The 105,205-nt window shown below is 46.1% G+C and overlaps 1 protein-coding gene across 2 annotated transcripts; it reads right to left on the reverse strand.

The window, feature by feature from the left end:
• Nucleotides 1–18,521: 18,521 nt before the first annotated feature.
• Vstm4 (V-set and transmembrane domain containing 4) lies at nt 18,522–102,700 on the reverse strand. 2 transcript variants are annotated; one of them, XM_075988755.1, is made up of 8 exons: nt 102,562–102,698; nt 95,400–95,798; nt 74,375–74,443; nt 67,084–67,191; nt 54,813–54,846; nt 41,093–41,199; nt 39,772–39,833; nt 18,522–19,812 (listed from the first exon to the last, which is right to left on the reverse strand). In XM_075988755.1, the coding sequence occupies exons 1-8, from the start codon at nt 102,614–102,616 to the stop codon at nt 19,687–19,689; spliced, it is 960 nt and encodes a 319-aa protein (XP_075844870.1). In that variant the 5' UTR covers nt 102,617–102,698; the 3' UTR covers nt 18,522–19,686. The 2 variants fall into 2 exon arrangements, with proteins under 2 accessions (XP_075844870.1, XP_075844871.1); XM_075988756.1 differs by lacking the exon at nt 67,084–67,191 and having other exon boundaries at nt 19,544–19,812; nt 102,562–102,700.
• Between the last annotated feature and the right edge of the window lie 2,505 nt (nt 102,701–105,205).

Genomic DNA, 105,205 nt, shown 5'->3' on the forward strand with positions numbered 1-105,205 from the left:
GCTCTTGTCTGACCCTGGGGTCAAGGATCATGCCACCTCCCACATCATCTGCATGCGCTATTAGCAGACAGTCCATTTGCAATGCCGTGTCCGGCTGGGACTGCGCCAAAGGGCCATAATTATAACATCAGAGAGCCCCGCTCCCCAGGAAAGCCAAGAAGCATGCCATAAATACCAGGGCTGGATCTGCAGTCAGTTTTCAAAACACAATCTATAACATTATCAGGGCTGAAAGGCTTGTTGGTCCAAATCTGCCTTCCATTCATTCACGCCAGAAGAATTTTTACTTTTCATTTGCTCCATTCCAAATGGTTCTGGGATTCCCCACCCCAGCTACAGCCTCCTCCTGCTGTGCCTATTCTCCCAAGGGGAAATTGGGGAGATGGGTTTGAGTCTTCTGGCTAGCATCTTAGGGCTGAGATGTTAATGCAAACAAGTGGGACTTGAGGTGAGAGAGATAGCGTAAGATATCCCATGCCATAGGTAGGTACAGGTGACATTCCAGCTGCCTGCTTGCTCAGGCTGCTTGCTATAAGAGTACCCCATCCTGGGTGGCTTAAGGAGCAGAGATTCATTTCACAATTCTGGGGGTTGGAAGTTCAAGATCAAGGTGCGAACAGGCTTGGTTCCTTCTGTGGCTTTCTTCGGATGGCACTTTCTCCTGCACCTCTGTGAGCCTGTGCCCTGCTATCTTCTGAGAATGACACCAGTCATAGTGAATTAATCCCTTGCAAAGGCTCTGGGCATGTTGGGTGGAGGAAAGGAAGAACGGATGGACCAAGAGAGAAGGGATGGACCAAGGGAGAAGGGATGGACCAAGGGAGAATGGATGGACCAAGAGAGAACCGATGGACCAAGGGAGAACTGATGGACAAGGGAGAACCGATGGACCAAAGTGAAAGCTGTTGCTCTGATCGAAGGGCTTGGAGGTTGTTGAAGGGCAGTGTGAGTGAGAGTAAGAAGCCGAGATGGATGTCCTCTCCCCGGGAGCAGGTCCCCAAGAGTCAGATAGGCAATGATTGTGTCACAAGTAGGTGCACCATGGTAGCAAATGGCCTAGAGTCGATGGTTCCAGGAGCAACACAGCCTGAGTGCCACCAGCAGGTCCAAGCAACCACCCCTCTCTGTGTGGAGTGAAGTAAAAGGGAAAGAAGGAGGGAGAAAGTTAGACTCATGTGCGGATGTTAGCACAGGGCTAGGAGGGCGGATGCTGGGGCATCCAGGAGCTGATGAAGGCGCTGTGAGGACACAGCGGGGCTGCAAGTGGAGAGATCACTATGGAGAGGAATGGGACAGGCTGGAAGAACTGGCCACCACTGCGTGCCTGGGAATATTTGGTGACACCTGGTAACAGGGTTTTGGGGGCCTATTACTTGCAGGAGAAAACTGCTTTGGGTTGACTTGGAAGAAGACATGGATGTCCCTGAACACTTAAACATGAGATTCTACTGCAGGCTCATGAGGGGTCCATCTGCTGGGACAGGGAGAGAGGGTTACAAACAGCAGAGCCATGCTAGTCTGAGACAGAGAAGCCCCACCTAGTAGAGCTAACACCAGGCATTCACAGAAGCTGTGGCATTCATGGTGGCTCCAACCGTTCAACCAGCTCACAGTAGACGTCTTTGTTGGATAGAGAAAAGTCAGGGCAGAGGCCTGGAAATGGATGAGAGGGAGTGGATTTGGCAGCATGCCCACAGGCGAAGGACATCCTGGCAGGACAGGAGTATCAGCTGCTGGTGATAAGAACCACACAGATCCCGGCCACCATGCAGAGGTCTGAGCAGGGTACATCACAAGCCTTCAGGCACAGACGACACCTGAGACTGAGGTAGAAAGGTAGGTCCGTTAAAGGTAGGTAGTAGTGTAACCAAACCTGACGCCATTCATTCTAAGGGTCTCTGCTTCCTGTCAATTTCTGATTGACACTGGCCCCTGTCCTTCATTTTTTCACGCTCCAGAAGAGAAACTCAGTCCCTGCAAGAGACAGCAACTGGCTGCTCCAAGCCAGCAGCAGGAGCCAGTTTGGAGAACTCAGTCACAGGACCTGGAGAGAACTCGGGGATTGGATTTGCCCACATTAGAATGCAGCCAGGCAGGGCACGTTGGGGAGGAATAGACCCTTCGGATGTAAATCTAGATGAAACTTGCTTAGTGTGAAAACCAGAACTCTCTGAGCCCAAATCAGCTTTCCATAGAATCTCAGGTACATATCACATGTCAGTCCAAAGTAGGCGTGTGTTTGAGCATGGGTGTCTGTGTCCACCTGTGTGCCCTGGAGGTTTAGAGAACACATGTGTTTACCTTGATCTGAGATCTCTGACTGACCCCAAAGTGCTGTGTCATGTGATATCCTTATCCATGACATTTCCCTGCATTTGCCAGGACTGCTTCACAGTACGGTTACGATGAGAAAGGGCAATGAGCCACCCCACCGGTGCCATGAAATGATGCTTTGCGGCCTGAGGTCTGCACAGGCATTGGGCACCAAGAAGTTCTCACTGGCAGAGGGATAATGTTACCTTCCTCTGAAGCACCTGGTAAGCCACTCAGACACTCACCTGCCTTGCACAGGGTCCATTGAGTATATGGTCTATGCCAAGCTTAGAGGCTGATGGAAAAGGACCGGGTCCAGGCTCAGATGCCCAACACACAGATCTTCAAAGTGTGTGGCCATTGTGGCTCACACATGACCCCAAGCTCTGTCACTTCTTACATGGAGAAAGACACAGAGGAGAGAGGCCTTGCTCAAGGCTAGAGCACAGGACTGGACAGTGGTCAAGGTTAAAGCCCAGGATGCCCTCTGCAGTGCACAGGAACACTGCCCCTTGGTGAACCATGGGCAGATGGAACTCCAAAACTCTGCATGTAGGATCTGGAGCCTCAGCATTGCACCTAAGAATGACTGAACTTACACCTCATTACAGAAAATCTCTGCTTGGTACATAGGCACACAGAAAACTTCTCAATGTCATTGTCATTAGGAAAATGCAAAGGAGAGCTAGGCATATTGGCACAGGCTGTCATTTCAGCAAGTAGAGGCAAGAGAATAAGGTCATCCTTAGCTACTTAGTCAGTTCAAAGCCATCCCAGTATACTTGAGACTCAAAATATTTTTTAAAATAAATGTTTGGTTAGGAACTTTTCATGACTGTTTCTATTTCCTTAGGGATTATAGGTCTATTTAAGTTGTTTATCTGGTCTTAGCTCAATTTTGGTATATGGCTTATCAAGAAATTTGTTCTTTTTTTTTTAAGATGTTCCAATTTTGTGCAATATATATTTTTGAAGTATGACCTAATGATTTTCTGGATTTCCTCAGTGTCTGTTGTTATGTCCCCTTATCATTTCTGACTTTATTAATTTATATATTCTCTCTCTGCCTTCTAGTTAGCTTGGAAAGGGTTTGTCTACCTCATTGATTTTCTCAAGGAACTAGCTCTTTGTTTTATTGATTCTTTGTATTGTTCTCTTTGTTTTTATTTTATTTTATTTGTTTCAGCCCTTTGTTTGAGTATTTCCTGCTGTCTGCTCCTCTTGGATATTTTTGCTTCTTTTTGTTCTACAACTTTCAGGTGTGCTGTTAAGTCGCTAGTATGTGATTTTTCCAAATTCTTTTTGAAGGCATTTAGTGCTATGCACTGTCCTCTTTGCGCTGCTTTCATTGTGTCCCATATGTTTGGGTATGCTATGCTTTCATTTTCATTGAATTCTGGGAAGTCTTTAATGTCTTTCTTATTTCTTCTTTGACCCATTGGTAATTCAGTTGAGAGTTGTTCCGTTTCCGTGAGTTTGTAAACTTTCTGCTATTTGCATTGTTTGTAGAACTCCAACTTTAATCCATAGTGATCTGGATTTTATAAATCTGTTGAGACATGCTTCAGTTTTAGAGAAGGTTCCATAGGGTGCTGAGAAGAAGGTATATTCTTTTATATTTGGGTGAAATGGTCTGTAGATGTCTGCTTAGAAAGAAATCAGAGAAACATTACCCTTTACAATAGCCACAAAGAATATAAAATATCTTGGGGGAACTCTAACCAAACAAGTGAAAGACCTGTATGACTAGAATGTCAAGTCTTTGAATAAAGAAATTGGAGAAGATATTGGAAGATGGAAAGATCTCCCATGCTCATGGATCAGTAGGATTAACATAAGGGAAATGGCAATCTGACCAAAAGCAATCTACAGAACCAATGCAATCCCCATCAAAATTCCAACACAATTCTTTACAGACTATGAAAGAACAATATTCAACTTTATATGGAAAAACAAAAACCCAGAATAACTAAAACAATCCTGTACAATAAAAGAACTTCAAGAGGTATCACCATTCCTGATTTTAAGTTCTACTATGGAGCTATAGTAGTAAAACCAACATGGTATTGGCATAAAAACAGACAGACCAAATAAATAGAATAGAATTGAAGACCCAGATGTTAATCCACACACCTATGAACACATAATTTTTGACAAAGAAGCTAAAATTATACAATGGGAAAAAGAAAACATTTCAACAAATGGTGCTGGCATAACTGGATGTCAGCAAGTAGAAGACTGAAAATAGAGCCATATTTATCCCCAAGAACAAAGCTGACATCCAAGTGGATCAAAGACCTCAACATGATCTAGTTACACTGACCCTGATAGAAGAGAAAGTGGGAAATAGCCTTGAATGCATTGGCACAGGAGACCACTTCTTGAATAGAAAACCAGTAAGTAATACAGACATTAAGATTGACAATAAATGGGACCTCCTGAAACTGAACAGTTTCTGTAAGGCAAAGGACATTGTCAATAAGATAAAATGGCAGCCTACAGAATGGGAAAAGGTCTTCACAAGCCTCACATCCAACAGAGTGCTCATCTACAAAACATATAAAGAATTTAAGAAACTAGACATCAAAAGCCAAATCCAGTTTTAAAATGGGGTAGAGATTTAAATAGTGATTTCTCAACAGAAGAATCTCAAATGGCAGATACACTTAAAGAAATGTTCGAAATCCTTATCCATCAGGGCAATACAAATCAAAATGACTCTGAGATTTCATCTTACACCTGTCAGAATGGCTAAGATCAAAAATACAAGTGACAGCTCCTGATGCTGGAGAGGATGTGGGGTGAAGGGAACACTCCTCCATGGCTGGTGGGAGTGCAAGCTTGTACAGTCACTTTGGATATCAATATGGAGGTTTCTCAGAAAATTGGCAATCAACCTATCTTAAGACCCAGCTATACCACTTTTGAGCATATACCATAAGGATGGTCAATCGTACCACAAGGACATGTGCTCAGCTATGTTCATAGAAGCATTATTAGTAATAGCCAGAACCTGGAAACAACCTAGATGTCACTCACCGGAAGAACGGATAAGGAAAACGTGATACATTTACACTATGGAGTACTACTCAGCTGTTAAAAACAATGAGATCAAGAAATTTGAAGGCAAATGGTTGGAGCTAGAAAAAAAATCATCCTGACTGAGGTAATCCAGACCCAGAAAGACAAACATGGTATGCACTCACTTAGAAGTGGATGTTAGTGGTAAAGTAAAGGGCAGCTATGCTATCCACATCCCAGAGAAGCTGGGAAAAAAGGAGGGCCCAAGCGGGGTGCTCAGATTTCCCATGGAAGAGGAAATAAAAAAGATTGTGTGGGAATGTTGGGAGCAGTGAGACCCCAGATCCTGAATTTCTTGTAAACAACTTGTTTTCCCCTGATCTGAGTGCCTACAGCTGCTCTGAGCACGAGACCTTCAGGAGTTCCTGATGGCAGGAGAGTGGTTTCTGGTGGGTTTGGCTGGGGCATGGCTATCTCTATATAATCTGCCCCTGAACACAATAAAGGGGGCATTCTTGGGGGATTCAAGGATGACCCGTGTTGCTGTCTCTCTGTCTGTGTGTGTCTGTGTATTTTTACCTCCAGCCCTCTTGCCCAAAGCTCGCAAACTGGGTGCCAGAGCACAGAGCACAGACATGGGGGTGCAGTGCACAACATGGGAAGACTAGGGGCAGGTAGAGATGGGAACCCAAGGGATAGGGTTGAGGTAGATGAGGGGATACTGAAAGAGAGGACTGGAAAGGGAGCATTTCGGGATCAGGTAGAAACCCGAGGCAAGGGAAACTCCCAGGAATCTACAAAGATGACCCCAACTATGTGTAGTCTGAATTGGTCTTCTCCTATAACTGGGCGGGACTTCCAGTGGAGGGAATGGGAGACTGGCCCAGCCACACAAACTTTGACCTACAATCTGTCTGGCCTATGGTATGTGCAGGGGTAAGGATGGTGCAGACATTGTGGGAATGGCCAGCCAAAAATTGGTCCAACCTCAGACCCATACCAAGAGAGTGAGGCCACCCCTGACCTCAGTCTGCAGAGCTGCGCAACAGGGATGCTCCTGGCCGAGGGGAGTCTACCACCCTGTGCTAGGTACCAGAGGTCAAATGGCAAAGAGACCTAGGACAGAACCAAACATGATTAGAAAAAAATATCAGCATAGTGATGCCTAACGATAGTCTGCTATACTTAGAAAATGTTGACTACCCCAGTTGTCATCAGAGAGCGTTCATTCAGTAACTGATGGAAACAGATGCAGAGACCCACAGGCAAGCTTTAGGCAGAGCTTAGGGGATCCTGTTGAAGATAGGGAAGAGGGATTGTACCAGCCAGGGGGACCAAAAACATCACAAGGGAACCCACAGAAACAATTAACCTGGGCTCATAGGCACTCCCAGAATCTGAACCCCAAGCGAGGAAGCCTGAATGGGATCAACCTAGGCCCTCTACACATGTGTGACAGTTGTATGGTTTGGTCTACTTGTGGGACTCTAGCCGTGGGGGCAGGAGCTGCCCCTAAGGCTTTGGCTGGCTTTTAGGAACCTATTCCTCAAACTGGGTTGCCTTGCCCAGCCTTAGTATAAGGGGAGGAGCCTAATCCTACCTCAATTTGATATGCTGTGCTTTGTCGATATCCACGGGAGAAGTGGATTGGTGGGGGAGGGGGCAAAAGGGGGTTGGGGGAGGGGATGGGAGGAGATGGGGAAGGGAAACTGAAGTCAGAATGTAAAATAAATGAATAAATTGGATTAATAAAAATGATTAGAAGAAAGTAAGGGAAAGAGAAGGAAGAAAGAAAGGAAGGAAGAAGGGAGGGAGGGAAAGGAAGGAAGGAAGGGAGAAAGGAAGGAAGTGAGGAATGGAGGGAAGGAGGAAGGAGAAAGGAAGCCCATGGAACCAAGTGACACCGTGCAGCACTTGTTCAAACAGTTGGCCTCAGAAACAGAGCACACTGAGAGCTGGCCAGGGCCGAAGGGACCCTGGGCTCTGCACAGCCCCAGGATGTAAAATGGTGCAAACGCTTGCTTGAACGAAGTGTGGTCTTTAGAGTGTGAAGCAGCGATAGAAAAGCCGCAAGTGCCGCTGCGTGGGTGATCCAGTTGTGCCTCCCAAAGCCACAGTGAGCAGAAAGCAGAAGTCTAGAATGCATAGACTCCCTTCGGGCAGGAGCATCCCTGTTGTGCAGCTCTGCAGACTGAGCATCAGGGCTTCAAACTGGAGCTGAAGCTACACCGTGCTCTCCAGTATCGCATGAGCCCAGGACCAGCGTGAAATCCGAGTCTGAGGTTCATTTTCTATGTTCTGGATTTCATGCCCGCACAGTCAGAAAGTTGAAAACTCCTCCCCTGAGCATCACATGGTGGATGAGGGTGGCTGTGTTCTGTATTATGGATAGAACATAGAATTTTCTATCATTTTATGTGACAAAATAATATTAGCTGTCTGTCTTCAAACATTTAAAAATGTAAAAAAAAAAAAACCCTTCACCAGCTGGAGCTTCTTTCCTCCTAGGCACCTCACAAATTCGTCCCACATCTGCAAGTGGAGCACCATTTGTTCTAGGTGTCTTTATAGAGGGTGGACAAGACAACAGAGCCCTGCCCTCAGGGTCCTCACAGCTAGATTCAAGGAGTTCAGGGGATGGCTCAAGGCTATGGAGAAGCATGGTGACTGGGGACGCCATGAGGGAGGCAGTGGAACACACCCTTCAAAGCTCTGGGAGCCAATGCATAAAATGATCCAGATGCTTTGATGCCATCGATGCCCTCACCTTACAGTAAAGGAGGTATATATGAGTCACATTCAAGCCGAAAGTACTGGATTCAGCGATTCTGGCCACACAGGGCACTGTAGCCAAGAGCCGTGGGGCCTCGTCAGGATATCAAACTCCACAAACAGAAGTTTTCAGGGAACCACTTGGTCTAGGAGCTTTCCTTTGACTCTGAGATGCAGCCCACCATGCTTCTCCGCACCTAACCTGACCCAGTCATCGGTGTCCCCTCTGCCTTTGACATGTGTCAGCTGGACAGCACAAGGCAGGGGACACTTCGTGTATTTGAGCAGCCCCTATGCTCACAAGGGTACTGCTTTCTCTCCGCAGTCCTTGTGCCAAGCTCAGCCAGCTGCGACGGAAGGATGCTGACTGGCTGCTGCAAAGAGCAGGAAACTCGGGCACCCCTCACTTGGGCTAGACGATCAGAGAGAGTGCTGCCCCCGGTATGGGAACAGCCAGGTATACATCTTAGTGCAGATACAGGTTGCTGCAAGAAACAGAAATGCCCAGTGGGATCCCGGTGGGACATGGCGGTGGCAGAGACCAGGCCAGAGAGAAGAAAGAAGACATTGGTGGCCAAGTCAGGTGACCCTATCCACACGTGTTGAACAGGTAACTCTTAATACTGCTGAATGACGTAGGCAGAGCGCCCCACTGCCCTACCCCCATTGACACTGGCTTACTTCTTAGGTTTTCCTTCTGTATCTGGGTCCTTCCCCCTGACACATGTGGGCCCTTTGAGGCAGACCACGGTGCAGCTGCTATCAACAAACCGGGAGGTCCTCTCTAGCCTCCTCCCTGTGATATCTGGAGTCAGCCCCCTACCCTCCAAGGCCCTGCCATCTTCTCTCTCAGGCAATAGCTGCTTTCCCTGGCGAGACATCCCTGTGGACTGAGACCAGGCCAGGATAAAAGCTGCGCTAGAGGACGGCTGTGAAAAATAACACAGACAGCCAGCTGCGCCATTTCCTGTACAACCCATAATTAGGTTAGATAAGAAACTAGCTGTGTCTAAGTGCTATAAATGTCTATATTAAGCTCTTTTGAAAGTGCCGAGCACTTTGACATTTGAGAGTTCAGAGTAATTGAGGTATTGAAATAAAATTGCTTCTGTTATTTAAAAGGTCATTACGGTCTCCGGCTAGATATACGACGACTATTTTCCACTCTAGTGAGCCGTTCTCTCTGGTACAATTAGTGTCGCTTGAGTAGAGGCCTGCCAGGGAGACTCCCACACAGCAGCCCCCACCAGAGGCCCAAGGTAGCCAAGCAAATGTGTGGAGCAGGAGGGAAGAAGGAAAAGCCTCTGACACCCCAAATCCACGAACTCAGCACCTGCTGACGGATGCCCCTGCACTGGTTTGCTCTGTGCAGCGTGTGCTCTCCGTCATCCCAAGGATGCCACCACAGGCAGAACAGTGCAGAACTGGCCACCCCCAGGGAAACAGTAGGGATGGGATTTGTGGGGGCGGGGAGAGGCCTGCGCAGGCCACGATGAGCATGAGCAGGCCGTGGGAGTCTGTGTTCCTGGCTTATGTCAATCCTGTGAAGTTTATCACTAGCCCGTGAAGAAGCCCCTCTCATGACAGGATGGGAAACTAGACACAGCACAAGAGTGGCCGGAAATGCTAGAAGATTCCATGACCGGCTCTTATTCTCTACCCTTTAAAGCTTAAGCAACTCCATCTGCCTCCTTCCTCTTTGTCCCAAGCCTTCCACAGTCTAAGTCCTTGTGATGTTAGTATTCATTCCACTAAAAGCTTGGAAGCCAGGGTCACAGCTGCTGGAATGCGCGAGATGGAGGAGCAGTGGTTCCTGGGAGGGAGATCAGATGGGCAAGTGTGCTGACTCCAAGGGCAGCTAGAGGCCAGCATATCTGGCCGACTGTTGGTCACCAGCCTGAGGCACGCTGTCCCTTCCATGGTCATCAGTGTCACTGTAATCCTGAGGGTCTAAGCAAATCCAGATCTCCAGCCATGCTCTACAAAGGATTTTTTATCTGAGGTGACTTTTATGCAGGAGCTGGTATCTAATGTCTCATTGCCCCACAGTGGAAGGCAGAAAGGCAAGAAAACACATCTACCACATAGCTGACTTCACAGTATCTAAGTCTTACATGAAGCATCGATTCATTCACGAGGGGAGAGCCCTTTTTGAGCTCAGCACCTCTCATTAGGCCCCACCTTTCGACACTGCCAGAGTGGGAACTCATTCAAAGCACAGCAAACGCCGGGAACAAGTCCTCCATGGTATATTCATGTAGACAATTGTGCTTTAAGAGACTCTGTGCTGAGGGAGACATGAACAACTTGAAAACAAAGGCTCAAACAGGTACCGTACGCCATGTTCCCAGCAGCACTGTTCATGACACAAGTGTCTACGAACAAGCGAGTGGACACACACAGTGGATCAGCCTTATAAATTATGCTCTAATCTGTGCTCTGGCACTGATAGACTTGACTACATTGTCCCAACGGAAGTAAGCGGGACATGGAAGACAACATAATCCCACTTAGATGAGGCCTCAAGCAGTCACATTTCTGGGCACAGACAGAACAACAGTGGCTTCCATGGTCTGTGGGTCCAGCAAATGGGGAATTGTTTACCTTTGGGAAAATGAAACTCTACTAGTGATGGTGGTGGTGATATCTCCACATCAATATGAATAGCCTTAATGGAATTGTGCCCATGAAAATATTCTCCATGATAAACAAAAAAATTAAGAATAAGGAAAATAATGAATCCTGCACTCTAGTGCGACTAATACTGCATGGGACTCACAGCAGCAGGCTGGAAAGCAAAGGAGGGGTACAGAGTCCCCCGGACATTTGTCTTACTGAGACTCATCTGTGCTATGGACTGAGACCTGTGTCAGGAAGCTGGTCCAATAGCAGTGGGACGTCATAATAAGGGCCACTGAGAAGACCACCTGGCCTGTGGGAGGCAGTGAGATAACTTCTCAGACTCCTGAAGGCAACTTGAGAGGATGAGCAGGAGAGGTCTGAGCCCTGCTGGCATAGGGAGGGAAGCATCATAACGCATAGGGAGATTGATCCTTCCTTGGAAAAAATGCTTCAAAAATATGTGCTTTCAGGCTTGAGCTATACCTCAGGGATAAAGCATGTGTTTGGCATGGCCTTTGGTCTGATCTCTGGCCCATTAAACATATATATTGTATTTAGGGATATATGCACCACTCGGCATAGGCCTCTGTGAACTAGAAGCTACCTGTAGACAGAAACTATCCCTGCCTTCTCCCACAGTGTCTACTTCACCCAAGAAAATACAGTAGCGTATTTATAAATCTTAAACAGTTTCAACGAGCAGTAACTGAGGATGGGCTCAGGGCCTCCCACTTGCCCAACAAGGGTTCTCCCATTAAGCAGCAGCACCTGACACCCTGGCCAACTTACAAAACAAACCCAAGAGTTACATACTGGCTTATAAGCAGATGCCAAGACTAGCTATCTTTTGAAGTGTGGGCATCCCCCCAGGCCTAAGAGTCTAAGCAGTTTCCTGACAGATGTTTCCAGGCACTGTTAGGAAGTTCTGAGTCTGAGTGAGCGCAGGCCCTCTGAGGGAGCTCTGGGTTGGCCCTGACTGGCCCCTTGGTTCACAGGTCCTGTACTTCTCTGGAAAGAATCTAATGTTTCCTTCTTGACCCCCCAAAGGAGGTGCTCCTGCAGGCCCTCTGAGGGAGTGCAGGCCCTCTGAGTGAGTGCAGGCCCTCTGAGTGAGTGCAGGCCCTCTGAGGGAGTGCAGGCCCTCTGAGTGAGCACTCCCAGGAGTCCCATCACAGACACAAGCCCGAGGGTGCCAGAGGGCAAACCCATACAGCCTGTTGCCACCCCCAGACAAATGTGCTATTCCAGGCCACTCTCCCACGGAAACTGGCAGAGAGTCTGCCAGCAGGCTAAATATAGCAGTGTCTTTCTGCTGAGTTTGGACCCCGGGTGGTGTGGTTTGGGCAGAAGGCTCAGATGGTGGTTTTAGAGAGAAATAAAATCTACAGGAAAATAAAAAAGAACACCACCCCATCCACCCCTGTGCATGGGTTGTCTCTTTCCTCAAGTTTTTATTTCAAAGCATGTTCATATTCCTTTTGCATGGGTTGTTGAGAAGCTAAGCAAGAGATTAAGCCAATAGGGTCGTATGGTGACAAAGCAGACAGGGACTGCCCTCAGAAGGCTTGCTGTTCTAGCCGAGAAGAAAGCTGCATTTCATAACCCTGTCCCCAGGGGAGAGAAAAGGACAGCTTGCTAGGGAAGAAAAGCAAGGAAGGGGTCAAGAAAGGTCAGCAGGGCCTGACCTTGGTTGAGCAGCCCCCAGACAGGCACAGCGTTTTGTGTGTTCTCAGGATATAGGATTGGATCAGGGAGTTTTATCTCCAGTATCCAATGAGGAAAAGCTGACAGGGGATATAGGCTCGCTAGTAGCCCTGTCAGCATGACCGCTCCCTGCCCCGGCCTTGAAGGCAGCTTGTCCCTGGGTTACAGCTGCAACAAGTCTCTCACAGGCCTGTTCCTCCCTGAAATATCTTCATACATCCCTGTTCCTCTGAGGCTTGTATCACCCTGGAGGTGGGCCTGCTCATCCACAGGGAATAAAAGAGGTCAAATGGCCTCCCAGTACAGAGACAGATCCAGGTTCGGGCCAGGTCTCATCACGTACAAAGCAATGTTCGCGCTATTGAGTGAGAACAGTCAGGATAACAGCAAATGAAAACAGGCATGGAGAGATGCTACCAGACACTGAGCTCCACTGGGGTTCTAATGCCAAGTCTCGTGACCAAGTTGGTAAGAACCGTTTGCACACAATTGGCCAGCCCCTAGTAGGTGAGGACTGCGAATAAAAAGTGGGGAGAGAAGGAAAGGGAGAAGACAGAATCAATGAAATTAAGAAGGCACATTTGGACAGGTTAGATTAAGAAGAGAACTGTGGGAACATAAAGGGAAGCAGACGAGACTGAGCTTAGAAGAGACGGAGAGGAGGCCATATAAATAGCCAGGGAGGTCTGCAATCTCCAAATATGGGCCGGAGGATACTCCCAACAACAAGAAGCATGGAGATGGGAGGAGACACGGGCAAGAAGCTTCCTGGGCTAGGCTCCACAGAAGGCCAAGGACATAGTCTATGTCTACACACCCGTGTCCACTAAGTCAGAAGCCCCCAGTCTACACATGAATAAGATCCCCGCCACCTGCTCCACACCCGGAATGCCAGCTGCATCCTGGCAATGGACAGAAGGAGTTTATGCATTAGTAATGTCTCCATTTTTATGCGGATATTTGGAATAGCATGTGGATGACAAAAAACAAAAACAAAAAACTGAATGGTGTCCTAATCTTCCAAAACCCATAGAGTAAGAGTTAAAACTAGCCACCCACCAAACTCCCGTTACTGGGCATGATTATGTGAAGAATTCCAGAATTGAGAATTTACTTGTGAGTATGATGCACCCTCTCCCCTCTCCCTGCTGTCGTCTTGTGGGTGTACCATAGCGTCCTTTGCACCCAGACATTTATCTCACCTTGCAAAGGGCCTCTTTCCCCATCAAAGAACAGATAGTTTCATGATCCCCAGTAGGGAGAAATATGGAGTATTCAATGCAGTCTTATCTTGCTCACTGTTTGAGGTCCCAGTTAAAAATCTCATGGCCCAGGTCATTTTCTAGGCAGTCTCTAGTCTTGGGTCTCACTCTATACTCCAACCCCTTAGAGGGGCTACCAGGGGCCTGGCATTTCTGCTCCCAATTTCTCCCAGTGGTTATGTGAGTCCCTGCCTTCTACCTCTGGGTTGCTTCTCACCCCTTCATGAAGTCTTCCTCACTGGAAGGCAAGGAAGCGAAGAGAAGAGATGCTAATGGGGAAAGGTTAGTGGGCAGCTGCGGAGCTCAGGAGGGTGGTTCTGCAGGAGCAGGGTCCTCAGAGTTCCCAGGCTGCATCTGGGCCATGGTCAGAAGCGTGGGTATGAATAAGATAGGAAGAACTAATGGCGGAGGGTGATCCCTCAGCGAATGGCTGAGTAGAAGAACATAAATAACTGTTGTCCCAAGCAAAGGAGAGGAATGTGTGACCAAACAATCAGGAGAGTTGACTTCAAAGAGTCTCTGTCTCTCTCTCTCTGTCTCTCTCTCTCTGTCTCTCTCTCTCTGTCTCTCTCTCTCTCTGTCTCTCTGTCTCTGTCTCTGTCTCTCTCTCGCTCGCTCGCTCGCTCTTGCTCTGTGTGTGTGTGTGGCCTTTAGAACACGTGTCAGCAATGATCCTAGAAGCTGGTAAGCACAGCTGAGCTGTAGAAGGGTAGTCAACAGCAAAAACAGAGACTGGGCCTGCAAGGAGCAGAGCTGGGTGGTAGAGGGAGGGAGCAGAGGAGGACGCTGGCAGCATGGGAGGAGGTTTGTCCTGGGGAAAGATCCTTGTCTATTGGGAGACTCCGGGAGAAGCTGAAGATGAAAAACGTCTCAGCAGAGATGTTCCCTGGGAAGATGACCTCCACGAGAGTTGGAGGTGGAGCCCGATGAAGGAGACAAACAGACATGGCAGCCTGAAGTGAAGTCCAGGACTCTGGGGTGACTGTGGCAATCTGAGGGAACTTGTAACTTGCCCGGGCTGAGGGAGGAAGAGAGGAATGAAATGGAGATCTTGCAAAGAGGATGATGGGCCGCCGGCTTTAGCTGAGCCAAGTGCAGTTGCGGGACAGGAATGAAAGAGTGTACCAGGCAGGCACAAGGAGTAAAGGGCTTCCTGGAGCCAGAGTTTAGTTGTGGAGTGTGGGTCTCATGGTTAATGTACGTGAGTTCTACAGTGGTATACGTGTATGAACATGGAAAATGTTGCTATGAATCGCACTGCTTTATGCACTAGCTAAAATGAATGAATAATAAAATGAACACATGTGGGAAGGTCATAAGTCTGAGAGTCAAAAACCCAGGTCCAGTTGGCTGTCCATTCTCTTCTTAAGCCTTCACAGTTCATCATAGCAACAATGACAGTGGGGGCACTGGAGTGAGGATCCTGTCTCTAAAAGTCCAGCATCTTCTAGACCACAGATCCCTTTAGAAAACTAAAGAGAAGAAACTTCAGACTCTTAGCCACAACCCAGAAATCTGCTCCAAAACACCAAGCTGTAGGTGGACTCTGAAAACCAACCCAGGAGTCTGAGGCTCTCATCCAACAAGGTGAGGAATCCTATCCAGCTGTCTGCAGCAGCTGCAAGCTGCAATAAACACCTGCAAGGAAGCACCTGCATTTCCTTTAGTAGAAACGCAGCCCCCGCACAAACCAGGGGCTAATGAGCTTTGCCCCTGTTTGCTGATGGAGAACACTTGTAATAAAGTTTAATGTGGAAGAACAAGGTGCATATAACCAAAGAGGTAAACACCTCTAATTCTATTTAAAATTATAGGGTGCGGTGCATTAACGCTTAACAACCTGACACGGAATTGGTATGGAACTAATCAAGCTGTGTTTATTAAAAAGCAGGTACCAAGTCATCTTTACCAACGACAGCAGAAGGGGCAGAACTCGGTCAGACCATCCCTCATGCCCCCACCTTGTGCGTCCATTAAGAGTCTTGTCCAAATCACAGCTTGAAAAGATGCAGATTGCCTTTTTGAAAGAAATGCTAAGTAAATTTATAATTTGACATAACTCCATGTCAAAGCCTCGTGCATCTGGGGACATTTTCCCCTGAATAGCACATGTTTAAAATGAGAATCTTTCAGAATGCACCAAGGCACAACCTCTCCTTCACTTTGTCTCTGAGTTCCCACCACGGAGTCCTTTTGAGAAGAGGAATTCAGAGCATCTCTGGCTCTCCCATGCCCCTCTGCTCTTCTCTGGTTTCCTCACCTTCTCTAGACCTGTCATTCCAGACTCTTCTCACCATTCAGAGCTTGGCCCCTTGCTTCCTCACTGGATAGCATCTCCCTGAGGATTTTGTCCAGTGTCCAGGCTCCAGCTTTGGTCTATCACTCAGAGGACTCCTCACTCCTATGGAGCTCAGGATCCATAATTCTCTTTCCAGTACTCAATATCCTTGCTATTATATCAGTGTGGCCTTGGCGTCAGAAGTGGGACATTCTCTCTGGGAACTATTGAGAAACTCAGAATCCTAGGTCCCATTCCAGACCTCCCCACCCAGGATCGCCAGTTGTCTTAGTTAGGATTTCTGTTGCTGTGAAGGGACACAGTGTCCATAGTAACTCTTAGAAAGGAAATATTTAATTGGGTAGCTTACAGTTGCAGAGGTTTAGTTCATTATCATCATGGTGGGACATGGCAGCATGCAGTCAGACATGGTGCTGGAAAAGGAGCTGAGAGTTCTACATCTTGATCCATAAGCAACAGGAAGTGAACTGAGACACTGGGCCTATCTTGAGCAAATATGAAACCTCAAAGCTCATTCATACAGGGCCATACCTACTCCAACAATTCCACGCCTCCTAATAGTGCCACTCTCTATGAGATTACGGTCGTCAAGTACATTCAAGCCACCAAGAAGTTTACTTGGCCCGTTGAGGCTATGGTCATTTAGATCAGAATGACCAGGAACCATCTCTGAAGTCAGCCTTGGGCCAACCCACAAAATTATGCACTAAAACCTATAACGTACCCTTGTCACTTTCATGCCTATCAGGAGGTGACAGGCCCAGTGCGGCTTTTGTTCCCTGAGCACCGAGGAGATTTAGCGCTGTAGTGATGAAGGGATCCATCAGAATCGCAGCCCTCCCCATGCCAAGGCTGTTTCAGCTCAGGGTTTTGTATGCACCACAGCTTCACTAGAGCTTCTCTCTGTTTCCCTCTCATGCTGTTTATAAAGATTCCTTGCCATCTGTGGCCTAGGCCAAAATTCTTCCCCAAATCTGAGCCTATCAGCACTCCATCCCTGAGAAGCCATGACTACAAACAATGGGTCCATGCTTGTTTTAATTGATTTGAATGAAATCACTCAACGATTACATCATTGCTCCTATTGATGCCTGATAGCAAGATGTCTTTGTACTTTTGAGTTGCTGGATGTTTCCCCTCACTTAGCTTCACAAATGTCAATTCATGGTGACTGGTCTATCTGGTAAAGAATGAGTGACTAGACACATTTCCTAAGCAAGAATGCCAAAATCGGTCACTTCAAATCAGCCGCAGGTACAAACCACTCATTACCCTTGCTCCGAAAGTGCTGGTGCGGCTTCCCTTGGAGACCTCAGAGACAAGCTCTGCAGGGGTGCTGTGAGGTTTCTTCTCCCCTTTGAGGGGAATGTGCACTAGGTTCCCCCATTCCCACAACTTGGTAAAGACTTGTACAGCTGTGACCGGAACATGAGAGAAAAAAGGCTGAAGTAAATCTGTAACAGTTACAGCTTCTGGATGTGTTTTAAATACATGGCTGTTCTTGGTAGAATGTGTTCATCTTCATGTATGATGGCCCTAAGATTTCACTGTATTCAAAGCAGGGTGGACTTGAGGGTTTAGAGGTCTCAGAAAATATTGCCTCTTATCCCATTCCCATCACCTTTTCATCTGCTCCACTCTTGACTCCCAGTTGGCTCCTCAGTGTCCTTCTTTGCCTATATGGCTATGTGTGCAAATTAGTAAATCACTTTGTATCCTCAAAAACTATCATCCACCTGTTAGAACCCTGTCATAACAAAATGCAATATTTTCTATGATAATCAAGGTATCTATTGTGCATTAATTGTGGTTTTTCCCCTTCCAAAAAAGATGCCCTAGAAAGTAGTACATTATTCTAAACAGCCTTTCTTCTTCTTCTTGTTCTTCTTGTTCTTCTTCTTCTTCTTCTTCTTCTTCTTCTTCTTCTTCTTCTTCTTCTTCTTCTTCTTCTTCTTCTTCTTCTTCTTCTTCTTCCTCCTCCTCTCCTTCTTCTTCTTCTCCCTCTCCTTCTTCTTCTTACCATGTATCAGGCACAGAGAAAGGGAACAAGAAGCAAGTGTCATCAGAGAGGATTGACTTCCACATCCATCTCTGCAGGAAACCAAGAGCTGCTCCATTTGGTCCCTTTCCAATAAACACAAGAAATACAAAGAACCTTGGATCTGTGTGAATGCTACAGCTTTAGGACTAAGTTTACAGGTAAAAATTTGTGTTTGAAAGCTACCAACATGCCTAGGAATTCAGCTTGGGGATAGAGGGCCTGTTAGATCATGGGCAAAGCCCTGGGTTCAAACCCAAACTCTGCAAACAAAAGTTTGGTCATTTTGTTTGTTTTAAAATGCAAAGTGGCTTAGCAAAGTGGCTTTTACAGTTTCCAGAATGTCACAACGCTTATTGCCCCATTTAACTTTCAAGATTCCTAAAAAAGGGTTCAATTCTTTTTACACACACAGAAAGTCTGAGGTGATTAGAGGCGAGAAACTCCAGTAAGTGCCACAGTGATACAAAGGGCAAAACTCACACCCAGCTGTGTTTAAAATAGATAATTTATCATATATACATGGTAAATTACATAACCAAACAATGCTTATAGAGTGTAGTAAATGGTCAGCAGAATACACATATATCAAGAAGCATCCTGAACAGCACTCGGATTATCAAGGTGACTCTCGCAGAAGAGATCTACTTTCATCAAGTCTGACCGCTCTCTACTCTACATTGTTTAGGTCCACAGAGGAACACCCCCACAGTCTTGGATGTCCCAAGGTCCCCTGACATCCACACACGACCATCACAGCTCACATCCAAGGCTAAGGTGGAGAAAGCACTTGCCAAGAGTTGAGTCTTCCTGGATATAGTTTTCCAGCATGGCGTGTACTTCTGCTTCCACCTGGAAGAGACAGTGAGAGACCTGCTCTCTCCTGAGTGGGAGGTGACCAAGTTTGGCACACTTTACCCACTTCCATGATGTACCCACTGGTCCCACAGTTGCGTCTTTGGGAAAGAGTGGACAATATGTTTTTCTATCACTCTAGGTCCATGCCAAAGGGGGACAAGCACTTTACAGTGGTAATTTTGTGGCCCTCGGGAAGGATGGGTCTAAAGAGGAGTACCAGAATTTCCCAAGGCAGACCTCAGACGTGTAATCATCAGCACCAGTGCCCTTCTGTGGCCAGCTTCAGAGCACCTACTAACAACAACGGATGCCTTCATAAGCGGCTGCTTGCCGTCACCATCAGGGGCTTGCTGTGCTTTGGGTGTCCCAGCAGCGCCACCTGAACCTCAGAGAATCGGTGAGTCCATCTATCCCACAGGCATTTCCTGTGGCTATAAACTGGGCACTTGATGTCTTAGACGTAGTAAGGCTGGCAGATTAAAATTAAAATTTAATTTGTTTTCCAACAAATTAAGATTCAAGAAAAGAAGGGAAGGTGATAAGGGTTGGCTCAGCAAATGCTCTTGGAAGCAGAGTCCTTGCACCTCAGGATCGGGCCAGGGACCTCTTGTCTGAGGAAACATGGCCAAAGAATGTTCCCCACTCTTTCCTGGGGAGTGCGTACCTCTCAGAAGCCACGAGAATGTCATGGGAAGGGATTCCCCATCACACTGAAGGCACAAGTGAAGATACAAAAATAGGGCCCTTGTTTCTGTGTGTCGTAAGCGGGAGCAAGGTGACAGCCAGAAGAGGTATCACTACAGCTGGTTCTCCTCGAAGAGGATCTGGGCGTACACAGTGCTGCTGGGGACACCCTTGGCAGCGCGGTGTGGTTTGATCAGCTCCAGCTCGGCATACGTCAAGTTTTCCTCAGCAATCTTTGGCTGTATGGGGAAAAAAAAAAAAGCAAAAGACAATGAAGCTGACCACAGTCAAGTTTTCTACCAGGTACTCATGGATCAAGTGCATGTCTTCACAGTGTTGATAAGAAAAATGTGTAGGCAAAAATAAATAAAACACAGGCAAAACCAAGTAACATAAAAAGATATGGCTCACGGCCTCATGTAGAATGTCATACTCTGCCAAGAGACACTGCCATCGATGTTTAACTTGGTATCAAGTATTCACACAAGCCATTGGACTCTATCCAGCCCACAGACAATACCTAATTCTGAAAAACGAAACAGAGTATTAACAGTAGCCCAAAGGAAGTGCACAGTAGACAGAAATACGCCTACTGGCAATCAATATAACAAAGTTAGAAAATTTTGCGATTGATGAAATTACATAACTAAAAATTCAGAGTATCTGGAAAATAATAATGAACAATATATTTCTTGTTACATGCTAGAGAGTATAGAGAGAACAGTGGTCATGGAACATTAAGTGATTTATTCTTTAATAACATGGGACTCAAACATCAGACTTAGGAGGTTAGGAAATGAACAAAATAAGCAAAAATAAACAAAGTGATAAGGACAAAAATATCTAAAACCAAGTGCTTGGGAAATATATTTTTTGTAAAAAATCATCACCATAAACAGGAAAAATATAAGAAAGCAAGAATGAATAAAACAGGAAACAAGAAAGAAAATAAAATATAAACGAAGGCCATTTTACACACAAGACTGCTTGGCTCAACACACTGAAGAGGAAAACTGAAACACAGGTAAAACGATAATGTCTCAGAAAATATAAATGGTAAATGCTAAGTGTAAACAATCTGAGTTTGCTAACTGCCCTTGGGGGGGGGCAGCAAGGAAGGGTTGCCTCTTGGCAGCACAGGGAGAGCTATGGGCAGGACTCTCGGAAGGAAGCTCCCGTGCAGAAGGACCACCCCATATCATCACACTGATCAGAGAGCATGAAGGAAAACTTGACATGTTTTAGAACAAACTCTGTGTTCATATAGATTTTAACTCAGATTTATTCGGGAGAGGGAGGAGGCACATCAGGGAGAGGTAAACACTTTCAGGTTGATTGCTATCCTGGAGCACAAACACCATGCAGTATTTTAAGATGATTTATCCTAGTAAACGATCAAAGGAGAAAAACCTCAGCATTATCTCGAGAGATGCTGGAAAAGCCATTCAATAACATTTAAAAAGCACTGTTGACAAAATCAATCTTTGAATGACACAGGCACAGCTGCATGCTTTCTTAATATGATTAAGAGATTGTTATGATTAAGATGTTAAGAAAATGAATAACTGGCGTCCCAAGTCTGGTGATATTAAAACTACACAACTGAACCAATTTGAATATGGTAATGTTGGCAGATGAATAGACACACTTATCAGTGGAACTGGCTAGAGACCCCAGAAGTTATCTTTCAGTAAATATTGTTGGGATATTTGAGAGAAAAAAATAAATCACACTCTACATCACTCCAAATTAAGTTTAAAATATGTAAACTCCTAAAACCATTAGAAGAACATATGGAGAACTCTTAGGAAAACCATCTTAGGAGTATGACCAAGGAAGAGGTTTGCAGCATGTATCTAAGGGGTTAACAGTTCAGCAAAGATCCTGACCAATAAATCACTGGGAAACAAAGCAGAGGAGGGCAAAGGCCTCTCATGATGCCTAGGGAAGGACACACAACAGCTCTTGCACAGATGAAGGGAGACAACCTTGTCACCCGCAGAGATCCACAGTTTTGTTTGTTTTCAGTTCTTTGAGAACTTCCTACAATGTGTTTTAATCACAACCACCCCTTTCCGATGTTACAGTAGGAAATCTATTTACCTGATGCCCTGATTAATTTAAATTTGTAACTAGATAAGGAAAAGCGGTCACTAATTTAGAGTCATATTGACTGTTTTGCTTCAGTAACTCTGTGTTTCTAACCTAGATGTTAGATTTGAGGCTTAGGTTTTCAGTCTTTGTTTTATTGTTATTTTGAAGCACATTCTTTAAAAAACAAAACAAGAAACCTATATACCTCTATCTTTTTTTATCTTATGGAAGTCCAGGACAAAGAAACCATTGATCGGATGTAAGTTTCTCAAATGGAATGTCAAAGCAGAGAACTTTTGTTCTTTTGAGACAAAATACTGAGAGGACAGGAAATAAGGGGCAAAGGGATGGACAAAAGGGTAGCCAGCATATGCGGCCCAGGAGACTTCCAAGCAATGTGCACAAGGGTCTAGCCAGTTTTCAAGTTCAAAGTTACACACATATGTAGGGATGTGGAGCCTCTGTTTACCTTTCAACACCGAAAGCCTTTGCATTGCTTCTTAGTCATCCACATTTTAGCGGCCAACAAAACCCCACGTAGGCTCTCCCCTTTTGCTTTAATTACATTTCGCATTGTAATGGTTCCACTTAGGAACACCACGTGTCTTCCAATAAGTACTCAAAACCCAACTCATGTAAATTTTAGAACCCAGGTTTATGAAATCATATTGTCCAGTTGTTTTTATTGCATTACTTCGAAACTGTATTGTTTTCTAGCGTAGATTATCTGTTTATTCTTAAGTTATTTCATTATGTTTGGATATGAAAAATAACAGCAGCTTTCTCAATACAGGTCACCAGGCTGGCTTGGCTGATCTGTTGTTTTCATACATTTTTATGATGTTCCTATAGTAAACATAATTTAATAAAACCGAAGCACACTAAATAAATAATTGCATCTAGAAAAGCAATAAAAACAAATAAAATTAGTACTTTCATAAGTGGAAAAGGTACTTCAATTACTGCTACAAGCAACAACCCACCATAAAATGTGTACAATCATTTCCCTTATGCATATTTCTGGAGTGTAATAATTTGATTGAAGATATGAGGCCGCACACAGGAGGCTGAGGGGTGTGAAGTGTGTACAGTTTACAGCAGAAGATGCATAATACCAGTGCTTGGCACCTTTAAAGAACCTATTGCTTTTCTGGCAGGCACAGTTGGCTGGCACCGTCAAACATGTGCTTAACTATGCTCCCCAGCTTGATCAACTGCAAATAAAGTCCTAACAGCCAAGAAAAATGGAGCAATGTGTCCTCACTGGTTTTCACCAACCTGCCTTTGTTTACACTGATGCTTCAGGAAAGCTCAGGTCTACCTAAGGAGTACTTTAGCGATGGTTTCTGCCTTCTTAGGATGACTAGGTAAGACTAGAGGATATAGTAAAGCCAGGAGCCAGGAACAGAGTGTCATGTAACCATCACAGGTAGCAAAGGCTTGTCATGGGACTGAACCAGGTAAGGGACCTGTGGCAAGGCCTCAATAGCTATAGTCCAGGTACTTCCACTGCAACCTTGGTTAGACAAACTCAACATAGCTCAACTAAGACACCATTCCCGGTATCTACATCAATTCCAGTCCTAGACTCTATGAGTTCTCTACAGACCACCAGCTCTCAAAGCGACTCTTTCAGGCCTGTGTGGTACTCTGGATAATACAGTTAGTCATCTATATCTGGGAGTCCCTGAAAAAAAACAAAACAAACAAACCTGTGGGTTGAAAATGTTTGGAGAAAAGTTGCATCTGTTCTAAACATGTGGACATTCCCCCTATTGTTCCCTAAATAATACAGTACTGACTTTTTATATGGTATTTGCTTTATATTTAATATGATAAGTAGTTTAGAGATGATCATGAATACATGGGGGGGGGGATACAGGGAAGCTATATTGTGATGCAGATACGCAGTCAGAGGGAGACAATACACAGGCCACCTCAGAGCAGAGCTTCAGTCAGGCTAAGCCTCTGGCAGCCTTAGGCTGTGCTGAAAGCATTAACAGAAGCTTTCCCAGTGGGAGCCAGGTGCCTCTCACCTAGCCATGCATCATACACAGATGCTGCTGGATTGTATAAAGCAGATAGTAGAACTTCGGGACTGATCAGCAGCAGCAGCAGCAGCACCTTGTCAGGTCACTCTGGCTTTATGGATTTTTGTCTTTTACCCAGACCTCAGAAATGCCTGGTCAGATTCCCCGGCTGTTCCTCAAAGATTCTGACTGCGTTTGCAGCCCTTGAAATCCACAAGGGGTTCGTTCCAAAAGCTGCACAGGCATCAGTGTCCTCGGGTGCCCGAGGCCCTTGTGTAGAAGCGTCATGCTCTATGTACACATGCTTGTATATACACGCTTTAAATGATCTCTAGATGAATTATAGCATGAGGGACAATGTGAAATCTCTAAAAATCATTGCCACACTGTATCATTTGAGGAATAACGAGAAGCAAAAAAGGGAAAAGTTTGTCCAAGTTCAGTATAGATGCAATTTCCCCCAAATATCATCAGCATGAAACTGGTTGAGTCTGCAAGATGCAGGCTCGATCTGCCACCTGTGTGTAGTCACCTGGACCTCACACACCCTCAGTCCTTTGTTGTTTGTCCCCTTTGATCTCCTTTTTATACATTTCTTACTAGTAAGAGCGGCTCCTTCCTACCGTTGGGGGGAGCGTTCTCTAATCAGAGGCGACAGAGAAGACGCAGTGAAGTGAAGTACCAGTCCACTTAAGGCAGCAAATCTTGCTTGGGTTATTGCGGTCATGTTCATGGAAAGGGGGAGGAGAGCTTTAGCATGGCTCCCACCTACCCGCAGAGCTGAGGGGTAAGAGAAATTTGGACGAGATTCATGTGCCAGCAGCTACTTGACTTTGGGCACTCCTCCCATCGGTGCTCAGGAGCAATAGTAACTAGTTAGTTAATTGCTATTATTAGTAACCAGTTAGTTAATGACTATTACTAGCAACTAACTAGTGAGTGTGTAAATGAGATTCATGTGAGTGCTTTGACACAACTTTTGCCCCACAGAAGGTGCTGAAGACATGTGTGCTGAGCGAGTCCACATTCTGCCGTCATCACTTTCCATCCAGCCAGCTAAATGTCTTCTACCTATGCACACTTTGAATCCTTCACACATTAGCAAGAACAGGATGGAGCATGTAAGCCAGGATCTTTTTTTGACAGTAAGAGATTCTGGGAAATTAGTTATAGGCTGAATTGCAACACCCTCCTCACACTTCCAAACTCCTGTGTTGTTTATCCTCCCCAGAACGTGGCTGCATTTGGAGAAGGGGTAAGACGAGGTTGGTAGAGTTAACGCTAACCCGGTGGGACTACTTCTTTACAGCAAGCACTGGGATGGCACCGTGAAGGAGAGAGGAATCAGGAGAAGTCAGACCCGCTGCCATGTTGATCCTGTTGGCCTTGAACTTGTAGCCTTTTTGGGACAATATATCTCTGGCGTTGAAGTTACTTTGTTTATGGAATTCAATTACGGCATCTTCAGCATACTAGCCTACTGATCACAGAATAGAGGAAGAGGAAACACTTTATTTGGGGAAAGAAGAGATGAACTGCCTTCCCATGAACAGGTACACACTAGGTCATGCCATGCCGGCACTGGAGAAGGAAGAGACTGATATCTGGTGCTATTCAGTGAGGAGGCAAGCTGGAAGTGGGAGGTTTAAGCACCCCCTCAGGCAATCCTCCCAGACACGTGCCTTCTTCCTGCTGTCTTGTCCTCTACAGCTTGGCTTTAACTCTTGAACTGCAGTAAATCCAGCCATGTGCTGGACAGCCAACGTTCACTGCCAGCCATTAGGAAGAGGCAATAGGGACTCAGGCATCTCTGTGCCGCCGGGGTGGTGAACTCCAATGCGAGTGAAGAGTCAGACAGCAGCGACAGAGGTGCACCTGCTTCCACCCGAGCTAAGGGGCCTGGCCTCCAGGCGACATGGACCCCAGCCTTGAGGTGAACCCTAGGTCATTCTCACCTTTCTGACTGAACACATAGGCTCCGAGGGAGGAGGCAGATGTTTTCTGCCGGGTCCCTGTGTGCCCACCTGCCATCCACAGCTCAACAAGGCTACTTTGCATTGTTACCTCTCTTCTCCTCATGCTGAGTGCCTATTAGGAGCTCGAAGGATGTGTTGTAACTTCCTGTGATCCATGGGCCACAGCCTGGATGCAGTGAGAAGTCTGCATTCTATGTGTAAGCATGAATGAGAATTTCAGAGCCCCGATGGCCTGCCTAGTCTCATCCTTCTGCTCCACCCGTGGTGAGGTGCTGCTGAGGCCACAGATACCAGCTCAGGCTGCCTCTCTGAGCTCTAAATTAAGCCTTTCTCTGCCCCAGTTTAGGGTGATGGTTATGGAAAGTACACCCATGGGGAAGGAATGACTTGAGCCTGCTGGCTCCAGGAAAGCCGACCTCAAGAGATCCGGGAGTCATGCATTTCTTCACAACACTTACCTCAAGTGCCTAATGGGCACTTTCTGAGGATTTCAGCTTGTGCACAGATCTCCGTGGAGTCAACTGAAAGTTACCCTTCCTAGGTGAAAAGGGGTTTAATGATCTCTTATGCAGACTCCTGCAAAACAATACTTTCTTGTAGAGCTTGCAGCTGGGTGTGCATGTTGAATTAAGTTTGCAGGAATAAGTCAGAAATGCAATTGCAGAGGCTGCCCATTGCCAATGTGAAGAGTTCAGTGAGGTAATACCATTACCACAGCAACAGATCAATACCCAGGACACGGGAGCTTTGCGCTCACATCACCTTAGAGCTCCAACCTAGCCAGCAGTTCTACAGAGTTGCAGGATCAGGAATCCATTTCCCCAAGAGACTAAGAGAAATGTCAGGGGCAGACTTCCTCTTCTCTCTTCAAGATAAGTGCTCATTTTTTATTCAACAGAGAAGGAACTGGTAAAAAAAAAAAGTCTCCTTGAAGTCCCTGCCCATCCATACTACCATGGCCAGTAAGGATACTGAAGCTGAGTGTTTAGCAAAATCTGCTTTCCCCCACCCAGAGCCTCGGTGGTCTCTGAACACCCATACTCAGAGGGAAAAGTATGTCTTAGGCCCATCAATCATGCTGCCGCCAACATGCCTGGAGATGAACTTACATTATTGAGCTCTGTTGGTCACTTCTAACCAATATGTTGATATTTCTGAAGAGAGGATCTGGAGTTTTTTGGCGTAGTGTTAAATAAAAATCAAGGAGGAAACCCAGCAAAAGAAATATTTTTCCAAGACAGAAATGGTAAATGACCCAGAGTGGCTTTGGGAGGTAGCTCAGTGTGGTAGCTGAGACTTGGTCCTCTTGAGAACAAAACTCAGCTCACTGACAGCTAACTTTCTCCATCCCATTCGGTTCTCACCTCTGTCCTGTGAGGTGTGGCCATTGACCACACATTGCCGATGAATAGATAGCTTTGAAAAGAAAAGAAGCTTCCAGGAGTGGTAACACACCTATGATCCCAGCACTTGGGACGGGGAAGCAGGAGGGGGATGAACTGGAAGCCGGCATGGACTACCCTGTAGCAAACTAATCAAACAAAATTGCAAAACTCTGTTTCACGGTACCAGGAACATATGTGGGAGTCAGAGCCATCCACCCTGCCTGAGATCTGGTCCCTTGGAAAATCAAATAAACAGTACAGTAGTTCAAGTCAAGGTAGTTCACACAGTTGGAAGTACAGGCTCGTATCTAGGGAACCCAGACAGGTAGGCAGCAGTCCCTTTCCCTAAAAGCAGGTTGTGGTGGTTTGAAAGAAAATGGCATCCAGTGAGAGTGTCCCTTTAGAAGGTGTTGTTTAGTTGGAGTAGGTGCAGCCTTGTCAGAGGAAGAATGTCACTGGGGGGGGGGGGAGCTTTGAGGCCTCCTGTGCTCAAGCTACATTCAGTGTGGCACACAGTTACGTCCTGTTGCCTGTGGGTCAGGATGTAGAAGTCTCAGTTTCTCCTCCAGCACCATGTCTAGATGCACACCACCATGCTTCCCGCAATGATGATAATGGGTTAAACCTCTGAACTGTAAGAAACCCCCAATTAAAGGCTTTTTTAAAAAATAAGAGTTTCCATGGTCATTGTGTTTCTTCTCAGGAATAGAAACTCTAACTAAGAAGCAGGCATTAGAAACCAATGGAGAAAGGAGAGAAGGACCATAAACCGCATAAGGCTTGGCTAGAGACTCACATCACACACCAGGCAGTGTGAGCTCCAACTGAAGGGTCTGAGGATAAGGGTGAGACCCACCTCATCCTCATCAGATGGTAGGCTTGGCGTAAAGAGATGGAAGACCTAAGGCCACACAACACGAGGCCATACCGAACTGTCATCATTGAGAGGAGGCGATAAAGGGACAGGGAAGAATTCTGCTGGGAAGCCCCCAGGCTCTTACCTCCCTGTTCTCACACAAGACACGAGGCTTCTGGAATAGTAGCAGGTACTGACCAGTATGGGGTAGATGGAGGTCACAAGAGAGAGGCTCTGCCTTGGTCAGCAGGTGTGGGAAATCGCTGCTGGATAGTGGCGAGATGAAGCTGAGAGTCGAATGGGAAGAACTGGAGAAGTTCAAGTAACTGACTGTAAGTCAGTCACCAGATCATACTACAGTTCCTTGTAGTAGAGGTCATTCATTTACCAGTCATTCATTACCACTCCAGGAAAGGTGTCTACTAGAAGCCTCTGAGATGACTTATGTTGCTGGGGCCAGAATGGGCCAGTAGCCTCAAGACCTTGAATGATTTACATTCCCAAAGCTAGTACAGAGCTGCGACTCTTCACCAAAGAATGCGTTGATGATCTGAGCTAAAGTCCAGAGACACAAGGGACCTCCAAGTCTGTGGCACAAAGCACCCTCTTGTTCTGTTGTCTCGATCTGCAGGGTCATATGTGTGGATCTAATCTCCATTTTAAACCTCTGCAGACTTACAGTGTTTGATGACTATGGTAGAGAGAAAGTCTAAACCCAGAAGGTTCTCGCCTCCGTTTCAAACCTCTGCTGACTTACATAGAGTCTGACGGCCAACAGTTCAATGTGCTCTAGGACTACAGAAGAGAGAAAGTCTGAACTCAGAAGAGAAATGGAGACAAAGATTTCATCTAGTGTAGTTTGCTGATACCATGGACTAAAAGAACTTTCCAGAAAGTCTCCAGCCAAGCAAATTCGCACAATGCTCTTGAGTTCAAAGAGTTCAAAGGCCATTTGTTAAAGGACATCCTCAGTTCAGTACTATAGAAGGCCACATGCCCAGGCTAACAGCTCTTGGAATAGTCACAAGTCACCATCTGTGTATGTGACATGTTGAAGCCAGCATAGAAAGACCAAGGATAAAGCTTATAGGTTCAAGATTTTGCAAGTTGACAGACGAATGCCTCCAGATTTTACAAGCCACATTTTGCAAACAGAAATGTGGTTGGAGATAATGGTCTCATGAGGCTCCCGTACTTGAAACTCCTCCTGGCTACACAGTGACTGCTCCATAAGCTGACGCAATTACTGATCTTCTTTCCCACATGAACCAGAGAAGCATGAACCCCCAGATCCCTTCCCAAAGTGCCTCTACAGGCAGCACTATCGATGATGACTTTGCCTAGGGAAAGAGAGAGTTTGCTTATCTGCCACCAACCATGAGGGTAACCTGAGAATCTGCCAGTTTTAACCGTATCCTCATAAGACTTCATGCACTGGATCGCTCAAGGGTCTCTCCGGTGATGCTCAAGAGCCTGGCTCTCAGAAACAAGAAGGCTGCCATTCATAAGCCGCACGGCTCAAGGCAATGCATCCAACCTCTCTAGGCCTGTGTTCCTCATCTACAGTGTAGGATTTATATAATGTCTCTCATACGGGATGACATTCAAGGATGGAACTCAATGACACACGTGACGCCCACAGAGTAGTAGTTCATGCCAGGACTAATGCTGTGTGAGTGGCCTACTGCCACCATCAGGGCCGTCACTTTTATAGGGGTTCTCCCCAGTGTTGGCTTCACAATTGGTTCCTTGGATATGCTCAGAAGAGGAGAGGGAAACAAACATTCATAGACCTTGAAGCACTGTGTGCTAGGAGCTACGGACATTCAAAGCCAGTCAGTACCAAATAAACTCAGTATACAATAGACCCTCACCAAGGAAGAAGCTAAAGCACTGCTTAGAACAAGGTTTCCAGAGGTGACCTGTAAAGCTCACAGTAAGACTCAGCATTCTCATCAGGCTCTGAGGACCTCACCCCGTGCCTCTCCTATGCTTACTCCATGGGTCCTCCTCCTTCCGATCAGAATCCAGCCATCTGAGTCTTTGCACATTTCCTGGACACACCTGAGCAGTGCTCCTTGCTCAGGGATGACCTCAGGGCCTTTGCTCATGCCATCCTCTCTGTCTAGAAGTCTCCTCTGTACCTTGGTGGACCCCTCATATGATCAAGCCTTCGCTTGGATGTGGTATCATCCTTATCAAGCAAAGTCCCTCCTTGCCCCCTGCCTGATTCTACTGTTGTCACAGCATGTAATGCTCCTTGCTTGGCATTATAAGGTTCTCCCCGTTATCTTCTGGATTTTTCCATTAGAATGTGATGATAGACCTTATCACTTCTTGGTGTGATGACAACCCCGTGCAGAAGGTACTCTTAAGTCATCTTCATCCCACAAGTGCAGAAGTGTAGACAAACAGCCTGTTTGTGACCAATGGCTAGTAAGTAGCAAGCGTGGTCCTCCATCCCAGCATCTAGTGACTTCAAATCTATTCATGGCTGTGTCCAGCAAGTGTTCAGCAAAAGGACAAAACAAAAGCAGCCCTGAAGGATAGCTTTTCTGGTTGACTTGTGTAGATGCGCAAAAGCCCATTGTGGCTGACTAAGCTGCCAGAGACATCTGGTCTCTCTAGTAAGGTAAGAGTGAACTGGAGCACACACTGGCTTTGCACTGAGCTCCAGAAAGACACATGTCTAGGGAAGCATGGGTGTGTGTACACGTGAAAGAGAGGAAGAGAGAGAGATGCACATGTTTCTGTATGTGCCTATGTACTTGTGCGTGAAGGCCAGAGGTTAATATTCTTTGTCTTCCTAGGTCCATCATTGCTTTCTCTTTTGAGACAGGGTCTCTCACTGAACCCAGAGTTCACTGATTTGTCTAAACTGGCTGGTCAAAAGCTTTGGAGATCTGTTTGTTTCTTTCTCTCACACCCAAGCTATTTATGAACGTGCTGCATCAGACCTGACTGTATGTGTGTGTGTGTGGTGAATCCATGTGCATGTGTAGCGCATGTGTACTGCACATGTCTTGTGTGTGGTGCATGTGTATGCACACACGTGTGCAGGTATACATGAAGGCCTGAGATTGACAGCAGGAACCTTCCACTATTATTCCATACGTGATCTTTTTGAGACAGGACCTTTCACTGGGTTCCAGGTGTGTGCAGACATGCTTGGCTTCTATGAAAGTTCCTGGAATTTGAACTCAAGTTTTCAAGGCTTTCAAGGTGAGTAATTTATTGACAAATCCATTTCTCTGGTCCAGAATATGCATCTAATCGTGTGGATTGATTAAGACAATGAAAGAAAGCCAGTCTGTTATCATTGAAAATACTTCCAGAGGTCTGCCACCTTAGGAAGAGGGCCCAGACCTGTCCCTCATGAACTCCTTTCTCCCTTCAACATCTTCAGGGACTTTACTGTAACATGCTACTAAGAAGTAGATCAACTGAGTTCTATGTTTGGAGTAAAACATAGACACATGACTTTCAGGCTAAAAAATGTACATATACGTACATACATAAAATATATAAATATACATTTTTACAGATACAAACAAAGATATGGATAGGCTTTTGTGCATATGCAGGCAATACTTAGAAGAATATACCAGAGGCCATGACAGAGAAACGAAAGCCTAGGAAAGGGACTGCATTTTGTATTGTAACATGTGGAAATTCTAACTTGTCAAAATAGTCCTACCTGTCTGGTGAGGTCAGGGCAGAAAATAATGCCCTAGAACCAACTGGCTGAACTAAGTGCTCTTGACAGAAGGAACAGGCTCATAGTAGGGAAAATAGGGACTTGTCACCAAGCACTTGGTTGGATCAGGTCTGACATGCCAGTGAGGGAATATGGACCTGTGTGCAAAGGCCAGAGGTTAACGTTCTGTATCTTTCTCGATCCACCACGACCTCATCCCATCTGTGAAATGGAGACAATAAGGGAGTTGTCCCAGAATTAAATGTGTCTCCTTATTGATAAGTATTAGAACAGGGTCTGAACATGGAAAAGGTCACTGAAATATCATCATCATCGACAGCATCACCACCATTATCATCACCAGTACCACCACCACCATTCTCACCCTTACAACCAACACCATCACCTTCGTCACCATTTTACCATCCCTACCACCATTACTATCTCTATTATCATCATTGCTGCCATTGTCATAACCGACACCATCAAGGCAGCATTAGGCCATTGTCACGGGACACAGGGCACAGACTAAGTATTAGGGTCAAATCTCAAATGACAATGAGGATGCCTGGTCATTTGTAAAATTTACATTAGAACATGAAATGTGGACAATGAGTGTACATAGACTATATTAATAAGTTGCATTCTTCATCTTTATGCCCACTCCAAGCTTTATACAGCTGACTTTGGCCATCATATGTGTTCACTGATGATTTATCAGTTTAGGGGTTGAGAATTTAACCCATCGCTAGAGCCCAAACTTGCCTTGTATACAAAAGTCCCTGGGTTCAGTCCTTATCAGTGGCAGGGGAGGGGAATAAATTTATCTCTAGACACGTATAATAATAAATTATAATTTAATCCAGTCAGAGGAAAAGGAGCCCTCTGATGCTCCACTGTTTGTCTGTGAGCTCAGAATTTCACACAGAGATTTCGTGGTACTGTGGATGCAGTCTTAGATGTGTTGATGGCTTTATTCTCTTTTTTCCAAAAATGGCACTTCATTTCTCGAGTTCTCCATCTGAGATTGAAAAAGTCTTTTAATAACAACTCCGACGTACTCTGTTCAAAACCGAGCTTTTAAATGAAATAGGCTTAAAAGCATCAAATGTGAGCGCAGAAATGATATTGTTTCACGAGATTACACAAACAACATAGAGCAAAAAAAGTTTCTTAAAAAAATTTCCCAGCAGTGCAATCATCTCAGAAATGAAGTGCCCAATAAAGGCAGCCAATCAGCTAGGCTGAAATGGAAGGCAAGCCAGGGCTCTTCAGGGAAGGGACAGCCCCTGCCGACACAGAGGACAGGCTGCCCAGAGTGGGGCCCAGCTTGTCCCTGAAGCACTGGGTAGACTAGACACCAGGAGAAGTCATCGATGGGGTGGGACCTGCTGGGCATTCAGGCCCACTTCCCACTTGGGCTGTTCTACAGGCTGGCTCATCACCTTTCCCAGGTCGCTCCAAGGCTCAGGTTCCACCCTGCCCAGCTCCTTACACACTGCCTTTCAGTTTTCAGTGGACACAGAGGAGAATGAGGGTGGAGGCTGGAAGGGTGGTCTGAATGGACCAGACATGCAGTGAGTAAAGGAGTTTGCCTTCCTTTAGAACCAGAATCATACTGGCCTTCACAACTGAGAGGGGGCCTCCCTCTGTGTCACTTCTACAGTCAGGACTCACACAGTCTCCCCCCACCCACATACACAGTGAGGTTCCCAATGAGTCCCTAGTACACTACCTTGTCTTATAAGCTTCTTCCCTTCATCCCTACATCCCTACACACCACACACACACACACACACACACACACACACACACACACAAACACCATCAGTCATCAGTGCCTCAACCTACTGCTACAGGCTTCTCAAACAGCAGAAAGGCACCTGACTTGGCAGGTGTACATGGATACCGACACGTGACTCGACGCTCACTCTGTGGCCTGCTGCGTGGAAATAACCGCACCGCGTCCCGGTGAACACACTCCCTAAGCACAAGACTCACTCATTTCCACTTGCTCCTGATCACTTCCGGTTTCTGGAAGCCCCACCGCCTACTCTCTCTGGAGGAGAGGCCCATGAAACCAAACGACTTCTGTGTTCCCCACTCTCATCCCGCTCAAAGCTTCAGCATGGATTCCCCCTCCAGTCAACATACATAACTCCCCGTGACAATAATGGGATGTGCATGTGCACCAAGGGGGGCATAGAAATTTTATCTCTGTAAAAATGGTACTAGCTTGGTACAAGCAAAGTTTTTGTTTTTTTCCCAAGGCTTTTACTTGGGGCAATATATTGTACATGTGGTTGTGGGTTTTTTTCCTTCTTTTTAATTTTAAATTGAGATTATGAACATATTTTATGCAGGTTAATATATCCTTTTCATGTAAAATTTAGCTGAAACCAGTTCTAGCACATTAACGACAACAAGAGAAATTCTCCGGCTTATTATAAACATCCTTCAAGAAACCTGAAAAGCATGTCCTCTGGAAATAATTTTGTTGGGATCTGGAATATTATTAAAATCCTCTCAGAATTCTATCACTGACGCCTAATGGGCCTCAGAGCCCTTTTCTATGACTGAGGGAAGGAAACGTCTTTTTTGGCCTTGGCAATATGTTCTGGTGATGAAAACAGGGCTGGAGGAAGGCGCCGTGTAAACAAAGAAGCAAGGGGCCCTGGCTGATCAGTGCATGGTTTTCACCAGGCACAGAGAATCAGACTCTGTGGACAGGGTCCTTCTGAGTGTGGTGGGAGGAGTGATCTTGCTGACCACTGAGCATTCCGATCTTTGGGTTACCATGAGACGACGGAGTTTACTGAAGACTTTGTAATGGGTAAAACTACTGCCAAATCAGTTATATGATGAATAGTTAGTGCTCCAAGCATATAAAGGAGCCTTTCACTGTGCATGAACACACACACACACACACACACACACACACACACACACACACACACCTAGTTCAACTTAAAAATGAACAAAGACCTTGATTAGTATTTCTTCAGAGAAGGCAAAAGTAGCCAACAAGACCCTGAAAAAATGTTCAGCATTACTTATCATCAAGGAAACATATATTTTAAAACCACAGTGGAATGCTATTTTATATATATTAGGATGGCACTATGAAAAATGGAGAAGAGGAGGGTAAACAAAGAAAAAAACTAGAGGAAAAGAAAGGAAGGAGAGTTGAAGAGGGGAAGGAAGGTTATTGGGGAGCAGGAAAAAGGGGAAGGAAGGGAAGAAAAGACAGGAATGTGGAGACATCAGAGTCCTTGTGTATTATTAGTGGAGGTGTAAAATGGTGCAGCTGATTTGGCACAAAAATGTGATGGATCCCCCGACCAAAAATATGTCAGTCAATCTGGCAACCTACATCTGTATTTATACTTTACAGAAATAAGAGGAGAGACCTAAGTAGACGTGTTTATACTTATAGTATTCACACTAGTTAAACATGGGTGTCAACTCACTGAGTACTGACTACACAATGGGGGCACAAAATGTTTCATGACACATCCATGCAATGGCGTGTAGTTCTGTCTTAGGAAGAAAGGAACTTCTAACAGGTTACAACATGGAATAAAAACCCAGATCCAGAAGGCATGGTGTTCAACCTCGCAAGCAGGTCAAATATATTCAATAAGAGCCCAAATTAAAATAACGGGTGGAACCAGATTTGTGGAGGAGTCCTCAAGGACGAACCTTGTGGAGATCAAATAGTAGCTCGGGGGGGTGGGGCATGAGGAGGGCGGCAGATGCAGGTAGGAAAGCCTGGACCACACGGGGTCTCATGTTCTCAGCGGTGGAGGGGGGACGAGACCTAGGAAGCAGTGACAGATGATGACAGGCCTCCACCCTCCCACACACAGGAAGCCATGTTTCATGCCAGAGGCAAAGGGGAGCCATTGGAATATTCTAGCCAGGGAAATGACGGGGTTGGAGCGGTTTTAGGAAGGCCCCAGGCAGCAATGCTGTGGATGGATCAGAGGGAATAAGACAGTGGGAATGAGACCCACTGGGAAACTCGTGGTAATTAGGCCCACGATGTTCCTGTTTTCTGTCTTCATTCTCTTGCTCACAAGAACTCATTTTCTTTTGGGACAAATAGGGGTGGCCTGACCCCTCAGCCACCCTGGCACAGGGGGGTTAATAACAGGGAGGAGGACCTCGTGGGCATGCTGTAGAGGACAGGACACTGACTGGGGCACAGTGGGCGCCAAACTCATTCAACAAAATTTCCACTTTGTTTCTCAATACTGGGTGCTACTAACGTCACCTCTTACCAATGTTTTTCCCCCTTTAAACTCAGGTTGGCTTCCACACCAGACACCATATTTTCTTCCCTTGTTCACCCTCTCCATCAATAGACTGGCCTAACACAATAACCAAGCAAATCAGTTGCATAAGGGGAACACTCTGACTCTTCTGAAACAAGAAAGTGGTCATGGCTTTCCCTGGAAGTGTGGGAATGAGTTCACAGGCTCCCAGGCAAGGCCATGGCAGTGCAAGACTAGGCTGAGAACACCAGGGGGCCCCAGAGGTTTCAGTGAGTTTGGGGTCCATAACCCAATTTACAAAAGCAAACAAGCAGGTACCTCTGTTTCCAGAGTGTGTTGAGGGCCCAGAGGGCTTCTTTTTGTTGTTGTTGTTGTTTGCTTGTTTTATTTATTTGTCTGTGACGGTAGTGGTGAGACTCAGGACCTTAGGCCTGCTAGATAAGTGTGCTGCCTCTGAGTTTGTCTCCAGGAGACACTTCTATTTTCTGAGTGTGGTCTCTCTCTCTCCAGAAGATGAAGGACGCTGATATTAGAATAGAGTCCTTGTAAGCCTGCAGACTTACCAGGCAGACTGCAATATCAGAGGCCAGGAAGAACCAGTGCGAACCGGGCCTCATTCCCAGCTAGCAGAATTTGGAAATAGAGTGTCACATTTGATATTGTTTAAATAAGCCAAAGAGAGCGTAGTTTTGATCCCTTGGTTTTAAAAGGCCTCTCCCTAGCTTGCTTTCTTGTTCCTTCACCATTTACAAAATCAACAACAAAACTTTCCAGTCACCATTCATCTCTAACATATGCATTTCTTGTAAATGGTCATGTTGTCTTAGAAACATTAAAAACATAACCCAACCTCCTAGTCACTTGAGTGCTACAAACACTGAGATTAATACATGTCACCTGGCTGACACTATAGTGAAGTCAAGTGACAGGAATCATGAAACACCTAGCAAAGAAGCTGGTATACAGTGGGTGATCAGTCTAGAAGAGAAGCTGGCATACAGTAGGTGGTCAATAAGTGGGTGGAGGTTCTTGGGCCTTCTTCTCAAAGGAGAGGGTAGGTGATTTTCTAGAAAGGACTGTGGGGTACTGAGCGTAGGACCCAGCCAGGATGTACCCTTTTACAGTGTGTGTGTGTGTGTGTATGTGTGTATTTTTAAGTTATTATCTAAATTATCCATTAGGGCCTATATAAGTCAACAAGTAGCTATTGACTTAAGTTTCAGCTACCATCAAGACTTATTGATCTGAGAAATAATATCGACCAAATTGAGACTGAGGTCAATGCTAGCGTCCTGGGGCAATAAATCTTAATATGCATTCAAGTCTGCAGATACTAGACCTGGTAATTTGACTCTAAAATATTGGCCAGACAGTCCTGGTTGAGGTCAATTCTGTTGTTTTTTTTTTTTCCTGTGATTTGTTATTTGTGGAAACTGGTATCAAAATTAACTCGACTATAAACATTTGATATAAATTTTTAAATTATTTTTTACATTTTAAATGATCGAAAGATAATTTTGTATTTAAAAACTTGTTAGTAAGCCGGGCGATGGTGGCGCACACCTTTAATCCCAGCACTCGGGAGGCAGAAGCAGGCGGATCTCTGTGAGTTCGAGACCAGCCTGGTCTACAGAGCTAGTTCCAGGACAGGCTTCAAAGCCACAGAGAAACCCTGTCTCGAAAAACAAAACAAAACAAAACAAAAAAAACCCATACACTAAAACAAAATAAACTAAATAAAACAAACACACACACACGGAAACCTTTAGTTGAAATACTTCGTGAAAAACTTTGAAATAAGTTTTATTTTGAATTTCCTATGCCCAGTCCCCATCCACAGAAGCCTATCAGTTCATACAGACACACAGACAAAGGGGTCAGCAATGACCCCTTGTGCCGGGACTGCAGTCAGTATTTTAAGTGCTGTTAAAACCAATCCTCTGATAAGTCACAAAAATAACAACCACTTAAGACAGCATTTTGTAGCCATGTACTGCACAACCAGGTTTTTGTTTAATGGATAAAGGAGAAGGGCCCAGCAGGCCATAGACTAAGGGAAGGTTTTGATTCAAGACTGGTGACTGTCTCCCAGCTGATTGGGGGACCCCCCCCCCATCACTTCCCTTAAATGGAGTGTCCTCACAGACAAAACTGGCAGATGAGGGACAAGTCTTGCTGTGAAAACTAAATCTGGTGACATGTAGAAAGCAAAAGTACATGCACACCATTGGATGTCCAGCCAAGAACACAGAGAGAGCTCCAATGAACTGCTGTCTGCTGTCATGGACATTGGAATAGCTTGACAATCTTTTTTCTTTCACACACACATAGCATAAGTACAGCTGCTTAACAATGTCAGCAAAAAAAAAAACACACACACACACAGATAATCCAACACTAATAACACCACAGAAATGTCCACGTGTACCTTGGCATCAAAGGAACCAGCGGATGAAAAGTGAGGAAAGGGGCCTCTCTTTCTTACAGACCTCTAAGTGACCAAGATAGACAGGCTGAGGGAAGTAGAAAACTGTCATTGAAAATGGCACTGCAGAAAATCCCTCGGACAAAGGCCAGACTGAATGTGACCCAAGTGAGCCAGGCCTGACGCGGCTCTCTAAAACAATTTGTAACCAGGTCCACAAATTCTGATTTCTTCTCCTCTGAAAGACTGCGCCTAAGTTCTTCTGCCTGCTCTGAGTGTTAGCTGGACAGCGGGACTGGCTTCTCACAGAGAGGTGGCCAGACAGGAGAAAACAGTGAGGAACCTGGCAGGCATGGCCTTCGCCATGGTTTGAAATGGATGTCGCATCTTAAGGACACGCTGCTGCCCCTCCCCCATCATCAGTTTCAGTTACAGGCAGTTAACCTCCCTTTGAAAATCTTAAAAGGAAAATTCCAGGATTGAATAATTCATAAGTTCTTAAATAACCATTTTAAATAAATCTTATTATAACATGTTATAATCACTGCATGTTAGAATTGGCCACTATTACTCCACTGTGTCTAACTTAGAAACTAAACATTATCAGGGTTTATGTGTGAAGAAAATGGAGCATGCGTTTGCAGGGTTTGGCACAGTCTATGGTTTTCAGGCATCTACTGTGGGGTGCTGGAATGTATCCAAAATGGACAACCAGTGGAAGTGGTGAATAGACATCATACTGAGGTTAATACCTTAGAGCAGTGGTTCTCAGCCTTCCTAATGCTGAGACCCTTTAACACAGTTCCTCGTGCTGTGGTGACCCCCAACCACAAAATTATTTTTGTTGCTACTTCATAACTGTAGTTTTGCTACCATTATGAGTTGGAATGTAAATATATAGCCTGTAGGATATCCGATATGTAACCCCTGTGAAAAGGGGTCATTTGACCTCCCCAAAGGGGTCATGACCCACAGTTGAGAACCAGTGCCTTATAACAATTCACCCCAGGTATGTAAGACGTTAACAGTAGCGGGGGAAGGACACACAAAAGTCTGATACCTCAAAGATGACTCCTCAGTCTAAAGTTATTGCACTATAAAAAGGGTTTAGCCTGTTTTTCTGGAAAGACCCTAGCAGATTCTTCAGATCAGGTAGATTGATGCAAACAGGTCTGTTTTCTGTTTTATACCCTTCTGTATGTGCCATGTTCGCTCTTGTTTTTGAAAGGTAACATTTATAGAGGAAGACAATTCCATTTGGATTTTCTTGGAAGATCACTCAGAGAAGCAATTAAGCTGGAGAAAAACTGACTCAAAATCTGATCTGAGGAGAGAGTGTGCCTTTGGGAACAGAGGTAACAGAGTTTTTAACACATTTAGAGCCCAGAGAGGTACTGTTGGACTCTTGGACTGTTTCTTGTGTTAGAGGGAGCAGAGCGACAGAGAACAGTTACTCACCAGGGCGACTTTCCTCTGTGGTTTCAGCAGCTTTGGTTTGTGGAAAGTGGTGACTATTGGAGCTGTGGAAGGATACCAAGTGTTAGCTTGAAACTCCTCCGAGGTCCCTAATGCCCACCTTCCACGGCCATCACAGGCACCCTGTGTACAGACTGACAGAGCCTTCCTACCCCCAAGAAGAGCTCAAGCTTCTGGAGCAGGTATCCTTGGGTACCCCTAACTGGAAGAGAATTATCCCCTCATCTTTAGACACGGCACTGCCTCCCTTGGACTAGGTCATGACAGTCCTGTACAGGCCTCTGCCACCTGGACAGAAGTCAAAGGTGTGGGAGACAACCAGGAACCCTTGGTTAATGCTGAGGTAGGACTTTCCCCTTGGTTACGCTGATCTCCCCCTGACCCCAAGGACGACAGCTGACTCTCAACAGTCCTGTGAGCTCATCAAGGAGGAGTCCCTCCCACTTTAGTAGAAGCACACAGAGGCTGTTCCTCAACTAGTCCTGACTGCCATGCCTTGAACTTGGAGTTGAAAGCCCAGTTCTATGACTTCGTTTCCCAAGTGCAATTTGTATCTTTTGTCACTAGCGCAGTATCTACCCTGCAGTGACTGACACTGAAGTGACCTGTGCCCCTTCCCACTCAAGGCCTTACACCTCCCAACGTTCCTTCCAGCTACGTCTCTTCTGGCTTCTTCCACAGGGTTCAGTGGGATACCAGCAGAACCCAGGGAAGAGATAAAATGCACTTAAAGTTTTCTCTTATAGCCATATTCAAATTTGCTGATGCCTAAGCATCTAGATAGGGCAGTCTAAGTATCTAAACAGGGTCTGTCCACAGACAGTCTTGGTCCTTGTAAGAGCCACACCTTTCTTTCCTTTAAGAAACCCCTTTCTTGTTCATTCCTTTTGCTCTAAATAAAAAGAGCAACTATAGAATAACCTATCACAGAAAGAGCATTTCGTCAGCAGAATACGTCAGAAATGGAGTGCATACATCTTCAAAACGTCAGAGGTGTTCTTTCCCTTCAAGAGCCAAGAAGATGTTGCCAGGCCCTACCTCACCTCACAGTAAATTCAGTATGGGCTTTCCTGTGCATATTGAGTTACCATGATGCTACCATGGTCAAACCTACATTTCCCTGCTTCCCACCTCATTGCTATGTCTAGAATCTAGGTGGGGCTGTTTGTACTATCGTGGCATTGAATGACAAGTCCTCCATCCATCTACTATTCCTCTGCCCTGATGCCACATTTGACTCCAGGCCTACCCCTGCATCAATCAAGGTGGATTTCACGTGAGAAACTGCAGGTCCTGTTCTTACCTTTGGCAGGAACTGCAGGTGGGACGTCTGCCTTCTCCTTCTGCCTCTTGCCCTTCTGTGGCTGCAGTGGGACCAAGCTGGTCACACTGGTGACAGTCTCCCCTGAGCTGCAGGAAAAAAAGGGCTCAGATGAAGCCAACGTCTATTCATTACTGAAAACCAGAATGGAAAAGGAACTTGCGTTGCTCAGAAGTTCTTGAAGGCTCCCTGTGGAAGTGTTCAAGGAAGGGCCACCTCACAGTTAGACAGGAAATGCTTGACATTGTCTCCACTCTCTCTTGGCCATGATAAAGATGATGAGGTGAGATGGTTTGAGACTTCTGATGGGCTGCTCAGAATTCAAATTCTCTAGACAAGCCAGCTTGCTCTCATTATTTAGGGATGTATAAACTGATGGCTTATATATACTTTAATCGGGCACAGTGTAGCCAGCGACTTACTCCGTGATTGGCTACTAACGACATCACCAAAAATATACATGTACTCGAACTAGCTCCCCTAGAGGCAACATTCTTTGGCCATGTCTTTGGGTTCCATAATCCCCAAACCAAATGTCTCTCAGCCCAATAAGAAGGGACTCACGGAGCTGCACCTTCAGGGTCCTCCATCAGTACAAAGGATTTGCTTCTATGGCTACTTAAGTATCTCTTTCTTTCTAGGTACTGTCCATGATAAAATGGTGTGATGGGAATGACAAACCTCATATTAAAGAAAATAAAAGCCTATGGGAGCTGTTAATAAATAGTGAACGTGGGAGCTAAAGCTGTTTTCGACTCTTACCTAATTCTCTCATCTTGCTGCTACTGAACGCAGTATAAGGAAGAAAGAGTTTATTCTGGCTCACGGTTTGAGGCCCAGTTCACTGTGGCAGGGAAGTCATGGCAGCATCCGTATGAGGCAGCTGGGCACATACGCGGGAAGCAGAGAGAGATAAATGCTGATGTTCAGCTTATATTCTCTATTTATTTAGTCAAAGGCGTTAATTAGCCCAAGGGATGGTGGTACCACATTTAAGGTGAACTTTCCACCTCAGTTAAATCTCTCTGAAAAGACCCCCATTGATGTGTCAGAGGTGTGTCCCTGTTGATTCTGAATCTCCTCTAGTTGACAATGAAGGCTAGTCATCTCAGCCTTCCTAATGTACTGAGGTCCACAGGCTTCTCTGAATGACCATCAGTCTTGTTTCAAAACTTCTATTGGCTCCAGCAACTTACAAGGAAGTTCCCCATAGAATCCTTCATGCCCAGGCACAGGGCCAGCTTAGTAGATATGGTTCCCAAGAAAGTCTATCATTCTAGGCCATGAAAAATCTCTGAAGTCGGCAAGACCATGATCAATCATCAAAATGAACAGTCAGGAGAGGGGGTCATTTGTGTCCCAAAGGAGAACCCCACATGTGTAAAGATGACAAATTTGTCATAAGAAAGTAAAGAGAAGGAACTTTCTTTATCTGCATGCCAGAATGGCAAGAATCAAGTCTGAGTAAGCGCTCTTGACAAGCGTGCAGAGTTCACTGAGTACAGACCTTCCCTGGTGGAAAGAAACTTGGCAACATCTATCAAAACAACAGAACCTTGGACTCTTTGACATTGTAGTCTCACTTCTGAAAATTCCTTGTGTGAATGTCACTGTGTACACATGAAATGATGTGCGGATAAGACTCCAGCATTATAGCGCTGCAAAATTCCAGCCGTCATCAGGACAGCCCAATGGTCACCAACTGATTGCTTAAGTAGACCATGGTTTTTGTTGGTTAGTTGGTTGGTTGGTTGGTTGGTTTTTTGAAACAGGGTTTCTTTGTGTAGCCCTGGTCTTGGAACTCACTCTGTAGACCAGGCTGGCCTCAAACTCATAGAGATCTGCCTGCCTCTGCCTCCCAAATGGATCAAAGGCGTATACTAACACTTCCCAACAAGTATGTTATTCTTATGCTGGTTGTCTATGGCTGGAAGCAGGGATAAAACAGTGATGAAGTAAGATGCATTGTTGAGAGAAAAATTCCAAGTGTTAGACACATCTCTAAAAGAAAATCTACTACGAAACACTCCACACTCCAAAAAAAAAAAAAAACACAACAAAAAAAACCCACACACACATAGGGGAAATGAGATATAAGCTAGGATAAACTCACCTGTGTATAAGGAAACCTTACAAATAAATAGTCAAGGGTCTTGAGAATAGGGATGCTGGGGAAACCACACAGAGAGGAGACAGGATAGAGGACTACTGCTGGATACACTTACAATTATACATAAGTAAGTGTAGACATATAGTTACAGGCTATTGTAATGATGGTCCTAAATATTTAGAAACAAGTCAAGACTTGCTCGTGAAGTGTGGGAAAAAGTCTAAGGATGTGTTTCCGCTGAGATTCCCCAAGGATGACTTATTTTTTTTTTGGGGAACAGGCTAAGTGGTCATAACTGTAGTGGCCCACTGTGTAAATTCACAAACAGCTAAAAGGAACGGGAGTTTACAAAACTCTGGCCGCCAAGAGCAAACAAGGGATTGTTTAAACAGACAAACACACAGAGCTTGGTTCTGCAGCCTTTTAAATGCTTGACATGTTTATTAATTTTCTTTTCAAACAGAAATAGGCAGGTTCGTGGATTAAATGGTAACTGTAGGCATTGACAGGAAAGGAAATAAGCCTGTCATGACCAAAACGCGACCTTTGTAAATAGCTCGACAGCTCTTTCTCCTTAAAAAAAAAAAAAAAATGAGTATTTTTAGAGCAGTGTTAGGTTCACAGAAGACTTGAGAAGGGACAGAGATTTTTCCCAGCATTCCCAGGCTCTGCAACAGGGAAGCCTGTAGAGCATCCTCAGGAGCACCCACAGTCTACAGGTCGTGTCAAGGGTCACTATCCTGTGTCCTGTGGGTTTGGATGAATATACGGTAACATGTACGCAACATTATATAGAGGGCTTCGCAGTCCTAAGAGTTCTCTGTGCTTTGCCTGTCCACACCCGTCAGGACCCAGAAACCGTCCATCTTTGCTTTGACTGGCTCCATAGTTTTGCTGGTTCCCGGACATTGTAGGGCTGTGAACACACCGTATTAGCCTATTCAGACCAGCTCTTTCCACGTTGGTAATAGGCACTGAAGGCTTTTTTTCTCCATGCTTTTTCCTCGTTTGGTGGCTCATTTCTTTATAATGTATATAATTATATATGTAATAAAAATATAATTTCTTTATAATATTCCATTTTATGGTTGTCACTCAATTTTCTCATCTATTCACCTAAAAAACAATTGTTTTTCAGTTTGAGGAATTAGTAATAAAGCTTCTATAAACAAGTCTTTATATGCGTAAAACATTTAACACTATACTTTATAAATTTTTAATAATTACATTAAATTTGTAATATGATACTTTCTTTTTATTTAATCTATATTTTTCGAATTTTCAGATTTTCCTATTATTCTAATGAGAAGATAAGCTATAGTTTACAAACTCACTCTCAAACGTATGAACCCACTGATTCATTTTCTAATATATTTGTGCAGAATGTTTTCCCACTTTGAGGTTTAAACCTGAAAACTGGAATTACTCTGTCAGAGAGGACCATCTTCCAGGCTATTTCATACCTGTTTTCAAAGCAATTTCCAGATTTGCTAGTTAGTTTATGGCTTCCCGGCAGTGGAGAACTGCACCGTGTCACTGTCCTTACCACCGAGTGTTTCAGTTAACTTCGTGCAGAACATGTGGCCTCCTTTGCTACATTTCTTGGACTGTCACAGGATGGCATGGCCTGTGTCTGTCTCCACAGTGCCTCATACTTATTACTTTAGGCCTTAGACTTTTCATATTGATTTACATAGATCTCTTCCACCAAGCTAATACATTGATTGCAGTTTTTCCCAATGTCCCTTTAAACCTAGACTTTTATTAAATGCAGTTTTCCCCCCTTTCTGCTAAAATCTTTTGATATTCTTTCTTTTGTACCTATGAATTCAGATAGTCTCCCCAGGGCACCTCACACACTAGAGAATTCAATGTTTCCACTTTCTCTCCTTTCAACTTAATTCTTCAGCTCTTTCATGCACAGCGGAAGTTTCTGGAACATCATTTCTATGAGTATATGCCACTATGCCCAGGGGTTTTAGAAAGCTGGAAAATATCTGTCTTGTCATCACCATTTTCCTCCAAACCAGCAGGGCTGCGTCCAACTAAATTTAGTTCTAATTCATAGTTCAACAAGACTTCAAGTATACAGTGAGTCATCGTGGTGACATGTGGTCTACGGTTGTCCCTCCGAGTCCCATTTCTCCCACTGAGCCAAGACCCCACCTTGTGATTAACTTACAAGAAAAGTTATGCTGCATTTTGAATTGGAACAGGGCTACAGTCGGGCTCGGACACAGGAGAGTTCTGCTGGTGGCAGTCAAATCGAGAGAGAGGGGAAAACAGGGCCTGGAAAGTACTTGTGCCGTCAGAGAGAAGCGCTGTTTGTGGGAGCTTGTTAAAGGGGACTGCTTTTCTGGCTCCAGCATGGGTGAGGCAGGCGGCGGCACACGTGGTATGGGTCTCTTGAAAGAGGGGCCACTTCCTGAAGTCTCCGTCCCACAAGAGCACAGAAGCTCTGCTCCAGAACTAGCAGAAGCTGGTTTTAGTGAACAGACGATGGAAATGGGGTAGAAGATGACAATGACCCTGCAGAGGTGACTCTGGCTAAGTCACTCATTTCCATGGGCCTCTACTCCTCAATCTGTTGGATGGGTGACTAGCCCTTGCTAGCTATCTCTTGGGGCCAATATGATGTCAGAAGGAATAGCATGCATAAATAAGATGGGGCATTGTATCGCTTGCTTCTCTGGCTGTGTCAGAAGCAATGCGAGAGAGGGAAGAATTGTTCTGGCTCAAGGAGCAGAACAGTACACCCCAAAGTGCGGCAGGAAGCAGAGAGGGGAGATGGCTGCCTCAGTTTCTCCTCAGCTCCCTTTTATTCAGTCCAGTCCCCCAGCCCATGGGATGGTGCCGTACACACCCACAGCTACTCTTCCTTCCTCAGATAATCCTTTCTAGAAGCTCCATTATGAACACATCCAGAGATATCAATAACTCCCAGCTGATTCTAAATTTGATGAAGTTGACACGTAAGAAGCTACCACAGGCACTCAAGGGCTGCATAACTCAAACACGTGTCCAGCGCATGCAAACGATGTGGACATTTCACAGCGTCTCATTGGAAATATGGTGTTGACACTAGGGGACGTCCCGGTGCCCATGGTTCAGCCCTGAGGGAAGGACCACAAGTTTCAACTTGAACACTGACCAGGAACTTTTCTGCCCAGCATGGTGTACCAGGCTCTGCTCTGACACAGCTCTCCCACACAGTGCTATTCAGTCAGGTACAATGTAGGGCAGACCAGGCAGGTAATAAGGGAGGAAGACAGACTCCCTGAGTCTGCCTTGTCTCCTCAAGATGCCAACAAAGCATGTGACCCGGGTTATGCAGGGCTTTGAACAAATTCTTAGGAAACTTTTTGTTTCCTTTTCAGAAAGCAAAGTTAGTAGTAATTGCTGTGTTTGTGCCTATTCGGTGCAGGCCACTGTGGAAAGGGTACCTGTTATCTCTAGCCTTCTCGGTAAGAAACTAGACCTTATGAAGGCCCAGGCCCTTCCGGAGGAAGGGATGTGGGATTCAGTCCAGGTTGGTCTGACTCACTAACCCTGAAGCAAGAATCTTGCGACTAGCCTGAACAAAAAGGAACTAGAAAATTAAGACTTTAGAAAGATTGCCAATTGAGCTCGATTAGAACAGTTGCTCTGGGATTAAGCCAGTTTCTTAAAGAGATGGTACCAGAAGGTGGCATTAACATCCTAGTACATTCTATGTTTGTACTCAATTGAGTATAGTTGCTTAACCTCCTTCTCTCATCGAAAGAGGGTGGGTCAACAAAGCCCTGGAGTCTTGAGGGCTGGGAACTGTGCCTGGTGCCCAAGACCAAAGTCTTTTTGGCATAGGAGTGGGCAGAGGACAGCATGTTCCTAAAAATTGTCTGTAATGAATGATGTCAGCTACCCAGTAGTGTACATGGTGGGCCAGATGTGGAGACTCTGTGTCTGCTTCATAGCTGGGAGCATTTGGGACAACAGAGAGGAAGGGGGAAAAAGCTCTACCGTACACCAAGTCAGTTCCCTCAGAGAACATAATTACAGCGAAGCCTTCTACACTCAACCACAGACTTCTTTGTTAACTAAATCTTGATCCACCGCATAGGTCCGTCCAGAGTGTCCTGGCAACCAAGTGATCATCCTGATACCAGGCTCTGTGAGGCAGGCTGGCAGTGAGAGTTGAGGAGCTGCACCATGGAGCCACACTGCAGACGTCTGGTGTTCTCTTTGGCTCAAGGCCATCTTCTTGTAGTACCCTACCACTGGGGGCTCATGCTCCTTGAGGTCTGTCATTTCTGTCCTTCATTGGATGAGCAGTGTTTGTCATCACTGGGTAGAGATGTATGTCACATGCTACATGGAGATATATTATGGTCTGAAATAAGACAGCCAGAGACCAAAGATCTGGACACAGAGAGCCCTTTGCAATTGGGGCTCAAGGAGCCATGCTGCCTAGGTCCTCCCAGCATCCTTCTCAGCATCCTGAGTGCTTCTTACTCCACATCATTGTGGAAGGTCTTTTAACTGATCTGTCCTACCACCAGAAACGTTCATGTCCTCCGTTTCTCAGTTCTGGCAAGGCAAGTGCCCAACTTGCAGTATGAGAAGGACCTTTCTGTTCCTTTCTAACGGGCTCTCTGGCCACCTCCCCAAGATACTACAGATACTACATGCACCATGCCCATGAAATCTGTATTGTAGGATCTTAAAGACTTGCTGGTTTCTATAGTGACAGTGACAGCTCTCTGTCACCATTAGAATAAATAAATGTTAGTAACCACAGGCACTTCCCTCCCCAATGTCAGTTACCATAGAAAAAAATTCAAGAGCTCATACAAATGGGGTGAATTTCTAGATGTCTCCCACTAGGCTCCAGAGCCCTCAACTGCCATCAAAATACTCAAGGCCAATTGATATTGCCTGCCAGGGGCTACCTAGTAATTATATAACTTCCCTTTTAAGGTAGGTAAATAGTGCCACCTTCCATGTTCCTATACCATGACAATTACTAAACAAGTAATACACACCTAGCATCTTAGCTGTGTCCATTACATGGCAATCACTCAGCAATTGTCACCCACGACTGTCTTACAGAATCCGTGTCCTAACTGTACGTAGTATGGAATCTGTTCTCAGTGCCTGAGTTGAGAACAGGAAAAGCTGCGTTCTGTAAGTGTTAAGTGGCAGCCAGTACCACTCATTTTTGTGGCTGCTGCCCTTCTATGATCTTTTTGTGTGCATATTCTGAGCAATAGAAGAAAAGCTGCTCCTTTATGGAGTGGCTCCCAAAGCATTTCCTCACACACAGCTTCCCCATGGCCATTCGCAAGTGGGTTGCATCACCCCAGTTCATGGTTAGCCCTACGACAAAGTGGTCCTGGGCCTCTGGCTCATCTTCTCTCTCAGCCCTTCCACCACCAGCTCACAGATGCTGCAGCAGAGGCTTCGTCAGACCAATATTTAGTTTGATCTTAAAACTCCTGAGTGCTGACTTATAAGATTTCAGAGTCTAAAACTGCATCTTGTCCTTCACTGAGATCCTGGCGTGTCACTATTGATGAAGTCCCTTGCTTCCATTGTCATGAGATGCTTTAAAAAAAAAATCTCTAAAGGGGGCTGGAGAGATGGCTCAGAGTTTAAGAGTACTAGCTGCTCTTCCAGAGGTTGTGGGCTCAATTCCCAGCAACCATACGATGGCTCACAACTATCTATAATGAGATCTGATGCCCTCTTCTGGCATGCAGGCATAATAAAGGCAGAATTTTATATACATAATAAACAAATAAATCTATCTTTAAAAAAAATCTCTGATGGTTCAGAGAAATTTGGAAAAGGCACTAAAAGAAGCTCAGAAATCACCTTGGATTGTGCCTCTAACACATCCTACAAATTAGATGCAACCCCAACTCCAGTTTGTCCAAGAGGCAGTGTGCGCCACACTCTTGAAGAAAGGCTGAGTCAGAAAACATGTTGCTATGTTTTCTCCCAGGCTTTTTCAGACCCAGGCCAGCTGGCCTTGGTGAGTTCCCGATAGAACAACCCCATTGTCTCAGTGTGGGGATGTACCCCTCGTGGTCCTGAGTTCCTTGCTTGTGCTCTCTCTCCTTCTGCTCCTGATTTGGACCTTGGGATTTCTGTCTGGTGCTCCAATGTGGGTCTCTGTAGCGGACAATGAGGACTACTGAGAACTCAAGAACAATGGCAATGGGTTTTTGATCCTACTGCACATACTGGCTTTGTGGGAGCCTAGGCAGTTTGGATGTTCACCTTACTAGACCTGGATGGAGGTGGGTGGTCCTTGGACTTCCCACAGGGCAGGGAACCCTGATTGCTCTTTGGGCTGATGAGGGAGGGGGACTTGATTGGGGGAGGGAGGGGGAAATGGGAGGCGGTGGCAGGGAAGAGACAGAAATATTTAATAAATAAATAAATAAAGTTAAAAAAAAAAGAAAACATGTTACTGACTTCCTGGGTCTGTGAGCCCATATAGTCTTATACCCAGGAGATTGCCACGCTGGGAACTCCCTTTTCTGCACTCCCCTCTCTCTCTCTCTCTCTCTCTCTCTCTCTCTCTCTCTCTCTCTCTCTCCCTCCCTCCCTCCCTCCCTCCCTCCCTCCCTCCCTCTCTCTCTCTCTCTCTCTCTCTCTCTCTCTTTCTCTCTCTCTCTCGACAGCCTTTTAAAATTTTGCCTGTACAAGAGGCACCCCCAGCTCTGAGCAATCACTGGCATTTCGCTTTAAAGCTGGGCTTCAGGGACACTTCTGAGCCATTTCATATGAACTGAACTGCTCTCATTGCTGACCCTTCCAGAAAAGGCATGTTGAACACCCCAGGGAGCCCTGAAATGCTTGCTTTGTTCTGGGCCATCTGCTTCCTAAGGACACTGACTGGGGGAGGAAGAGTCCATCATTCCTAAAGGCCAAGGCCACTCCTCCTAGACCATGGCAGCTTCTTTTTTTTTTTTTTTTGCAAACCATGGAACTCCCTAGAATCTCCATCTTGCCCCGGTCACTTGGCAAGACGATTCTCTGTGACCACAGTGTTCTCAACACCAGCATGTGGCCTCTTCCTGAGGGTCCCTCCCTTGCCTAAGGGTTTCCTTTCCTGGCTTCTGGCCTTGGTCCTGTGATTTCTGCCCTTTTCCCTTTCGAAGGAAGTGCTCAAAGGACAGAAAAAGGACACTGATCATGAATAGAACTTGAGACCCGGGGTCCAGTTCCCACAGCAGCAACCAAAAAGAGTACCAGGACCTGGTCTCTGTCATGAAAAGGATGGGCTGAAATTCCCGGGCTTGTAGCCCAGGACACAGGTCAAAGTCATGGTGAAGGAAAGAATTGACTTCTTCCCTAGTCAGGCACTGCAGGAGGAAATCAGAACTACATGAGGTCACATGAGGCTCTAGTGAGGAGGGTGAGTGTCCCTGGCAGATCTATGGTCAGACTTGACCCCACCATGGTTTCAGGCTGAAGGAGGAAAATGATATTCCAGAGACTTAAATGTGTGTCTTAAACATGAAAGGTGTAATTGGTTTGGCAAGAAGCATTTCATTGTGAATGTTTTGGGCTGGGCACCCCGCTACATCACTGGCAGTCCCCAGTGTGGGTACAGAGACAGAAACATTTGTGCAGAACTCTATGACCCTGATATCTGGGTTATAGTGTGGATCTTAAATGTTCTCTAAAGACCATAAGCCTTTCCCCATTGTGAGCTGGTTTTCTCAAGTATTTTGTCACAGCAATAGAAAGATGACTGATACACTTGTATATTCCAGGGCTAGGGATAATGAACTCTAACGTCTACTAAACAAGGATGACATTCTTGCTGTACTCCTCCTCCCAGTAGTCCCCAGTTTAGGTGACTGCTGTATGGGGAGAGGTAATGAGGAGCAGGGAGGAGGACCAAACACAGGAGAAACGGAAAGCTCTCCCTGAAGCAGAGCCAGGTATCCCAGGAATAAAGAGAGGCCGGTAGGCTGGCCTCTCAGCAACCATGACTGACCCAGCTATAACCCTCTCTCCAAATGACGGGCCTGATTCACCCTAGTCTTAGAGAGTCTTAAAAAAGAAGCAGCTTTGTTGAGACTTCGTTGATTTCCAATACAATCTGTAGCTCAAAATCATCAATTTTTGTAGACCTACAAGTTGCACAATCATCAGCACAACCCATTTTTAGGACATCACAATCACAGCCCAGCAAAGTTCTACATTTAGTCCCTACCGCATTAATCACACCCGCAATTAGTCCCCACGCTCAGCCTCAGCGATAAGCAAGCATCGCTCTATTTGCTGGCTCCATAAATCTCCCTTTTCCAGGCATTTCATTAGCACTGCGCACAACCATACATTTTGCACCTGGTTTCTTTCACTCTGGCGTTTTGAGAACGGGCTTTTTCCACCGCCTGGTTTGTTGCCAAGCAGAACTTTATGGGACCGATCTGCTGCAGGTTGCTCACTCTCTTGCCCACAGATGAACATGTTTGGCTTGTCTCCAGTCTCTGCTTATTCTGAAGAGAGCGGATGAGAGCAACCCCACACAGGTCCTTGAGTGGGCATGTGTTCTCATGCTACTGGGTAGATCCCTACAGGCACAGTTGCTGGGCCGTATTATTAAGAGTCACACCTTAAGAAACCACAAAACTGCATTCTCCATTGGGTGCTCCATTCTGCAGTGTGCAATGATCCCGTTTCTCCTTATGCATGCCAACACTTGGCATCATCTGTCTCTTGGATTGTAGGCATTATGGTTGTGGTATGCTGGAATCGCATTATTGTTTAATTTGCATTTCCCTAATTAATGACTAAAGATATTGGGCATCTTTCCCCATTTTTATGAACCACGGGTACAACTTCTTTAGGGAAATACCTATTCTAATCACTCTTGCCTATTTTAATTATGCTATTTGTCATCTTATTATCTAGTTGGAAGAACTATCTGGAAACACATTCCTTGCCACCCATCTGATTGGAGATATTTGCTATTTGGTGATTTGTCTTTTCATCTTTATAATTGTGTCTGTGGAACTAATTTCTTTACCACTCTCTCATTTATGAATCTTGCACAGTGTCACGTTACCTAATCCAAGGACACAAGAATTTCTTTGAGAAAATTTTATCGTTTTAGCTTTTCTACTTAGGACTACGACTCTTTAATTACGCTTGCTGATGCTGTGAGAAAAGGGGTCTCAGCTCAGGTGTCCGTCCGTGGATGTCTGTGGAATTCACACCACTTGATGGAAAGGACATGCCTTCTGTTTAGAGTTACCCTGCACCCATCAGCTCAGCGTGGAAGCTTCCTTCTGGATCCCGTGTATCCTCTGATCTCTGTACCGGCTCTGCTTCCCTGATTGCTGTGCCTGTGTTTTCACTGGTCCCTTGCTGTCGAGACTCTGCGTGTAACTTTAAGCAAATTTCACGATGAGATTTCCCTGTTGTTAGTACACTGCTGCTTTCAACTGCGGTTTGCTGTCATCAAAGATATGGTAAGATTCCTAGCCTTTCAAGTGGTTGAGCTTTGTTTCTCTCGGCCTAGGATATATCTTGGAGAGCGCTTCATGGGGACATGAAAAGGTGTTCTTCCATAAGCTGATTGCTGTAGATGGATCAACTGAGTCTTGTTGATTGACAGCATTTATGAATTCAGTGACCTTGAAGATAGGGGACCTAAGCCAAGCCTACTTGTTGCTAAAAATCCCCATGGGTTTTCCTCTCTTCCTCAGCTCTCCAGTTTTAGCTCTTTGAGTTCTGGGTCTCTGTTGTTAAAGGCATATACCATTTAGGACCTTTGTTTTCCTGGTGGATCGGTCATTTTACCACCTAAGGTCCCACCCAATCCTTCCTAAGTGGCTTTCTCTGTGTTTTACGTTATGAGCTGTGTGATATCTGCACATAGACTGTTTACTGCATGGTGTCTCTTCTTCCATCGATTTGCTTCACCTTAGCTATAAATGAGTATGGAATGAATTTGTTACAAACAGAATTTATTTGGGAGACATAGTATTGACTATGCCAGGTTCTGTGATTCAACTGATTTATTTAGAGCATCAATTGATGCTCTAAAGATAGGTGGGTGGAAGTAATTTATTATTTATCTCCTCCTCCTTTCCTACGGTTTTGTTTATTCTATTTCTTTATGTGACTTGACTATATTAAAGAATTATCATGACTTGTCTATAGTCTTTTTATGATCAAAATATGTTGTAGACATGTGTGAAATTCTCAATGAATTAATAAAAACATACACATTATTCGAGTTGTTCCTTCTTAATTATTCAAGGTTGCTTTTATTTTGGGTTCAAGAATTTCTTTTAGATATGATTTTTCAAGTAGGCAACTGTTAGTACCTAGTGAGCTATCAACAAATCATTTAAGTTTTCCTGAATTTGAAAATGTCTTTCTCCTTCATTACTGAAAGAGAGTTTTTCTCAGTATAGAATTTCTGGTTGTAGTTCTTTCAGATTCTGAGAAGAACACCTTTTCTTTCTGTCTGTCTTCAGTCAGAGAGGGCACTTACAGTCATTTCACCTCTTGTCTAATTGTGCCATGTCTTCCTGTAGATTTTAGTACATTCATCCTAGCTGGAATTAACACTTTTGAATCTATGAATCTTTTTCTTTTGCAAAATTTGCGAAGTGTTCACTGATTATTCCTTCTAACAGATAACTAATGATCAATTCCTCTAGATTTCACTCTCTCTCTGTAACCAGACGGTAGGAATCACCCCTGCCCCAGGTTCCTGAGAACTACCTGTTCATCCGTGTTTTTAGTTTGTTTGTATCTGTGGTTTACATGTATGATTCGACGACTCTGTCTTCCCCTTTCCCAATAACCTTCTGACACTGTCACCCTATTAGTGAGTCTATTCAACAAGATTTGTTTTTGTTAGTATATTTTCTCCATTCTATACTTCTACTTTCTAAAATAACTTGACTTTGTTGGGTGGCACTTTTACTTACTGTTTGCTTTCAAAAGATTTTTCATTTTTCAGTTGATTGAACAGATTTACAACATCTGGTTTAAAATCCTTATCAGATTATTCCAATATCTAATCAACCTCCCTGCTGATCTGATCAATTATCTTTCCTCGTTTTAGTTATGATTTTGGTGTATTTTCACTGTCATTGGGTGATTTCAATATCATTCCAATAAGAGGCTCTGTATCCCATTGATGTTTTTTAAAATTTGAAGTCCCAAAAATTGCTATGAATTTGAATCTATCTTAAAATTACTACATTCCCAATGAGGCCTGTCAGTAGCTAAAGCAGAACACAGGCCAAGTCAGTGCTTGTGGGAAAAGAGATTAGTTAGTGGTGAGGAGGTATTGAGGTGGCTCAGACCTGTCGTAAGTTCCCACACGGTCCTCCAGGACACCTTTTAAGCTCCTCAAAGATACAGGCCAGCATGAGCTACATGCCATCTGGACCCTGTGAAGATTATGACTGTTGTGTGGACTATTCACATATGCAAACATGTGCAGAACATACATTCTTTGACTTTCTTGTGACCAACATCTTTTAGTAAAAATATATATCTAACCAATTTCTTGATAGTATAAAAAGAAAACAAAAGATCAAAGGGAGATAACAAAGAAAATATTCTTACCTGTTTTGAGGACATTTCACCAAATAATGTCTCACTGTAAAAGGAAACAGAATAATAATTGGTAAATACAAGTTAGTTTGGCATTACCTGAAAGGCAGGGACTCAGATCTTGCTCAGGTAATAGGGCTGCACCAGTCAACTTGTGGGTCTTCTTGTCTACAACTTTGGGGGAAATCATGACAGAGACATCAGAGGGCACCCCCAATGACTTGATATTATTTCAGTTCTGGACTGTATATCAGGTATGAAGCCACATAGTCCAGACATCATTCGTCCAGGACAAGTTGAGTTGCATTTTATGCTATAGAGTCCTGGGGTGGTGAAGTCCTACAACTTGTGAGTTCTGAGTCATGAAAACAGCCTTTTGAACTAGACGGGACAGGCTATCTCTCTTTAGAATCATCTCATTGTTAAATGGGCTTTCATTCTGTGGTTAATGTTCTTTATAGTCTCAGAAGAACTTCTTAGATAGTCAGATATGATGTCACAACACTTGGAGACCTGAGGAAGGAGGATCTTAAGATCAAGACTTGTTTGGGGCTGTAGTGTGGCTCTGTTTCCAAGCAAAATACAACAACAAGATGTCCTTAAGAAACAAGTCTTAGAGCAAGATACTTTTCTACAATGGCTCTCTTTGAAGCAGACGTCTATCTATAGTGGAAAAATTAGAATACATGGGCACCTAATCCAGAATATGTTTGATCTAAGAGTTGAGAAAGCCAGGGGAATTCCTGAGTTGTGTGACAAATGTTTACATGACCAGCCCCAGTGAATCCCACCTTCTTGATCTGTTTATACCTATGTATATCATCTCTTACCTCGTGCTAAATAGAACTTGGTCACATGTCTTGCTTAGATCCAAGGCACATTAACCAATGTACCACAAGAAGATACATAAAAAGTGCTGTTGTCTGAGTCTTGTGACAGGCAACTTTTCTACTCCCAGTTATTCTGTGGGCCCACTGGAGTACGAGTCCCCACAGAGACAGCCTTAACCATGGTAGCTGAGATCCCAGAACAATCAGCCCCATCCAATCCCCCATCAGACTGCAGCTGCATGAAAGACGCTGGCTGGGAATAGCTGCGGAACTGCACAGCTGAGCTCAGTCTTTATAGCCAACCTGTGGATGAGCAGATAAAATGGCTGCTTGATGCTCTTGGGTTTGGGGTGCTCTGCCATACAGTTAGCCAGTGTAAGGTCCAGAGCAGGACTGTCAGCACTGCAGAGCTAAAAAGATATATAAACCATCTCTCCAGTAATGTCTAAACCCTTCCTGCATTCCGTTTACTGGGCACCTACTATGGGCTAGATGGTTTATGGACGCAACAAAAGCAACATAGTATGTACTGGACGTTCATGTTTATGGCGGTGTTGTAAACTGTATATGGGTCAATAGACTTCAGTATCTGGCTTGTAAATCCTAGAACATGCTTGGTTCAGAAAGGAAACAATTTCTGGGTTATCTTGCAATGTGTCTAAGATCTGACTATATTCTTTTTCTTCTCTGCGTGTAACATTGTTATTTTCCACTTCACAAAGCCGGGACAGGCTGTCTATTCATCGAAACTTATACCCCAGACACCTGACACCGGGAGCAGCAAGCATGGATTGACGTGAAGCATCCTTGTCCACTGAGACTTTGAGTACCTCACAGCTTAGTAACTAACTCAGGAGGATGGAATTTCCGGTGCTTTGCTTCCAACAAGGATTGAATAACGACCAACTCGAGGTGTCAACTGGCAGCACATTAAACAGCATCTTTGCTGCTGGATCATCATTTAACCCCTAACATATGTAATTCAAACGCTGTGCGTGGTATTGAGTAGCTTGTGAAAACTCCATCTATTCTTGCCCCCTTTGGTATTGAAGGTGACATCCCCAAGTTCACATCTATTAACAAAACAGAAATGGGATTGATGGAGAAATGCATCCTAAGCAAACCCTGAGTTCTCTTCTCCTCATTTACATGTGAGGATATATATATATATATATATATATATATATATATATAGTAAAAATAAAAATTTATTTCAATAGCAATGCGCTTCTGATAGTTTTACTTTATGCTTATTATTTATCTACACAAATGATCCATTTATGTTTCCGCTGTTCATTTGCCAAATACTGTTGATTGTGAAGTATTGGTAATTCAATCTTATAACAATATTTTACCACCCAGACCAGAGAGAAGGGAACGGAGAAGTTATGAACTCACATTTGTGGGCGTGTGACACACGCCCACGTGAGCACAGCAGTTGCTCAGCACAGCAGCTATGTGAAAATGATATAAAATTCCGTGCAACCGCGGATGAAGGGAAAAGGAGACAGGGACAAGAGGCATTCCTACCAGTCGCGGCTTCTGTGCGAGGCCTTCTTCACCCCCCCACTTCATAGACTGCTTTTTACTTCCTTCATGGGGTGCTTGAAATAAATAGGGCTGGTGATCGAAATTAAGGATACAAAAGGGAGCCTGATGGCCGCGCAGGACTTTAATCCCAGCACTAGGGAGGCAGAGGAAGGCGGATCTCTGTGAGTTCTAGGCCAACCTGGTCTACAAAGCAAATTCCAGGACAGCCAGGGCTGTTCACAGAGAAACCCTACCTTGAAAAAAAAATATGAGCAAAGGAGTCAAGACCATGACGGGTAGACCCACCGAAACAGCTGACTTGAGCTGGTGGGAGCTCACTGACTCTGGACTGACGGCTGGGGAACCGGCATAGGACCAGGTAGGACCTCTGTATGTGGGTGGCAGTTGTGTGGCTGGGGCAGACTGGGGCCCACTGGCAGTGGGATCCAGATTTATCCCTAGTGCTTGAACTGGCCCATTCTCTTTGGAGGGACACCTTGCTTGGCCTAGACACAGGGTGGGAGGGACTTGGTCCTGCCTCAAAGTGATGTGTCAGACTTTATTGACTCCTCATGGGAAGACTTATTCTCTCTGAGGAGTGGATGGGGGTAGGAAGGAAGGTGGGAGCGGGAGGAGGGGAGAAGTGGGAACTATGATAGGTATGTAAATGAGAAAAGATTGTTTAAAAAAAACTAAAAAAAAGATTTTTTAAAAAAAGGATGCAAAAGGACGTGATGAAGTGGTAGCCTCTCAAGATGGCTCTTTCTGCCATGCTCTGGAGAGCACTGTCCTTGAAACAAGTCACGTTTGTAATGAAAACACTGAGAAGTCGGCAATGCATAAAGTGAAAGACCAAGGTCATGGAGTTTGTTTGAAACAATTATTCAGGCAACACATGTTCAAAACTCACAGCTCTGGTCTCCAACGTCAATAACCTCTTTAAACATTGTTCGTGCATTGTAATGAAAGACTCAAAAGCACAGAGAGGGTTGAAAACTTATCCACAGTCACACAGCAGGTGATATGGACCAAGCTGTGTTCCCTCCAAAATCCATATGTTGACGACCTAATCCCCAGTGCTTTGCGATAGGATTGCAAATGGATATAGGATCTTAGAAAGAGTTTAGTTAAAATTAGGGTGAGCTCTCATTCAACAAGACTGGTGTCTTTAGAACAAGGGACCAGGCCACAAATGCAGACAGAAAGCTAGGTGACCCGTAAGGAGAAGACACCAAAGAGAGAAGCTCCGGAGGAAACCAGCTCTGATGCTACAACACTTCCACCTCAGGCCTCCAGTGTCCACGACAGTGAAGCTACAGGCAAGTCCTTAGTGCAGCCCAGTCTGTCCTGTGAAAGCAATCGGACAGCAAGTGCTTCCAGGTCACCGGCAGAGTGACCTCTGTACCTTCTCTATGCCATTTTCAGAGAAACCAAGAGCTGATGTCACCCACAGATAGACATACTGAGTCTCACAGAACCTATGGTTTGGATGCACCATCCATACTACAGCTGTAGCTGGATGAGTAGGGCTGAGACCTGGCAGAATGCCAGGAGCTTCCAGGTTTGGGGAGGTGGAGTCCAGGTCAGGGAAAAGGAATGGGGTAGATAGCGACCAGGAGTGAAGAGGCAGGAGAGAAGCTGGGGAACCTCCTTCAGGGTGGGGGACTGGCTAAGAAGGGCCACCAGCCTGGTGGGATGTTCCAGGAATACGTTTGACAGATGACCAAGAGGTCTGTGCTGCATGGACACTGGGCCGACACTCCTGCTGATGGAGATGGGCCACCCAGGACTACAGGTCACTCTGGGCAATGGTAAGCTTTTGTGAAGAGGATGTCCCCAGAGTCCCCCGTCTCTAGTCATAGCAATATGCCAATTATATCCATATCCTAGCTTACCCTGAACTCTGAAGAGACGGAGCCCACACAGCAAGGGTTCAGGAGTGTGTGGGAGGCTGCTCAGAGAGAGAGGACCCCCTACTTATGGTACTAGCTCTAGCGGTTAGGAGCCCAGATAAAGAAGAAACCCATTGGGGTGACTGGAGGAGCAGTCTTCCATCACTGCCTCCCGGCACTAGTGCATTTATCCTCAGAGACGAAAGCACAAGAGACATGGTCATGTTTGGGGTGATCTCCGAAGGTTCTGGAAGGAAAGCAGTGCTTCTCATCCCTCCTAAGGAGACACTGTAGTCACTAGCCTCTTCTTGCCAACCACTGTTTTCCTCCTTCTCAGCTAGGTTCTCACTGCTCAAAGCTACCACCGGCGGTCACACCCGCAAAAGTATGTTGGGCCTGAATCAGGCTGTGGCTGCCCCAGCTGGGTCTCACGGTCACGCCCTTCACTGGAAGTGGGAAGACAGGCTGAAGAAACCACACACCATCTTATCAGTTCCATTGTAGTGTTGGGCCCACCAGGGTGTGGCTGACTACACACACACACACACACACACACACACACACACACAATCGCATGCACACGCATGCACATGCCCACAAATGCACATATACACATGCACACACATGCACACACTCTTCCCTTACATTCATTTTGGTTTCCTAGGCCTTGCAGAAGACCTTGTTAGGCCTGTGGGTGGTTTTGCTCTGCTCACAGGATATCTATCTCCTCTCACAGCAGAGCAGCCCTAGGACAGGCTCTCTACCGCACCCAGGATCATGTGCACAGAGAGCATTTCCTGCCCTCCCAAGTCCCCCGAGGGAGCCTCACAGCCTGGGAAAGCACAGCCTGATATCTAGGCCCAGGCCACAGCCCCTGCCTACATTTCCCAGGAGTCAAGGCAGGTTGCAGCCCTCACTGTGCACAACACTGTCCTCTCACCACATAGAGCCCAAGAGCCTCCACCTCCAAGAAGCAGACATGCCCAAACAACCCTCAGGGCCGGTGCAGCCACGAGGATGCTGTCACCTGCTTCTGTCACACAGGGGAAGCTGGCCAGGAGCCTGGTGCCAGAAAACACTTAACACCAGGTTGCACCCGGTGAATGAAAAGCACCGCCCACCGGCACGTAAACCTGCCCATCTGCTGGGTTCTTCCCCATGTGCTGACCAGCAGCCCTAAGTGACTGTGAAGCCCTCACTATGACAGGAGCCCCCAAACAAGGTGTGCAGCCATGCCAGGCTTCGCCGCAGCTCAGTGTGCAATATGCAAGTCAAAGTGCAATTCGATTGTATTCTGAACATAATAGATTAAAACAAATTTTCACCTGGTTGTGTTTTAAAACCTCGGCAATGAGACAACAGATTATATCTACGGTTCCCTTCTGTCTCCTGTGACAGTGTGTGTTAACCTTAGCAGTGGGATGGCCAGCATGATAACGGAACCTTGTGATCAGGGAAGATAAGGCCATCACTGGAGAAGGTACTTGTTTACAGTTGTACCTGGAGTGTCCCCAAGGGCTCAGGAATTGAAAGCTTGAGTGTGGTCTTCATCAGTTTTAGCTCTCAACTTGAAACAGCCTAGTCACCTGAAATGGAATCTCAATTGAAGGATTGCCTAGATTGGCCTGATTTATGGGCATGACTGTGGAGAGTGTCTTGATATTTTTAGATTGGTGTAGGAGGACCCAACCCACTCCACCATGGGCAGTACCATTCCCAGGGCAGGTGGTCCAGCGCTGTATCAAAAACCTAGATGAACAAGAGCCCGTGATCCAGCTAGCAGGCATACTCTGCCATGGTTCTCGCCATCTTTGGCTAGGAAGGAAGTGAGTTCCTCAGTTGAAGGAAGCGCTGTGTGAAATACCAAGTGGGCGTGTCTTTACATTCCAGCCTTGAGTTACCTCCCTAACTTCACTTAGTGATGGACCTTGGCATAGCAAACCAAATGAACAAACCTGGTATCCTCCAGAGCTGCTTTTGGTTAGGGCATTCGTCACAGCAACAGAAATGAAACTGAATGACCACCAATACGGGAATGCTTAGAGGCAAGGCCTTGGGGAAGTGATTGGATCACAAGGGTTCTGACGTCATCAATGAATCAATCTGTTAGCTGGTTCGTGATTGGGCGATGAGATACTGTGCCGTGATGGAAACTTAGGCGGTAGAGCATGGTTGAAGTGGTCTTATGTCATGTTCCTGGCTCCCTTCTCCCTTCCTGCTTCCAAGATACCACAAGATGAGCGCTCTGCTCCCTGCATGCTTCCTGCTATGTATGAGGTCCCGCCTCCCTGAGCGTCAAAGCCAAGTGATCATCAACTGAAAGCTCCGAACTGGGAGCCAAAGGAAACCTTTCCTCCGTTGGGCTGCCGTTCCTCAGGATTTCTCCAGTCACAGGAGGCCGACTAACAGGATTCCCGCTCTGCTCACACCCAGGACACCCACAGTCCTGAATGGAAAGAGGAACACTCCTCCTGGTATGCAGCTGGGAGATTTGTGGGCTCAAAAATAAGACTTGCTTCATAGATAAAAGAATTTGAAGGTAGGCTCTCAGTGCAGAACTCTTAAGGAAGCTACCAGGAGGTTCACAGGCTCACAAGGGTAAGATGGCCTCTTTTCCACTATTCTCAGTGGGCCTGTCCAGAACCAGTAGGATGAAAGCCTAAAGCGGGAGGTGAGGTTGACCTTGGGGCTACCAGCTATCTCTGGCTCCAGACTGCTGAGCGCTTTGACCTCTTCAGGTCATCCTCCTGGTCTCTGTCACCCCAGTCACCCATTTTGTCTTCTGTGGTCTTTTCTCCCATCCCAGTCTGGCTATGAGTTGGACCCAATCCCTAGTTCCTTTTTTCTTGTACCTCTGGAGGAGAAGTCCATAAACCCTTAGGTTCTTCCTGGCAGGGAGGCAGGCAGGGGAGGGATAGATTGTAATGAGCCTTGGATTGTCCAGTCTCTGGTCTTAGAAGACAGACTGCAAATGGAAAGTAACAAGAACTCCCTGTGAAGAGTTCAGATGATAAGGAAAGGCTGCCACTGCTCCTACCTGGCTCCAAAAGGCCTTACAGACTGTACTTTTAGAAGTTTGGGCACAGAAGTCTGGGGGATCACTGGAAGCTCCCTGGGCCAGCAAGAATAGGTGGGCTCCTGAAAAGCAACAGCCTTAGAAACCAGTGTCCCGAGAAAACACCAGAATTCAGAGCTTGGTCCTGGTATTCTCCAGGGTGACCTGATGGAGGAGGGTCATCTTTCTATCTGTTGATCTCATTGGTTAAGCAATAAAGAAACTGCTTGTCCCTCAAAGGTTAAAACATAGGTGGGAGGAGTAAACAGAACAGAAGGCTGGGAGAAAGAAGCTGAGTCAAGGAGTCGCCACGATTCTCCCACTCCAGACAGACGCAGGTTAAGATCTTCTCTGGTAAGCCACCTCGTGGGCTACAGCAGATTATTAGAAATGGGCTAGTCCAGGTGCAAGAGTTAGCCTAGAAGAGGCTAGATAGAAATGGGCCAAGCAGTGTTTAAAAGAATACAGTTTCCGTGTAATTATTTCAGGGCATAAGCTAGCCATGTGGGTGGCCAGGTGCCGGGGACGCAGCCCCACAGCTCTTACTACTACAGTGACCCAGCTAAAGAGGCCCTGGGATGAGGTCCTGGGCACTGCAGGCACTCACACAGAGCAAGGACAGGGATTTGTGCTAGGGGGAAGAATGGTGTATGATTGTGCTGGACTAGTAACACATGGGTACAATTAGCTTTGTTCAAAGCCCAGCTGGGTGTCCTGGAAACATAGCTGAGGCAGAACCGCAGCCAAAAAAGCTGGCCTGTTGCCCTTGGTTTCAGAAGAGCCAAGAGTGTTGCAGGGTCCTCAGGAGTGGCCCCGCTACTCTGATGTCCTCTGTCCAGATGTTGCTGCAGGAACCAAAAAGCACCGTGGGGTAGGAGCAACCTACAGACCTCAGTGCTCTGTGATGCCTACAGGAAGGGCTGGCGTCCACAACCATGCACACAAAAGTCCATGCAATGTATTTCAAAGGGAAAAAAAACCCACAAACCAACAGGCTCACAGCAGAACCCCCCAGTAAGAACTGGATACTCTTAAAACCAAACACTATTCTCAGCCCTTTATTTACGGTGTGGCTTTCGTCACAATAATGGAAATTTGTTATAATTCAAGGCATGGTTGACAAGTGTCATTGGTTTTTAGTATCTGAGGGTCATACAATCATTTGGACACATGTAGTATGACCCACAAAGTGCTTAATGGTTCTCAATGAGATTCATAGCTAGCCCACAACAGGGACCACTTCCTATGGGATACCCTGGCCAGGTAGTTGCCATGGAAACAAACCAGGATTTCATTAGCCCAGGGCCCCTATAGCCAGCCATCAGTTATTCCTCAGTTACCTGTGGTAACTGGGCTGTAACCCTTCTTTCTCCCCAAGCTGGTATCTACCTTGCTTCCAGTCTGAGAGTGGGAGAGACGGCAATACTGGGGGAATCACCATCACTATGCACCTCCTCCTCTGCAGGAGTTACAGGAGCTGCCCTTTCATGGATCTGCCCCACTCCCCTCTGCTGGACTGGTCTGCCAGTGTCTCAAAACTTGATATCCTTGAACTCAGGACACAAAGTATCAGAGCTAGAAATATTCTGCTCAATGGCTTTGGTATTTCAAGGAGAATACACCAACGGGGAACAATCTGGGTTTGTTAAGGAGAATTCTGTTTATGGTACTGCTGAGAACTATACGTAACAGGCAGAGGACAGGGGTGCTGGACATGTAGTCATAACACAGTTCACAAATGATTCGTCCCAGTTTAATGACCTTCTGGAATCCACATTTTAAATCGGAAGAAATCTATTCAAAAGATCCTAGACCCTAAGCTCATTTAATTTAAATAAAATGGCTCTAAGTGTGGTTTTGCTCCCTTTTAATATACTATGGATCTACAAGGGTCCAGGAACCAAGCATGTGGGCTTTGTTATGCACTTTCCTGGAAATTGTACCAGCAGCTAGGGTTTTAGAAAGAGCCCCGCCCCCAGATTTCAAGGCCTGTCTGCAACCATGCATACTTGTTTCTGTCACATGTACATCAAGTGTGTTATTGACTTTTTATAGCTGGGGCTAAAATATCTGGAAGAACACTTAAAAGGGAGGAAGGAGTTCCTTGCTTATGATTACAGAGGGCCCAGTCAATGATTTCGTGGCCTCTTGTGCTCTGGCAGAACACCATGACAGAGGCAGCAAGTGACAGATGCTGCTCTTTAGTTCTTGGTGAACAAAAGCACAGAACAAACCAGGGCAGGGCCAGTGACGAGAAAACCCCAAGAACTGATCCCAGTGACCCACCTCTTTCAGCTACGTGCCACCTTCTGAAGTTCCCAGAACCTCCCAAGACAGTCCTGTCAGCTTGAGGCCCAGCCTCAACCACATGTGGCCTGGGTGGAGACATTTTATGTCCAAACCTTAACGCCATGTCTTCAAACACATCCCATGCAGCCTTTAGGAATCGCCAAGAATAGACCACTGTCCTCTCTGAAACTCAGACGTATCAAAAGATGTACCCAGATCCACAGAGCCAGGCAGATCCACGTGGGAAGAACCTTACTCACTACCTCCCCAGAAAACTGGAGGAAAGGTCCTTCATAAAGGTCATCCTCAAATGAAAAGTGGGGCGTTTGAGATAGAGCTAGAGACTGAGCCTCGTCTTGGCCACCGCTTACTATAGGGATAGTATCACGTTCTCTGTCTCATGGGGGCCATGCAGGCCACACAAGGACATGGAGGTGTAGAGCCATATGCCTGAGCTATAACAGGTGCTCACACAATGCTCTTGACAGCTGAGTAGGGCTTTAGATGCTAAGCAAAGGAGGTCACCTCCAAGCCCACCCTGGCCAGGGATGATGATGTCATCATCCTCATTCCTTGAGGTCTCTCTGTGAGGTCTGGGGGAAGATGTCAGGCGACCCCTGTGTGTCCAGCCTGTCATTCTTGGCCGTTCTTTGATTCCTGAAGTCCCACAGGGTCGGCAGCTCAAGTCTGCCCAAGCCCTGGTGGAACTGCCCTGTGCACACACCCGGCCTAGAAACTGCTAGGGCCTTCTAAGCTGCAGCAGCTGGAAGCAGAGCAGCTGGGAAGCAAATCTGTTTGTTCACCATTTGTGGAGCATCTGTCATGAGCCAAATTCCAAGGAGGATGGGTCACGTGCATGGACTCTGCCTCACACAGAGTTCTCTGGAAGGGGGGCAAAGGGCCAACACCGCAAGCAACATTTGCCACAAGCTCAGAGAGCTGAGGACCGTGAACAAGGGAAATGCTGGGACAATTTTGATGGGGCAGCAGATGCCGTGGAGAAAGGTACCCAAGGGCAGAACAATGAAACACAAGTCATGTGGGAAACAATCGGGCTCTCGTGGAGGGAGAGCTGGCCTGGACTCTTGGCTCCCTTTCAAGGGTTGCATGCTCTTCTCTGCTCCCTGTCAACCCCATCTAGACCCTGGAAGCTACCAAATGGCATCTTTGTCTTCTATGCTTGCTGGCTTTGGTTCAACTTCAAGGGGAAAAAGCACGCAGGGACTCCTGTGCTGGAGAAGGGAGGCTGAGAATGCAGGATCCTTGGGCCCTCTTGTTGCCCCAGCTGAACATTGGGAGAACTGCTCTTGGGTACCACTTCTCCCACAACAGCAAATTCCTGTTATTTTATTTTATGTGCCTGAATATTTCGCCTGGATGTATGTCTGTGCACCATGTTCATACCTGGTGCTGGAGGAGGCCCTGAAAAAGTGTCGGATTCCCCACGACTGGAGTTACCGACACGAACCTTCATGTCAGTGGTTAGAATTGAACCCAGGTCTTTTAAAAGTGCTCTCAGCTGCCACACGCTGTGACAACAGCAGCTCGTCCAGGTTCCAGACCCTCTCCTCCTTACCCGTGAGGGACAGTCTCCCATGGTATCAGCCCCTAGATGCCCATCTCTCTTCCTGCTTTCCCCAGTCTTGTCCACATCTCTGGGGAGGGTCCCATTCGTAGCTGTCTTCCCAGACTCACAACCTAGCTAATAATGACGGTGATGTATGATTTACTCCTATATCACCAGAGATGTGCTCAGGGCTGTGAGCATAGCTCCTTTCCCAGCGCTCAGACAGGTGCACTCCCATTCCTCAAGTCTCCATGAGGAAGGAGGGGGCAGAAGCTGGGTCCTTGGCTGCTAAGTCATTGAAACTGGGCTCAGTCTGTCTTGGTCACCTCTGAGAGCAAATGTGTCTCCAACTGGTTATGGAAATTCTGGGGCAGGGTGTGCACGAGGAGCATTCAGAGGGGGCTTTAAAGGAATAAAAGCTTAAGGAGGCCGGCCCCTAAGAGGGAGGCAACACCCTGGATAAAGGCCCACTGGGCCATGGAGAAGATAACAGAGTCACAAAGCCGGGCAGGTTCTCGGAACCACTGGACTTGGGAAGCTGAGCTTAGAAAGAGAGATGGACTGTGGTTAGGATCGACAGTGTTTCTAGGGAGATGGTCATGGATTGCAGTGCCTGGGAAAGAAAGCAGGAGAGAAAGGACTGAGGACAGACTCCAGGGATCAGGGACACTGACAGGAAAAGAGGAGGCCCCAGACAGGGAAAGAACAGAGGGAGACTCTCCAGGTCCACCTGCCTGCCAAGAAGACATTTGCAAGTCTTCAAATACTTGGTTCAGATACTTGGCTCCCAGGCTCATTCTTAAGAGGGGGAGCCAAAATGCAGTGCCAGGCTGCTCCAGCCACAGCCTCCTCAGGATGAATAACATGATAGTAGTTAAGGGACCCAAAGCCACAGGAAGGCGGAGATGTGCCCAAGGGGAATTTAGCTGGTGTGACAGAGCTGAGTTTACTTCAGCAGCACCTGGGAGAAGCAAGTCTCGCTCACTTCGCTGCTTTCCCGTTCCAGGCAAACAATTACTGACCCAGGATGCTCTCCCACCAAGGTGATACTTTGCCCGCCATCTTCCGCCTGCGTGTGGGTGGCTACCCATTCCAGACATGATCTTATCTGTTTCCTTACCTCTAGATTTCCTCTTGTGAAACACAGACTGCCAGGCTATGACCAGGGTGAAGAGCAGAACGCTGAGGATCCCCACACAGCACACAAGGACGGCATACATATAGAGATCTGAAGGGCACATGGTGGTAAACATTAATTCAAAACAAACCACGAAAAGGATTTCAAATGTAAATTATAAATTTTTTTGGGAAAAAAATGCACAAGAAGAAAACGTCAAATCTATATCTGAAGTGTTCCTAGACTTGTAATCGGAGGCGTTTTCCCTATAAATAAACCTTGATGGTTAGGGACACGGTTCAGAGATAGGACACCCACCCAGAATACGTGTCCCATCATTAGGAAAGGTAAATCTGATTTACCACTGTTGAAAACTCGTGAGGAAGGTGAAAAGTCAAGTTGCAGATTGGGAAAGAGGATTTAAAACCAGAGCTCCAAACAGGGAGTAGTATCTAGTGTACGTCAAGAGCTCTCAAAAATCAACTCTGAAAAGTCAACAAAGAATCCTCCGTGGAAAGTGGTCAAAGCATGCAGAGACATTTCAGCAGACAGAATACCCAGGTGGTAAATAAACACATGGCTATATCCAACTTGCGCAGTCATGAAGGTATGTAAAAGGAAGCCACAGTGAGACTGTCCACATACTGTTCAGAATCCTGCTAAGGACACACCTAAGTTAGGCCACTCCAGCTGGGCTGCCAGTGACCGAAAACAGAAGTGCTATTTTGGAAAACTTGAAGAAATGAAAATAGTGAATTCTTTTTTTTTTTAAAGATTGTATATGTATGTCTGTATGTGTTTGTTCGTGCGTGCGCGCACGCGCGTGTGTGTGTGTGTGTGTGTGTGTGTGTGTGTGTGTACAAGACCTCCTGTAGAGGCTAGATAAGGGCATCAGATCCCCTAGTTACAAAAGGCTGTGAGCCACTCTATGGGGGTCCTAGGAACTAAACTCCAGCCCTTTGTAATAAGAGCAAGGGCTCTTAACCACTGAACCATCTCTCTAGTCCCCTAAATGATTGTCCAAACCATCTCCCATGGGCTACTCATTGTTTCTACCTTTTCCCCATGACAAAGAATTCTAGGTTGAGTATTCATAAATGTGACCTCATTCATCTCATATTATGTTCTCAAGATTTGAGTTTCTAGAAGAACCTCTGGGGCAACAGGAATGCTCCCTTGCAAAACTCTTGGGCTATGGCGAAGCAGAGAGATAAAGAGAACCAGTGTCCTGGGGTGGCGTGACGTAGGTATGGCAGTGAACGGCTTCCAAGAGGAACTTGGAGATGCAGGTGGCCAGTCACAGAGAAGGGAGAGGAAACAGACTTACACATTTGGGTTTTTTTAAGTCTCCTACTTGATCAGAGACCTAGGGAGGCTTGGCAGAATCCATGCCTGGAGTCAGAAAGCCCTTTCATGTTCTTAGAGTTTGTCAACAGTTTTATCTAAGCTAGACTAAGTAGATTTCTGTTCCAGGCTACTTAAAAGCTTGAACTGAAATTTAAGCATAGTTGTGTCTCCAGCTTCAATATCCACAAATCCAGTCAATCGTGTACTAAAACTATTAAAATAATAACAGCAACCTTGGGACCTGGTGAGATGGTTCAGTGGTTAAAAATATTTGTTACTCTTGCAGGCAACCTAGGTTTGGTTCCCAGGACCCACATCACGGCTCACGGTTGTCTGAAACTCTAGTTCTAGAGGAACCACCACTCTCTACTGGCCTTTGAAGGCACTGCACACATGTGGTGCATAGATGTACAAGCAGGGAAACAGCTATACACACAAAATAAACATAAGGAAATGAGGCGGTTTGGATGAGAAGGCTCCCAGAGGCTCGTATATTTGAAAGTTTGGTCTGGTCACAGTTGATGGAACTTTTTGGGATGGATTAGGAGGTGTGGCTTTTTAGAGAAGGTTTCAAAAGCCCATACCATTCCCGGTTAGCTCTTTCTACCTTGTACTTGTGAATCAAGATGCAAGCTCTCAGCTACTGCTCCAGTGTCATGTCTGCCTGCCTGCTGCTATGTTCTCCACCACCATGGTTATGGACTCTAACCCTCTGGAACCACAAACCCCTAAATTAAATGCTTTCTTTTATGTTACCTTGATTATGGGTTTTTGTCATAGCAACAGAAAAATAACAAAGGCAACACATCTTTTTAAAAAACTGACTGCATTGAACAGTAGAAACTTTTCTTGTCATACTTGGCTAAATAACTCAGTATTAGAACTATGTATGTAGCACAGGCATTGTACTAAGTATCATATGTCATCTAGAGATGAAGACATTCATGGGTTATATTCAAATACTACAAGAGTTCTTTAAAGCACTTGCAAAGCCATGTGTTTTTGGTATCTTTGGGTTGGAGAAATCATGGTACAAAATCCCATGGATACTGAGGGAAGAGTGTAAGTATTGGAAGTACCACGGGACAAGGAGGAATAGTTAGGGTTTTTTTTTGTTGTTGTTTGTTTGTGTTTCTGAGACAGGGTCTCTTTATGTAGCCCTGCCTATCCTGGGACTTGTGTGTAAAACAGACCACTTTTATTAGCAGCTAAAAAAGTCAGTAGATGGGTGGGCAGAAGGAGGACTCTTCTGTGAGAATCCTGGAGCTACAATGGAAGCAGAGGGGAACTGGAGGGAGCGTTCTGAACACAAGAATGGAGCACTGTGGAAGGGTTCCTTAGTGCATCCAATGCTGGGCAGAAGCAACCATAGGATCCTCCCCCACAGAAGCTGCTGGGAAACCCCTGGTGGAAAGTCATGGGGCGTGGGGAGGTATTGTTGGAAATAAGAGTGGCTTCCCCTGGAGGAAAGTTCAACTGCTTCTGTCCAGGGACACATCTGTCCTCGCCTCACTTCATAGGCTGCAAGGTCAGGATCCTCAGGGAGGACAGGCTTGTCCCTCTGCTTCAACATGGGAAACTCAACAATGAGACACATAGATTCTGTGAGAGATAGGCCATTACCAGCTAAGGTCACAGGTCCGAATTAAGGACAGGGTATCAGGATACAGGACAGTCCCAATCCTGTGACCCCCACAGCCAGTCCTGATTTAGTCATTGTTGAGTAAAATACTCCAGGAACTTGGCTGGGATGGAGGAAAAAGTGTTAACTCAATTGCCTTGCTGGACCAGACAGAAGTGGGGCAGATGGAGACAAAGCCTGCCTCTTAGGGAGTCCGGTGAAAAGGCGGGGTAATTTGACTTCTATTTCCTTCTTGGATGAGAGGAAAAAACTGGCTTGCTAGAGTTTTTATGCCCCAAGATAAAAGCATCCTCACCTACCAGTCCCTGCATTCATATGATCTCTCTATGGTCTCCAGGCTAAAGGGACCAAGAAGGAACAAGTCTGCAGGTGAACCCTCAGGTTTGCCATTCCCGCCAGATGTCCTTGTCACATATCACACACATAGGGGGGCTGCTCTCTCCTGGTGGGAGGCAAAGGACTCAAGGCCTGGTTGCGATTGCTGATCTCAGCCTAGACATGGAGCAGAGGGAGCTGGCTCTCCACAGGCAGCTGTGACTGCAGAATCATAGAACATCTGCCCAGTGTGGGATGCTCCGCTGCTCCACCAAGCACGAAGGCCCTGGGGGCAATGGACACTCGCCAGTAGGCACCATCTACCCTCACGTGGGTCCTAATGCATGAGCGTCAGTGGATGCTCTCGGCTTGGCTCTGCTCTGCTCTTGGAGCTATGGGACCCTGAAAATGCCACTTCACAGGAAAGGAAAAACCGCACCCTGTTTTCCCCAGATCAGGCAGCAAGCAGTGCTAAGAAGTTCTGATTTCATCTCCTATTCCAAGCACTTCTTTTCCTGCACAAAGGAGAATGAACCTGTTCAAAACAGTGACTCTCTCAGTGGCCCCAGGTCTCTCTGTCAACAAAGGTTAACCCAAAGCCAGGCCCACAAACTCAGAAGACTCCAGGCTCACCTTTTCACAGTGACAGCTCCGTTGCCCTGTGCTCGAGAAGCTGGCATTCTCTCCTGGTGTCACCCTATCCTCACCCTATCATGTCCTTTAGTTATTGTTTTTTAAAAAAATCGATTTCTAAAAGATGGCTCAAAAAGTTTCAAAATCAAGCCTAGTCAAATAGCACTGTTTGGAGAGTAAAACTAAAACGTTAAATCTAAATTCAACAATATCAGCTTTTAAACAGCTCAAGGGAGGGAGGCTGGGTGTGTAGTTCGGCCGCAGAGTGCTCATGGCATTCATGAGGCCCTAGGTACCAAATGGATGAATAAAGGAATCAATGACCACATAAGACAGGGGATTTAGCTCTGTAGTGAAGTGATCATCTAAGGTCCCAGACCCGAATTAAACACAGACTGGGCAAGGCACTGAATTTCATTCTGTCCAAATAAATAATAAAATAAATGGATAAATGGGTATATAAATAACAAAGTAAACTACTACCTATACCTACACCCACTCAACAGCAATATCAAATATCACGTTTTTAGTTCCCAAATCTGTTTGCAATTCTATTTTTTGCATGGACTGCTAAAGACATCACTGTCATTTTTAGACAAGTGGCAAAAAAAAATCCAGGTCTCCTCAAAGCAGATGGAGGGACCAGCAGGCTGCTGTGACTGTGCACAGCACAGGGAGGCCAACACAGGGTGACAAGGTTCCTGTGCCAGCTCCTGCCCATCCTCCCAGTCAGCCAAACAAGTCGGGCAGGACAAAGGCACCTGTTGCCTGGCAACAGAGCAGAGTATTCAGTGCTGCTTTGAAACTGGGTGACCCCAGCATTACTTAGTCCTGCCAAGCACCGCCTCCTCACACAAACACACACACACACACACACACACATACACACACACAGTCAAGAAAGCCAGGGTCGGTATTCTACATTTCCAGTTCTAAGGCAAATGCCTAGGGAATAGCTGTTCTGGCAATAAAACTCCGTGTACTTCCACTAGTTTTTAATGTAGCCTGTAATACCATCTTGTTCAGGGCAACATACCTGAGTGATAGCCCTGAGGGATTTTAACTCGCTCCAATATCTCATCCAGAGCCCTGACAATCAATGCTTGCTTTGTTGGGCAGGCACACAGCCAGGCCCAGCTAAGCCCCAGGAGGATGGATATCTGTCCACAACCCACATTGAAGCTCTTCCAATCAGGAACAAAAGGGAAAAAGGCCTGGAATCCTGTGCCAAAGAGTTTCAACTACACCCTTGACCTTGCCAAGGCCATGGCAGGTTAAAAAAGCAGAACGCGGGGACATTGCTACTGTTGCTGCCTCCAGTGCCATGACCATCACAAGCAGCAGTAGCAGCAGCACAGGGGAAGAAGGCATGGAAACTGCTGCCCTGGGGCATGCATGGTACATGGTGAGACTACCAGCTGCCAGTCTTTGATAGGATGTGATTGTCTCTACTGAAATGGAAGTCCATGCTGGACCACAAATTGCACTTAGTGACTACATCTGAGGAATTATAAAATGTTGACACTTATACAAAGTATTTTTGAGATTCAAATCATGCTGCAAAGTGTGTCAAGACTGACTGCTATAGTCCTCCCAAATGGTTATTATTATTATTATTATTATTATTATATCATTGCAGTTTTAAAATACGGTTCTGACAACCACCCCATCAAAACCACCTCACACTCTTGTGAACATTTGACTCCTGGTGTGACCATCAGAGCTGCAGACGTGGAGTCAGGACTCTCTCTGGCACATTCTCCTTAGAGAGTCCCACAGCCTTCCCATCATTCTCTCCCATCATAACATCAGGGGTTAAGACAGCTTCGGAGAGATGGGGTAAAGGTCAGCCAGGTTGTCTCAATCTTACCCAACCGCAATGAGAAGAGAAAACCTTGCTCCTTCTGTCCCACAACTTCCCTCTGCAGGCAAGACAGCCACTTTTATCTCTGGCCACAAGGAAGCCAAATGAGAGGCAAAGGAAGAGAGCTAGGGACTGTTTTGCTAGGATAGTCTTCAGATACAGACAAAGGCAACTATATAGTGTAGAAGAAAATTCCAGAAATACAAAGATTCATTATTGAATAAAAGGTGATCTGAGAAAAAAAAGAAGAAAGAAGAAACTACTTGCAACTATAAAACTAAATAATAAGTCCTGGCAAACTAGGGATTACGTCACAGTGAATGGATTGCCAACCGCAATTAGAGTCGAATTTTTTCAAAGAGATACGGTGTCTGTCTAACACACTATGGAAAAGGCTGCTTTGAAATCCTGTGCTTTCCAACAAGGCTGGCTCTCCTTCTGCCACCTACTGTCTTGTTTTCCTCACGGGTGGGGGTAGGCATACCTCTTTTTCATTCCTCATTAATCAACCCAAAGGCTTCACAAGACAGAATCCTTCCCCAGGTCCTGCCCCTGTTGACAAGCCCTGTCTCCTCATCAAAGTCTCTGACTGAGCGCTTAGAGTGCATGATGTCATTGTTTATGGTCATAATTCTCTACTGTCCTTTCTCTGGGGCAGAGACCTGTAAGCTCCCAACTCTTGGCATTTGCAGGCAGAATCATTTGATGTGGAAAGGGTCTTTGGCATTGCCTCTATCTCCAAGTTGCTAATGTCATTCCCACACTTGAGGTGACCAAAATTGTCTCCTGACATCAGCAAATGTCCCCGACAGGGGCAAAAGCACCCCCTGTAGAGAATTCCACTCCAAGACTCAAACCTGAATGTTTGCCAGAGGTTTGCATTATGCAAAATGTCTAGGAGATTCAAATCATGCGGTAAAGTGTGTCAAAACTGACTGCTACAGTCCTTCCAAATGCATAGGGCACCACCCCAGAGTTCAGCCTGCATTCATAACAAGCACCTTGGTGGGGCTGCTGCTAGGAACCATCTCTCAGGTCGTGGCTCCTAGCCTGCTGCATGCTGGAATCAAGTGGAAGGTACTAAAGACATTTCAACTAAGTCAGAATCTCCTGCAAGCAACCTATTTTTAAAGCTTCTTGATTGGCTCTACCATAGGGGGAAAAACATTGCTTGCAGCTTTCAAACTCTTTTAGAACCCCAAGCTTTTGAAACAACTAAGAATTAAAGGTCGCTTCAGTAGGCATATTCTTTAATTTTACATCACTTGGGAGTCCCTCCTTGGTATCACCCAGGAAAGGGATTTGGAGGCGGGGACAGAATTGGGCAGCATAAGGCTTTACACCACTTTCTAGCGATTCCCTTATCAGTCCTGCAAAGATCAGTCTGGGGACATGACTTGATGCTATGAAACAGTTAAGAAACTAGAATCCTTGTTTTTCCTATTTCCTTCTTACTGTATAGAAATGAGGCTGTGTCAAGATACCAGACTTACCTTCAAATAATGCCCAGGTCACTTTCTTTTTCTCAAGTGATGAATCTTCAGTAGCTTTGAGAGAGATCACTGAAAACATAAAGAGACAGGACAGTGTGACACACAACACCTTACAGTCCTGACACGCTATAATCGCCAATGGGACCACGTGGCACCAATGTCTCTTAAATTTACAATGTCCATACTAACAAAACTGCCTGAAGTCATCACAACCCAGAAACCAAGAAGAAACACAGCAAAGCATCCACCGCACAGCTGAGAAACCTGGGTCCCCAGACATGGGAAAACAAAACAAACAAAAACCTGAGTTTAAAAGCCAGTAAATGGCAAGGCCAAAGTTCAGTTCATTGAAAGTGTTGCCTGCCCCACATGCTTCAAACATAAATAGATGGTTGATGGGGCTGAAACCGAATCATCACTTCCTTAACGATTTCAGCATCTTCCATGGTGCGGTGCTGGGTGTTTATTTCCAAACAGAAGCACCTGGAGTCCTGCAATGGCGGGGATCAGAGCCTGTGCACCACTCCGAATGTAAGACACTCTGAAATACGACAGGCTCCTACTCTTGAGATAATTTCGTCCTCTCCTATTTGTAGTAGGAGGCCGCTTGTTTGTTTCCCGGCTGCCCAGCCCTGAAACAATCACACAGAAACTATATTATTTAAATCACTGCTTGGCCCATTAGCTCTAGCTTCTTATTGGCTAACTCTTACACCGTAATTTAACCCATCTTCATGAATCTGTGCATCACCATGAGGTCATGGCCTACCAGCAAAGTTTTAACATGTCTGTCTCCGGTGGAGGCTCCATGGCTTCTCTCTGATTCCGCCCTTTTTTCACCCATTCAGTCCAGTCCTCCCCGCCTACCTAAGTTCTGCCCTATTAACAGGCCATGGCAGTATTCTTTGTTAATTAGCCAATCATATTCACAGCATACAGAGGGGAATCCCACATCATTTATTTGGTGCTTGATAACTGGATTTACTCTGCTTCCAGGAGAAAAAGTTGAGCTATATGTAAAACCTTGAACATCATCACAGACAACAACAATGAAACACATATAACATCAGGGACTGACCTGACTGTTCAATGGGACTTTCTGTGTCAACAGGAAGGTTCCACGTAAGTGTTACCCCGCAGCTACGCGTGGCTGTGGAGCACTTAAAACATCGGTAGTCTGACCAAGACGTGAAATTGACAATTGGATCCAATTTCTGTAATTTAGATTTAAACTCTCACACACGAAGAGCTCTAGACAAGAGAACCGAGGACTTGAATTTTGAAAAAACAGGGGGAATGCAGGTGGAATTACTTTGAGAGGTGAACAATAAGGCAGGCATGGCCTATACATTCATTCTCTTATTGCACTTCCTGTATGTTTCTGAATTAGTATTGTCATGGATCTCAATTCTTCCTAACCTCTTGTCTTTTTGTACCTTTATGGGATATTTGATTTTGAGGTGTCTTCTAAACAGCTAGTCTTTTCTTCACGTGTGTCTAACCTGTAGCAAAACCTCTTTATTCAGTCTTCCTTTTCATTTATGGAATCTTCCAGCTCTTGATTATCCATCCAATTCTTCTTCACACAGTCCAGTTCTCCAGTGAATTCTCAAGTTTCTCACCTAATTTCCTAGCCAAGTTCATTTCAGCAGCCACGCCTGACAACGTCTACATGTGACCCGAGGTCTTGTTCTCCCGTCTAGGTTTGGTTTTGACATTGTCTCAGTATGCCTGAGAATTTTTCCAAAATGAATGTCAGACATTGATAGAAAAAAATTACTGATTCTCTAGAAAAGTCTCCAGTTCCCCGAAAGCAAGAGGGAGAAGATTGACGATCACCTTAACCCACTCAGGGATTGGGTTGCCTAGGAGCTGTAATTTTAGTCTGGTCCATTTCTTGCTTTGGGTTTAGTCCCTCTGGCTCCCATAGCAGGAAGCCTGAACTGTTTGCCACAGTGCTCACATACCACAGTCAGGAATATCCCAAACTCATTTGCCTTCAGAACACCCTGGCTGTGGCTTTCTCTGCAGCTCCTGCCGAGCAGCTCCAGATGGACTTCTGGAAGATGTATGCGCCTGATGACTGGACTCCTCTGTAATCTTCTAAGAACAAATATGACAGCCGAGGTACAGAAGGTCATAAATAAATGCAACTGGAGAAGTAGTTCAGTGGTGAAGAGCGCTGGCTGCTCTTCCAGAGGAACCAGGCTCCATTTCCAGCACCCATATGTCAGCTTACCACTGTCTGTAGCTCCACCTTCAGGGGACTTAACACCCTCTTCTGGCCTCCGTGGACATCAGGCATGTGCATGGTACACAGACATAACTTACAGGCAAAACACTCACATACATAAAGTCGAAATTATAAATAAATAAACGTGTAATTGGGGAACACACAGAGATGCTGTTGAGAAAGCAGAAATTCAGAGGGATTTCTTTCCCCTCCTAAAGGAAATCCCTGTCCCAGAAGAACCCAAATTCTTTAGAACAACTAGTTGTTTCAGCTTCACTTGAGGTTTTTCTGGAGTAAGTAGTCTCTCTCTCTCTCTCTCTCTCTCTCTCTCTCTCTCTCTCTCTCTCTCTCTGTGTGTGTGTGTGTGTGTGTGTGTGTGTGTGTGCGTGTGCGCATGTTAAATATATTATCCAAGCTCAACCTCTTCTTCCTGCTCAATTTATTTTAATCCAGAACTCCTGCACTCTACTGACAGACAGAGCAACCAAGATTCCAGAACTTAAATAATAAGCATGTGTTTATTGAAGTGTGGTGGGGTCTGAGGGGTTGGTACATTTTAAGTGAAGCAGTTATGTGGGAAAGGTGGGGAGCAAGCTGGAATGGACGAAAGAAGCAGTAGAGAGGAAGGTATAGGTGGAGACCTGAGCTTGATGGGGCTCAAGGTCCAAAGAAGCTTGCTGATGTGCTGTCTATTCTGTGAGTTATCCATGCACTTTGTACCCTTCAGCCTTCCATCCATTTCCTGAACTACCCTGAGTGGTTTTCACAACCTCAATCTTCAATCTGCTGAGCCTAGGAAAGGGTGATACTGCAAAGTCCAATGAAGACAGCACAGAATGGGTGTTAAACACCCTTTGAATACCTTAGCTCCAGGAGTTGAAAGATGGCCATCATGGCCCATAGACTATCCCCTAATGTGGTTCAGGAGTCAGTAGCATCAGTGTCTCACTCCAATGTGGTCCAGAAGTCAGTAGCATCAGTGTCTCACTCCAGTGTGGTCCAGGAGTCGGTAGCATCAGTATCACACTCCAATGTGGTCCAGAAGTCAGTAGCATCAGTGTCTCACTCCAGTGTGGTCCAGGAGTCGGTAGCATCAGTATCACACTCCAATGTGGTCCAGGAGTCAGCAGCATTAGTGTCTCACTCCAATGTGATCCAGGAGTCAGCAGCATCACCGTTGCATATGATAATTCACAGTGGCTGTGAGGGCATGCACAAGACATGCACTCTATACAGGACAGAGCCAGCCAAGGTCCCAGGATGGGGGCAGGTCTTACCCCTGTCTGAGGGGCTACTGGCAATTGATGTTTTCTGTGTTAGGGAGAGTGGGTTTTCTTCAGGGATGTGGCCCCTGAGAGACTACCCTTGCCCCCGTAGCTGGTCCCACACTCATGGATATCTGGGCAGCAATAAAGACTCAGTTGCTTTAAGAAGACCACATGAAGTTGGCACGTGAAAGCGGTGGTGAGGACATACAGTAGAAATTGGAAGGGAGCGAATGGGGAGGTTGGTTTGATCCAAACATTATAGGCATATATGAAAATCTCAAAAAAATATGAGTGGGAGAAATATTCTGGACATAGCAAAGCATGCTTGTAGCCCCAGTGCTGGGGTAGATGGAGACTTGGGATCTCTGGAGCTCATTGGCAGGCCAGTCTAGCTGAATCCATGACCTTCAAGCACAGTGACAGACTGTCTCAAAAACTGAAGGAGGAAAGCAATCGAGAAAAGACATCCACACTGACCCATCCTGCACACACTTACAGTGACAAGTACAAATGCCACACACTCATACACACAATGTTTAAAACAGGAGATAAAGGATATAGAGAGCCCATGCACACAAGCCTGAAGGGTCCAACTGCCACTTGCAGGGAATGGGGGCTCAGCTAAGTCACTAAAGTGTCCGATGCCTTAGTTTTTAAAGCAGCGGTGATGAATACTTGTGACCGCACAGCTGAGGATTATATGAGTTAGAATACACCGAGTGCTTCCAATTGTGTTCGAGATGTCACGAACTTCTCTATCCACAGGCAGTCCATCCTGTAAGAGCTGAATGATGTTTTTATTGACGACTACCGTTCCCATGCCTAGAAGGGTTCTTTGCCTCAGAGTCCTTTACATGGAGTGAATGGACAGTTGCCCAAATGGCCAAAATGAAAATGTTCTTCCCTCCTGTGACTAACCCTGAGTTGAAACAGGTTTCCATCTGCTTAGCCAAGGCAGGTGCCCAGAGAGCACCTCCATACGCCTTTCAGGGAAGGAACCCATGGTTCTGATTTGATCTGAGTGCGGGTCCTTCTGCCTCATGCCTGACAGCAGGGAGACAATTCCACTTGGTACAACATGGAGACACATCTAAGAATTCTCATAACTGGGGATTTCCAAACTATGGCGACTCTCCCCTGCCTTCTCAGCCTAAGCAATTTAGTGGGAAAAGACAGTCATTTTGCTTGGTGCCTGAAGACTAGCAACACTTATCTACTTCTACAAGAGAGAAAAATTGCATAGGAACCATGCCAGGGCTTCAGGAATTTCCCCCAAGTTCTGTTGTGCCTATCTGATTTCACTGTGAATCCTGTGCTATCTCAAGTGAATTTGACACAATGTCAAACTATGTGTCTGAGAACACAGACTGTAAGGAGCCCCGGCTGTCTGATACAGCTTGTCCACAGCGAGGGCTTTGTTGTAGAGCCACCATGGCTCTGATCCCTGCTCTGATGTCCCTCCCTCTGTGGCACATGCACAAGGCCGATAGAAACTGACCTTGGCCCATCTTTTCTATGAGCACGGAGTAAAAGAGGCCTCTCCAGGGTGGATGGGCTGAAAGAGAAGACCAATACTTGTAGACAGTACTTTGCTGGAGGCTGGCTATCACTCCGTCAGTGGTCAACATCTCAGTATGTGTGAAGCCCTAGGTTTGACTCTTCCCACCACAAAACACAGAGACATAAAGAAAATGTCACACTTGTTCCACCACGGATTATTCATGCTGGCCCAAGACATTCTGAAATAAAATGAGTTCATGTCCAGTGAACTAGCTATCAGAAGACTACATGATTTTTAGCAGAAGTCAACAAGACTGAGTTCTTTGGCTATTGGTCTCCTCTCCTTATAAACCAGCTGTGCAGTCAGACAGGAGTGGTGGGGAGGGACAGCAAACAGCCCCCGTGCTCACATTGCTGGGATTTCTGTCACCTGACAGCCACTGGTAAGCTGTTCCATAGCTGGGCAGAGACTAAGCATGCCTTGAGACGGCTTACCACTCCAGCTCCTTCAAGTGAGAGGCTCTTGCCTGCCCCACGCTGCAATTATTTATGTATTGTCTTTTCATCAATCCTACCTGTATCCAGGAAAGTCAGGTGTAGGACCCAACCTCCTGGCCCTAGAATTTAGGGCCTCTAGTTCCTCTGTGGACCTGCACACAGATGGAAGAAAGCTTTCTCAGTACAGCTACATCAGCTACAGAAATGGCTTTGATCTACCTGACCACTATGACTATTGGTTAGTTGATTCAAAGATCACAGAAAAGGAGAAGAAACAGGATTGTTCCTGCCCCAGTCAACTCCTGACTGCTGGTTGCTTTGTCATTGCCTTGGGACCTGGCACCAGCAGAAAATCCCCGTGTATCTTCTCAAGGAGGCAGTGGCCCAGACAACTAAGCTGCCAGTTATTCTAGACCCTCCCCAGGAGAGCAGAACAGGACAAATTATAATAAGTTGTGAGATCCACCACACTGCTGCCTCTCGGTGAGCTGCTGGCTGAGAGCAGCCACAAGATAGAAAAAGAAAGAAAAGATTTCAGGAAGGACGTTGCAAGGAGGGGGGAAAGAATTTTAGTGACATCCTTGGATAGGGCCTTAGGGAACCTGGCCTAGATAGGGTCATCAACAGCCTTGAATCCTAACTTGAAAAGAAAGCCACAGAGAAGTCCCTAGAAGGGTGTGGGGGGAGACCCACCTCAGCCTTTCTGTCTCTGCTTCTTAGCCAGGCTGGCTAAAGGATTAAACTGGATTCTGCGTGAGTGGCTCTCAGGGGAAGCTGCCTGGTACCCAGTAGGCCAAGGCAGGAAACATTTAACATGCAAGGCAATCAACTGGTTCTTGGGAAAATGAAGATTCTCTGGCAGTGCCCTTGGGTTTCTGGGGGTGAGCGAGGAAAGGAGCAATTTGTGAACACCTCTCAGAAGGGTCAGAGGCTCCAGGCCTCAGTACCCCACATGGAGTAGCCCTGCTGGAAGATACATGGGAGCCAAGCCCAAGAAGATATGGGAGGGGAGGTTTAGGTCGTGGGAGCCTTGGGCCTTGGCCTCCTGTCCAGCTCAGGGCTGGACTTAGTACCCAAGTAGAACAATATAGACAATACCTCCTTAATACAGCCCAGGGACAGCAAGAGTAACAGCACACAGGAGTGCTCCTGTTGCAACAGTGCGTTCCCAAGGATGCTAGAATTCATGGGTCATGTGCCTTCACAGAAAACATGCACAGGAGAGCTTTAAGGAAAGTTATATCCAAAGAGCTGGGAGAGTATCTGCAAGCAGAATACATCTCTGCCGTCTGCACTTTTTCTGGTGAGATGTGAACACGGCTTACTCTCCTCAAATAGGGCCCCAAGGACCAACTCTACCCAAGCCTGTCTCAGTAAACCAGGGAATTCACTGGGACAACTTACAGAAGCATAAATGGCCTCAAAATAGTCACAACACAGGAAAGTCTCACCTAGCAAGGAAGACAACTTCCCCATGACTTTATAAATTGAGTCCCCTTTAGTGAACTTTCCACTTCTTAGATACTTGCACTTCCCAAGACCTCTTGTAGTTGGGGTAAAATTACATACAGATAGGGGGGAAATGTAGGAGGAAGATGTGGTCAGAACCTCAGATAAGGGTCCAATGAGTCTCTCCATCACTCCTTCCATGAGAAAAACACAACCCTGGATGTTAAGGGTCTCCTGTGCTAATAGCAGCTGCTCTGGTTGAGATAACAATGAATGCTATGGTAGGACCGTGGGAGCCTCCCACGGTCTCCCAGAGAGAATGGACCTCCAGGCGTGGGCCCTGTAGGCATCCTGAGTCAGAGGATCCTTCCTCCAGGGACTATACACCACCTCAGTACCTCACTCCTGCTAAATGCACTGCCTTAAAATGCATCACTGCCTGTAGAGTGTGTTCAGGCCATGATGTCCTCTTGTACTATCTGCATCTTTGTCCTTTCCTTCACTTTCTAGGATTTTCCTTGGTTATTTCACAGGAGTGACGTGGTTCTAGAGTGTGTGCCTGGAGCTCTTGGCAAAAGCAGGAGGATCCCCTGGAGCCTGGGAGTTGGAAGCAAGGCTGGGCAATATATCAAGACTGTGTCTTATTAGAAAACAAAAGAATGAATGAATCAATTAGCCAGACTATGATATGGTACCATGCTGTATGGCATGGTATGGTGTGGTATGGTGTGGTGTGGTATGGTATGGTATGATATGATATGATATGATATGATATGATATGGTATGGTATGGCATGGTGTGGTTATGTACGGTACAGTGGGGGCATAGTAGAGAAGTAGGCTACTCAAAAGGAACTGAAAGCAGGACTGTGACATCATTACATGTTGGAAGCATTGGGGAAGAGGCCAGGGCAGAAGCCCCATCCCACCAGAGCCTCCTTTCCTCTCTGAAGCCTCAGAAGCCATGGAGACCTAGCCACACATCTGCCCCAGGGCTCACGGTGCCTGCAGGTGCTGGCCCTGGCCCTGGCCCTCATGGGTGTTTATTTACAGATTTCTACAGGAAGGAAGCAGGATTCCTTAAGCAGAAAATGATCCATAGCTTCTGCCAAGAAAAGCAGAGTCTAAGATCTGCTCCCTGGTATGCAAACCTTGCAAATGTGTACCCAGCGGGGAGCAGATGCCAACCCTGCCTCAGTTTCCTCAGACTGCATACTACACAGATCCGTGTGAAGAAACATATATGTAGGTGACCAGAAAATAAAGGAACGAGTCAACAACCCCTTTGCTCCCAGTTCAAAGTGAAGAGGCTCTCACTATTTGCCTGTTTTCAAAGGCCCAATTCCCAAGTGGAGGAACTGTTAAAATGTAGCTGTATTCGCACTACGTACAGTTGGATCCACAAGATGGAGAAGGAGCCATTGACACAGATACTTCGGTGATAGGCTTGCCTGTCGCTTCCTTTCCCCTTTGCTTCTGCAAGACTCAGTTCAGAGGCAGCCCTTCTGGTGGTTCTGACAGAGCAGAACTGTGGGAAAGACCACCCGGTGACCTGCCTGGGCCACCGTGGTAAACACTGAGACTCTGCTTTGTGCAGCTTCAGTCCCTCTTGCCTTTTGCACTCAGACTAAGGCAAACCGTAGCAAACAAAACAAAGGATTAAAAATAAATAAACTTCCCAGGGTGCCCAGGCAGTTGCAAAGGAAGTTCACATTCCTCAAGGGAGCCAGCAACAGAACACAAGGGTCAGCATTTTGTACAGTTGGGGAGCGGGACTTCCTCACTGACTCAGCCTCTCTCAGCATCCGCCTCAGCACCCGCCTTTCTGTCCCTTTTTTGTCGTTTCGATTGGGCATTTTACCCAAGAGTTTAAATCATTCATTCACTTTTTACGTGTCAAATGTGTTCTGGAACCTCATCTGTGCCCAGGGACAGAGTCACAGGTGAGTGACCTCAAAGCAGAATTGGCAGGGTGCTGAAATCCCTGGCCAGGTCACCTTGGCAGCCTGTCTGCTCATCACTGCCCACTTCCCTAACTTGCATCCCCTAGATTCCTAGAGTTTCTCTTCTTCCTGCTTCAGCTTGCCTGAGCTGCCTTTGGTTCTGACATGCGGGGCCCAGCATTTCTGTTGAAGCCCTCCTGTGATCTCATATGTACCCCAGAACTGTATCCCTGCCTTCCTTCCATGTCAAGGGCACCTGCTATACAATACTGCCTTTTCATCCTGTCTCCTCACGCCCTTCCCCTAGATTAGAAGGCTGTGGTCCAAGGTCAGCAGAGATGCTAGCTGTCTACCTCAAGCCTCTTTGGGCACAGTGTCCCAAGGACAGCTTCATAAATGATAGCTTTTTACATGTTTGGGAGTTTGATATTTTAATCTCCTGGAGTTTTGCAAGACTGGTGGTTGGCCTGTGGTTTAGTTCAATGAAGAATATGTCTGAGTGTTGTTTAAATTACACTCCGGTTGTCAATTTGTTTTTTCTGAGTGTCTGGACCTGTTGACACTGTAAACACCATGATGTGCGCTTGCTTAATTAAGCAGTAGCCCTAAATGTTCAGTAAATCTCATTCCTAATTATCTGTCCCATGTCTCTAGAGAGAAGGGATTTAGTTAACTTCTTCCATGGAAACCGGAAGTATCTGTTCCCTGTGGTGTTAAGTTCAAATCTAATTATTAAGTCCCCTCTCACACTGTGGGGTCAAAAGCTCAGATGATAATTATGTTCTGATTTCATCTTTGCCCCCAACATTTCTTTTTGTTCTTGTAAATAATGCTCATTCTCTCTCTTTCTTTCTCTCACTCTCTCTGTCTTTGTCTCTCTGTCTCTGTCTCTCTGTCTCTCTGTCTCTCTCTATCTCTGTCTGTCTGTCTGTCTGTCTGTCTGTCTCTCTCTCTCTCTCTGTGTGTGTGTGTGTGTGTGTGTGTGTGTGTGTGTGTGTGTGTGTGATATCCAGGCATGATTAATTCATTCATGTGTTCACATATGGGCACACACACACACATACACACAAACACACACACACATGCCCAGAGCTCATGTGGAGGTTGAAGGAAGACCTGGCTGTTGTGCCTGACTTTCTGTGTTGTTGAGGTGGGATTTCCCTTTTGCCACTGTGGAAACCCAGGTAGCTGTCAGAAAGCTACAAGGATTCTGCTGTTTTCACCTCTCATCTCCCCAGAGATGTGCTGGGGCAGACTTCCCTCTGGATGTAGTTTTCAGGTGGGTTCTGGGGAATGGAATGCAGGTCTTCACATTTGCCTGGCAGACGCTTTACACACTGAGTCATCTTGTTAGCTCCGCCACTAAACTTTTAAGGTAACAGCATTTTCCCATTGAAAACTGACTTATGCAACCTTAAATCAACCAACAGTCTGGCTCCTTCAGCTGTGCTGTTTGTGGTTAGTGTAAAACCCTGCTTAAACTGCAGAAGTCTGCAGGTTGCTGCTGTTCCGAGCATTGCACTGTTGATGAAGGGAGCTCCCTCCGAACACGGGGCAGAGGGAGGGGAAGTATTTCATCTCAAATGTTGGACTGCCTCTGATGCCACAGGCTGCAAAAACTTGACTGAAAAACCACCAAAGGATACTCAGTTGACCATATTTCTCACATGTATGAGAGATTTTGAACCCCTTGGAATATGGAGTCTTAGCCTCATTTCCAAGGTGATCGTGGGATTTTACCCTAAAGAGAACAAGCATGCTTTGTCTCACTCTTAGGAGACATCCAAAGCTGTCAGTTTTTTGTTTGTTTGTTTGTTTTGACAGAGATATGTAGGATGATTATCCAATCACTACCTACCTTGGTAAAACCCTTCGCAGCTCTATTTTGGTTTCTTCATTTCTTATTTTGTTTTATTTTATGCCTGTGGGTACCAAAAGCCAATGGCATTTGGAAATCTATCTATCATGGCAATGGCAATGGGCTATCTATCATGTTTGCAGGATACAAAAATCCATTCCAACTTAGAACATGCCAAATTCCCCTGTACTGGTTTGCTTCTTGTCAACTTGACACAGCCTAGAGTTACCCAGGAAAAGGAAGCCTCAGTGGAGAAATTGTCCAGATCCAATTTACCCATGTCCACGCCTGTGAGAGATTATCTTGACTGATGACTGATGTGAGAGGGCCTGGCCCACCGTGGGCGGCACCATCCCTAGGCAGGTGGGCCTAGGCTGCATAAGGAAGGCAGCTGGGCATGAGCCAGTGAGCAGCCTTACTCCATGGGTTCTGCTTCAGGTTTCTACCTGATTTCTTTCCCTAGCTTCAGTTGATGAAGGATTGTGTCCTGGAAATGTAAGCCAAATAAGCCCCACCTTCCCCTAAACTGCTTCTTGTTCAAAGTGTTTTATCACAACAAGAGAAAAGCAAATTCTACCACCAGACCAAAATAGCCCATACAGCGGACAACAAGCCAAACTGTACCCTTCCATTGCCCCAATATTGGTGTTTTCCCACAGCCCCATCGTTGACCACCTTACTAACTCCTAGAAACCTTCACCCATTCAAAACAGAGTGACCAGCTCACAATGGTGAGACCACAGGAAACTGCAGGCCCACATGTATGGGTACCCCCGGAAGAAACTGCAGGCTCACATATATGGGTACCCCGGGAGGAACTTTTCAAACCATACCTCTTGTCTGGGCTCCACCCAACCCTGAGGTCCCAAAGACCTCTCTCATAACCCCAATCGGTCCATTAGCAAATGTTTCTCACCTAACACCTTAGCACTGCTCTCTTCCTTTGGCCAAATTTAACACCCCTTTGAACTATGAAAAACAGTCTCTGCCCCTTTCATCTTGCTCCTCAAACCCATGTTTCAGTCAGCCAACAGGTAGAGCTACCTGAAGCTGTGGGATGCATGACAGTTTTCCATGGCGGAAAGCGCCTCACACAGTTGGGAATCCACACTCTCCAGTAAAGTCTTTTATCAGGAAAGGCTGCGACATCCAACGGAAACTCAATAATGTTCTCTACAGGCACCTTTGTGTAATCCCCTAGTTATCAGTACCCCATCATAAGCCATCAGTCCAGCCCCAGCACTGCCCCTTCTCTTGGCCTGCAAGGGGCCCTCTGAATCTCCATGGTGTCCAATGTCTTTCACCACTGAACTCACAATGGACCGTCCATTCTGCAGAATGAATCCACCCATGTGCTTCCAGACCCCCAAGAATTTTAATGGCTTAGTAACTTTATTGATGCTGCTGTGATCTGACTGTATCCCACAAAAGTTCTTGCATTGGCAACTTGGCCACCAATACAGCAATGCTAAAAGGTAGGACTTTAGAGAGGTGATTGGATAGGGCCCTCCCAAATCCATTCACTGATCAATGACATGACCAATAAGTTGGGTTATACAAGGATGGCTCTGTTATAAAAGTGAGTCCTCTGCCCTGGACCACACCGATGAACAGGAAGCCCTCAATGGTGCCAACAACATGCTCTTGACTTCTTGGCCTCTGGAAACGTGAACTAAATAAATCTCTATTATTTATGAGTTACCCAGTCTCAGGAAATTTGTTACCATGACAAAAAAAAAGTGAACTAAGGTACATACTCAAAGAAATGAGCACCAGAAGGCCTGTTTCCAATGCAACTTCTTCACTAAGCCAACCACAGCTTCATGGACTGAAAGAGCAGATTTTCTCTCAGGACTGCCATTTATTTCCTTACCTTTATCTTTCTTTTTTGATTGTATCTATGTTTTTGGAAATGTGTTCTCAGAGTTCATTGCATGGTCTCACAAAATGTCACCCATACAGGGCCTGGCCCACTTGCCTGACTTCCGAGAGATGTCAGGCTAATTCGTTCAAGCATACAAGTGACAACAGCTGACACACCATGGTATCACACTGCACAAGATCATATAATCGCTTTCCATTATCCCTTCATGGAGACAGCCTCCTGATGACGATCCTACATTGCTTAAGATTCATGTGCCCCCAATGTATTACTCTGCCTGCCTTCAAATTGAATCTCATTTTGTTATTTCCTGCCTGTTTTTCCTACCTCCCTGGAATCATTTTTATTATGCTGTACTCCTCGTCAATGTTTTTTTTTAAAAAGCATTTCTCAATTTTGTATTTTCTGAAAATTCATTAGGGTGATATGAGCACCCTTTTTAAGACCATTGGTAAAACAGCTAAGTGCACTCAAACCTAACATTGACCCTGATGTTCGCACAGGGTCAGCAGCACTCTGACACCATGCACCACGGAGGACGCCTTAGTCCCAGTTCTCTCTAAGCAGGGTTTTTCACCCAGCAAGTGGCACATGGCACAAGGCACCTCACACGTCGCCTTGGCTTTTGCATTCTTACAAGAAAGATTCCACTCACACATTTATCAGCTCTGATGGATTTTCTACGATAAGCCGAGCCTGACTTCATGGTCCTCAGGAGGCGCAAGTGTTTACTCATCATTCCTGCCTATGGATTTGCGTCACATCACACTAGCAACCTTGAGAGCATCCAGGAGCGACTGCCAAAATCCAGCACATGATTTCCTGACAGGGCCCCTTGTCTATTTCCCCGCGTTTCAAAATCCCTGATCTCTCACAGCTTAATAATTTTCCACTGAAAATGTAAAACAGCAAGCAGCTCTGTTAGCATAGGGCTTACTCCACTAAACTGCTACTCCTTTCATGCACACGGGCTCCAGGGTCTGGCCCGACCTAGGGAAAAAGCACAGGCACAGACACAGAACCAAGTTAGGAAAGGGGAGCTGAAAGTATTGGGGTGTGCTGATCGTTTGTTTGGATCGTGACTTCTCACTGCTGTTGCTCCCGTTTGTATTGTATATGATATTCGTAGTGCATTTAACAAGCACAGGAATCCACCATCCACAGGATGCAGTGTGGCTGTGGGTAGGGCAGGGTGAAAGTTTCGCAGTCTGTCCCTGGATATCAGCTTTCCCTAGCTCTCCCCCTCTAAGATGCAAACCAGAGCCCAGTGATATGAATGGTGCCGTGATATCGGACCCGACTGCATCATGAGACACATAAACACTTTGAATACTACCTAAGTACCCTACACCACGAGCATGAGCCTTGGTTGTTGTGCCCCAACAATATCCATGGCTTTAATCTATTCAACGGCCTGGATTGGGCTTCCTAGCAATGACCTTTTACAGCCAGAAGAATTCCTATTCTCCTCCCTCCCCTTCCAAGGGGAAAAAACAACTCCACTCTGTCCTTTCTGTGGGATGGCCACTCACAGGCGCAGAAGTAATTATAGCTAAGGAAGATGGGAAATCCTAGAGAAGAGGAATGCCAGATGGTTGAAAGTGTGTGAATGTCACTATACCTGACATGCTTTCTCTCTCTGACAGACTTAGAGAATGGATGTTTAACTAAGGACTTTAGAAACTCCAAAGGGAAAGGTTCTCCAGGACAACCCCAATGACCTTTCTGGTGAGTGGATTAGTAAGGATCACAGATATCTCAAATCTGGCTTTTTTTTTCCTAAGGCAACCAAGTCTCTAACAGTCTCTAATAGAACATGTGATCAGGACGGAAACCCAAACAGAGAAGTTAAATTCATAGTAGAATTGTTCAAAAAGGACGCAGACTAACAGTTTAAAGTACTGGCCACTGGGACACAGATTAAAACACACACACACACACACACACACACACACACACACACACACACACACACACAAAGTCACAGACCCACTGATAAGCAAATGAAAAGACCACACCTGAAGTACACAGAACCCCATGCGCTGCCAAAAGCAAGTCAACAAAAGTCAAACTCCATACTTGCCAGCAACCCAACTGTGTGTGCACACACGAAGGGAGGACTGGATTTTAGTAACAACAATGAAAGATTGAGGAGTAAACAAAATAAAAATGCTCAGGAGTCATATGTGGGTACTTTTTTTCATAAGGTGCTTAAAAAGCTGCAATAGACAAAGGAATACAGGGCTCCTGGATAAGAACAGCTACATAGCAAAGATGTGCAAAATGGATCTATGATTATGAGTTTTCTCTCCAGGAATTTGGGTGCTAGAGGCTTGGTCCCCATGTAAGGACTCTCAGAGGTACTGGAACCTTGAAGAAATGGAGACATGTCATAAGTTATTGGGTGCTGCCCTCTTTTTCAGGCCCCGGTTTGTTTCCTTTAAAGCGGACTGTTACAGAAAGAGCAAGCATGGCTTAGACTTTCCCTCTGGTTTCCTGTCTCACCATGTAAACACTGCTCCTTGCACATGTGCCCGTCATGATACCCACTGTCACACTGTGCAGCAGCTAAGCAGATGCAGCCACCCAATCTTGGACTCATAGTCTATAAAGCTGTGAATTATATAAACCCATTTCCCTATCAAAACCCCAACCTCGGGCATTTTTCATAGCAGCACAAAACACACAAAAAATATGATTGCACTTATCAACACAATAACAGTTTTAAAAGTCAATATACCAGTCAAAACATTAAACAATATCCACAAAACTAGGTAAGTTGTTTCTCAAGATTATCTTAAAGATAAATCACATAAGAAAAACTGAAACACTGACAATAGGAAAACTTATCTTACCCTCTAATAATTGGAATAGTAGGAAACAAAAATAATTTATCTTTATATAAAAATGGATTTTAAGGAGATAAAAATAACGTTTTTAACATTTAAAGTGTAAGAGAAAATTATAAATACTTTTATAAGCGTGCAATTGGAAATACTTTCCAAGATTAGACACCAAAGGGTACTCTGTATAATTAATCAAGTGTAAATTGCAACTTCTGAATAAAAACAGCTTCTGAAAAAGGAATACCACAATGGAAAATAATGACAAGTTAGACTACACAAATCGCCATAAAATATGAAGTATTTGTGTGGTTTAGTATAGTGCTCGAAATCTTAGCTACAGCAATAAGACAAGAAATGAAAGGCATGCAATTAGGAAAAGAGGAAGCCAAAGTATTCCTATCTGCATATGACTTGATTCTATACATAAGAGTTCATAAAGATTCCACCAAAAAAAAAGGCTGATAAATACTTTTTAACAAAGTGACAGGATACAAAATTAACACATAAAAGTCAGTAGCCTTTATATACATATATATGTATTTCTCTATATATACATATATGTATGTATATCTATGACAAAAGTACTAAAAAAAGTTAGGAAAACGTAACAATTCAATCTGCATATGACTTGATTCTATACATAAGAGTTCATAAAGATTCCACCAAAAAAAGGCTGATAAATACTTTTTAACAAAGTGACAGGATACAAAGTTAACACATAAAAATCAGTAGCCTTCATATACATATATATATATGTATCTCTCTATATATACATATATGTATGTATATATATATATGACAAAAGTACTAAAAAAAGTTAGGAAAACGTAACAATTCAATCCACAATAGTCATAAAAATTAAAACAAAATACATTGGAACAAATCTAACTAGGAAACAAAGGACATTTGCAGTGAAAACTTGAACATGCTGAAAAAATCAAGGAAGATACTGGAAGATGGACAGGCCTCAATCCACGCACCAACAGAATTAATACTATGAAAATGGCTACTCTACTTGTTGAGGCTCAAATGAGAATGACCCCATAAGCTCATATACTTGAATGTTTAGTCACCAGGTAGTGGAACTCTTAGGGGAAGATTAGGAAGTGTGGTCTTTGGTCTTGGAGAAGGTGTGGCCTGGAGGAGATGTGTCATTGTGAGTAGGCTTTGAGGTTTCTATAACCCATGCGTGCCAGGCCCAGTCTCTCTCTCTCTCTCTCTCTCTCTCTCTCTCTCTCTCTCTCTCTCTCTCTGCCTACTGCCTGCATATCAGGCTATAAAACTCTTAGCGACTGCTCTTAGCGGTGCCACGTCTGTCTGTCCTGCCATGATGGTCATGTACTAACCCTCTGAAACTATAAGCCAGCCCTGAGTTAAATACTTTCTTTTATAAGAATTTTCTTGTTCATGGTGCCTCTTCACAGCCATAGAACAGGAACTAAAACAGTACAAAAGCAGTCAAAAAATTAGATACATTGCAATCTCAATCAAAATACCAGGTCCTTTCTTCACAGACATAAGAAAAACAATCTCAAAATGTGTGTAGAAACACAAAAGAAGATCAAGTCAAAGCAATGCTGAACAAAAGGAGGTGTCACCATGCTTGATTTCAAATCACACTACAGAGCCACAGCAACAAACACAGCCTGGTACTGACACACAACAGACACGTATATCATTGGAAAAGAGTAGAAGAGCCTGATACACTCTACGTGATGACAGCTACCTGATCTTTGGCAGAAACACCAAAAAATACACTGGGGAAAAGACAGAACCTTCAAAAATAGTGTTGAAAAACCATGACTGCAACATACAGAAAAAATAAAACTACATCTTTACCACCCTACACTAAACTCATCTCCAAATGGATAAAGAACTTCAATATATTATAGTGGGGCGAGGTGGGCGGTCCTTGGGCTTCCCACAGGTCAGGGAACCCTGATTGCTCTTCGGGCTGATGAGGAATGGGGACTTGATCGGGGGAGGGGGAGGGAAATGGGAGGCAGTGATGGGGAGGAGGCAGAAATCCTTAAATAAATAAATTAATTTAAAAAAAAAGAACTTCAATATAAGACCTGATAGCCCAAACTGGTTAGAGAAACAAGTAGGGAACATGCATAGATAAGAATCTTGTGAATAGGACTCTGGCTGTACAGAAATGAAGACCAACCGTTAACAAATAGGACCTTGGGAAACTAATAAGCTTCTGCCCAACAAAATAAAGAGTCAACTATGTTGCGGAATATTTGTACACTGTGTGAAGATTTGTTGCTGTGATTGGTGTAATGAAAGGCTGAACAGCCAATGGCTAGGCAGGAAAGAATAGGCACAATTTCCGGTTTCCAGGGAGAGAAAAGAAGAGGAGAAGGAATCTAGGCATGCTGGGAGTTGCCAGTCAGACACGGAGGAAGCAGGATGGGCAATATGGAGATGAGGTAATGACCATGTGCCAGCATGTAGATTTAAAACTATGGATTAATTTGTTATAAGAACTAGTTAAAAACAAGCCTAAGCTAAGGCTGAGCATTCATAATTAATAATAAGTTTCCATGTCATTATTTTGGGGCTGGCGGTCTCAACAACTAAGTGAACAGACAACCCACAGAATGGAAGAAAATCTTTGTAGCTATACAGAAGATCTGTGTCTGGACCATACCAAGAACTCAAAGAATTAAACACCAAGAAAACAACATGACTGAAAAGTGGACTGTGGAACTGAATAGAAAGTTCTCAGAGGGGGAACACAATGGCCAGTAAACACTTTCACACGTTCAAGATCCTTAGCCATCAAGAAAACACAGATTAAAACCACATCAAAGGCTCCATTGCAGCCACTCAGAATAGCCCTGGGAGCACAAATAATGAAAACTAGCCCCTTGGACATGGGGGAGGGGGATGCTTACATGGTGTTGGTGGATGTCTAAAAGAGCAAAGTCTCTTTGGAAATCGGTATGGAAGTTTCCCAAAAAAAGCAAAAATAGATCTACCATATGACCTGGCTCTACCGCTCCGTTAGGCATATACCTAAAGGTCTTTCTATGCTCCTGGGAAGACACTGTTCAGCCATCTTCATTACTGCCCTAGTCACAGTAGCTGGTGAAAGAATCCACCCATATGTCCACAAACTGACAATGGGTAGTGAAAATGTGGAAGCTACACACAATGGAATGTCACTCCATTTACAAAAGAAAAAGAGAAAAAGTATAAAAGAAAATGAGCAAAGGGAAAGGGAGCCAATGAGGAGAAATGGGAGGATCAAAGATGGGAGGAGGAGGAAGAAGAGTTGGGAGGGGAAGGGAAGGAAGATCCTTTTTTCTGGGGAAGTCTTGCAAACTACCTTGGAGTTTTGGAACAAGTTTTCAAATAAACATTGTGGAAGGAGCCTGGCTTCATTCACTTAAAGCTGGTTCACATGAAGTAATAAACTGGATGATTGCTTACTTAAAGGCAGGAGGACTTTTTACATAGGATAATTGGTAGTATTTGCCACTGCCAAGAGGTTTAGCACATGACTCCAGGATATATTGGACACGTGGCCGTGCACATTGAACACACACACGCACACATGCACGGCACACGCACACACTCATGATCTCATGTTGTAGCACCTAGACACCATCTTTGTGGCTTGCGTCCTCAGCCACTGAAGTTCTTTGCTCTTGTTTTTTTTTTTGCCAAAAAACATATTTATATTAGCAGCCATTTGTTTTCTTGAATTAATTTGCTTAAGGAGGGAAAGCCATTTTTGCAAATACATCATACCACAAACCATAACACCAGGCCCAAAGACAAGTGGCTGCTTCAAAGACCTCCCACACGGATTAGCTCCCTTTAACATGTCCCTTATTACATAGGGCTGCAAAAGACACCTTCCACAAATGAAAGAAAAAGTCCCCTTTCGAAATGCTCACCCGAACAATGTAGCTTAAAGGCTTTAATATTATATATTGTGTTTGATAAGATTAGCCTCTCTCTCATATTTTAAACAATCAGCCTTTCTCTGTGAATCTTTTGATCCTGAGTGGAATTTAATCCAAGTTTGACGCTATCAAAGACACAATTTGAGTGCACTACAGAAAGGCATTGAAATTGCCAGAGGTGTCTTCGCGATTAGAACACTGAACACTGGAGATAAAAATGACAGCCTTCCCACGTGGTGTTTGGCAGCCAAGATATTTGGAAAATGCAAACTCACTCCCTATCTGCCTGTAGAAGGGAGGGCCAGCCTGGGGCCTTTACCCTCCTGACTTTCAAACTTCACAGCTAGCTGAGCCAAGCCTGGCCGCAGATCAGAAGCATGCGGCTGCTCCATTTACAGGGCTAGAAGTTTATAGCAGGCCCTCCCATCATGCACCTGTTTTAGGGTACCAGGTTGCCCTAGTTAAGGCGGTCACAGAGACCTGAACAATGGGCTGGGCATCCACAAAGGTTTCTTTCCTAATTAAAGTCTAGTCTAGTTCCTTGCGATGTTTCCCAATTAGGCTCAGCCTTGGCTTGGGGACAGTTGAACAGACAGGGTTACTTCAAGGCCACCATGTCTGTGATGACACACTTGGCAAACAGTGCCCACCTGAGAAAACTCAAGGTATCCAAAGACCAGACCTACCTGATCATATCTAAAAGTACCTCATCTTCCAGCCTCAGTGGGAAGGAAGGATACTGCTTCTGGAAACTTCTTATATGCTTAGACACTTCCACATGGACCAAAGACCCCACTTACTTTCCAATATCATTATCCTTTGAATCTGAAATGTCTTCATAGGATCAAGTGTTGCAAGCTTGGTCCCCAGCTGCTGCAGGTACTAACTGAGGAGCTAGTAGACACCGTGGGCAGTAGAACCTAGCTGGAGAAAGTGGGTCCCTGGAGGTGGGTCCCTCCAGGCTACCATGCCCAGCCCCACTCTATCACGCCCTTGGCTTTGTGTTCACTGTCCTGTGAGCAGCTGCCCTTCACCACCCATGCCCCCACTGCATGACGATCTGGCCCGCTGCATGGGGTCAAGCGGCTGCATCCTGAACACTGAAACAATAAACCATAATAAATCTTTCCTCCCTTAAATGATTTCTGTCTGGTATTCAGTCACTCCACCAAGAAAAGCAACAAAGACCATTGCTCCCCATAACCGACTCAGTGTACGATGTCCTAAGCAGTCACCTCCCCTCATTCTCTCCCAGAACCACAAAAATCTCAGAAGTCCAATCAAGCGCAGTTCAGGCTGACCTCTAACAGATACTGACCGCTGTAAGTGGGGTCCAGCTTTCTTTATCTGACAGCACACATAGCCCAATATTTCAGGCAGGATGTGCACGGGGGTGGTCACTCGCTCCTCTGACCTTACTTCCACATCTACACTGCGCATCAGCCACAGTGTCCAAGGTCCATCCTCATCTGCATGGCTTGACTCACAGACCTGTGGCCCACAGAGGCTGCGAGACTTGTACTCTGCTCACAGAGCCAGTGAGCCAACCAACATTTACATCATGACAGAAGCGGGGACGCCGACCTCCCACACTCTGCACCTCCTCAGGGACTCCGGTGCCACTCTTACCTCTCATTTCTGTTGCCGAGGAGCCGTTGGACCAGGCTGTCCACTTGTTCCTGTGCTTGCTGATCTCTTGGACTTTGCAGACATACTGCCCTTGATCTGCCGGCCGGAGGGTCAGAACAGACAGCCTGTAGAGTACGCCCCGACGCTCCTCGAGCAGGCGCAGCCTCTGTTGGTTGGCAGTACGGCTGAAGTTCCCATAGTACTGAATCACCCGCAGCTTGGTCATCTTCACCATCAAGGCCTCCTGGGAGCCATCAGGGGCAAAGAACCAGCGCACAGCCAGCAAACTGTCTTTCCGTCTCTTCTGGGAGACGTGGCAGAGGAGAGTGGCATTTTCCCCTTCCAAGTAGTCAACCACAGGTCCTGGGGACACGGTGACATTGAGAGCACCACAGAGTTCTGCAAATGAAGAAGAGTACATGGATGAAAAGGAATGAAGGCCGCAGCCTGACTTCATGCAGCTGGGCCACTGCCAGGGACAAGGGATATGCTGCATGCTGCTGGCATCTAGGTGCTCTGTCAGGTCAGAGGCAAAGGGCTCCGGACTCCTACAATCATTCCCAGGTCTCACTACGACCGAAAGGTCGGCAATCCTTTGGGCCTCATGGACGCCCACCTTCTTCTCTATGCTGGTTTTATTCATGTGATTTGTCAAACACTGGCCATCCAAATAGACATGTTCTCAAAAAGATGTTTTAATCTGCCCCTAACATTCAGATTACATACATGACTATGGACTTGGAGAATCTCTTGAAAACTTAGCTCACACCCCAACTTCTCCACTAACAAGGCATGTTTAAATCAATGTCGGCAGGGCTGTAAGTCACAGTTGTTTAAGGCAGGCCAGATCTGTAGCCTTTTACGGCTTGTCCAACCAGGATACTGCCTGTCTCTCTCCCTGCTCACTTTCTTAGTCTCAGTGTGTCCATCTCTAGGCAATAATGGTCAAGCAGAGGGCTATACCATGCTAGTGAATTGGAGAAACTCGGGATTCTCGGTGGCCTCTTTGGACTCAGGATCTATGGTCTCAAAACAGAAACATACAAGCTAAAATAAAACTTGAAGTAGTCCTTGGAACCAGAGGGGTATGGTGTTCTCCCAATAACCCCAAAGATGTTTCAGAGTTCCAGGTCCTGTTCCCTACAACCTGCCCTTTGATTTTTTTTCAAATCAACTGTAGGTTGAATTGAACTACAGTTCTACTCTTGAGTTGACTGACCTCCAGTTGGGCACCCCAATACCTACCAGGGTATCCAGACTACCTGAACCTAAAGAAGCTGAACACTGGTACCTTTTTCATAAACCACCTTTGTATTTGGAAGATTTGTCATTCACCATGGGTGATGCAATACAGCCATACCACCCTGAAACTCATGGGAAGTACCTTCTCACATGCAGCTCTCCTCAGAACCATTCTAAAGTACAGCTTTCTGCAGGGTCCCAGGGTAGCACAGGAAATCACACGTCAAGACATAGGTGCTTAAGAGATCTTACCATAGACTGGATAGGAGGTGACCTTCTTGCTAGAGGAATCCCCAACTTAGCACAGGATATCACAGGTCATGACAATGGGTGCTTAAGAGACCTAGCCAAATGTTGAATGAACGAATCCATCCATTCATGAGGACAGAGTCCTAACCACTTCCTACAAGCCTCATCTCTTGGATCTCACAATGGAGATCAAATTCCAAACCGAGTTTCTAAGGGGAAACACCACATTCAACCAACCCACAGTAGCCATGTTCTTGATTATTTTATACAACATTCGGAAAGATATGTTCTGAGGATCAATCTTCCATCCTTTGGCCCTCTTTGAAGCCAGGTGCTAAACTCAGGACTCTCCAGAAAAATGTAAGAACATTAACTTAGTTGTATCTACTGGTTCCTTTTGTCATACAAGGTAACATTCACCAGGGGGGTTAGGGTGTTACATATTGGGGTGCATTATTCAGCACTCCACACCACGACAGCCTTTGGTTGGGGCTGCTGGGTGCTATGCACTTGTACGAGGTCTCAAATCCTTCTTTCCAGCAGTGAGGTTCAGAGCCAGGCAGGGATAATTGGGAAACGCACATCAACAGGTATCTGAGAAGGCCCACCTGAGGCTTAGGGACCTTGAGCGTCACTTCACATGGCAAGGGGCTCTCTACACTTTATTCAGTTAAGTAGAAGCTCTTGGCTATCTGGGAGTGTCCTATGGGCTGCTCCCTGCCTTCCCCAGGGACAGTGCCCTTGCTGTCAGAGGCCAACCACAGTGAACCAGAGCGGCGGCCTACACCTTCCGTGCATCTTGCCCACCTGGCTGACACCTGGCCGTATGGACAACACTTCCTCTTGATGTCTGAGGTGCATCTGAAGTGCAGATAGCCTCGTGTGGGAGTTCCCTGGTGAATAAGGAGGCTTCTCAGACCCCTGGCTGACCCCTATTCCACTAGCCCCCCCCCCCCCCCCAGAACTGGACAGAAGAGAGAGCACCAAACTGCAGCAGCTGGCTTCCAGAATCCAAGGCCAGCCCGGCCCACCCCCTAAGGCTCCCCACTGGAGCCAGAGGGGCTGGGAAGAGAGGAAATGGAAACAACATGGGTGGGATGAAAGCAGACTGAACCCTGTGCTCCAGGCTCCCCGTTAGCTCTACATGAAGAGGGGATTATTTACAGTGACTGAAACCAAGAGAATGTGCCAAGTGTTCCAGTCCCCATGGGAGGCCAGATTCCATCCTGGAGGCAAACTCGTAACCCCTCCCCCTCCTGTCCTCCCGTGGCTCGGGAGCTCAATGTCCTATCCCCAGCTTCCGGAAGCAGCAAAGGGCCTGAGTTCAGAGGGCACCCTTTCCTCTCTGGCAGCAAAGGGACTGTGCTGACCTCCTCAGAGGGCACCCTTTTCTCTTAGCATGCCCTTTTGTCTTCCGTTCACCTCATGTTCTCTTACAGATGGTCCTAACATAGCTGTCCCCCATGGGAGTGCAAAGGCATTCATCATGGGCTGAATTGTGAAGAACCCTAGTTCTATTCATACATCCGAATACTAACTTCTAGTACCCCCAAATGTGGGTGTATTCGGAGGTAGTCAAATGAGATCCTGAGGGTGTGCCCGGAGACAATGGGAACCACTCAGACTGTGGTCATGTAAAAATAGACACGTGGAGAAGAAGACAGAACACACAGGGGCAACTGCATACATTCCCATTGATGAAGGCTCACCCTAACCTTTCACCTGCCACCGACCCTGAGCAAGGATGCACTGGCTCAGAAAGGTTTGGGGACATCGAACCTGACATGGCCAAGTGCCTCAGGCTCTGTCAGAAAGTCACAGGCTTTCAGAAATGGGGTCCTCTGTCAAAGCCAGGTGCCGCGAGCAAGCAGCCCCCAGCACTGCAGCTGGAGGTTCCTTATGCCTAACTCGTACACGTGGAAGCTCAGCTTATGTGCAGACCGCGGGAGCACAGGCCCAGCCAGGAAAGGCTGAGACTAGGCAAGCAGAGACTTCTTAAGTCAAGGAGCTTCTTTCAATATGTAGGGAGAGAAGCTTGAACAGTTCCTGTCCCACCATGGTCACTGTGTCCCCTGTGGTTCAGCAGAAAGAGGGGGAGCAATAGGAAGAATGATGGGGGATGGGGGATGACACACAGGTCAGACAGACTGAATGGCAGAACACGTACAACCTGCGTGCTGAAAAGGTATCCTGAGGAACTGCTGGCCCAGCACGAGGGACCCCCACAGGGTAGGTGTCACTCACCCCTCCTCCTCCAGCTGACACAATGTAGCAGTTAGACAAGGATAACCCTCACTCCCTGACCTAAAAAACTGCCACAATAGCCTGAAGCAGAAGGCAATGTTTGCTGCCTGCCAAGAACTAAGGTAAGCTCCCTCCGCACTAATCCTCCTCACTCAGAGTCTCTGCCGCTCCCTCGTCTCCACAGCCTCAGTTGACCTTATGAGCTAATAGGCTAGTGGGTGAGACAACGTCTCATCAGGACAAAGGATGGGGAATGCAATTACAGTGTCACTGGATATGGAGGAAACATGCAGGGTTTAAGAAAATCTCGGAACTACGCTGATCCTGGCCTTGGGGTTAAAGAAAACTAAGAATATGGCCATGAGTGGAAGTTTATCTTGGAATCAGTGAAGCAGAACTCAACAGCCAAGAATGACCTCCAAGAGAGAGGGTCTCACTGTGCAGAGTTCCCAAGGCAGGAAGAACTGGATGGAGGCTAGAATTGGAAAGATGGCTATCCTTTTGTGACCTATGCCCCACTGTTGCCTAGACTGATGCCCCTTCCTGCTCATAGTCCTCTGGTAGGGACTCTTTACCCCAATCAAAGGCCAGTTCATACAAGAGAAAAGCCACAATGGATGGCATACAGAAAAGGGTGCCACTGATCCAAGCAGAAGGACAAGATTCCTGCAGCCATGATTCCATTCCTTCGATATGCATGCGTTCTGACACTAGAAAGCTCCAGGCATCCCTTAAGGGCTGGGCACTGGAAGTCACAAAGTCCCAGGCCTTTCCAGTTGTCAGAGAAGAAGCAGTGAGCAAAGAAATGATGGGTAAAGAGCCTGGGTTGTGTCCTTTGGTGTCCTGGCTCAAAACCTGCCTCTGTTAAAAAGGAGGGCTGGGCGGTGGTGGCACACGCCTTTAATCCCAGCACTTGGGAGGCAGAGGCAGGCGGATCTCTGTGAGTTCAAGGCCAGCCTGGTCTACAAGAACTAGTTGCAGGACAGGTTCCAAAGCTACACAGAGAAACCCTGTTTCAAAAAAACCGGAAGAAGAAGGAGGAGGAGGAGGAGGAGGAAGAAGAAGGGATGGTGGGAAAGTGACAGTTTTCATGGCAAGAGCAAGTGAAGCACTGTGGTGAGCTGTAAGTCTGCGTGTCACCTGGGGGCATGGAAAGTGACCCCACACTGCCCTGGAGCAAGGGAGGCTCCATGCATGCAAGAGCCAAAGCTGCCCACTGCCTTTAGCCTTTACTGGTGGTCATTGCTTGGAAGTTTAATATGTCTGAAGAACAGCCCCTACATTTTTGTTTTGTGTGGGATCCCATAAGTTATACTGTAGTTTGTGTTACTGCATGAGCCTCGGTCTCCCGAGTCTAACCACTGCTTTGTGTTTTGGTGAGGCCATGAGAACTAAACTGAACACACGCAACAATGACATTAAGAAACATCTCCGTCTACAGAAGGAAGTAAACTACAGGATACGGCAACGGCGCTTGAGATACTTCGGCCATGTTATGAGAATGAAGGACAGCAGATGCCCGAAGATAGCACTACTTGGAAGACTTCATGGGATAAGGCAAAGAGGAAGGCCCAAAAAACGCTGGATAGACAGCATAAAGGAAGACTGTGGAACCTTGGGTATGACAATCACACAAATATCTAGGACTGCTCAGGTTAGGAACAACTGGAGAACAACAGCCCGCCGTAAACAGGCTCCCATGCATGCTCAAGCATTGCCAGGGCTTAAGTGATGATGAGGAGGACATGAGCGGGATGAACACAGCTCTCTGGGAGGAAACCCGTGGAGCTCCAGATGGCGCTGAAGCAGCAGCAGCCCTCAGGTGCAGGAACCAAAGGCTTCACCCGGGTTACAGAAGCGGCCACAGCTCTGAGCAGACCAGGAAGGTGGGCCTAGCACCATGTGAGTGGGGCCCGTCTTCCTCTCTGCCTAAAGATAATGCTCCACTCATTTCCAGGAGCCAGGAACTTCTAAGCGACAGCAAAGTGGTGTCTGATTCCGGACAGCACATCTCTAAAGAAGTCCACTGCTTTGCTTGAGTGGTTTGCGGCATTGGGGCTGCACTCAGCAGAGGTGTCTCTAGACCTAACCCACGTGGCGCTCACTGTGAGCCAAAAATGCCACGTGAGAATACAGAGGTGGACATCTGCTCAAGTGAACTTCAGGAGCCAACACGGTTCTAATGCAATTAGAAGCATTTTCTTGATTTATCTGCAGTGACTGATAATTCTCATTTTACCTCCAAGACAGGCCCAGAGAAGCTGAGCAGTTTGTTCAAGCTCGCACAGCATATAGCCAGGATGAAACTGAAGCCTGGGAGATCTGACTTCAAATTGTAACCACCACTCTCTACCACGGCCCAGATTTAGGGACTTGTTGAACTGACAGTTTTCTTTTCTGTAAGGTGAAGTAGGGTGGCTGACCAACAAACTACCATTCTACCTCCCACGTGAAGGTGGTAGACTGCCCAGGCTAGGAGCGTGGGTTTATACTTAAGCCAATGTGTGAGGCGAGGAAACCTGAAGGAGACATGTAAAAGAGTGAATGGCCGGCCCAGGATGAGGGTCACAAAAGCAGGCGCTACAGAGTGGCCCTAGGTTCGTCCAGGATTCTGCTTTTCAGGTCTGTGTCTCTGTTCTTTATTTTAAAAATAGGGGAAAACTGCACAACCCTCAGAGGTTGGTAGGCTGGTAAACCGCGCCAGGGATTTGTGAGGTACTTAGATCAATAAACACTTGAGGTTCTTACTTTGAAATTCCATTGTGATTAAATGGGGCAGTGAGCCCCAGGCACTGGTAGTCGCCTGGGAAAGAGGAGCCACTAATGTATCTATGACTATCATTCTAGCCAGCATGATCCTGGGGAACGAAGAGAAGGTGCTTTGGCGACCCTAAGTGGGAACCATAAAGCTCCATGCAAGCCAGCAGAGGTACTTCCCAGAGCAGTATGTTTGTGGGAAAGGACCCCGCTGGGTGAAGCCTAGAACAAACACCCTCTCTAACCAGGTCTGACTATCTCAGAAGACTCAAACGTAAGTGCTCAGTGCCCACCCGACTGGGACAATCCGGTTTCCTGGCCTCATTTTCGGAGCGTCTCCAAAGATAGTTGAAGGGAAGTTGGTGCTGGCAACAGCTACGGGTCCTGACCGCTATGGAAGACAGAAGCCGCCAACTTAGGGCTCCGATCCGGCTGGCTTCTCCCTGTGTTCCGCGGCCTGCGGCTCAGAAGGGACCGGGAGCTATCCCGAGAGAGGGTCCCCACCGCGGGACGCCGACAGGACCAGGGAACCGCAAAGACCTGGATCGGAGCTCTTGCGCCGCCTAGATCGCCCGGGAGAAGAGCGCCACCAGGACCCCGCGCAACCCCTGGCCTCCCGTCTCGCTCGAGCCCCGGCCTCCCGCGCAGCCGCCCGCCACGCCGCGCTTACCCGGGGCCGGACCCAGCAACACGGCCGCCGCCAGCGCCAGGAGCCGCAGCCGCATCTTCCCGCCGCCGCCCGGCGCTGTGACCCGGGAGAGCGCCTCCGCCCGCCGGGCCCGGCCCGCCCCTCCGCCTTCTGACACAGCCCTGGCCAGAGCTGCTGGGTCCCTGGGTCCGCGCCGGGCTGGGGGAGCGGCCTCTCCATCAACAGGCTCAGCCAGCCAGCCCATGGTGTCCCCTTTCACCACGCCCATGTCTCAGATGAGAAAACTGAGGTGACCCAGGAGATTCAGGGCTTACAGAACTGAGGACGTTGTGGTCTCCTGAGGCCTTTTGGTCTCCTTGACCACCCTCCAACACTGTCATTCCTAAGAGGGGTCCAGGCACCTACAGGCTGAATTCATTCACATACCCTGACAGTGAACCTCACACATTTGCTCCCCAGGAACTCTCATTGAGGCTTGTAGCAATTGAGAAAAAAACGTTTTCTATTTCTACCTTGACCTTGCAGAAGGAGCTGGGTGATGATCCTTTGAAAGTTAAAGGGTTCACACAGAAGTTTGAAACTATGGATAAGAATGGCCATTTAGGGCTCTGCTTCCCTGGGCCTGGCTTGGCAGGTGTTAAAGAGCTTTGCAGGGGAGAGCCTGGAACGAGCCTAATCTTCCACGTGCTTCTGGGCCTTCCGATCTCTGTTGCAGGGCAACGATCCTGTACCAACTAGTGGTGTGCACCCAACGCTTCAAGGTGAACATCAGCAATCACTTTGTGCCTGTTATTTGGGGCTCCTTTGTGGGGTTTCAGAAAATAAGAACAGCCACTAGGCCCTTGTGTGTCCCTGGAAGCGGGGAGAAGGGGGAGGGGGGAGAGTGGGAGTGGGAAGAGGATGGAGAGGAGTGGAACAAGAGAAAGTAGAAGCCTCAAATCCTTCCACTGAAAGGCTGTGAGGAAGACTGGGGGAGGCGTGGAGAAAGCAAGAGAGGTACTGCCAGTGGGTACCCGAAGCCAGTGGGTATTGATGCCCAGACAACTCCAGGATGGACCTTCCATTCTTACTGGCCAGGCCAACAGGAAGTTCCTTTGGGACCTGCCACCTGGGGGATTACCCCATGGAGAAGAGCTTCACGGGGACTAGACTGACCACTCAGACAGCCAGGATGGAAACAGCCCCTCCTCTACAGAGCCAGGACTGTGGAAGTGCAGGCGACCTTGACCAGGAGGTAGTTGTAGAGCTGCTGAGTTGGCACCAGGGCAAGAAGTAAAAGACTAGCAGGTCTAGTGACTGCCAGCCCAACCATAGGGGAAACTGAGACTGGAGGATTTTCAGCCTTGTCAGCTTAACAAGATCTTGTCTCTTTATCCCAACCCCTGAAAGGATGGGGACAGGTGACACTCAGTGATAAGATGCTTGCCAAGCACATGTAAAGCCTTGAGTTTGATCCTCAGTAACACACACACACACACACACACACACACACACACACACACACACGCACGCATGCGCGCGCGCACGCGCACGCACGCACGCACACGCAGACACACACGCATGGGGTGGGGCAGCAGAGTTCAGGGTCAAACAGAGTCCTACTGTCTGAGAATGCAAACATCCCTCCAAGGCTTCCAGAAAACATCACAGAAACTACTTTACTTGCATGAATGAGCCAGTAATCTAGTCCATCCCATCCCAGGGTTGAATAAACTGAGATGCAAAGTGGGCCTAAGACGTGTCCAGGGTTCTGTGGATCACATGATTTCTTTTCTTTTCTTTGTACATAGGTGTGTGTGTGTGTGTGTGTGTGTGTGTGTGTGTAGATGCATGTGACCGTGCATTCATGTGCAGAGACCACAACATTATCATCATCTGCCAAAACAGGCCCACCAGCTGGGATCTAGGCTTCGACACCTCCCTGTTGGGGACATTTCGTACTTAAACAACAATGTCCTCAGCAGTGAGTGTCACTAGTGCCAAGGACTCGGCAGGCTTACTGGATACACAGTCTGCATTGGTTCCCAGGAGGCAGAAAAAGGAAGCCCCAGAGTCAGAGACTCTAGAGGGAGGAGATTAGAATAAAACATGCAGGGATGGGACAGGCCATCTGACCTAAGCATGCTGTGCCTTACCACTGACCATCAGTTCTCAGATACTACACTAAGCTCCTCAGACCAGTCAGTCCTTACACTTTCGACAAATAAAACACTTGCTGAGCAAAAAAAGATACAGGAGTTACACAAAATAGAGGCCGTTAAAGACTCAGTGTATGATGAATCAGAAAAGAATTGCCTACGTGTGGTGGCGGACACCTTTAATCCAGCACTCGGGAGCCAGAGGCAAGCAGATCTCTGTGAGTTTGAGGCCAGCCTGGTCTACAGAGTGAGTTCCAGGATAGCCAGGACGGAAACTCTGTCTACAAAAATGAAAACAAACAAACAAAAAAAGCAACAGTCATGAAAAAAAAATAGTTGCCAAAAAAGATATTACTGATAGTATTGGAAAATTTGTACACAGACAGAACAAACTATATAGTATGTGAATTGACTTCCTAGATGTGGTTCTGGAAGACAAGGTGCTGATGATGGCACTTGCTGTTTGGCCTTAACAGACATGATATTGACATACTATTCTTAAATAGGCAAGTAAATGATTAAAAAAA

Source organism: Microtus pennsylvanicus, chromosome 10 (assembly GCF_037038515.1).
Source record: "Microtus pennsylvanicus isolate mMicPen1 chromosome 10, mMicPen1.hap1, whole genome shotgun sequence".
Classification (NCBI taxonomy): domain Eukaryota; kingdom Metazoa; phylum Chordata; class Mammalia; order Rodentia; family Cricetidae; genus Microtus; species Microtus pennsylvanicus.

Excerpts from the sequence above, each read along its gene's own strand:
- Vstm4 (XM_075988755.1), bottom strand. The coding sequence starts at position 102,616 with ATGCGGCTGCGGCTCCTGGCGCTGGCGGCGGCCGTGTTGCTGGGTCCG. Across the intron at positions 67,192-74,374 it reads GACCTGGGCATTATTTGAAG|ATCTCTATATGTATGCCGTC; the intron begins GTAAGTCTGGTA and ends TGTGCCCTTCAG. Across the intron at positions 54,847-67,083 it reads TCACAAGAGGAAATCTAGAG|TGAGACATTATTTGGTGAAA; the intron begins GTAAGGAAACAG and ends TTCCTTTTACAG.